General features: G+C 46.2%; 2 protein-coding genes across 2 annotated transcripts; both read right to left on the bottom strand.

The window, feature by feature from the left end:
• Nucleotides 1-19,127: 19,127 nt before the first annotated feature.
• On the bottom strand, nt 19,128-21,672 carry LOC125548452. Its single transcript, XM_048712042.1, has 7 exons — nt 21,586-21,672; nt 21,392-21,493; nt 20,928-21,286; nt 20,638-20,844; nt 20,318-20,551; nt 20,197-20,242; nt 19,128-19,483 (listed from the first exon to the last, which is right to left on the bottom strand). Exons 3-7 carry the CDS (start codon nt 21,009-21,011, stop codon nt 19,464-19,466), a joined length of 591 nt encoding a protein of 196 aa, XP_048567999.1. The 5' UTR covers nt 21,012-21,286; nt 21,392-21,493; nt 21,586-21,672; the 3' UTR covers nt 19,128-19,463.
• A 103-nt stretch (nt 21,673-21,775) lies between these two features.
• LOC125546855 lies at nt 21,776-88,014 on the bottom strand. The gene is made up of 7 exons (XM_048710967.1): nt 87,775-88,014; nt 87,506-87,700; nt 27,350-27,611; nt 22,779-22,969; nt 22,530-22,653; nt 22,060-22,314; nt 21,776-21,970 (listed from the first exon to the last, which is right to left on the bottom strand). Exons 1-6 carry the CDS (start codon nt 88,012-88,014, stop codon nt 22,238-22,240), a joined length of 1,089 nt encoding a protein of 362 aa, XP_048566924.1. The 3' UTR covers nt 21,776-21,970; nt 22,060-22,237.
• Nucleotides 88,015-144,179: the final 56,165 nt, after the last annotated feature.

Below are 144,179 nucleotides of genomic sequence, written 5' to 3' on the forward strand. Positions count from 1 at the left end.
ATCTTTCTCTCGCGATATATATAGTGACGATCATTGTATTTGAAGCGAAAGCACGATACGTACATTGGACTTCAGAATCCACTCATTACGGTCACCATTTACGTTTTGTGATTATTATACAGTCACGGGCTCACCGTACAACTCTGTATTTGCTCAAGACACGACTAGTTGACCAGTTAAACGCTCCACATGGCACCTCTAGTGTTGCATCACATTATCTCACTACCATCGGGCCCACTTATCGCCTTGTATCTACTCTACATCTACACTCTTATAAAATACTAGCAAGATGCTCATGCGTTGCACGGAACATCAAGATGCATTTGTATGAGTAGTTTATCTTGTGGGAGAAAAGGATGAACAAGGGAAGGCCTTATTTGCAAGTGTGGAGAGGGGTGTGGGTATCTTTTTGCAAAATTGTCATAGTTTCCTTCCTATCCGTCAGATATAGATCGGACGGCCTATATTTCAGGATGGTAGGCACACGATCATCACCGACTATGCTTTTTATAAGAGTAGGGATAAAATACACTCTTATAAAAAACAGAGTTGGTGATGATGGTGTGCTTGCCATCCTGCAATATAGCTCGTACGATTTATATCTGACGGATAGGAAAGGAAATATGACAATTTTGCAAAAAGGTACCCACACACCTCTCCAGATTTGCAAATAAGGCCTTCCCTCGTTCGTCCTTTTCTCTCACAAGATAAACTAGTCATACAAATGCATCTTGATGTTACGTGCAATGCACGGGCATCTTGCTAGTAAGAATGAAAACAAACGACAAAAAAATATTGGACGGTGGTTCGAAGTCATGACCGCGGGCACAGTGGACAAGGTGGCCTTGTATTGGTATGCTGAGCCGTCTGTTTTAACACACATGAGTTGGTCTGGTGATTATACACACACGCACGCATGCACATGAACTGCATGCACGCAACACTCACACGAACACATGCACCCACGCACGCACGCAACACTCACACGTACACACACAGACACGCAGGCACGCACGCAACACTCACACGCACACATGCACGCATGCATGCACACACCAGTACACCACACGACCAACACAAACTCTCACGCTCAAGTGCTCAACCTACACGTGCATGCACACACATCAGGCCCTGACAGACACATATACAACCAGGTGATTCCCGCGCACGGGGTGGAGTCTTGTCGCGCCTGCGTAAATTTGTGTTTATGTAACCTTTTCCTTATGCGAACTGACATGTGGGACCCACAAGGAACATGGTCAATTTAACTAGTCAACATGGTGCAACGCAGACTATTTGGCCGGTCAACAAAGTGCAATCCGATGTTGAACCGTGAGCAAGTGACCGTATAATCACCGCAAAACGTATATAGTGACCGTAATTAGCTTATTTTGAAGTTCGGTGAACGTATTACGCTTTTCTCTCTGTAGGCCCTCCAAAACTACATCTCTACACGTTCTCGCATGTTACATCTAACAACTATGCAATACATCACTACTACTACACTCTAACACAATAAATCATATGTGTTTTTTAGTTTTACTAGATATCATATTGTTACTTAATTATTCAGTTTGCATAAATTAAAATTGCCTTTGAAATGTATGGCCAATATCATATACCGCGCGAGAAAAATCTTGCCCTTTCCTGTTTAATCGGGTTTGTATCAATGGATCGTGCGAAACAGCAAAACTATAGTACTATATATAGTATAAGTGACAGTTCACTAGGCTGTTGTGTCATGTACTCCTCCGTCGTAAGAGTGGAGCGCTCTCTTTCATAAATCTTCTAGTCCCTTTTGCCGAAATGTGGGGCATCAAGCTACCGGGTCCACGTGCCATACCGGAATACAGTGCAGAGCAGCCGGGTGAAGCACCCAGTCATGGCGCCGGCGTAGTAATGAGCAATGAGGCGTCAAATCACAAAGCTGCACCTTTCCCGCAGTTAAGTTGGAGGGATGAAGTAATAATGCTAAAAAGAAGTTGGAGGGACGAAGCAACCATCATTTCACTCGTTGCTGAATCCGCTTCTCCCTCATCTTCTTCAAGTTAACCACGTGGTGCTTCTGCCGTTGTTCTGCCTCATGTGGGAAGCGGGTCGGCTTGGTAAAGCACTGACACGTGGGACCGCATGTTAGGAAACCGCCAGGACAACGTCCTCTAAAAATAAGAAACCTCCCCCGCCATCCGCGCGGCAAAATCACCTCCTTTTACTAATCTTGATTCTATAACTTTTTAGATCAATATAATTGAGATTTGTATAGATAGCACACAGGAGCAAAACCAAGTGGTACGGTTAAGGGCATACACAATGTGTAGCCAAATGTGAAAATAGCTTTTGGCATCATGGGAACCATTGTGGACGGTGTTGCCAAAGCCAAAAGGATGGAACCTAAGCTCCCTGATTGATTGATTGAAGGAATAGAAAAATGCAACGTCTCTCCTCTTTCTCCCGTGCTTGGACGCATGTACATTATAGAGGACAGAGTCTACTCCCCTATCCTTTCTATCACAAATCACAAAACAGTGAGGCGTCAAATCACAAAGCACGGACGAAGCAACCATCATTTCACTCTTTGCTGACTCCGCTTCTCCACCGCCTTCTTCGAGAAACCATTTCACCGCACTAAGCTGGACGGACGATGCTATTGTGTACGAGTAGTACTAGTACATTTACGCGTCCTTTGGTTCAATGGACTTCCTAGTTGCAAATAAGGCGGTTGTCTCGGCTTGCAGGCAGCACTTGCGAATGACTTACCGTGGTCTCCCTCAATGGTGTTCTCCGTCGAACGCACTTCACCAAACCACAACGTTCGAGATATCATCGACGTCACCGCAATGGGGAAGGAAGTCAAATATAGTTACTACCTCCATTTTTTTGTACACAAGGCCAGTATATCAAAATTACAATTTGCAAAAGACCACTGACACTAATCGAGGCAAAATTGATGGGGTTTGCCTCGGACTAGCAACCAAGGACATTAATATCCCCTACATGCATGCGGATGTGAGAAGGTTGGTTTGCATGGGGCTGCATTAATCAAGCGATGAGGACTGAGATGGTTAGCTCTTTGGGCTTTGGAGAAAAAATACACATTAATTGACACTTGAAACGAGGATTTGTATCGATTAATCCCACGAAGGAAAACCCCGCCTTTCTTTTTTAACACTAGTACTCCTAGTACGTAGTACTACGTACTTATCCTGTTTGGGTCTAGGCCTTGCATTGCCATACTTCGCCACACATTTTTGCCAAGCTTGCCTACAGTTTTCAAAATGAAAAGGAGGTACACTTGCGCATGGCTGTCGCGGTGGCACCGCACCCTCACACGGTCGCTCCTGCACGCCGCGGTCACACCGCACCCTCACATGCACAGTCGCTCCTGCACGCCGCAAACCCAACCAAGGGAATGCACCCTCACTGACACATGCTATCGCATGTGAACAAACCAAACTCAGCCATCCTACTGCTAACACATAATTTTCGTTCATAGCGTATGTTTATCCAACCGCATGTTGGGGAGTATCCGTCCGACCCGTGCGGTGGTCTGTTGGGGAAGAAGAAGAGGTGAGGAAGAAGGGTTAGGAGACATAGGATATTCATCCAACCGCCTGAAATGGTAGACTAAGCCAAGTCAGGCGACTTGCATAACAATATATGTTTTTACACAACAAAAGATCCATAAAACAACAACATAAAGAAAAACTATCACTGCTCGCGGAACGAGACGGCCTCGTCGTCTTTGGCTGCCGACGCGAACTAGCCGTAGCTGCCGATGTGTGTCTCTGCACCGTGGTTGTCCTCGGCCTCCAGCTACTCGTTCACGCGGAGCGTGCGGGTGCTCTGCACGGACGAGAGCACCGCCCGGTTCAAGTCGAGGGCGTCCGGTTCCGCCTATAGGAGGGCCTCGATGGCAGCGGCATCCATGCGCTCAACGTCGAGTCGAGCCTCCGCCGTCCGGTTCAAGTCCAGGATGTCCGGTTCCGCCTGCAGGAGGGCCTCGATGAGAGCGGCATCCACGCGCTCCACGTTGAGTTGAGCCTCTGCCGCCCGGTTCAAGTCCAGGACGTCCGGTTCCGCCTGTAGGAGGGCCCCGATGGCAGTGGCATCCGCGTGCTCCGCCTCAAATTGAGCCTCCGCCGCCCGGTTCACATCCACGACATCCGGTTCCGCCTGCAGGAGAGCCTCGATGGCAGCAGCATGCGCGCGCTCTGCGTTGATACGTCCATTTTGCATCATTCTTTCATATCGATATTTATTGCATTATGGGCAGTTATTACACATTATGTCACAATACTTATGCCTATTCTCTCTTATTTTACAAGGTTTACATAAAGAGGGAGAATGCCGGCAGCTGGGATTCTAGGCTGGAAAAGGAGAAAATATTAGAGACCTATTCTGCACAGCTCCAAAAGTCCTAAAACTTCACGAAGTCATTTTCAGAATATATAAAAATACTGAGCGCAAGAAGTTCCGGAGGGGGCCACACCCTGCCCATGAGGGTGGGGGCGCGCCCTACCCCCCTAGGCGCGCCCCCTGCCTCGTGGGCCCCCTGGTGGCCCACCGATGCCCATATTCTGCTATATGGAGTCTTTCGATGAGAAAAAAAATCATAAGCAAGCTTCCGGGACAAGACTCTGCCGCCACGAGGCGGAACCTTGGCAGAACCAATCTAGGGCTTTGGTGGAGCTGTTCTGCCGGGGAAACTTCCCTTCGGGAGGGCAAAATCATCGCCATCGTCATCACCAACGATCCTCTCATCGGGAGGGGGTTAATCTCCATCAACATCTTCACCAGCACCATCTCCTCTCAAACCCTAGTTCATCTCTTGTATCCAATTCTTGACTCTAAGTCCGGGATTGGTACTTGTAGGTTGCTAGTAGTGTTGATTACTCCTTGTAGTTGATGCTAGTTGGTTTATTTGGTGGAAGATCATATGTTCAGATCCTATATGCATATTAATACTCTGATTATGAACATGAACATGCTTTGTGAGTAGTTACGTTTGTTCCTGAGGACATGGGAGAAGTCTTGCTATTAGTAGTCATGTGAATTTGGTATTCGTTCGATATTTTGATGGGATGTTTGTTGTCTCTCCTCTAGTGGTGTTATGTCAACGTCGACTACATGACACTTCACCATTATTTGGGCCTAGAGGAAGGCATTGGGAAGTAATAAGTAGATGATGGGTTGCTAGAGTGACAAAATCTTAAACCCTAGTTTATGCGTTGCTTCGTAAGGGGCTGATTTTGATCCACATGTTTCATGCTATGGTTAGGTTTACCTTAATACTTTTGTTGTAGTTGCGGATGCTTGCAATAGAGGTTAATCATAAGTGGGATGCTTGTCCAAGTAAGGACATCACCCAAGCACCGGTCCAACCACATACCAAATTATCAAAGTACCGAACGCAAATCATATGATCGTGATGAAACCTAGCTTGATGATAATTCCCATGTGTCCTCGAGGGCGCTTTTCTCTATATAAGAGTTTGTCCAGGCTTGTCCTTTGCTACAAAAAGGATTGGTCCACCTTGCTTGACTTTATTTACTTTTGTTACTTGTTGCTTGTTACAAATTATCTTATCACAAACCTATCTATTACCTATAATTTCAGTGCTTGCAGAGAATACCTTGATGAAAACCGCTTGTCATTTCCTTCTGCTCCTCATTGGGTTCGACACTCTTACTTATCGAAAGGACTACGATAAATCCCCTATACTTGTGGGTCATCACGCGTCGAGTTGAGCCTCTGCCTCCCGGTCCTCCTTTAGTATCGCCAGGTTGAACTGCTGGTCCGCCTGCACCATGGGGGACTCGGACGCCGGCACAATGTCGACATCCATCGTATCATACTCATCGGGGGCCTTTTGCAGCACGACCTCTGCCATCAACATTGGATCGGCTTCCTCCTCCTTGTAGCTTGGCTCCAGAGAACTCGGGGATTGGCCCGCCGCAAAGCGAGCTTGGGGACGGAGGTCTCTGGCGCGGACAGCCACTGTGATTTCTGCGCGGCGCTCCAGCGTCAGCATCTTGTAGTACGTGATCTTGCGGCGCACCATGGCTTTCCGGCGAACTAGGGGACGCTTGATGCAGGCTAGGGGATCGAAAGGTGGGGGAAGGGGCTGAAGATTAGGTGTGGTTTTAGGGTAGTGGCTGGCATAGGGCGAGTAGTGAAGGTTCTGGTGTGAATAGTGGTTCCGGTGATGACCGGTCAATCGGTTTTGACTGTACACCGCTCTTGTCGCGTTCGCGTTGCAGCCCGACACGCTGGACCCTCCATGTCGCTCACCGAATGGAACGCGCTTCGTCTTGCGTTTTCGCTCGCTTGTGGGACCGCAATTGAGAGCAAACCAACGTCCCTCCCCCTCCCCCGCCTGCGTCATTTTACGCGGAGTAAATAAAAACAGAGGGAGTATACTATGGATGAGGATCCCTTGACGTGGCCGAACCCATTGAGTAACTGACATGCGGGGCCTAGCAAGCATGGGGTCCGCTAGTAAGTGACCGAAAGGGAGGGTAAGGCAGGGATACGTATGTGAAAGGAGCTTCCAATGATATAATTTTCACATTATACATCTCATGTACTATTAATATTGTCAATAGTCAAATGCGGTTTTGAAAAATGCATTAGAGCATGGTTAATAATATAGCCAGTCGATGGCTATAAGGAACTGCCATGTCATATATAGCCATCATCTATTATATGCACTCATACAGTAGTGTGGGCTATAAGGTTGGCTATTTCCCGCAAAAAAAATTATAAGGTTGGCTATTGTATTAGTACTTTTTTCCATCTCCTCTCCATCTCTTTCTTCATATTTATTATATGTATTTAACTAGGAATGCGTATATAGCTAGGCTCTTGCACGAGAGCTCACTCCCCTTACTTTTTCACATCTCTCTCCTCCACATAGGCCTTATATAAATGGAAGGAGGGAGTATAACTATGAGCACTTCATACTCTAGTACATATGTTGTCAGTACTCCGCTAGTACTATTGGACAGGGAGCTTGAAAAAAGTTACTATTGGACTGGCTATACATGGCGAAATCCTAGTAGGAAGAGCATGCGCGAGAACAAGCACATTCACGTGGTTGAAAACAAATTGGAAACCATCTCGAGTACAAATCTAGGAGTATGTACGAATCTAACAATATTGATTGGGCGTTGTTGAATTTTGATACTTTTTTATCAAAGTAGAGATACTTTGACTACACATAAAACTTATATGTAAACTAGAAAGGATAGGAGGTAGTATATTGTACGTTCAAAAATGAAATGAACACTGAATGCTCTTTATATATGATTTGCGGATGCTATGATCACCGGTTCAAAATTTTGAATCCGCCTTAGGTATCACACATGCCCCCACTCGTTCTCTCTCGGTTTCATCTCGGGGTCCGGGGATCGATTGAAAGAGGACTAGGATGCGTACAATACGTTCGTTTCGCTTATGAACGTACAATATACTCCCTCTGATCCCCACAGACCCCCCCCCCCCCGCGGGTCATTTCTATCATAGAAATAGACCAAATCTTTATCTCCTTGCACGACACGCAATTGATCTCTGAACATCAATCGATCTCGTCAACATGTGTCGGGGCATGAACCGAATGGGATGTCAAAACTAAGACGCGAAGCGACACGTAGTGGAGGCAAACTCAAACTTCAAACGAACCGTTTGTTTGTATGCATGTCGGACAAATTACAAATAAACATTGGAAATACAAGCATGGTCTAGGCCCACATGCGAATGATACTCGGCGGAATGTTCAAATGAGGCATGCGGGAGGATGGACTTGACCGGAGGGCGACATGATCGATGGAGAAGAGGGTTGGAGAGGAATGAGAAATAAGCAAACGCCACATGATTATACTTGAATGTCTCAAATAAACAATAAGTTGTCTCGCTTGGCCTACATAGTGGAAGGCCTAATGCGCAATGCGGAGCACTGACGCTCGAATATGGCCGGGAAAACAGGGAAACCGACATGTGGGGCACACCTGTCAGGATGATGTAGCACAAACTAGTCCAATGGAGGAGCTGGCCTATGACCTCCTCGCCACCGGCAACTGTTCATGTGGGTCGTGGGGGCCAACAACGTGGCGCAGCTCCAGCACCGCCTCTGGACACAACAACCGCGGTGAGCGACACACTCATCGTCGCTAGACACAGTCGGTTTCAGTGTGTCGAGGGTGGCATTAGTGTTGTGGCACTACCAACAATATGTTTGGTTTGTGCCCAAGGTTGCCCCATCAAAGCATTGGGTAGCCAAAATTTTGGTTGAGGTTTTGGTTGCCCATGATTTGGCCGACATCGGCAAGAAAAATGAACTAGAGTTGGCCGGAGTTCATTGGCATACCAAAAAAATGGCAACCATCCAAACAAAGACCAATCTTTGGGTCATGACCAAAATTTTGGTAAGGTGCACTTTGGCCACAATCCAAACACACCCCAACACCCGGTTCGTCGAGGATGCACGGGGCGCCGGGACACGTCCGCGGAGTGGTGAAGCACGACCAACTGCATCCTCAGGACTTGAGACCATGCCGGGTCGTCTTGCTTTTTCAATGACATGCGTCGATCGCATGTGAGCAAAGGGCATCTCCAACGTTGCCACGACCACAGCTGACTACCCTGGCACACATAAAACCCTCGTCCCTCGCACCGTCGCGCGGTGCGTTCCCAGCCGGCGCCAGCTGCCCGCATTCATGTTGTCCATATGTTCGGTGCCCGAGGAACCAACTCCGGTGACTTAATGACGCACCAGGACGCTTGGCCTCACCGAAATGCGCTACTTAAAGCGGCAACGCCCAGCTAACCTCCACACCATAGCACATCGTCCTCCTACCTGGCACCATGCTACCTCTTTTAGCACTGCGTTGGTTTTCCCCGAAGAGGAAGGGATGATGCAGCAAAGTAGCGTAAGTATTTCCCTCAGTTTTTGAGAACCAAGGTATCAATCTAGTAGGAGGCTACACGCGAGTCCCTCATACCTGCACAAAAGAAATAAATCCTCGCAACCAACGCAAATAGGGGTTGTCGATCCCTATAGGGCACTTACGAGATTGAGATATGATAAGATAATATTTTTGGTATTTTTATGATAAAGATGCAAAGTAAAATAAAGGCAAAGTAAATAGCAAAGTAGTAGGAGATTAATATGATAAAGATAGACCCGGGGGCCATAGGTTTCACTAGTGGCTTCTCTCGAGAGCATAAGTATTCTACGGTGGGTGAACAAATTACTGTTGAGCAATTGACAGAATTGAGCATAATTATGAGAATATCTAGGTATGATCATGTATATAGGCATCACGTCCGAGACAAGTAGACCGACTCCTGCCTGCATCTACTACTATTACTCCACTCATCGACCGCTATCCAGCATGCATCTAGAGTATTAAGTTAAAAACAGAGTAACCCTTAAGCAAGATGACATGATGTAGAGGGATAGACTCATGCAATATGAAGAAAACCCCATCTTGTTATCCTCGATGGAAACAATACAATACGTGCCTTGCTGCCCTTACTGTCACCGGGAAAGGACACCGCAAGATTGAACCCAAAGCTAAGCACTTCTCCCATTGCAAGAAAGATCAATCTAGTAGGCCAAACAAACTGATAATTCGAAGAGACTTGCAAAGATAACCAATCATACATAAAAGAATTCAGAGAAGATTCAAATATTATTCATAGATAGACTTGATCATAAACCCAAAAATCATCGGTCTCAACAAACACACCGCAAAAAGAAGATTACATCGAATAGATCTCCACAAGAGAGGGGGAGAACATTGTATTGAGATCCAAAAAGAGAGAAGAAGCCATCTAGCTACTAACTATGGACCCGTAGGTCCGAAGTAAACTACTCACACTTCATCGGAGAGGCTATGGTGTTGATGTAGAAGCCCTCCCTGATCGATGCCCCCTCCGGCGGAGCTCCGGAACAGGCCCCAAGATGGGATCTCGTGGATACAGAAAGTTACGGTGGTGAATTAGGGTTTTGGCTCCTGTTCTGATCGTTTGGGGGTACGTGGGTATATATAGGAGGAAGAAGTACGTCGGTGGAGCAACAGGGGGCCCACGAGGGTGGAGGGCGCGCCTGGGGGGGGGGGGGCAGGCGCGCCTCCCTACCTCGTGGCCTCCTGTTAATAGGTTAGTCCCAAAAATAATATAAAAGTGCATAATAAAGCCCAATAATGTCCAAAACAGTAGATAATATAGCATGGAGCAATCAAAAATTATAGATACGTTGGAGACGTATCAAGCATCCCCAAGCTTAATTCCTGCTCGTCCTCGAGTAGGTAAATGATAAAAACAGAATTTTGGATGTGGAGTGCTACTTGGCATAATTTTAATGTAATTCTTCTTAATTGTGGTATGAATATTCAGATCCGAAAGATTCAAGACAAAAGTTCATATTGACATAAAAATGATAATACTTCAAGCATACTAACTAAGCAATTATGTCTTCTCAAATAACATGGCCAAAGAAAGTTCATCCCTACAAAATCATATGGTTTAGTCTTGTTTCATTTTTGTCACACAAGAATGCTATCATCATGCACAACCCCGATGACAAGCCAAGAAATTGTTTCATACTTTAGTAATCTCAAACCTATAAACTTTCAGGCAATATATGAGCGCGAGCCATGGACATAGCACTATAGGTGGAATAGAATATAATGAGGGGGGGGGTTATGTGGAGAAGACAAAAAAGGAGGAAGTCTCACATCAACGAGGCTAATCAATGGGCTATGAAGATGCCCACCGATTGATGTTAATGCAAGGAGTAGGGATTTCCATGCAACAGATGCACTAGAGCTATAAATGTATGAAAGCTCAACAAAAGAAACTAGTGGGTGTGCATCCAACTTGCTTGTTCACGAAGACCTAGGGCACTTGAGGAGGCCCATTGTTGGAATATACAAGCCAAGTTCTATAAGGAAAAAAATTCCCACTAGTATATGAAAGTGATAACATGAGAGACTCTCTACTATGAAGATCATGGTGCTACTTTGAAGAACAAGTGTGGCAAAGGATAGTAACATTGTCCCTTCTCTCTTTTTCTCTCATTTTTCTCTTTCTTTTTTTGGGCCTTTTCTCTTTTTTATGGCCTTTCTCTTTTTTGGGGGCCTTCTCTTTTTTATGGCCTTTCCTATTTTTTAATATATTCCTCACTTGGGACAATGCTCTATAAAATGATGATCATCACACTTCTATTTATTTACAGCTCAATGATTACAACTCGATACTAGAACAAAGATGACTCTATATGAATGCCTCCGGCGGTGTACCGGGATATGTAATGAACCAAGAGTGACATGTATGAAAGAATTATGAACGGTGTCTTTGCCACAAATACTATGTCAACTACATGATCATGCTAAGCAATATGACAATGATGAATGTGTCATGATGAACGGAATGATGGAAAGTTGCATGGCAATATATCTCGGAATGGCTATGGAAATGCCATAATAGGTAGGTATGGTGGCTGTTTTGAGGAAGATATAAGGAGGTTTATGTGTGAAAGAGCGTATCATATCACGGGGTTTGGATGCACCGGCGAAGTTTGCGCCAACTCTCAATGTGAGAAAGGGCAATGCACGGTACCGAAGAGGCTAGCAAGGATGGAAGGGTGAGAGTGCGTAAAATCCATGGACTCAACATTAGTCATAAAGAACTCACATACTTATTGCAAAAATCTACAAGTCATCAAAAACCTCGGTACTACGCGCATGCTCCTAGGGGGATAGATTGGTAGGAAAAGACCATCGCTCGTCCCCGACCGCCACTCATAAGGAAGACAATCAAATAACACCTCATGTTTCAAATTTGTTGCATAACGTTTACCATACGTGCATGTTACGGGACTTGCAAACCTCAACACAAGTATTTCTCAATTTCACAACTACTCAACTATCACGACTTTGATATTATTACCTCCATGTCTCAAAACAATCATCAAGCAATAAACTTCTCTTGGTATTCAACACACTCATAAGGAAGTTTTATTATTAATCTTGCATACCAAGCATATTAGGATTTTAAGCAAATTACCATGCTATTAAGACTCTCAAAATAATCTAAGTGAATCATGAGAGATCAATTGTTTCTATAAAACAAATCCACCACCGTGCTCTAAAAGATATAAGTGAAGCACTAGAGCAAAATTATATAGCTCAAAAGATATAAGCGAAGCACATAGAGTATTCTAACAAATTCCAAATCATGTATGGCTCTCTCAAAAGATGTGTACAGCAAGGATGATTGTGGTAAACTAATAAGGAAAGACTCAAATCATACAAGACGCTCCAAGTAAAACACATATCATGTGGCGAATAAAAATATAGCTCCAAGTAAAGTTACCGATAGAAGTAGACGAAAGAGGGGATGCCTTCCAGGGCATCCCCAAGCTTTGGCTTTTAGGTGTCCTTAGATTATCTTGGGGGTGCCATGGGCATCCCCAAGCTTAGGCTCTTGCCACTCCTTGTTCCATAATCCATCAAATCTTTACCCAAAACTTGAAAACTTCACAACACAAAACTTAAAGTAGAAAATCTCGTGAGCTCCGTTAGCAAAAGAAAACAAAAGACCACTTCAAGGTACTGTAATGAACTCATTCTTTATTTATATGGGTGTTATACCTACTGTATTCCAACTTCTATATGGTTTATAAATTAATTTACTAGCCATAGATTCATCAAAACAAGCAAACAACACACGCAAAACAGGATCTGTCAAAAACAGAACAGTCTGTAGTAATCTGTAGCTAGCGCAAGATCTGGAACCCCAAAAATTCTAAAATAAACTGCTGGAAGTGAGGAATTTATCTATTAATCATCTTCAAAAAAATTAACTAAATATCACTTTCCAAATAAAAATGACAGCAGTTCTCGTGAGCGCTAAAGTTTCTGTTTTTATAGCAAGTTCAACAAGACTTTCCCCAAGTCTTCCCAACGGTTCTACCTGGCACAAAAACTAATTAAACACAAAAAACACAACCAAAACAGAGTTTAGATAATTTATTTATTAAATAACATCAAGGATAAATATTGGGTTGACTCCCAACAAACGCTTTTCTTTAAAGGCTTATAGCTAGGCATAATATTTCAATGATGCTCACATGAAAGACAAGAATTGAAGCACAAAGAGAGCATCATAAAACACGTGACAACCACATTTAAGTCTAACATACTTCCTATGCATAGGCATCTTATAGGCAAACAAATTATCAAGGCAAGCAAAAACTAGCATATGCAACAAAGCGGAAAGAAACAATAGCAATCTCAACATAACGAGAGGTAATTTAGTAATATGAAAATTTCTACCACCAAATTTTCCTCTCTCATAATAATTGCATGAGGGATCATAAGCAAATTCAACAAAATAGCTATCACACAAAATATTTTCAACACGATCCATATGCATGCAAAGTTGACACTCTTCCAAAATAGTGGGATTAACATTAACTAAAGTCATGACCTTTCCAAACCCACTTTTATCAAAAATTTCATAAAATTGAACATTCTAAAAATATGTGGGATCTAAAGTCGACACTCTTCAAAACCCACTTTCAATATTATTGCAAACATTATAATCAATCTCGTATTCATCATGGGGTTTAAATAAATTTTCAAGATCAAAAGAAGAATCACCCCAATCATGATCATTGCAACAAGTAGAGGACATAGCAAAACTAGCATCCCCAAGCTTAGGGTTTTGCATATTATTAGCACAATTGACATTAATAGAATTTATAATAGAATTATTGCAATCATTCTTTCTATTCAAAGATCTATCGTGAATCGCTTCATGAGGTAATTCATCACACTTTTGAGATTCACGAATTTCAAGCAAAACATCATAAAGATAATCTATTGCACAAAACTCACTAGCAATTGGTTTACCATAATTGGAACTCTTAAAAATATTAGCAAGTGGATGAGGATCCATAGATCTTAGGTTCTCTATTTAGTAATAAATAAACAACTATTCTAACCATACGAGCAAACAAGAAGCAAGCGGGAAAAAAGAGGCAAATAGAGAGAGGGGGGATAGAGAGAGAGGGAGAATAAAACGGCAAGGGTGAATTGGGGGGAGAGGAAAACGAGAGGAAAATGGAAAATTATGTAATGCGGAGATAAGGGTATGTGATGGGTACTTGGTATGTTGACTTTTGCATAGACCTTCCCGGCAACGGCGCCAGAAATCATTCTTGCTACCTCTTTTAGCACTGCGTTGGTTTTCCCCGAAGAGGAAGGGATGATGCAGCAAAGTAGCATAAGTATTTCCCTCAGTTTTTGAGAACCAAGGTATCAATCCAGTAGGAGGCTACGCGCGAGTCCCTTGTACCTGCACAAAACAAATAAATCCTCGCAACCAACGCAAATAGGGGTTGTCAATCCCTATAGGGCCACTTACAAGAGTGAGATCTGATAGATATTATAAGATAATATTTTTGGTATTTTTATGATAAAGATGCAAAGTAAAATAAAGGCAAAGTAAATAGCAAAGTAAATAACTAAGTAGTAGGAGATTAATATGATAAAGATAGACCTGGGGGGCATAGGTTTCACTAGTGGCTTCTCTCGAGAGCATAAGTATTCTATGGTGGGTGAACAAATTACTGTTGAGCAATTGAAAGAATTGAGCATAGTTATGAGAATATCTAGGTATGATCATGTATATAGGCATCACGTCCGAGACAAGTAGACCGACTCATGCCTGCATCTACTACTATTACTCCACTCATCGACCGCTATCCAGCATGCATCTAGAGTATTAAGTTAAAAACAGAGTAACGCCTTGAGCAAGATGACATGATGTAGAGGGATAGACTCATGCAATATGAAGAAAACCCCATCTTGTTATCCTCGATGGCAACAATACAATACGTGCCTTGCTACCCTTACTGTCACCGGGAAAGGACACCACAAGATTGAACCCAAAGCTAAGCACTTCTCCCATTGCAAGAAAGATCAATCTAGTAGGCCAAACCAAACTGATAATTCGAAGAGACTTGCAAAGATAACCAATCATACATAAAAGAATTCAGAGAAGTTCAAATATTATTCATAGATAGACTTGATCATAAACCCACAATTCATCGGTCTCAACAAACACACCGCAAAAAGAAGATTACATCGAATAGATCTCCACAAGAGAGGGGGAGAACATTGTATTGAGATCCAAAAAGAGAGAAGAAGCCATCTAGCTACTAACTATGGACCCGTAGGTCTGAAGTAAACTACTCACACTTCATAGGAGAGGCTATGGTGTTGATGTAGAAGCCCTCCGTGATCGATGCCCCCTCCGGCGGAGCTTCGGAACAGGACCCAAGATGGGATATCGTGGATACAGAAAGTTACGATGGTGGAATTAGGGTTTTGGCTCCTGTTCTAATCGTTTGGGGGTACGTGGGTATATATAGGAGGACGAAGTACATCGGTGGAGCAACAGGGGGCCCACGAGGGTGGAGGGCGCGCCTGGGGGGGGGGGGGCAGGCGCGCCTCCCTACCTCGTGGCCTCCTGTTAATAGGTTAGTCCCAAAAATAATATAAAAGTGGATAATAAAGCCCAATAATGTCGAAAACAGTAGATAATATAGCATGGAGCAATCAAAAATTATAGATACGTTGGAGACGTATCACACCACATCCGGCATGACCGCAAGCGCAAACGCTCTGCGGGAGAGCTTGTCTTCGGGGAAGGAGCTCGAGGTCGTCGCCCTCGCTCAAGTCGTCGCACAAGCGATGGCCACGCTGGCGGCCGAAGACGGGAGCACCGTCAGCCACGCGTCCTACTTGTCATCGTCCAACATCTGGCACCGCCGAGGTCGAGGACTCCTCCGAGGATGAGTAGGGCATGGGAGGCGGCAGGGCATGATGTGCCAACTGGCCAGTCCGTCTCTCGTGTTCTACTTTTCCTTGCCGGAGACCACACCTTCACTTCATGGGTCTTGAACTCCGCCCCCGTACATGGAGATCGCAGATGGAGGACGTCGGTCGCCGCTGTAGAATAGGTTTAGGGTCGGGGTTGTTTTATTTTTCTGTCCTATAAAAGTTCGAAATGTAATGAAAATCTGCCGCATTTGCATTAATCTCGGCCGGTGTATATGAACTTTCACAATAATAGTATATTGTAGGAGTACTAGCAAGATGCCCGTGCATTGCACGGAAGATCAAGATCTTGTGGGAGAAAAGGATGAACGAGGGAAGGCCTTATCTGCAAATGCACATTCACGCATTTCACATCTTTCTACATCTACGGGAACCTACAAAAGGGTTTATGTAAATTGCCTCTCTCTCTCCTTCCTTGATTTTCATGGTGGTGGGCCCCTCCGTCCCCCCAATCTACAATCAACATCTCACATGTTTCACATTATGTTAATTACGTAACTGGGACTACGTAGGTGTAGCATTACTCGTCCTAAAAAACCCAACTAAGCCAACCTCCCAGCATATCGCACGGGAAAAGACCCGACCGCGCCATTTTAGTTAGGATTACCGGATTACTAGTAGAAGTATCGATGGATCGCGCGAAGCAACAAGTTCTTCTTGATGGGGCGAAGCACCTAGTTTAAAAGTAAAAAGGCGGTACACTCACAGCGCCCCTGTCGCGGTCGCATCGCACCCCACACATGTTCGGTCCTGCACACGGCTCACGCAAACGGAACGCGCTTCGGCTTGCCTCTTCACTGACACGTGGGACTGCACTTGGATAAACCGACCATGCGCTAAACTCCCCCCGTCCACCACCCAAAAATCCCCCCTAAATCCTAGATTCAACTGCCCTTCAGCCAACTAGCCAACAATATTCCCCAAATCCCCCTCCCCCCGCCCCCTCCACTCCATTCGCTCTACCAAAGCCGCCCTCCCCGCCACGCCGATACATCGGCGCTGCGGTTCGTCGAGGGGACGCACGGCGATCCTCTCGCTCCCATAGTACGCTCTCGTAGACTGCCATCCTCTAGCCGCGCTGCCACCGCTGGCGACGTTCTTGTGGAGGCGCACAGTGGTCAGCTTCTCCCACGGTACGCGCATTCTAGACTGAGGCCCCGTGCATGTCGGTGTAGCGCTGAATGTTAGCTGATAGACGCTGTTAATCTCACTGTTTGCCGAAGTAGTTTACAGTTAATATGCTTTGCTTAAGAAGCTTCCTTACCCTGTTCTGCACTCAATCTGCTTAGCTGAGATGGCATGCCAAGGCTAATTAGTTGCTAAAATATCCTGCCATATATTTATTGTGACATAGATGCCATGGTCTAGTAGCCAATCTGTTAGGTGAAATAACTCTACACCGTTTTATACTCGATCTTTGTTGCTGCGATGGCCTTCGATAGTTTGATGGCTGTGTGCTCGGCCTCATTGACTGCTGAAACAACCTACCATAATTTAGGACTCAAATCTGTTTGCTGAATTAGCTTTACATATATTTCGTTACTTAGATCTGCTCGTCCAAATATCTTGCCATAGCTTTAGACATCAACCTAGGTATTTTCTTCTGGACTTCACAAAAAAACATATATGTTTTTCCTGTAATATCTAGTAGAAGAACTAATTTGTATGTCTAACAGATGGACATGACTTGGATAACTTCTGCTCGAAGATTCTCCGCTGCATATGTCGAGGGGGTTGAAAACTTCATGAACTTTATCAGAGCTGAATATGGTGGTCTGAAATCAGATGTGCTCTGCCCATGTAGCAGTTGTATAAATTCAGTTACAAGACCCCAGTCAACTGTGCAAAATCATCTACACTTGTATGGGATGTCGGTCACATATACTAGGTGGGTTCATCATGGTGAAGCTGTGAACGTCAATGTTATTGACTACGTGGAAGCACCAGATCACCATCTTGATCTGCCTGATGCTCAGGTGGAAGAGGAGGAGGAGGAGGAGGAGGTGGTGGCGGAGCCAGTGAGTTTGACCAACATTGAAACAATGCTACGAAGTGCTCGTGCATTCTGTGAACTTTCACCTGCAGAAGAAAAACAGTGGTCCCGCATGTTGGAACAATGCAACGTGGCTGTCACCCCAATAAATAAGCTGTAGTATTCTCAGCTTTGGTCACCTTTCTTCAAGTGAAGACATTTGAGCGGATGACCAACAAATCATTCGATGTGATGTTGGCTGCTTTCCGCAAAGCTTTCCCAGATGCGTCTGAGCTGCCACACACCTACAGTAAAATGAAGAATTTCCTTCATGTTTGTAAGAATAATTGTGTTTTGCTCCGGAAGGATTATGCCAAGTTAAGTGAATGCCCGGAATGCAAATCATCAAGATGGAAAGATGGTGATGCTGTGAAGAGGATTCCTCATAATGTTCTGTGACATTTTCCAATTACACCAAGATTGCAGAGGTTGTTTCATGATGCTGAAACAAGAGAGGATGTACTGTGGCATTCTAGGAACCAGGAGTACAGAGATCAGAATGTAATGAGCCATCCATCACATGGTAGTGAGTGGAAACGCTTCAATCAAAAGCACGAAAAGTTTGCTGCTGACCCGAGAAACATTAGACTTGGCTTAGCTTCAGATGGATTTAACCCATCACTACACCACGACACTCAAATCAGCGTCAGAAAATCTATCGCCACATGTCACCTAAGGCGACACATTTAGTGTCGGCAAAGAACTTTAGCGACGGAAGGGAGCTGTCGCCTATAGTCCTACCGGGAAAGGTCATTGCCGACAGATAAATTTATGCCGACAGAAAGTATGCCAGCATTGGTGATATTTACGCCGACAGGCATTTCTACAGCGACAGACAACTTTATGCCGACAGTTTGTCTGTCACCACACTATGCCGACGGATTGTGTGATACCATAGATACGCCGACGGTCTTTCTGATACTACATGTGCCGACAAATAGTGCATCACCCATTTCTATTCCGATGGTTTATCTGCCAATATGTTATACCAACAGATAATCTGACATGCACCAATTCTACCGACACACTAGGTGTGAGGGTTATACATTTCAGCATAAATGCAAATGCAGCTATTAAGATAAAATTAAAATCATAATATTCAATTCATTTTCAGTATGCAATACAATTGCACTCTTCTATTCATCAGAAGATAACAGCCAATCCATTCATTCAACATATATAAATGATTCCAAATGCACTCTTCCATTCATCACAAGATAGCAGCCAGTGCATTCATCCAACATATATAGAAGATTCACTAGTTTTCTTCACTCAAGTTAGCTACAGCCATTAAGGAAATACCCAAGTCGACATTCATGTCATGGCCTATTACAAAATATGATGAGCAAGTTCTCAAGAGATCAATCGTTCGATCATTTGACTACTACAAAATATTATGGAAGATACCCAGTCTTCGATCAAGTGGACATCAACTTCCATATGTACAAAATGCGTCGACCATGTTCCATGTTATGGACAAAAGCGATCAGCGGAACATCCTAGATCAACTTCAGTACTTGCTACTTTCTCCCATTTGTCCCTGCAAAAGAACTTGTATCTTTGAGCAATCTTAGAAACTGAGAATAACAAAATGAAGTCAGGATGGAAGAGACGTGATTTTCTGGACCATAATACTGTACAAAATGCTATATATTTCACTCCAAAAGAAATGATAAAAAATAGTATGCTGACTGCTGCTACAAGTTATGTACAACAACAGAGATTTTATATATTTTCAGTCTACAAGATATGATATTTTCAGTCCAAAATGTAGTTTCTCTAATTGGTTCTCTGTAGCTTTCTTTTTGAGAATTGGTCTATTGTACTAGCTGCTAGCCTGCTAGATGCTGCTCTCTCGAACCAATAAAAACTCCATAGAAGATCTTAACTCTCTCATGTTTTCCCCATTCTCCCTAGGACAGAATGAGGAACCAGAAATAAATAAAAAACAAAACAAGCATAGGAGATTGTACGAGGACACAAACAGGTCACAGGTACATGTACTATAAAGAAGACAACATCACAAGTAGATCAAATACTTTCGACAACAGAATTGCAAAAACGTGTGCACACTAGCAAGCATAGCCAGCACCACTCCTCGATGAATGAAAATCAAATACTTTCAATAATAGAATTGCAAAAACATGCTGATCCACACTACTAGAGGTACTGTTAGTGGTATATAACTATATATACTATTTGCTCTCAGTTCTAAGTGTCAGATAGAGATGGTGACATTGACAGAAATAATACCTGAATTGTGCAATGACGACAACCGTGACTTGCTGCAAGGTTTGATCTACAAAAATAACAATTAGTTAGCATCATGTGATAGTTTACACTAGGCAGGAAAATGTATATAATAAATTTTTACCCTATTTGATGGCCATGCAATGGACATGTGGTGAGCATCACCCATTGTTTGCATCCCATCATATCCACGAGCAAGCTCGGCCTCTCTTTTCAATACAACATTCACAAGAACTTCGTAATATTGCAGCCCAAGAACTTCACCTCCCACTATGGTGTCTTGGTTGGTTGAGATAACCATTGCCTTTGCCACAGGATCAGATCTCACCAAATGATATAATATGACATCCCTACTAACCTAATTCATGCATCGTCTATTAGAAACATGAAGAATGGCAAACAAAACACAACAAGATGTATGTAGTTAAGAGATGAGATGATTACAAGGTCTTCTTGATCGTGAGAGGCTTGAGAGGCCTGACGGGTGCTTGGAGTGGCCACATGGCTTCTAGAAGGTAAATGTGTGGCTGCAACATTATGGCTAGATGGTATACACTTCTGGATGAACAAGCCTCCATCTTTCTGGACTGTGTCATGATGACCCTCATGTTCCTCTTCCTCATTGTCATCATTTGGTAAAATACGTGAGAACTATGGAGGGACACAAAAAGAAACCAAATTAGTGTACCTATGATTCACGTATCTTAACAAAATTTGATAATTAAGCACTCTACCACGGGTCGAGAGACATAATTAGGAGGTGAAGGTGTGGGCGTTTCAACACTGTGACTTCCTTGTGAAAACATGGCGTGCTGCATCTCATCGAAGCATAGTTCATTGCTTGCATTCTCTCCTTTAGAGTTGAAACTTCTTGTTCAACATGTCGACGAAGATGTATTTGCATTGCAAGCTTTGTTGGCAATTTAGCTTTTGTTCCAGGCGCGCCCACACTCTGTGGAGTTGGCCCCGTACCCAACATAGGGACACGTCCTCTTGGTTCCTTCTCTCCAAAAGTATGTGCATAAAGATCGCCTTCTTCAATAGAATTTCCCTCCAATTCTGGGTGGAGTTTAGCTTCAGTTTGAAGTTTCTTCTACAAGAATAAAGCAAAATGAGACACCTCAAGTTATTTCCATGATGAAGCCACATGCACGATATTATTACAGAAAAGAGATGATGAATGGTACATGTGACTTACAATTAGTGGCATTGCTAGTGGGGCGGGAAGTCCATTTTTCTTACCTGTATGTACTTCGACAAATATTTGGTCTCTTCCTGGATAGTACCCTAGTTTCTGAGCCTGCAACCAATTTGTTTCACTAGTAACTAAAACAACCAAAACCGATGTGATACATCACTTTCAGAAAGAAGTGCTTGAGCAGTTGAGTTTACCATATCATGACCAACACGAGCAAAACTCTTGCTGCCAGCTACATGTAGCAATTTCAAATTGGAACGATTTTTTTTGTTTCTAGCACTGCTAGCCTAAAAAGGATGCAAACAGTGAGTTAAGCTAGGATATAACACGAAGACATTAGTTCAATTCTAACCCAAAGTAAAACAGTTTGTGCCTTACCTCAGATTCTGGTTTTCTCCACTGATCGATAAGTTGTACCCAATCATCCTTTTGAATTCTTTCATCACATCTTTCCATAAGTTCCTCATCTGTCAATGTGGCATCAAACTTCTCCTTTAGGTATGACTTAAATTCTCTCCATTTCTTTGCAGCTGCGGTCATAAAGTAATCGAAAGCAACTTCATCCACCTCAAAAAATGACTGGACACACATGAAAAAGAAGCCATTTAGCGAAAGCTAGCTAGCAAAAACAGAGACCATAGGAAAAATATTTTGACAATATGAACTACCTTTATGTCATCCCATAACTTTAACTTTAACTCGGGATCAACATATCTCCAATCCTTAATTAGCACTGACAATTGCTTCCTTACGAATGTTCCAATGAAATTAGCAAATGTTTTACCATTGCTACCAACAGGCTGACCAAACTCATTTAGTTCAACCTTTTGTTTTGGTTGGTCTCTATCATATATCTTCCTTAATTCGCTGGGACCCCTTCCTCTCTTCTTTTTTTTGTTGTATAGTCACAACTGAAGCATTTGCTTTACAATGCAAAAGGAATGAGTGAGAATCTGAAGTCATAAATCTAAATACATTGTCACACTCAAAAAAGTTATAATGCAAATATAAAGACATAAATTTGAAGTGTAAATCTGCACTCATAACTCTGATGTGTGCAGGAAATGAACAAGTTTAGTGCAGAAAATGAACAAGTAAGACTGCAGCGAAAAATGAGAATGGAGCAGCACTAGAATACCTTGAATGTCATCTAAGCCATGTCCTATGGGCTCATTATTGGGATCTTCACCATCGTGATTTAACCTTGACTGGGAACGCAGATTACACCCTCCATTTGCAACTTCACTTGTGCAGTTATTTGTCTAGGAAAAAAGAATAAATATGTGTGAAAGATGGTATACAATGCTCCATCCAATGCTTGTGAACAATGAGAAGTACATTGAATGTAAACAATGAGAAGTACAGTAACCAATGAGAAGTACACAACCTTTTTCCTTTTCCTAGATGGTTGTGATGAACCTTTCTCAGTGGAATTCTTGTTTCCTCCCAATGCTTCATTCCTTTTAAGTTCTATAATTGCTCTCACCTTTCTCTCATTTTCTGCAATATTTGCAGGCCTCGTAGTTTCATCAAGCAGAGGGACCTCGTTTCCTCCTCTTGTTCCTACCATCCTTTTTCCTACAAGTGACAAATGTTAGAACAAGATGCTTAACAGACAACATTGGATAAATATGCATAGCAAGCAAATTAAAACACAAGGCAACAAAAAAAATGCTAATGCCCCTTACTTTCTAGATTTTTTAGCACACACAATTCTCCCATCTATGTCTGCTCTAGCACAATCAATACTTTGCAGATCATCATGGAAACATGAATAGATATGTGGATCAACCATTGGCATAGCGGTCTCTACATCCTCATCTTCAGCTTCATGCATGGCATATGAGCCCCTTGGATTGTAGTAGCTAACAGTAACCCATTCATCATCAATTGGGTCTTCAACATAGAAAACTTGAGTTGCTTGTGATGCTAAAACGAAAGGCTCATCCGATATATTTTCACCAGCATTGACCAAATGCTTGAAATTCAGAGAAGTTACCCCGAGGCGATCAACTTTTACCCACTTGTCTTTCCTACGGTTGTCAACCCAATCACATTTGAAGAGAACTATTTTTCCTTTATTTTCATAGTTCAACTCAATAATTTCCTTTATGATGCCGTAAAATGTTTGGTTTCCTATTATCATATTATCAATGTTTCCTTTTTCATAGCGTGTAATCTACGCAATTAGAGATACACCACTATTTTGCATTGGCCTACCATCATCATAGGACTGCGTATGAAAATGTAACCCATTTCTAGTATAGCTACTAAACTGTTGTGCAACTTTGAATGGCTCCTGAGCTAAAATACTTATCTCCTCTGGCACTTTGTCACCCATTTCTTCCACCTGTGAATGTGGAATATAGTGTTTTGAAAATTGGATGAAACTCACTGCATAGATATACATAACAAGAAAATAGAGACATGTGACCACTTACATGCTTCTTAAACCACTCATGGAAGGACTCATGCTGGACACGACTAATTTGTCGATTATTTTTAAGACCAATTGAGGAAAGATATTCCTTATGCTTGCTGCAAAGTATTCATCACTTCGACAACAAGCATAAATAAAATGCAAATTGCAAAACAAAAAAAATGGACAACTTACTTCAAATAAGGTTTTATGTGGTCGTAGTTGAACAAGACATATCTATGAGCTTGAATCCAAGTCTTATTGTACAATAACACAGAATGTTTGCCAACTAATCCTCGACTAATGTTGCTGAAGAAAGGTGTGGTACTACTAGTTTCCATACCCAAACCTTGATCATTTCTAGTTTGCCGAGTAAACTGAGTTTCACCTTTTATATACCAAGAACAATACGTAAGAGTCTCATCAAATAAATAGCTCTCGGCAATAGATCCCTCTAGATGACTTCTAGTATGAACAAAGCCCTTACACCGACACAAATACCTACAACGAGATGAACAAATCAAGTGACAATGTTTATTTGCAGAAGCCTACTATTGCTGCTACAAAAGTGGTCGTTGACTATTACCTTTCTATAGGAAACATGTTGCGAAAATGCACTGGACCAACTATTTTTGCTTGGGCTGGAAGATGCACCATCAAGTGTACCATAATATCAAAAAAGGATGGGGGCAATATAGTCTCAAGAATGCTCAAGGTCTCGGCTATTTCAGCCTCTAATTTTTCCATATCACTAACAGAAATAACATGTGAGTAAATCTGCTTGAAAAAATTGCCAACACGAATCAGTGCTGCACTAACTTTTTTGGGCAATAGCCTTCTCACAGCAAGTGGTAGCAAATGTTGCATCAAGATGTGGTTGTCATGGCTCTTTAGCCCGATTATTTTCCTTTCCTTGACATGCACATTACCACGTATATCAGCTACTAACCCGTAAGGGAACCTAGCTCCTTTAAATACTCCACAAAATAACCTCTATTGGGCAACATTCATTTCATAAGGTGCTAGAGGTAAATAAAATTTATCTTGTACTTCAAGTTCAACTGGATGAAGGTCACTTCTAATGTTTAGAGCTTGAAGGTCCAAGCGAGAGTTCAGATTATCCTTAGATTTCCCATCAATGCATAACAGTGTTATGTTCTCACATACATTTTTTTCTATGTGCATGACGTGTAAGTTGTGACGCAGCAACAAACTCTCCCAATATGGCAGCCTGAAAAAAATAGACTTCCTTTTCGAAACTATTAACGTCTCATCAACCTTGCGCTTCCGCTTGGTTTTGTTCTTCCCGGAAGGATCCTTCCCAAAAATGGTATGCATATCTTTCGTCTGAGCAACAATTTCTAATCCAGAGAGAGGAACTGGCGCTGGCCTATGCTCAACAATGCCATCAAAATAATGGGTATTGGACCTAAAGGGGTGGTCTTCATGTAAGGACCTGTGATGCCCCATGTAGCATGTCTTGCTACCATTATTCAGCCTAAGAGAACATGTGTCAGAATGACATTCAGGACAAGCTCCTTCACCGGAGGTGGTACAACCAGCTGTATACCCTAGGCCCGGGAAATCATGAATGGTCCATAATATGGCAACCTTCAAATTAAATAACTCTTCTTTTGAAGCATCATATGTTCTAACACCGTGAATAAACATATCTACCATATCATCAACTAACGGCTCTAGATAAACATCCATATCACTACCAGGAGCATGTTTACCAGGAATCAACAATGTGAGAAAAAAAATTGATTGCTTCATGCACATCCAAGGAGGGAAGTTATAAGGAATCAAGATAACAGGCCAAACACTACAATTAACATTATTGGATCAAAAAGGATTAAAACCATCTGCTCCATATCCAAGCCTAAAATGGCGGATGTCCTTAGAAAAGTCCTCATGCAACTCATCAAAATACTTCCGTTGAGCAGAATCAACTGGATGCCTGACCAAACCATCTTTTGTACGCCCTTCATCATGCCATCTGGTGAGAGCTGCTGTTCTAGAACACATAAACAACCTCTACAGCCTTTTCTTTATTGGAAAATAAGGGAGAACCTTCCTAGGTACCTTGTGGACATGTTTTCCATCTAGACTCTTCTTTTCAGATTTCCATCATGATGTATTGCATATTGGACAAACATCAACCTTAGCATGATTTTTCCAGAAGAGGATGCAATCATGTTCACATGCATGAATACTAACATATCCAAGTCCTAGGCATTTCACCAATTTCTTAGCCTCATTATAGTTCTTGGCTAGTGAGGACCCTTCGGGAAAAGCATCATTAAGTAGATCTAACAGTAGGTTAAAACTTTTATCTGACCATCCACCAAGCAATTTGACATGAAGTAGTCTAATTATGAAACGCAATTTTGAGAACTTACACCCAGGATATAGCTCTTGACTAGAGTCATTTTTTCAACTTTTGAAGAGCTTCTAAATATGCATCGGTCTGCTCAGAAACTGCGTCATCTTCGAAATCCCCCTCCTTATCTAAACCGCCCCCCTAAGTCTCGAAGCAAATCAGAAATGTCATCCTCTTCAGGTGACTCCTCCTCAACCTCATTCTCATGAGCGTCAGGAACATCCAAGAAAGAAGAACTAGATTCTCCATGAAAAATCCAAGTTTTATACCCACGGAGAAACCCATCACATACCAGATGCTCACGCACCTCTCTTTCTTCATTCCAAAATGAGTTTGAACAGTTCTTACAAGGACATAATATTTTGTTTCCGGATGAATTACTAAATGCAAAGCTTAAGAATTTTTCCACCCCTTCCAAATACACCTTTGTGTGCCTACATGTTATATAAATATGCATATGCATCAGATCAGATGTAGTTAAATAATTGCTTAGTACCCTATAACCGCTAAAAAAATTGTGTTGTACCTAGGCTCATCCATCCACCTTTTGTTCATGGTGGCTGCACCTTCACAAGTAATTCACAGACTACTAAGTGAAATATACACTCAGAGTATCGATGTTGCTGCAAAAATCTGCATTCACTATGAAAATACATATCAAATAGACATAAACTTAAAATAGGGGATTGAGCTTCTAAATCAGGCTGGATATGCACATAATCATAAGAATGGGCTAATAATTAACTAATTAACGCATGGATCGTGTCATGATATCCTAACCCAAACGACACGAGCCAATCGATTAGTCTAATCTGGGAATTCCTCTATTCAGGTGTTCTGCTTTCGAAGTGCTCCTACCACAACACTCCTAATAATGTTGTAGAAAGTGCTTCCAAAGTGTTTCTACCAGCATACAGACAATACAGAGAGGGTAAAATGTGGCCTGCACTTGCGCCGGTAAAAGGGGTGCTAACTAATGACAACCAAAGCTAATTGCAGGAACTAGGAACAGTTATTTTGATAACTGAAGTAAGAACAGTGAAGCTAGCGGGTCTGACTTGGAGTAAGAATTTCAAGTTAAACTATGATGGTATGACTGTAGGATTATGTTAATGCAAGAGAGAGAGATCTGCAACGGTGGATCCTTGTGTCTGACCTTGCTGCTTCTCCTTGACGATGGTAGGTTCTGCTGCTCCTGGGCGCAGGGGAACGCGCTGCTGCTCCTTGGCACGGCAGACGGCGCTGCTGCTCCTTGGCAGATGTGGGGGACGGTGCTGCTGCTCCTCGGCGCGGCGGACGGAGCTGCAGCTCCTGGGCGGATGTGGGGGACGCCGCCGCAGCTCCTGGGCGGATGTGTGGGATGGCGCTGCTGCTCGTCGGCGCGGCGGACGGTGCTGCCGCGGCGGACGGAGCTGCTCCTAGGCGGATCTGGGGCGGGGGATCAGAGAACAGCCGGGGTCCAGGGGACGGGCGGATGGTGCACGAGGGGGGCGGGGGGGGGGGGGGCAGGGGACGGGCGGAGTGTGGCACGAGGGGGGGGGGGTCAGCGGACGGGCGGGGTGGTCAGGGAATGGGCGGCGGCGTGCAGGTTGGGGAGGCGGCGGCGGCACTAGGTTTAGGTCGGGGCAGGCGGCGAACTGTGTGTCGAAGGGATAGGTTTAGGTCGAGGTAGCGAGAGAAGATTGGGGATCGAGGAGATATTTGGTTATGTTTTTTTCTTTCTCTTTTTTTTCTCCTGTAGTCTGGCTCGGATGTTTCACATGGCGCGTGCATGGCTCACTTTTCATGCCATATTTTTTGTGCGGGCCGAAGCAAACAACGCTGACACTTTGTGTGTCCCCATGAATCGGCGACACACAAAGTATCACTAAAGTACATATATTCCGACAGAAAATGCATCGGTGATCTGGTGGTGATTTGGCGACAGATAGTGTGTCATGAGGCTATATAACAACAACATACTGTGTGTCGGCATAGTTTGTGACAGAAAAAGTGTCGCCGATGCTCACTTCTACCAACAGACGCATGTCGTCTTTGTAGTGTCGTGGTGTAGTGCATTTGGCCACCACAGCGCCACATATAGCATGTGGCTAGTGCTTGTTATCCCTTACAACATGCCTCCAAATGTCTGCACCAAAGAATCAAACTACATGATGGCCTTGCTCATCCCAGGTCCAAAAAGTCCTGGAAAGGATTTTGATTTGTTCATGGAGCCTCTTGTGGAGGAACTTCAACAGCTATGGAGGGGTATTATCACTCGAGACCTATATAGCAACCCACCAGCTGATTTCTTTCTGCGTGCTGTTATAATTTGGTGCATCCATGATTATCCAGCTTTGGGCACTATGTCAGGGCAAACAACACATGGTTACAATGCATGTGTTCGCTGTGACAGGAATCCGCTGTCATACACAATACTTAGCAAGATCTGTTACATTGGACACTGTCGTTTCCTTGCCAAGGACAAGCCGCATCCTAGAAAATACCGAAGACATGTGTTCAATGCAAAGCATGAAAACTGTGATGCGCCAAAGAGGCTCACCGCCGATGAGTTGCAACTGGAATTAGAGAAGGTCAGGCATATTACACCAGGAAACCATCCTGATAATGGTAGCAGGAAAAGGAAGCGTGGCAGGGGAGAAGAGAGATTATCGTTTACCCGCAGGTCCACTTTGTGGGACTTGGAGTATTGGAAAGATTTGGATCTGCGTCATAATCTTGATGTGATGCACATCGAGAAAAATATATGTGACAACATTATCGACACACTTCTTAATATTGAAGGCAAGACGAAAGATACCTTAAAATCTAGGATTGATTTGACACACCTGGGTATCAGACATGATTTGCAGGTGCAAGATGAAGGTAAACCACGGGATATGGCACCAGCTGTGTACGTCTTGGACAAGGTAAAAAGAAAAGAATTCTACGAGGTCCTGTCACGTGTGAGAACCCCACATGGATTTGCTTCCAACCCTGAAAGGAGAGTTAGTGTAGATGGAAACAAGGTACAAGGGTTGAAAACTCATAACTGCCACGTCCTACTTCAAAGGGTTTTACTTGTTATCCTTAGAGGATTGGGCCGCCCTAACTTATACAGAGCAGTTCCAGAGTTGGGACAATTCTTCAGGGAACTCTGCAGTGGAAATATCAGGATAGATGCTTTAGAGCGTCTTAGAGACAAGATACCAACTACCCTATGCGACCTTGAGAAGATATATCCTCCAGCCTTCTTTGATGTGATGGTGCATTTGGCTGTTCATCTACCTGATGAGGTACTACTTAGGGGTCTAGTACAGTATGGCTGGATGTACCCTATTGAAAGGCGGCTAGGCACTTACAAGGGCTATGTTAGGAATAGAGCTAGACCCGAGGGTTCCATTGCAGAGGTCTACATTGCTACAGAAGCATTGACATTCTGCTCAAAATACATTGAAACAGCTGATCAGCACTACAAAAAAATACACTTCCATGATGATACGTGTTTGTCACAGTAGGTCGCTTTTTTGTCATGCATGTACATCCATGACAAATTTATGACAGAATCAAGATAGTCATACCTATGCCGTAGTAGAACTGTTCCATGACATTACCAAAATTATCATCACGGAAGTGTCCACTTCCATGACAATAAATCGCACGTCACAGAAGTGCTTTCGTCAAGGGTGACCGACACGTGGCATCCACCGTAACGGAACGCCATTAAGCTATCGGGTCGGGTTTTGGATCCGATAACCCGTTAACAGCCCCGACCAATGGGGATTTTCCACATGTAAAATCATCATTGGCTAGAGGAAACACGTGTCGGCTCATTGTTGGGACAGATGTCATCCACTCACTGGACAGAAGGCACCTATGATACGTCGACACGTGGCACGGCCCAACAGTGGCCCATTCCTGTGAAAAGGCCGGCCCATTTAACTTGGTCAAAAGCTGGCGGGCCGGCCCATGGAAAGCCTGTTAATGGCATGTTTGCATATAGCCCATTTACAACCCACTAACCCAAGGCCTGTTATGCCCTATCCGAATTAGGCCCAGTAGCGTCATCTAGGCCATCCAATATGATTCCAGCCCGTTTTCACTTCTGGCCCATGTATAGCCCATGATGTCTTTCGGCCCATATGAGGCCCTTTGTAACTCTTGGCCCATTAGCGGCCCGTGCTGAAACTGGCCCATAATGAACAGTGTATTACTTTACACCCATTAACGGCCCGTGGTGAAACTGGCCCGTAATGAACAGTGTATCACTTTATACCCATTAACGGCCCGTTATTACGCTGGGCCGTTTCCAGCCCAAGTTAACTTTCAGCCTTCTGAGGGCCCATTTATTCTTGGGCTCATTTGCAGCATTCAGTCACTTATGGCCCGTTACTGTCATTTTCTGTTTGTGGGCCAAATTCAGCCTGTCGTTACAGTCGGCCCGTTTGTGGACCGTTAGTCTGTTGGGCCATTTTCATAGCATCACCAAATACGGCCTATTAACGGCCCGTTATGGTCAGCCCATAAAACGTACGATTTCCATTAAAGGCCCGTCTACGACCCATTAAAGGCCCGTACAAGACCCATAAATGAGCCGGTGGCCCATGGATCCTACGAGACGTACAAGGCCCATGGATCCTACGAGACGTAGAAGGCCCATGGATCCTATGAGACGTAGAAGGCCCATGGATCCTACAAGACGTAGAAGGCCCATGGATCCAATGGCCCGTGAAGGGCCATGGTCGGGCGAATAGGCCCCCGTTTGAACGATATAGCATATTCAAAGAATTATCCTACTCAATACTATAACCTCTAAAAAGGCTACACTATTACAACAAAGAGATCAAGGCATAGAAAGGTAGAATAATCCTACACTATACAATAAAGAAATTACAGCCGATTATACCCACTGGGCATTATGGTTCGGCACAGGTGATAATAAAGCATACACAAACATCAAATTACATACACTGGGCAAATACAGCTCATACATCATGGACGCGCATCAACTTAACTCCATTTGAACTATAATCTCTTCAGAAAATAGGATTGGCCGGATTCAGATAGCACAAATTTCAGTCTGCAAAATCTCCAATTCCTTCATGGTTACCTCAGTGTCTTGTTTCGTTTTTTGACTCCTGCATCTAATACCTGCATGTCCAGTCTCAACTTGTTGATTATACATTGACAATCATGTACACGTTGTCTTGCCACCTCTAGTTGATGCTCGAGAACATCAGCACATTCCAATTCCAATCCATAATCATTCGGTAACGGTCATGCTGCACTGCTCGCAGATCTTTGTGTTGATGTCATTTCATCCTAAAATGTTTCTGTAAGTACACATGACTAGGGCAAAAATATAATTACAACAGTGAAGCGAACAAGACACTATTTTGTACTACATGGCAAAACAGGACTAACAATAATGTTACACGTCACTTTAAAAAAATGTTACACGTCATGAAGCATAAGCAGGTGATATTTTAAAAATTATAAAAAAGATAGTCTGTGCAGCCTGCATACAGAAATCCCTCTTAGCTCACCAGAGGAGCATGATGTTGGGGCCCAATCGAAAACACAGACAAGTTACAAATTTAGACAACACCTTGCGTATAAGTAAGCAAGCAGTTGGCCATTCTGTGCCTCAATTAAAGTCTTAGGGAGCATAATGAACAGCAGAGGGTTTCATACAAACATACTACAGCAGGCAAAACTATGCAATCATTAGCGTAGTATAAACTAGATTGTGAGCCTCATGCAATAATAGTTGGTTAATAGACATCAAAGCTTCAGGCACACTTCGGCAGAGTAATTAAATGGTAAGGCCTTTAATTATGTCAACTAATAGTGATACAAGTACCGAACATCAGGCATGATTATTTGGGCATCTCATTAACTGAGGACAAATAAAGCAATTGAAAAGAGAAAATTAACTATGCCTGAAACAAACAAGGAATTGAACTGTTGAGTTGCATACAGTGACTTACCTTAGCAGGTTGAAGAGGCTCAGCGCAGCTCCTACTTCTCTTGCAAGGCTCCTTCCTAACATCTTGTACTTGGAAATCCTCAATCTTATCTTCATTGCACCCCCTCTGCAAGGTGACACAAACTAGTTACTCGTCTCTTGGAAGATAAATATGCATACTTTCTAGTCTGTGAACACAAAAGGATGAGATTATAACAAAACAACACCACATAATTATGTCAACTAGTTACTCGTCTCCTTGGAAGATAAATATGCATACTTTCCTAACATACTTGCCTACTGTAGTGTACAACCAAACCTTTATGTCACCTATGAGTTAGACAAGGCCCCACTACAGCAGCCCTTACTGTTTAAATCGTTGACAAGCTCTGTTAGAGTGTTAGGTCAAGAACAGCAAGTAATCAAAGCAAACAGTCCTAGTATGGTTGGCTGATGCAAACAAGCAATTGAACAGATGTGTGAGAAAATCTTACATATCAAGAAAAGAAGCAAAGAAGGAGGCTTAAAGACCATCACCTGACTGACCAGATTTAAGGGGCATTTAAACATCATGTGCAACGTATGAACTAACATAAACATTGCATATTCCAGATTCTACAATGGAATGCACATGTATTAGGTTATGCCATGTATGATGATGCCTAAATGTACAGATAGCAGGCAGGAGTGATTCATCATTGCACGCACAATTGGATTGCAGGTTAAGGGCGAGTTCGATTCTGCTTTTTCAGGGCATATTGTCAAAATAAGCCATAAAAGATGTAAAGAAGTCATTTTTGAGTTATGGGCTTGGGCTTAACTAATTTCGCTTTGGAGGGGGGTGTTTCGGGTAGAACCTTAGTAAAAATTGAGGGGAAGGGGAATAGTGAAATGACTCTGTTGTCTGCCTATATTACACTCAAAATGCAACTACTGACGCCCGTGTCACACCTGACCCTCAAGTAAAAACAAACACGCAAGCATTCATTGCCCTGCCCGCTTGCATCTCCTCTCCCCTTTCCCTCTACCTCGATCCCCTACCTGCAGCACTAGGGTTCCTCCAGCGAGCCGTCACCATTGGTGCACTACATCTTGTACTTTTTCATTGTGTAACCCTACTGCAAGTTGACACGGCTAATTTCAGACATCTCTACATGATACTACATTGCATATCCCTTGCGCATATTTAAACCACCAATTAACGATTGTGTGCATACCATAAACTAGCCATGACTCTGTATGTTGGACTAGCAGGCACTCTAAGGGAGCCTAATGTAGTGCACTGGAATTCCTACATGCCACCTACGATTTTGTGTAATGTACTGCCCCTGTTCCTAAATATATGTCTTTGTAGAGATTCCAGTATGGGCCACATACAGATGTATATAGATGCATTTTCGAGTGTAGATTCACTCATTTTGCTCCGTATGTAGCCTATAGTGGAATCTCTAGAAAGACTTATATTTAGGAACGGAGGTACGAGGTAGTATCATGTATGACATCTACATATCTAATTTAGCAGCCAGTAGTAGAAATCATTGTCTGCACAAAGGGATTACTGGTCGAAAATCCTAGCAAAGCACGCTGGCAGGCACAGAACAATACAAGAGAGAGAGACGCGCTTACAATATCATAGCAATGCCTCAGTCCAGGATCTTGGTTGGCCAAGCTGTTAGATCCAGAAGAAACATCGTCCTTATAGTTTTTGCCAGCTGCATAACAGGTAACAGCGACCGGTTAGTATATTTGAAGTACATCGGGTAGGTGATGCTGGACGGGTTTAAAGGTGACAAGTACCTAGGCCATGGCGGGTGCTTGGCATCTCTCCAGACTGTGGGAATCAGGTTAGAAACATCGAGGGTGATGACGCTGCGCTGGCTGTCGGGGTCCGGTAAGGAGATCTAGAACCGTCGAGTAGGGTGTTTGTGGAGCGGCTCCGGTAGGGTGGACTACGGTGTGGGCGAAGCGGATCTATGGCCGTGGACGAGGGCGTAGGTGAAGCTGCTCCGGTGGTTTGTTTAAGGATGGTGTCGACGATGCGGATCTGCGGTCGTGGACGGGGCGCCAGAAGCTGCTCCGGTGGTTGGGTTAAGGGTGGTGTCGACGATGCGGATGTGCGGCCGTGGATGGGGCGTCAGAAGCTGCTCCGGTAGGTTGGATGAGGGTGCGAGGAAGCGGATCTGAGGCCGTGGACTTATGAGTTGGCAAAGCGGCCCCGGTAGGGTTGAGAATGGTATAGGCGAAGCTACTCCGGTAGGGTTGAGGAAGGTGTCGGTGAAGCGGCTCCGGTAGGGTTGAGGAAGGTGTCGGCGAAGAGGATCAGAGGCCGTCAACGGGGGCATCGGTGGGGCGGCTCCGAGGGGTGTGGACGAAGCATCTCCGGTCGGGAGTACGAATGAGCCACTGCAGATGCGCGGCGGTTGACGAGAGTACCGGCGAAGCAGATCCGGCGCCATGGACAAGGCCGACACTGAATGGGCTGTGGTACAGTGGTGGATGAGCAGTCTACTTGTTTCTAGGGGAGGTGGGAGGGGTAGATGCGGCCGCAGAAGCAGATCCGGCGAGGTGGACGCCACTGGTAGTGAATGGGCTATGGTACACCGGTGGATGAGCAGTCTAGGGTTTCAAGAGGGGAGGGGAGAAAGGGCGATGAAGTACGGACGACGTGATGTAAGATGCTCTGGTGTTGTGGAGTTAGTCGTTTTTGCGGGAGGGGGAGAGGAAATGGGGGTGCCGTGTAGTGGGGGAACCGGAAGTTACCAAAGCAGTCCCGACCTACCCGACCTATCATGTAGATGAGGGCGGTATTGTAACTATTGGTCTCCGTGCACCAAGGACAAAAGGGGGATTTCGCATGCTAAAGACTAAGGTGGCGGAAATTTTAGAAGGAGGTGGGAGATTTTGCCGCCCGCGGGATCGTTCGTATCCAGTTTCAACTAATTTTGGACCGTGCTAGTGGGAAGGTCATGCAAGACTGTGAACACGGGGCACGCGTCAGCAGTTAATAACTGGTCTGAAGTCCACCCCAGAAAAAAGACAATAACTCGGGATGATGCGCCGATAACTTGGACGTTCACACGGGTGCGACCAATCGTACGGGTGTAGTGGCGCGTTCACAAAAAAGGGATCAAACGCTCAGCCTATGTATATCTCGTATAAATAGATAATTTAGTGCCATTGGTTATTTACTTTAAACATAATGCATTGACGTGTTAGTGTAGAGGCGCACAAAAAGAAATGGATATTGTAGTCAGCTACTTAAAAGTGTTACCTCATATGATTACATAGCCTCCATTAAATAAATTGCATACCCGTTGAATTCATATTTGAATATTACATATATTACTTCAAAATAGAAACTTAAATCATCCAAGACTAATGAATTTGAATGCAAGAGTAACAATGGTGCATGTTCATGATAGCTACATTGGTTGTTTAAACAAACATCACTATAACTTTGGCATGCACAACTAAAAAGGCTTATTTAAATAGAAAAAAATGTGATATGTGAGTGTCCAATCTTTATAGCGTTGAATCGATATTGTACCTTTGGCCACGATACGAAGTAGATATTGACTTATGTTCAAGCGATGCATGTCCACGATCGCTAGATAGTGATACGTGAATGAATTGTGCAATCTCTCTCACACACATACATATCTCATTTCCCTGTGGGCATCGGAATCACACACGCGCACTTCATGTATTTCTCTCCCTCCGTCAGGGTTAAATTGTCTTTCTACCCCGTCCTACAAGTCTCTCACACAGATACACACACGCTCTCTATGTCTAACACGCCCACCCCTTTAATTCCGCCCACCCACAGCCACTAATGTCTCTCACACATATGTTATCTACCTATCCCTTAATATAGCTAGATATGTGTCACACAAACTCCTTCTCCCTACTAGCAAGATGCCCATGCATTGCATGGAACATCAAGATGCATTTGTATGAGAAGTTTATCTTCTGGGAGAAAAGGATGAACGAGGGAATGCCTTATTTGCAAATGCGGAGAGGGGTGTGGGTATCTTTTTGCAAAATTTCCATAGTTTCCTTCCTATCCGTCGGATATAAATTGGATGGCCTATATTGCTGGATGGCAGGAACACCATCATCACCAACTCTGTTTTTTATAAGAGTAGAGATATGTGAGTGTCACTGCCCCCCCCCCCACACACACTTCCCAACACCGAAGGAGTAGGGTGACACCTCGATCTTGATACTAATCTATCGACTGGCATCTCTCTCAAACACACACACACACACACACTACCCGGCACCGAAGGAGTAGGGTGGCACATCGATCTTGATAATAATCTATCTACTCCTCTTTCAAACACACACACACACACTCGTTAGTTGTGCCTCTGTGCCTACCGCGCACACTCTCGATACGTCTTTCTCTCCCTCCCCCCAAGAATGACAGCAGAAGGGTGACAACTCGATCTAATCATAATCTGTCAATTGGTTTCTCTCTCAAACATTGTGTCTCGGTGCCTCGCTCGGTAGCCCCCTCGATATGTAGACTTCTCGCGTGCGCATAGCTGTAGTGACGATGACGCTGAACCCAGTGTGCCTTGTTTTTACCGGCCTCATGTGATAGTTTTCACCCTGTTTTCTGTTAATTAACAAGGAAACATTTTCTTTGTTACTACTAGTGAATCTGAAATCATTCGGGGCAGACAAAAAATATCACTTCAACCCAATTATTGCAGCAACTATTTTAAAAGAAATAAGCTAACTGCCTGTGCGTTGCACGGAACATCAAGATGCATTTGTACGAGTAGTTTATCTTGTGAGAGAAAAGGTTGAACGAGGGAAGGCCTTATTTGCGAACGTGGAGATACGTGTGGGTATATTTTTGCAAAATTGCCATAGTTTCTTTCCTATCCGTTAGATATAAATCCGACGGCCTATATTGCAGGATGGCACGCACACCATCATCACCAACTCTGTTTTCTTCTCCCTCCGTCCGAAAATACTTGTCATCAAAATGGATAAAAAGATATGTATCTAAAACTAAAATAAGTCTAGATACATTTCGTTTTATCCATTTTGATGACAAGTATTTCCGGACGGAGGGAGTATTTGTCTTTTTAGAGATTTCAACAAGTGACTATGACCGGACCTTACCAACATACTCAAAAAAGTAGTCCATAATTTTGATGTTACCCTCTATTCTTGGCGGTGCAGTGCCATCTGGATACCTCATAAATAAATAAAGTACTACATGATACTAATATATGATACATGGCGCAGGAGTACTGAGTATTATTAATACAGTTTTGCTAGAACTCATCTAGATGAGATATAATTTGGTCTCATTCGTCTTTTATAGCCATTGGATGTGATGCTATATAAGATGCGTGTGTGCTGACGTGGGTTGTATTTGTTCTTGTGCAACAAACTGACCACTGCATGTCATGTTTGATAGTCTCAAGTCATTAAAAGCATACAAGCCCCACATCTCTTCTTGGTTGATTCCTCTATTTATGTCAAAAAATAAGAAACAATGTGAGAGTTAATGCACCACGCCTATGTGTTTACTATTTGGTTTTTGTAAGATGACTTAATACTCACCTAGACGGAGGGAGTATTCGATTTGACAGCGGGCGGCGCAGTTCCTGATATGGCTTTAATGCAGACGAGGGAGGGAGTAGCGGTTCCCGATATGTTGAACGACCAATGCATCCTCCTTCAATTAATGCATGAGGGAAGTAATGGGAGGAGGTCCGGGAAAAGAGGCTGCATGATGTGAATGCAACACAGTTTGCCCTCATTGCCCTCATATAAAGGCGCCCCTCCATTCCAATGCATCTACCACATCGTACGCACCTAAGAATTTGCCTAAGAACCTACACTAAGCGCAAAAGAGCTCACTCCAGACCCATGGAGGCGATGCTCGTGAGCGGCCAGCGGCTGCGCCAGATGGTCCACGACGCCGGCCTGCGGCATGGAGCCGAGGATTGTCTCCAGACGGTGTTGGAGACTGGCTGGTGGATGACCGCCTTCAACGCCAACTACGACTCTCAGTTGGACCAGATGATTGTTGCCACCAGCAACAAGTTCACCATCCTCAAGAAGCTCGTGGACGACATCGCCGTACTCCTCCAGCCCGCGCGCCCGGGCTCCTCATTGCCTGCCACCCTAATCGACCTCCATGGCCGGAACCTCTTTCAAGCACTGGTGGCCCTGCGACTGCCCGCCGACGCCATGAAGAATGTCCACCTGGAGGTCGCGCTCGCCGCGAGGCGCCTCGCCCTGCAAGAATTCGACGACCTACACATCCACATGTACGAGGAAATCGTGTACATAGGTATCTACAAGGCTAGTGAGGACGCTACGACATTGGCCTTCCTCAACCAGCTGGAAGCCTTGGATGCCTTTGCTGAGAAGCACCTCGACCTCGCCACAAAAGCCGCCGCTTCTTAGCCGCTGGTCGGTGGCCCGGCGCACTAAGTTGAGGAGGAGGAGGTCGTATGTTCGTGGATCCATCTTTCTTCTTGCCTTCTGTAACCACCACTGCGATCACATCATCGTGGCCTTAATTCTTATTGTGTTGTCGCATTCTCGTTCCAGTCAATACCGACATGTGCGATCCCTTTGCTTAATTATATGCATCACTGTAACTAGTACTCCATCCGTCAATTTATAAGTTGTGCTTACCTTTTCCATCAACTTCGTGCAACGCGCGGGCATCTTGCTAGAAACACTAGAATATGTCGATACAATCTGTATATGATAGTCCATTTAAAATCTCAAAAAAGACAAAAATTTAGGTACGGAGGGAGTAATATATTAGGAGTATATCAAAACAATAGTGATTTCTTTCAAGTTTGTGAACAAATACTACTATTCTACTACTTTGGATCCATCGCAACGCACGGGCACATTGCTGGTAAAAGGAAAAGGCCTGCCGCGTTCGCGTCGCACCCCCACACGCCCGGGAATCGGGAGTACAACACGGCCCGTCCGACACGACACATAGCTTAGGGAAGGAATGTTGCCTAGCATTTTCACTTTCATGTGGGACCGCCGTTGAGCAAACCGACACCCCGCCCACCGCCGGGTTGGAAAACAGAAACGAGGGGAAGATCTAGCTGTAGCACGGAAGCCAAGAAATTTGGTGTCAGACGGGGCTCGTTGATAGAGTAGGAGCATTCCGTACTAGTACTACTCCTACTAGTACCAAGTTTGTACTCCTAATACTATATTACTAGTACTACCACTATACAACTAGTAGGTACGTGCACGGCACAACATCATAGGAACAAAAAACGGGAAGATCTTGTTTTGGGTGATTTATCTTTTTTTCAATCAACATAGTATGAATAATATGATGTGGGGGGCACCCATGAAGCTTATGTGGCTTGGTTGCATGGCTACGGAAGGTTAGAGAAAAATAAATAGATAATGTGTTTAGAGTGCACTCCACTAAATAGATATATATACTTTGGATCCATTGCAACGGACCGGCACATCTATATATATACCCCCTATATAGTGTGTGAAAAACTTTGAAAGTTGGTCGTTGGATGAAGCCAATCCGACGGTACAAAGATGGCAAATCCGAGCACTACTGGCCGTTGGATATCATCCACCATATTCTGCCACATGTATAATCTAGAAGACTCCATGGTTGAACTTAATTCATGACTAAGGGCCTCTTTGATTCATAGGATTGCAGAAACACATGAATAGGAAAAAAGTAGGATTGGAATGGCATGTTCATTGGATCCCTATAGGATTTGAGTTTGTTTGATTGTGTCACATGAAAAACAAATGATTTCTTTCAAGAGGTTGGAGTTCATGTTAGAATTCCTGTGAAACGTAGTACAAATGAATCCTTAGGAAAATATTCTACATGATTCAATCCTATGAATCAAACGACCAACGTAGGAAAAATTCCTAAGGATTCTAATCCTTCAAAGATCCTATGAAAATCCTTTGAATCAAACAGACCCTAACTTTTCCACAACTAAGCTTAGGCAAAGTTATTAGTTCTTCAAAATGAGAGAAACAAGTTGGCAAGCCTAAGGGAATCTTGCCACATTTTTTGTGTGTATGTCATGTGGGGCCTTAGTGTGGCTTGCCTAAGGTGTGGCTTGAATCAAACACTCGCCTAAGTTAATCAAACTTGCCCAACCTTACATTCCACCAGATTTTGCCACATGTTAGAATCCAGAAAGCTCCATATGTAGAAGCATAATGCACAAACCACCAGAATCTCATGCGTGCAATGCACATGTACCTTACTAGTACTAGTTGGTAGTAGTAAGAAACAAATTCCAGTTTTGGCACGAGCTCGTACTACGGGAGCACCACAAGGCCTGCCGTAGGAGTTACATTTCCCTCTCAGGGCCCACGGGACCGAACTTCAGTGGCTTAGTGGTAGAAACAAGGAACGTGATGGTCGACGTGGTTCAACTTCCATGGACAAGCTGTCATGTCTGCTGACACATGTATATCAAAACTAGAGTGTTTATATTTCAAGCACGTGAACAAGTATTATTCTACTACTTTGGATCCATTGCAATGCATGGGCCAGGACATTGGTAGTAGTAGTGTCCATCTCTATCTCTAGAGGCCTTCCCTCGTTCATCCTTTTCTCTCACAAGATAAACTACTCATACAAATGCATCTTGATGTTCCATGGAACGCACGAGGATGTTTCCTTGGGGGTCTCTCCAGCGCGGTGTGGCCGTAGTTGCAAGTTGACGCCCCTTGAGATGCCGACGTTGAGGGGCACTCGGATTTCCTCCGATGAGCAGGTAAGATGAGTTTGATCACGTAGTAAATGCATTCTAAAGACTACTTCCGTGTCCATTTCCAAATTCTCCCCCTGCCCACTGTTTCACAGGTTAGGCTCGGTGCGAGTGGAGATTGGCTTGCATATGTATGGGAGGGTACCAACATCAATTTGCACAACATTTACAACGGTGAAACCGTTCCTGTAGAACCTTTGTACAACATTGGGATCAGCCATGCAACGGGCAACCGTATGAATTGCTACGATGGAACCATGGTGAGATTGAATAAGATAGCACGAACCTTGCACATGGCAGTCAAAGGCGGACCATGCTGTCTGCGGCCGATTTGTTGTCGTACGAGTAGGAAGATGCCATGCTCCTTTCTAACCGCATCTTCGCGGTGACAAACCAGGGGACTTATTTTGTATGGGACACATCCTATGATATACTCCCTCTCTCCTAGTTTATTTGTTTTGAATCTTTTCGTTTTATAATTTTCAAATTCAAATTTAGAGCTCCCCATCATATGTTGAGATTACAATGTCCATTAAATCGTTGCGTGCATGTATAGTAAAGAAACAAATCTCGAGTTTGGCACGAGTTCGTGTTGCGGGAGCACCACAAGCCCTGGCGCAGGAGTTACATTTCCCTCTCAGGGCCGTCGGGACTGAGCTTCAGCGCCTTACTACACCTACCTTTGAGTCAATAACATGTGGACCCGATAGGTGACTGGTCCACATGTAATTCTCCCATAGGCAGAGGGGCAGTGGGGCCAAGAGGGGTGAGCCACAGGTCGGGGGACGTGTGGTTTCATGGGTTCGAGCGGCGTCGTGGGAATCGCGGGTGGCTGTGGTAGAAACTTGATGCTCACCGCATTTTAGGTGGCCCACATGCCATGCACACAAAGGCAGAGGGGCGGTGCGGCCGAGAGGGGTGAGGCGCACGTCGGGGGGCGTGGTACACGGCTTCGCAACAAGGTCTTTGGACCTTGCAGCTATCTCGTAACTCACACGGGCATCGAGGGCAGCATATTTTATCCGCCTGTACGTCAAGGGATAATTCTCCCATCCAGACGACCTTAATGCCACCGTCTCGTCACCCTTCTGAAGATTTGTACCGAGCACAAAATTTGCTACGTCGAATAAGGATGGTGTATGTTTATCACAAACTTCTACAAGAATTTTGATTCTGGTTTGTAGGTCAGCGATGCTATTCAAATCAAGGTTGTATGGCTCCAGCTTCTGTTTGTCCCCTTCGATGGCTGCCCCACAGAAGTATACGTCTTCCCGAGACAAGAAATCATGAAGCTCACCTGGTATGGAGGGCGAGTGTATGATGTGGTACACCAAAACATCATCTTCGAGGCACAGCTGAAGGACGACAGCACGCTGGATCTTCCCAGGGGCACACTCCGCGTACTCTGCGTTGAGACCGATGACCCTCGTCTCTACCTTTTTGAGGGAGTTGGATACATTGTTGATCCACTACCGAACAACCCTTGGGTGGACGGTGACGGTGGCAACTATGCGCATCGAGCCTTCAACGAGGACATGTTGGACGCTAAAAACCTGCATCTCAATCTCTATCGCCATTTGGAACCGCTGGAATGGAGGGCTATGGTTTGGAGAATTAGGATTAGATGGCTAGTCTAACTGAAGTAGTAGATGATTATTTAAAGAGGTTAAAACAATGTGAACACAGTGGGGTTTGGATGCAAATGAAGACGAAGGGGAGGTGAAGAAGCCTAGGAGAATCAGTTCTCGATGGAGAAGTAAATGGGAGAAGTGGCATGCAGGCAGTTGATTAGACGGCTAGGTAGACTAAACGAAAAGGCTATGTGGGTAGACTGATGAGTCGTACCTGTTCGTGTACGTGCACATCCTTCCTGATAGGTGGGACCTATGCAAATAGATAAAAAATGTGTCGTAGTTTTTTTTGAGCGCGTGAGTGGGAGACACAACATTCTCTGGTTAAGGAATACTCCATCCGTTTAGGTGACTGTAAGGCACCTTATGAAAATCAGGTTTTCCCAAAACCTTTAGGCATGGAGCATTAACTTCATTCTCGATCCCCTCCCAGCCTCGTTAGCTAGTGTTCTCTTCCTCTGCTGCCGCGTTCTACCTTTCCATTTTTCCTCTTCTCAAGTGTGGAACGATCTGCATGCCATCCTTGATGCACCAGAACGACCACTGCATGCATCGCGGCAGAGCGTTGATTGGGCATGCACGAGAATTTGGTTCTTCTCGCAATATGGATGATACCTGAACGATGAAGTGAACAGGCATGCTAGCACGGGAGACCTATTTATGCCATACAATACTGGAGTACTCATGTACCTACTACTACTACTAGTAGTAGTAGTAGTAGTAGTAGTAGTAGTAGAAGTAGTAGTAGTAGTAGTAGTAGTAGTAGTAGTACAACTGTGGTACACTTGATGGTCAAAATACTATTCATCCGGTCCTCACAGTGAAGTGACAACACCCTGCGCCTGACACTAGTCCAGGCGGCGTGTTCGGGTTACCAAAGTTAGCCTCACCCTGTGCACAGTGCAATCTGTCACCGCCGTTGTACAACACATTGGCGCCTCGCCTCATCTCACTCGCCTCCCCCAGTACCACTATTCCCTCGCTAGCCGCTCCAGCACCGACATCCTTCTCCCCCGTAAATCAAGCCCCCTTCCAAACTCCACCATGGCCGAACGCGAACCACGCAGCATCCATATGAGCCGCGATTGGAGCAATCTCCCCAGTGACATCCTCGACCTCTGTTGTTCGTGTATGGATATGTTGAGCGCCCTGCGGCTGGCCGCATGCTCAGGGGACATGCACACGGCCATCGTCGAAGTGAGGCCTAAGCCTTTTCAAGACACCCTGCTTGCTGCTATCTGGTCTTGCGAGATTGGCTCACCATGATACGGAGGCGTGCATGATGCCCCTCGACTTCAATCCGATCTCCATTAGCCGAAACTTCTTTGCAGGTATGTAGTGGGTCGCCGTACATCATTTCCCTCGACATCGATCCGATCACCATCGCCCGAAACTTATTGGCAGGTATGTACTAGGTCGGCATGAACTCCCACTGGATGGCTGCCTTCAGAGAAGATGGTAAAAAGTTGGTGCTCGTGAACTTCTAGACCTCCCATGAGATTATCCTTCCTCCGTTGGATTATATAGAGTATTACCATCGCGGTCCAAGTCATCTAGATTACTACGTCAGTTGGACGGACCTTGTTTTGCAGAAGATTCTAATCTGCCAAGTGCCCACATGACATGCGAGTTACGAAGACTTCAAGCTAATTGCCTTGTTCGACCGCGGACTCGCCTATATTTACGCCGGTGCCTTCCTTAGCTGGAGACAACTCGGCTCACAGTGGATCATCGTCAAAGCTGATACACACTTCTGTGATGCTATTGAACACAATGGCATCATCTACGCGATCGACAAAGCAGATGGCACCATGTATTGCTGGGACGGCGCGTGTAAGTTGTTTCCTCTAATGTTAATGATGACGCCATGACACTGTTTGAACTTTTTGTGATGATTGGCATATCTCTGTTTGAGCAGAATTTGAGTAGAACTATGGCAATATATTAGAGACGCCATAAATTAGCTATATTTGGAATGAGTTAATTCATGCGATTGTGACCATGTCATTACAGCCAATTTGTACCCTGAATAATCAAACGGTTAGGAATATATGGATATTATCCTTATTTTACAGTAATCTATATACTACTACTAAATATGAGTGTGTATCAATGGCCATGTTAGTTTCCTCATTTTCATGATGTAGAAACATGCACCACACTGTTGGTTTCATCTAACCATACATTAGGGAAGTAAATGTGCATTTGGAGAACTCTATATTTGGAAGTAGTGAAATCCTGCAATGCTTACCATGTGTACATACCTATATTCGCCCTTCATCAATCAATGGCTAGAATAATATCCTCACAAAAAATTTTCCCACAGAACACGAGTATATAACAATGCATGGTCTGTTAGTTACCTTGAAGAATTTGTTTGTGAGGACAGAACATGATTACATAACATGCATGACATGGTAGTTTCCTGTGAAGAATCGATTGCGAGATAACATGAGTATAACCATGAATGGCACTTCTATATTTTCGAACCCAGTATACATTTCCCTGTATTTTCCTCCCAGTTCCAATAGGGACATATCAATGCTGTTTCTTGCATTATCCTACTCATACTCTGAACAATGCTGATCTTACATTAACAATGCATGTCCTTTTTGATATGATGCAGTGTCCCTACAGTTACTGCACTTTGTAATCACACCACCTTTGCCAAAAACAGGGAAGCACAACTGGTTCCTCGCTCGATCAGATGACGACAAAAGACTGATGATCATTCAGACACATGAGCCAGAAAAGTTATATTGCAAAAACCCCACTGTATAAAAGCACCGTGTAATACGTGAGTATTCGTACAGTGGTTGTTACGTCTATGAGCAGGATGCCAGCTTGTTGGGGCCTTTAGGACTTTTTTAGTTGGAGGCGGGTAAATAGCCTTGGTTCACACTCTCGGTTTCTCGGACTCAATTATCTGATTAACCAGGAGATCACCATTGGCAAGGACCTTGATGGCAGAGAGGCTCTATTTGCTATGGAAAACTGTGTCTACACGGCGAGCCCTAGGAGTTTGGGAGAAAACTCCCCTGATTGTCAACGATACAGCCTGCAGCCAAAAGAAGGTGAGAATGACAAAGGCATCCGGATTAACTTTGATCCTTGGATGTCTCAATTACGACAGGCGGTGATGTGGTTCGAGCCTTCAGGTTGATAGGTAATTGGGCTGTTGCATCGAAAGGGTGGAGTACTGGTGTCTCCGGATCACTGGTCGCTGAAGCGGGGCTGCAAATTATGATGGTGTTGGATCATCTCTTCGAATGACTTTGTTGTCTTTGCTGCTGGTTCTGGATGGGTAGTTCTTTCTTTTGTTATGCATATTCCTTGTCATTTGGTCATCCTCGTCTATGTCACTCTTACTATGTAATAGTTGCTTCTGTTTAGAATGTCATTCTCGTCTGGATCACGAGAGTCTGAGCACTGCAGATGGGTGTGTTTTGGTGGTGTAGCAAGACTTCTTATGAACTATCATGTACTGCTGTTTATGTCAGTAGTAGTCACTAGTCAGTGTTTGAATGATGTATATATCGTTGTTTCGAACTGTTTATTGTCTCGAACTACTGGTGGGCTAAATGATGGCATCACCATTCTCCAGTGTTCAGAGTATATCTCCTTTTTTCAAGTTATATAATTTGAGCTCAGTGTCTTTTTGATGATGTACACTTGTTTGGGCCAGTGAGGTGTCGTTGAATATGGGCCGAGTAGTAACGCAATGCCAAACAGGTCAATTATGACTCTCAGGCCGGGCTCTCAAAAGATACTGAAAAAAAGGCCGGGCTCTCCAAAAAAGAATTAATAAGGACTCTTAGGCCGACATGTGTGCGCCACCAGTGTTTTCGTGTGCTTGTGAGCCAAGAGCATATTGGCGCATGCTCGAAATTCATGCTACCTTTTCATTCACAGTCTCCCGCCCCTTCCCCACCTCTGGAATCTCGATTCCTACTCCAGTTCCCCCAAATCCCCTCCTGTACTCCCTGTACTCAAGCGCACTATCATGTCACCTGTCAACGAGGATCTCCGAGCCGGAGATCCCGAGGTCCGTCCTACCTTCGGTCGCTGCGTGCTATCGCTCAACAGTGGCATGGCAGCGCTTGACGACCAGTTTGCCGGCAAAGTGCTGATGGTAACCATCAACAGCGACCGGCCTCTCGTCTCACCGGATGACCTTGTCAAAGCTCTTGGCATTGCACACGGCATCCAAATAAGTGACTTGCTCGTCGAAGTCTGTCCGCCACTGGCTGATTTCTTCGTCAGATTCCGAACAACTTTCGACTGCAGTCGTGTGTTCGAATCTTCCCGGCGTTTGTTCTGCGATGGCGTGCTGCTGAGATACCGAAGGTGATTGGTGTTGAGATACCGGTGCAGGAACCGGGGTTGTACTATTCATCGCCACCAAGGCCGCCGCAGACCATGTTAGGGATGTACCTGTATCGAGTGTTCGTGCATGTCGAAGAAGTGGTCAATCCATCAATCGAACTCCTGCCGCCGCCGCTGGTGCCATGGTCCGTCGATGCCGTCCATTACAGGAGTCAACGTCAGACTTTCCCCGTGTTGCTTGGAACGATGGATGGCACAGGGCCTACTCCATCGCGCGGCGGAGGCCACTTCTTCTTTGGGAGAAGAGGCAGGGCTGGCTGCCTGGATGTGCTCTAATTTGAGATAACAACTGAATCTTGTCAGATACTAGTTAAATCCGAGCTATGAGTGTGAAGCACTGATATGCCAGTACATTTGATTGTGACCTGTTCTAATTTTGTACCTAAACTTTTTTTAGAAAGGGCTGTACGTCAACTTAATGTGCTAGGAGAACTTATTGTGTTGTCTGTCTGTTTTCTTTGCACAACATTCAAGATATTTCCCCGTCATTGATAAAGACGATGAACCGTTTGTACGACTTCATTGGTTTCAACATAGCCCTTCCCGTAGCGATCCACTGCTTCCATCCTGATTGTGCCGCCTGCGTGAAATTTTTGTATGCAAGTTTAGTGTGCTATGATGTTCTATATGATTGTGTCAACTATATAAGTTTTTACTGAGCATCAGCAATGCATATGGCTGAAAGATGTATTTACGAGCATCGGCCGATGGGTCTCTCTCTCTATCTCTCTCTCTCTCTCACACACACACACACACACATGCACGCACAAGTGGGACCCGTTGAATTATTTATTTGCTCGTGACATCTTTTAATTAGGTTCCACTGTAATCTAACTTTTTTCTTAAGTTATTAATTGAGCTAAGTCACTTCAAAAAGTTGTACAGAAGCCTTGTTTGGGCCTTTCCGGCGTCGCTGAATGTGGGCTGAGTAACCATGTTAGGTTGTACTGTACTACACAGACCTTTTTTCGCTATTTTTTAAATAATACATTTTTTTATTAATTTTCATAAATATTATGCTGGGTAATTTTTTTTCAAAAATAATACACCGCCCGCCCGCTGCAGGCCGACTGGGCCTAGTCGGCCCATAGCAGGCCGATTGGTCCAATCGGCCTACAGCTAGCCGACTGGCCCTTGTCGGCCCACTGTGGGCCGACTGGAGCTAATTGGTTCGCTATGGGCTAATTGTTTTTGCAAAAGTGTTAATCATGTATTTAAAAAATATGTGTATTGTGACCTCCTGCGCTCGCTGTGGGCCCACTGCTGACTAAAAAATATGTTTTAAAAAGTATTAATCATGTATTTAAAAATTGTTAAATGTGTGTATAAAAAATGTTTCTTATCTATACAAATTTTTTTAAATGTGTGTATAAAAAATAGCTTTTTTTCAACATCAGCAATGCAACTGGGCCGACAGTTGTACACAATATCCGGGTCAACTTGTTATTCTCCGCCCCGCTGGGCTGCAAACTTTTCTAGGAGGTATGCATTAGGCTTAACAAGAAAATGGACTTTAGGAAATAATAAATCGGATGTAATTATAATAACTGGACAGTTACTATGCACCAAACACGTAATTAGTTTGAAAAATATATTATTTTTGGAATTTGAAAATTTTAATTTCATTACTTGTTGCGCGTGCAATATTTTGTTGGATTTTAACGTAATACAACTTTATTTTGAAATTATATTTAACCTGACTAGACATTTCGGATATAAATATTTTGGATCCCATCAAAATGTTGGAATTTTTTTTGAATTCTGTTTTGAGCGGTTGTTTGAAATTATTAATCTTGTCCTAGCTAGAAGTTGAGCTGTACTTTTAACAAACTGTAAATGGGCTGTAGTAAATTCCATTAGAATTAAAAAATGGGCTGTACATTCTTACAAATCGCAAATGGGCTATATGTTCTCTGCCAAATCCGAGCTGTGGGCCTACTAAGTTGACACGTACCAAGGGTTTTGTCGTACGATGTCCATCCAACGGCCGTAGTGCTTCTTCAACCTCTGGTCTTCTTGCTGCAGCCGCCCAAAGCAGCGCCGGTCGTGTTGCGTCCTCCTGCCTCCCATGGCCGGCTGTGATGCCGCGGAGGCCTCACCTCCCCGTACTACTCCCACCGCTGGCCAGGCCATCCCTCTACTCACCCACACCCCCTGTTATTCTGCGGCGATGACAGCCTCACACCGCAGCCGAACCAGTGAACCCTCGTACTCCTCTCCGCGCGGGCTTCCACTACTGCGTCTTCCCCGGCTCCGCGTCGTCTCCTTCCTAGGCCTCGCCGTCGTCCAGACCACCGCCCTGGTGCTCTCGGCACGGTGTGGTCAACGTGGTCAATGACCGACTTCCATCGAAAGAGTACTATACATGGATAGGCTGACAGCTGGGTCCATGGCAGCCGCAAGGAAGTGCCTCCTTATTACGCGCAAAATAATTATTCCTCCACCTGACAGCGGGGACCCACCGGACGGGCCACCGTATTTCGCGAAAAAATGATTCCCCCCCTGACTGCTGGGACCCATGAGCTACATCTTCGCACGCAAGGAAGTGCGTCCAAAAAAAACGATTCGCCCCCCTGACTGCTAGGACCCACCAGGCCCCCGACTGCTGGGACCCACCAGCTACACCTTCGCACGCAAGGAAGTGCGTCCGGGCAAAAAAAAAAGATTCACCCCTGACTGCTGGGACCCACCAGCTACATCTTCGCAGGCAAGGAAGTGCCTGACATTCGAGACCCACCTGGTCAAAGCGTATGTAGCGTTGTCATTCTGGTCGCAAACGTGTATGTACATACTAGTCGATGTAGAGGCGCGCACGTGTCGTAGTAGAGGCACGCACGTAGCATGTACACATACGTACAACGGCCAGGGTGCAAGAAAGAAAATACGACCACGTATGTGTACATACGGGCGGGGTCTCGAACGCCTACTCGCGCATACGTATGGCCAGGGCTTGTGTACATGGCTGGGTCGGAACGGAGAAACAGCATCGTCGTCGTGTTCATGGGGAGGCAACGGAATGCGTCATGTTCATGGGGAGGCAACAGAATGCGTCGTGTTCATCGGGAGGGCTTGGACGGAACATGCGATGGAAACGAGGCCTGGCGTACCACAGAACGGAGGAAAGGGCCTTGTGTTCGACCGGCCACGTTCGAAACGGGATCCTGTTCATCAGAAGGGGTGTGGCGTACCGCAAAACGGAGGAAACGGACCTCCTACGGTCGAAACAGGGGTCCTATTGATCGGGAGGGGTGTGGCGTACCGCCAAACGGAGGAAACGGACCTCCTACGGTCGAAACGGGGGTCCTGTTGATCGGGAGGGGTGTGGTGTACCGCAAAACGGAGGAAACGGACTTGTGTTGGAGCGCTACGGTTGAAACGGGGGTCCTGTTCATCGGGAGGGGTGTGGCGTACCGCAAAATGGGACTCCACGGGATACTGTTCATCTCCACCGTCGACCTCCTCCAGCCTCCAGGGGCTCCTGTTCATCCAGCCTCCACGGGCTCCTATTCATCCAGCCTCCACCGCGCGCTACTCCATCGGCTACTGTTCAACCACCCCTCCACCATCTACTGTTCATCCAGCCCACCACACCACTGGGTCCTATTCAACCACCCCTCCACGGGCACCCCTCCACCGTCTACTGTTCATCCAGCCCTCCACACCACGGGGTCCTGTTCAACCACCCCTCCACCGTCTACTGTTCATTCAGCCCTCCACAGCACGGGGTCCTGTTCATCCACCCCTCCACGGGCACCCCTCCACTGTCCACTGTTCATCCAGCCCTCCACCACACCACGGGGTCCTGTTCATCCAGAGGCAACGCCACTGCTCACTGTTCATCCAAACAACCCCCCGCAACGCTCACTGTTCATCCCATCGATCAGCTTCAGTTAGCAGCAGTAGCGAAGGAATCGCTCGATCGGGTTCAGTTAACAGCCATCGACCGATCGCTCGGGTTCAGTAACGCGTAGCCTGTAGTGCAATCGCTCGGGTTCAGTTAGAGCCCAATGCCTCCCTCGGGTTCAGTTAGAGCCAACGCCTCGCACACACGCATGTACGTGTATGAGAGAAACGCGCATCGCTCGGCCCCCGACCTCCCACCGTAACCGGGAACTCCCCGAAATTTTCCTTCCCCTCGCTTCTACCACGGGTTTTTCCGTCATGGACGGCCCAAAGAATGTCATGCAGCTGCGTCTCCGGCCCGCCCAGGACGAAAAGCCCATTTTCTGTCATGATTTTTTGTCATAGAAGTAGGAGCCCACCACATCTATGATGATACCGGGTTTTGTCACAATTATCGTCATAGAAGTGTCATATGTATGACATAATTTTTTTTCGTTCAGCCCAAAATGTCACGGATGTGTCTTTTTTTGTAGTGCAGGTTAGCAAAGAGGTGGATGAAGACAATCTTGGGCTCAATGTTTTCGATTATTCTGTTCGAGTTATAGGGAAGAGTCGACAAGAGGACAAACCTAAAGATTTGGACAAAATGGTTTGGTATGTGTTGAATAACTGTCCTGAGATACTACCTTGTATCAAGTAAGTGCTAAGTACTGCAGCTTATACATCATAATCTACTAAACTTGCAGCACATTCTTATATATTTAGATGTTTGACGTGATCACTATGTTGTGCAGCATCTATAAAAAGGAGTTACTACCGCAAAATCCAAGAAACATTGACAAACTGGTTATGGTAGGATTTTGAATTGCACTGTCAGTTTTTTTAATATATTGAGTATGTAAGATGATCAGCTTGTCTATTTTCTAACCATAGGTTAAGAAGATGCGGGAGGATGAGCAGGCAGTTGATGACACCCTTTACTCACTAGCAATGGGTCCTGATACTCGGGTAAGACATTATGAATCTTGCATTGTTGGAGATGTGCGCTACAACACCCTTGCACGAGACGAAGACAGGAAGACACAAAACAGTGCCATCATGAGCACGGATACGTATGACAAAGAGATAACTGAAATGTATGCTAACATAACAGACATTTTTCAGTTGCAGTATATCTCCAGTTTCGAGGATCATCGGTGTGTTGTTCTGTTGTGCTGTCGTTGGTATAACTTGTTTTCCAGGATCGCAAAACCAAGAGTTGATGATTATTTCAAATCCATCAATGTCAAGGCGGCGTACCAGACCAACGAGCCTTTTATTTTGGCAAATCAAGCAACACAAATATTTTTCTTGGAAGACACATTTGCACGTAGCGATGACTGGAGAGTATTGCAAAGGTTTGAGCAGAGGAATTCGTTTAATGAAGTTGCACAACAAGATGATGCTTACACTGCTCCTGATGTACAAGATAACATAGATGTTCCTAATATCTTTGAGAACCATCACATCAATGACGCCGGCGAAATGATTGCCTGTCATGCTGTGGACATACAAGAGTTGATCAAGAAGAAGCCAACATTCGAGGACGTTGAGGACGAAGAAGAAGATGACACCCTGGGGAATTACAATTTAGACTGATACACATGGAGAAGATGTTGACGCTGCTGCTGCGAATGATGATTACATTGCTTTTGTCGTATTTGCATGTCAGAAGACGTTTTTTATCTACTATGTGAAATTGTGTTTGCTATGACAACTGAAACCTGATGAACATGTTGTTTAGTATTTTCCTGTGAGAACATCACTTGTTATGTATGCTGATTTGTGTTTGGTGATTGTATGAAGACTAAAACATGATGACATTGTTGTTTAGTTGTACTCATATTTGGCTGTGAAACTTGAATTTGATGACATAGTTTGTTGTTGGACTGCAATTTGCTCGACGTCTTTGAATGAGAACAAAGCTGACCCGACAGGGCCTCTGCTAATTTATTTATTTATTACCAAAAGGGCCTCTACTATTTATTTATGAGCAAAAGGGGATACCCCCTGATTTCTGTTAATAGAAATCATTAGATGTTCACAACACTATGCCCAGCCTGCTACACAGGTTTCATTCATTACTAGTTTCAGCAAAGTGCTCATGTCATAGCCACTGAATACATCACGAGTGCTACATACACTGCAAATAAAGAGACAATCATCCTACAGAGCACATCGATTTTTCCCATTACCTTCACAAGCTCTTTCATCTCCTCATTGCTGTCAAGGCCGTTCAGCAGCTATTGCTTGGCCATGATCAGAGGAACTTCATCTTTAACCTTCTGCTATGCATCTGCCTCTTCTGCCGTTCCTTCAGTTACTTGTCCAACACCCCAACCTGCTGGTATTGGGATTCCCCGGCTAACCAAATAATCAGCATAGTTGCACTCCCCCACATCAGCAACTTCCCAGAAATACAAATCACATGAATCTTCCATTTTCTGCATGAATCAAATTGAAAGATCATCAACCAAACTATTAAAAAAATCAGCGACTAAAAGCAGCAGAACAACACTTAAACATATTATTACCCCATGATTCGGGCATTTGTAGAAGACTCGGCCAGGGTTGAGGATTGTGGTTGAGATGCGACGGATGACTCTGCATGATTTGCAGCAGTGACACCACACCAACGGCAGCGGGTTGCGATGAGCAACCGGCTGCGGTGCGCGTGCCGGCCGGGGTGTGATAAGACCCACAGGCGATGGTACAGGTGGCGACTTGGTGCATATTTGGTTGTTGCCTGCTGAAGAGCAGGTGGACGAGCAGCCAGCGGACATGGTTGATGCGGCCAGAGCTTCTGATGCTAGGCAGAGTAAGTAGAGAAGAGGAGAAGTGAATGTTGGATATATCAGTTTCATTACTTGCAGAGTAGCATAGCACCATATATAGTCAAAGTCTAGGTTTGGATTCGAACCAGCTACAGGAGCACGTCTCTCTTTTTTCTAAAACTCACCAACGTCTCTTTACTAGTACACTAGCTTATTCTGTACGCCTTCTCAAGTCTTTGATTCGTCCAACTGACATCTGGGACCCACCGGAAGGGCCTCTGTTTTTCACGAAAAAACGTGCCCCCCGCTGACAAGTCGGACCCACCAGCTATCTTCGCATGCAAGGAAGTGCCTCCTTATTACGCACAAAAAAATGAATACTCCCCCTGCCAGCTGGAACCCATCATCGTGGGAGGCTGACTTTTGGGCCTACCAAGTTGACAGGGACAGAGGGCTTTGTCAACTTAGTCAATATGAATGATTCTAGCTCCAGTTACCGTACGATGTTCATCCAACGGCAGTAGTGCTTCTTCAACCTCTGGTCTTCTTGCTCCAGCCGCCCAAACCAGCGCCGGTCGTGCCGCGTGCTCCTACCTCCCGTGGCCGGCTGTGATGCCGCGGAGGCCTCACCGCCCCCTACTACTCCCACCGCTGGCCAAGGCATCCCTATACTCACCCACACCCCCTGTTATTCTGCGGCGATGGCAGCCTCACACCGTAGCCGAACCAGTGAACCCTCGTACTCCTCTCCGCGTGGGCATCCACTACCGCGTCTTCCCCGGCTCCGCGTCGTCCCCTTCCTAGGCCTCACCATCGTACACGGCCTTGGTGCTCTCGGCGCGGCGTGGTCAATGTGGTCAACGACCGACTTCCATCGGAAGAGTACTGTACGTGGAGAGGCTGACATTTGGGTCCACGGCCGCAGCTGGGTCCATGGCCACAACCCAGTTTTTTTGTGATTTGCCAAGTAAGTCGCTTTGTCAGGCCAGTTGGGCTGCAAATCTTTCAAGACGAGGAGAGCTTCATTCGGCTGGCCGAGAAAATGGCCTATCAGTAATGAGAAGTGGGCTGTACATTTTTAAAACACATCAAACTGGCAATTAGTTTCAAATTTCTTTTTTTCATTTCAAGATTTTAAATTGCATTGATTTTTATCCATGGACAATTTGTTGGATTTTATATTGATATATATTTATTTTTAAAATCAGTTTGAATGTGACTCGAAATTTTGGGATTAAAAACAGTTTGGACCGCACCAAAATATGCAAAAATTTGTATAATTTTTTAACCGTGGCCACAATATGGGATGTAATGCTAACAAAAAGAATATGGGCTCCAAAAACCCTTAAGAATTAGCAAATGGGCTGTAAATTAATAGAAATAATGGCAGATGGGATGTATGATGTTTTCCACGGATTTGAGGCTTTCCTAAAAAAAGGATGACACACAAGCAGTGACTGTTGGATGTCCATCCAACGGCCGTCGTGCTTCTTCAATCTTTGCTCTTCCTGCTCCAGCCGCTCAAACAAGCGTCGGCGGGATTGCCTTCTCTCTCCTCCCCGCAGCCGGCTGTGCTGCCACGCAGGCCTCACCGCCCCACCATACTCCCATAGCTGGCCTAGCCATCCCACTACTCACCCACACCTGCTGTTATTCTCCAGCGATGGCAGACGAACCAGTAAACCCTCGTACAGTCGTACTCCCCTCCACGTGGGAAACAACTGCCGAGTCTTCCCTGCCTCCGTGTCGTTCCCTTCCTAGGCCTTGCCGTCGTCCACCGCCCTGGTGCTCTCGGCGCAGCCTGGTCAACGTGGTCAACGACCGACATGCATCTGAAGTGGACTGTACGTCGAGAGGCTGACAGCTGGTTCCATGGCCACACGCAAGGAAATGCCTCCTTATTACGCACAAAACAATGATACCTCCACCTGACATCTGGGACCCACCGAAAGGGCCTCTGTATTTCATGAAAAAACGTTACCGCCACTGACAGCTTGGACCCACCAGCTATATCTTCGCATGCAAGGAAGTGCCTCCTTATTACACACAAAAAATGAATACCCCCTGCTAGCTCGGACCCAGTATAGTGGCAGGCTGACTTGTGGGCCTACTAAGTTGACGGGGACAGAGGGCTTTGTCAACTTAGTCAATGTGCATGATTCTAGCTCTAGTGACCGTATGATGTCCATCCAACGACCGTAGTGCTTCTTCAACCTCTGGTCTTCTTGCTCCAGCCGCCCAAACCAGCGCCGGTTGTGCCTCGTGCTCCTGCCTCCCGTGGCCGACTGCGATGCGGCGGAGGCCTCACCACCCCTACTACTCCCACTGCTGGCCAGGCCATCCCTCTACTCACCCACACCCCCTGTTATTCTACAGCGACGACAACCTCACACCGCAGCGAACCAGTGAACCCTCATACTCCTCTACGTGTGGGCATCCACTGTCACGTCTTCCCCGGCTCCGTGTCGTCCCCTTCCTAGGCCTCACTGTCGTCCACCGCCCTGGTTCTCTCGGCGCGGCGTGGTCAACATGGTCAAGGAACGACTTCCATCGGAAGAGTACTGTACGTGGAGAGGCTGACAGCTAGGTCCACGGTGGCCGCAAGGAAGTGCCTCCTTATTACGCGGAAAATAATTATTCCTCCACTCGACAGTAGGGACGCACCGGACGGGCCACCTTATTTGGTGAAAAAACATTTCCCCCCTGACTGCTCGGACCCACCAGACGGGCCAACGTATTTCGCGAAAAAAAAGTTCCCCCCGCTGTCAGCTCAGACCCACTGGAGGTGCCACCTTATTACGCACACAAAAATGAATACTCCCCCTGCTAGTTGGGACCCACCTTGGTGGGAGGCTCACTTGTGGGCCTACTAAGTTGACGGGGACGGAGTGCTTTGTCAACTTAGTCAATATGAACGATTCTAGCTCCAGTGACCGTACGATGTCCATCCAACGGCCGTATTGCTTCTTCAGCCTCTGGTCTTCTTGCTTCAGCCGCCCAAAGCACCGCCGGTCGTGCCGCATGCTCCCACCTCCGTGGCCGGCTGTGCTGCCGCAGAGGCCTCACCGCCCCCAACTATTCCCACCGCTGGTCAGGCCCTGTGGCGATGGCAGCCTCACACCACAGCCGAACCAGTGAACCCTCGTACTCCTCTCTGCAAGGGCTTCCACCACTATGTCTTCCCTGGCTCCGCGTCGTCCCCTTCCTAGGTCTCGCCGCTCACCGTTGTCCACCGCCCTAGTGCTCTCGACGCAGCATGGTCAACGTGATCAAGGAATGACTTCCATCATAAGAATACTGTACGTGGAGAGGCTGACAGCTGGGTCCACGACGGCCGCAAGGAAGTGCCTCCTTATTACGCACAAAATAATTATTCCTCCACCTGATAGCGGGGACCCACCGGACGGGCAACTGTATTTCACAAAAAAAGTTTCTCCCTGACTGCTGGGACCTACTAGCTACATCTTCGCATGCTAGGAAGTGCATCGAGCAAAAAAAACGATTCGCCCTCCTGACTTCTCGGACCCACCAGCTACATCTTCGCAGGCAACAAAGTGCCCGATAGTCGGGACCCACCTGGTCAAAGCGTATGTAGCGTTGTCATTCTGGTCGCGAACGTGTATGTGCATACTGGTCGATGTAGAGGCGCGCACATGTCGTAGTAGAGGCGCGCACGTAACATGTACACGTACATACAACGGCCATTGTGCAAGAAAGAAAATACGGCCACGTACGTACATACGTGCAGGGTCTCGAACGCCTACTCGCGCATACGTACGGCCAGGGCTTGTGTACATGGCTGGGTCAGAACGGAGAAACTGCGTCGTCATCGTGTTCATGGGGAGCCAACCAGCTGGGTCAGAATGGAATGTGTCGTCGTGTTCATCGGGAGGTCTTGGACGAAATAGCCGATGGAAACGAGGCCTGGCGTACCGCAGAACGGATGAAACGGCCTTGTGTTCGACCAGCCACGGTCGACACGGGATCCTGTTCATCGGGAGGTGTCTGGCATACCGCAAATCGGAGGAAACGGACCTCCCACGGTCGAAACGGGGGTTCTGTTGATCGGGAGGGGTGTGGCGTACTGCAAAATGGAGGAAACAAACTTGTGTTGGAGCGCTATGGTCGAAACGGCGGTCCTGTTCATCGGGAGGGGTGTGGCGTACCACAAAACAGGACTCCACGGGATACTGTTCATCTCCACCATCGACCCCCTCCAGCCTCCACGGGCTATTGTTCATCCACCGTCGACCTCCTCCAGCCTCCACCTGCGACTATTCATCCACGGGCTCCTGTTCATCCAGCCTCCACCGCGCGCTACTCCACCGGCTACTATTCAACCAGCCCTCTCCATGGGCTCCTGTTCAACCACCCCTCCACGGGTACTGTTCATCTAGCCCTCCACCGTCTACTGTTCATCCTGCCCTCCACGGGGTGGTCCTATTCATCCAGCCCTCCACGGGCTCCTGTTCATCCAGCCCCAACCGGCTCTATCGATCGTGGTCCTGTTCATCCAGAGGCAACATCACGGGGTCCTGTTCATCCACCCCCACCGGGAACTGTTCATCCAAACCTCCCAGCAATTCTCACTATTCATCTAGAGGCAGCATCGATTGGCTTCAGTTAGCAGCAGTAGCGAAGGAATCGCTCGATCGTGTTCTGTTAACAGCCATCGATCGATCGCTCGGGTTCAATAACGCGTAGCCTGCAGTGCAATCGCTCGGGTTCAGTTAGAGCCCAACGCCTCGCTCGGGTACAGTTAGAGCCCAACGCCTCGCACCCACGCGCGTGTGTGTATGAGGGAAACGCGCATCGCTCAGCCCCGACCACCCACCATAACCGGGAACACCCTGATATTTTCCTCGCCCTCGCTTTTACCACGGATTTTTCCATCATGGATGGCCCAAAGAATGTCATGCAGCTGCGTCTCCGGCCCGCCCAGGATGAAAAGCCCATTTTCTGTCATGATTTTTTGTCATAGAAGTAGGACCCCACCACATCTATGATGATACCGGGTTTTGTCACAATTATCGTCATAGAAGTGTCATAAGTATGACAGAATTTTTTTTCGTTCGGCCAGAAATGTCACAGATGTGTCTTTTTTGTAGTGATGGGTTCAAAAACCTATGCCCTTTCCACCTATGTCAACTAAAAGGAAAGATGATGAAGAATTTGAACGCGTTGCTAAAATGCTGAGGCTAGTCTTTTTGCGTACTCGCTTGACTGATATCTTAAAAATGTCTCCTTATGCAAAGTACATGAAAGACATCATCACCAATAAGAGAAAAATACCAGAAGCTGAATTCTCCACCATGCTTGCTAATTATACTTTTAAATATGGAGTACCTAAAAAACTTGGAGATCCGGGAATACCAATTATACCCTGCTCCATCAAATGAAATTATGTGAAAACTGCTTTATGTGATTTGGGAGCAGGTGTTAGTGTTATGCCTTTCTCTTTATATAAAAGACTTGATTTGAATAAACTCAAACCTACTAAATATCTTTGCGAATGGATGGTAAATCAACTGCCATACCTATCGGTATTTGTGAGGATGTGCCCATTGTTGTTGCTAATGTTACTATTTTGACTGACTTTGTTATACTTGAGATGCCCAAGGACGACAACATGTCGATTATCCTTGGTAGACCCTTCTTGAATACCGCAGGGGCTGTTATTGATTGCAACATAACAAGGTCACTTTTCATATCAATGGTAATGAGCATATGGCTCACTTTCTGAAGAAACAATTCCCAAGTGAATAGTATCAATGTTATTGAAAAATCTTCGACACTCACTATTGGAAGTTTTCAACTACCTCTACCTACTGTTAAAAAGAAATATGAAATGCTTATCGTTGGGGACATTCATATCCCCGTTGAGGTAACTTAGTGATTTATGAAAGTTCTTCAATTTCATGCTAATCGAAAGTGGTTGTTAATAAGACTTGATCAACCTTATTAATTGATCATTTTTGAGAGGTATGAAGTTGATGAATTTAGTGAGCACTACTTTCTGTCCCTACCTTTTGTTTTCTGTTTTTATTAGTTAAATAAAATAAAATGCCATGTTTTGTATGTTTTCTGAATTTCCCGCGCAATAAAAAATGACCCAAAAATAAAAGTTCTCAGAATGCCCTAAAAATTTAATACGATTTTTTCTGAATATTTAAGAATTTTTGGTGCAAATAACATCAGAGGGAGCTGCACGAGGTGGGCAGAACCCACCTAGGTGCGCCAGGTCCTGCAGGCGCGCCGTGGTGGGTTGTGGTCCCCACATGGCCCCCCTCACTTATCTCTTCATCCCACATCACCACCTACCTCTAGAAAAAAAATCACCATTGCTCTCTCTCTCTCTCTCTTGTGTTCTTGCTCCCGAACCCACGGATTTCGATCTCTTTGCTCGAAGCTCCGTTTCTGAAACTGTTTCGGGGGATTGTTGCTTGGTATGTGACTCCTCCGTTTTTCCAATTAGTTTTTGCTTTAGTGGTTTATATCTTGAATAATTAGTTACTCTTGTTGCTGCTGTAGATGAGCTTGCATGTTGAATTCTTGGAGTTCTAAGTAGTTTGAATGCTTGATATGGCCTCTATGCATACCAATGAGTTGTTGCTACCAATCTTGTAAAGTTTTGTTAACAAATTTTTGTGACCCAAAAATTTTCTGAAAATTGTACGTGAATATGATGAACCTCTTTGGAAGGAGTTATTCGAGGAGGAGTTCCTCGGAGGCATCTTCTAGTAGCAGCTCCGCTCATCGGTCTTATGTTGAACCAAGTGAAAGTTCCATACGAGATGCCGCCACCAAAACATGCTTATGGCCATGCAACGATTATATGGTGCGTGTAGGCATTAAGGAAGAATTTGAGCAGTATGTTCACAATGCCGAACTCGGTCCCTACATTTCAGATAAGTGCAACCAACACCTCAACCTCACTGAATCATTTACCAAAGGATTTAAATTCCATCCCCGTGAGTCTAGGGTGTCATTTAAACTGTATGAAAATCCATTTACCGTATCTCTAGAGATATTTTCCCATTGCTGCAAAATCCCATTCTAGGGTTCGCTTGACGAACCACCAAGATCTGAGTTTGAGATATTCATGACCAGTATTTGTTATGGTGAGACTAGGGGAGTGAGGCAAGGTAGAATAAAGAGCATTCATTTTACCTCATTCCAGTACTTCGCATTATTTAATGGAAAATGCATTGTAGGCAAATAAGATTGTAGTACACTTTGTGCTCCAGACAAGAGCCTCATACGCACCGCCCTCACCAGTGACAAAAGTTATAACCTTGGAGAGCTTGTTGCACGCAGGTTGCAACACAACATTGGTAGTGGATACTTTTATGGTGGAATTTATGCCACACGCTTAACAAGAGAGCTCGGTGTTTCACCTTGGCCTTATGACCATATTTTACCCACGCAGTACTTAGACTTTGATGCTTTGAAACGCCATAAGATCCTTAGTGGTGAACCCCATAATTTCACTTATAACCTATTGTTTAATAAAATTTCCATTGTGGACACATATTTGCCTGCACCTGCTCTCTTGGATGTTCATAGTAGGGGAAGATATTATATTCTTGAGAGTGAGGCCCGAGCTCATAACGCGGCAGTCGTGGCTACACGGCGGGCTGAGGCATCCGCACCGAGAGCCTCCGTGAGCTATCACTCTGACCATTATGCAGGCTACTGACTGATTACCAAGTTAGGCCAAAAGCCTAAGCTTGGGGGAGTACGTATTTCCATCGACATTACATTCATGTTCACACATTTCATTTCAGTTGTTAGTGTCCACACTATTTCATTGTATTATCCATGCTAAATTTATTTTCTCGCTTTCTTCTTGTGTGTTTGAAAAACTTTGAGAAAATAAAAAATATTTCCTACTTCTTTTTGATTTTTCTTTCTAGTGTAGTTAGTTGTAGTATCTAAAAAGAAAACTCAAAAAGATTTCCTTATTCTTCTATTACTTGTTGGGAGCTTTCCCATGTAAATAGTCTTTCTTGTTTTTGTTTTCCCTTTTATTTGCTCGTTCGAGAAAAACCAAAAACTCCAAAAACATTTTAGTGTGTTTCTCTGAATTTCTTTTTCTTTCTATTGAGTCATACCGAGGAGAAGACCACGATGAAAATGTTGAGTGGCTTTCATATGCATTATTGTTGATCTAACAAAGAGCCCATATTACCTTGTCTTCTCCTTTTGAATAAAATGTTTGCAGATTCTAGCTTAGTTCACGACACCTTTGCACTATTATTATTTTCATGTCATTTGGTCGTGCAAGTGAAAGGCAATAATGATGGTATTTGATGAACTGGTAGTGGCAGAGAGAAACATGTATGAACTCAACTTGTTCTGTTTTTGTAAATATGTTTAACCTAGTATCCATGATTCAACCTATTATGATCAAACATGTTTGTAATGACAATTAGAAATTATAGTTTCTCATGCCATGCATAAGGAGCTAGGAGTGTATAACGATTTATCTTGGATGTCAACATTGCGTTAAAATGATTGTGATGTAGTGTGATGCTATGGTATCCTGCTATGAAAGTTTGAGTGGCTTGACTTGGCACATGTTCATGCATCTAGTTGAATCAAAACCAACATAGCCTCTATGATATTTATGTTCATGGTGTCCATATCCTACTCATGATGATATCCAATGTCTATTATGCATAATGTATGTTCATGACCATTGTTGCTCTCTGGCTGGCTGCTTCCCAACCTAATTGCTAGCCTTCGCCTGTGCTAAGCGGAAATACTGCTTGTGCATCAAAATCCTGAAACCCAAGTTATTACTGATGAGTCCACCATACCTACCTATATGCGGTATTACCTGCCGTCCTAAGTAATTTTGCATGTGCCGCCCCTAAAAACTTCAAATAAATATCCTTTTTATGTGCCTGGATTGTTCACAGAGTGACAGGAGGTAGTCAGTATCTTCCATGCTAAACGGGTTATTCTCATGACGAGTGTTTATTCACTTGTCCTTGCACGAGAGTGGCGGTAACAGGGATTCCCAGTCCCAAACTGCAAAAAGAAAAGAGTTTACAAATAATCAAACAAAAACTCCTATGGAGTAATAACCTTTAATTTATCGCTTGGGAACCGCTACTAATGTCTTTAGCATGGAAGATATTGATAACTGATGGTCGCGAAGTAAATATGAAGGGTGCATCTCTCAAAATTACATTCATCTCTGTTTTAAACACCTGAGCTCTGGCACCTCTGCAAATCCCTGCTTCCCTCTGCGAATGGACTATCTATTTACTTTTATGTTGAGTCATCACCTTCTCTAATAAGCGCCAGATCTGAGAGCACTGTTGTCATGCTCATGCATTGTGTGTAGTGAATGTTGGGTGTTAGCATGACTAGATCTTTTCGACCATGAATTACAATGTTTAGTCGCTGCTTGAACTTTGGAGGTGCTCTGCATTTATGTTTTGCGGTCTCAGAAAGGGCTACCGAGATACCACTGTTGTCATATTATATCATGGTTGTTTTGACAAAGTGTTGATATTTGAGATATCTTATTATTGCTCTATAGTTGTTTATGTTATTGATATGAGTTAATATAATTTCTAAGAGTTATTGTTGACATGGTTAGTCATGATCTTTGCTGAAAACCTGGGTGCTACTTAAGCTTATTTATGTAAACAAGAGCGAAAGAGTCCGTAAAAGTTTTTCTTTTTCACTTTTAGTTTATCAATTGAATTGCTTGAGGACAAGCAAAGGTTAAAGCTTGGGGGAGTTGATACGTCTCCGTCGTATCTACTTTTACTAACGCTTTTCCTCTTGTTTTGGACTCTAATTTGCATGATTTGAATGAAACTAACTGATACGTCTCCAACGTATCTATAATTTTTGATTGCTCCATGCTATATTATCTACTATTTTGGAAATTATTGGGCTTTATTATCCACTTTTATATTATTTTTGGGACTAACCTATTAACCGGAGGCCCAGCCCAGAATTGCTGTTTTTGCCTATTTTAGGGTTTCGAAGAAAAGGAATATCAAACGGAGTCCAAACGGAATGAAACCTTCGGGAACATGATTTTTGGAACGAACAAGACCCAGGAGACTTGGACCCTACGTCAAGCAACCAACAGGGAGGCCACGAGGTAGGGGGTGCGCCTACCCCCTAGGAGCGCCCTCCACCCTCGTGGGCCCCCTGTTGCTCCACTGACGTACTCCTTCCTCCTATATATACCTACGTACCCCCAAACGATCAGATACGGAGCCAAAAACCTAATTCCACCGCCGCAACCTTCTGTATCCACGAGATCCCATCTTGGGGCCTGTTCTGGAGCTCCGCCGGAGGGGGCATCCATCACGGAGGGCTTCTACATCAACACCATAGCCTCTCCGATGAAGTGTGAGTAGTTTACCTCAGACCTTCGGGTCCATAGTTATTAGCTAGATGGCTTCTTCTCTCTTTTTGGATCTCAATACAATGTTCTCCCCCTCTCTTGTAGAGATCTATTCGATGTAATCTTGTTTTTGCGGTGTGTTTGTTGAGACCGATGAATTGTGGGTTTATGATCGAGATTATCTATGAACAATATTTTAATCTTCTCTGAATTCTTTTATGTATGATTGGTTATCTTTGCAAGTCTCTTCGAATTATCAGTTTGGTTTGGCCTACTAGATTGATCTTTCTTGCAATGGGAGAAGTGCTTAGCTTTGGGTTCAATCTTGCGGTGTCCTTTCCCAGTGACAGTAGGGGCAGCAAGGCACGTATTGTATTGTTGCTATCGAGGATAACAAGATTGTTTTTTATCATATTGCATGGATTTATCCCTCTACACCATGTCATCTTGCTTAAGGTGTTACTCTGTTTTGATGAACTTAATACTCTAGATGCATGCTGGATAGTGGTTGATGAGTGGAGTAGTAGTAGTAGATGCAGGCAAGAGTCGGTCTACTTGTCTCGGACGTGATGCCTATATACATGATCATACCTAGATATTCTCATAACTATGCTCAATTCTGTCAATTGCTCAACAGTAATTCATTCACCCACCGTAAAATACTATGCTCTTGAGAGAAGCCACTAGTGAAACCTATGGCGCCCGGGTCTATCTTCATCATATTAATCTTCCAATACTTAGTTATTTCCTTTGCTTTTTACTTTGCTTTTATTTTACTTTGCATCTTTATCACAAAAATACCAAAAATATTATTCTATCATATCTATTAGATCTCACTCTCGTAAGTGACCGTGAAGGGATTGACAACCCCTTATCGCGTTGGTTGCGAGGAGTTATTTGTTTTGTGCAGGTACGAGGGACTAGCGCATAGCCTCCTACCGGATTGATACCTTAGTTCTCAAAACTAAGGGAAATACTTATGCTACTTTGCTGCATCATCCTTTCCTCTTCAAGGAAATCCAACGAAGTGCTCAAGAGGTAGCACTAACCCAAACTGACATCGTTTTCAGCTGAACTACCATGGAGTTGTTTTTGTGCAGAAATAAAAGTTCTCGGATTGGAACAAAACTTTGCTAGGATTTTTTATATAAATAAAGAAAAATACTGGAGCCAAGAGCCACCGGAGGGGCCCCCCCTGGGTGAGCACAACCCACCAGGGCGCCCCCCTCCATGCGCGCCCAGGTGGGTTATGCCCACCCGGTGGCCCCACAGACCCTAGCTCCGACGCTATAAAATCCTACTTTCGAAGAAAAAAATCAAGGAGGAAGAATTATCTTGTTTCGCAATACGGAGTCGTCGTCACCTCCCGTTCTTCATCGGGAGGCTAGATCTGGAGTCCGTTTGGGGTTCCGGAGAGGGGAATATTCGGTCTTTGTCATCACCAACCCTCCTCCATCACCAATTCCATGATGATCTCCACCGGGAGTGAGTAATTCCTTTGTAGGCTCGCTGGTCGGTGAGGAGTTGGATGAGATTCATCATGTAATCGAGTTAGTTTTGTTAGGGCTTGATCTATGTTCTGACATTGATGTTGCTATGACTTTGCCATGCTTAATGCTTGTCACTTTGGGCCTGGGTGCCATGATTTCATATCTGAACTGTTTATGTTATCACCATTATATCTATGTTCTAGATCCGATCTTGAAAGTCATAGTCACCTATTACATGTTATGATCCATAAACCATGTAGTGACAATATGTGGGATACTTTCCGGTGATGACCATAATTTGAGGAGTTCATGTATTCACTATGTGCTAATGCTTTATTCCGGTACTCTCTTAAAAGGAGGCCTTAATATGCCTTAGATTCCTTATGGACCCCGCTGCCACGAGAGGGTAGGACAAAATATGTCATACAAGTTCTTTTCATAAGCACCCATGACTATTTACGGAATGCATGCCTAAATTATATTTATGAACTGGAGCTAGTGCCGTATCGCCCTAGGTTGTAACTATCACATGATTAATATCATCCAACAAATCATCGATCCAATGCCTACGATTTTCCTACATATTGATCTTACTAAGTTACTACTTCTGATGTTACTATTGTCACTGCTACAAAACTATTACTATCACTGTTACCGTTACTGTTGCTGCTACCACCACTATCAAAGCTATCATATTACTGTGCTACTGATCACTTTGGTGTGATTGAATTGACAACTCAGTTGCTAATACTTCCAAATATTCTTTGGCTCCCCTTGTGTCGAATCTATAAATTTAGGATGAATACTCTACCCTCGAAAACTGTTGCGATCCCCTATACTTGTGGGTTATCAGTTGACGTCCTAGAATATCATCTATGATGGCCCAATATGGTTCAGCGGGGTTGACTGGTCAAAGATTCAGACATGTGGGGCAGCAATTGCTGAGGTGGCTTCTTCCATGTGGGTCTAACGTAGGTTTGTTGCTGATGGTCCCCTCGGTAATAAATCGGCGTCAGTTTTGACCGGTCAAGGCTGCTGACATATGGGCCCAGAAGAATTTTACGTGGCTACCTACATGTGGGACGAGGTGTTGGTTTTTGGTGACGATGTGTCGTCAGATCAGTCAACGGTTCTGACATGTGGGCCCATTGTTGTGCTGATGTGGATGCTGGCAGGCGGGTCCATATGTGTATTACATGGCTTCTTACATGTGGGATCACACGCTTTTGATGCTGTTCATGACCGTCATGGTATTTAGGCGCACTCAATTTGTATTATATTGCAATTGGCAATCATATTTGATGCAATATTGATTTTAAAAATAAATTTAATATAAATTCCTGCAAAATTTGAATTTCAATCCAAATCGAGCAGTCACTGTTTTTAGTAAACCGCAACCCTTTACAATTGTCAAACACACTGTATAAGACATTACAATAGCCAACCATGGGCCACAGCTGCAGAATGAAAATTAGACACATATGACTTAGTTGCATTGCTCACATATCATAGGATCGGTTAGGTACTTCTTGTTTCTCTAAAGGGGCAGTGTTCATGAATTCAAGACGGTTATGCAGATAGAACAGGCCCAATTTTAGACTTTCGATTTTAGCCTGTTGCTCTGGCAGGGCCTTCTTGACACCTTCTAGAACTTTTTCGTGCTCTGCAAGGATAATATTCACAGATTTACGGCCATGTTGCGTATCTGGCATGATATGCTTCATAGCTACATGCTCTTCTTATGCCTTGGCAACATCTTCAGATTGCAGCTGCTGCCATGTCAGTGCCTTCTGCATATCATCTACTTCATCGTGCTTGTTAACCATCGTGTGTTGCGCGTCTTTTGGTTGTTCCTGCTACATTGTCAGGGCATTGATGACATCATTAGGTTGTTGTTTCCGAGGCCAAACACTTACAGTATTGTCATCATTTGAGAATCCCAAGTTTCCCTACATACAAAATTTATATATGTTAAAACATATACAATAATTCCAAATTGTACATGCACCTAGCAGAGTATACAGTGGTTGGGTAAAGAAACACAATCTTACTAATTAAGGAAGTGTTTACAGGAAAAAGTTGAGCTACTCACCAGCTAAACCCGCTTTCCCTTCGATGTGCTTCAGCTTGGGGTTGCATATGAAGTTAGAGACATGAGTTTTTTGAACTCTTCGTGTACCATCTGCACTCTGACAATGACGGAGAACCGGTTAGTCATCTATACCCATTTATGTGTCAAATACATCCTAGGGTTTCTCTAGTTACTCCTGCATCATGCCTCCCCCTTTTTGGAATAGAAATCATATGGTTATGTTCTCCAATCCATGAAATCTGAGTAAGTTTCGTTAGATCCATGCAGTGTATTGATTGTTTGAATGGTACAAGTGATAAGTGATTAGTTGTTTCATCTGTGCAAATGATTTCTGCTAATAATCCGACTAGGGTTACTGTTCATGCTAATAATTCCTAGCCAGGTCTTGACAATTGATTTTGAATGACCTACATATATGGTTGTGCCATTATTTTATTCAAGATTGGTCTGTACATAGACGATTGTGCTTAAAATCGAACCATAATATCTGGATATGTCTAAACAAATAGCCTTAAATTCCTAATCCTACTTTACGGCATGTAAACATTGATTTGATGCCAAATTTTGGCAACTGCCAAATGTTCGCTAGAGATTAGTTTGTAAACATTAATTTGACGCCACATTTTGTTTTACTATATGTATAGGTGCTGTCTGAAAATGTCAACAGCGAGGATGAAGATGGCCAGAGGAGGTACAAGAGGCAAATCCTCAAGGAGCTTTATGCGGAAATGCATAACAGGCGTATTAGGACCTAGAACTGGGGCTTTCGATGCCCATTTTGCGACCAAAAGCTTCATCACACATATCAAAGTGTTCTGGTGCATGCAAGAGGACGATCCGTTGGCTCCTTCAAGCAGAAGTATTCTCACAGGGTGGCGCATGCCGAGTACCTGGAGAAGCTTCAGGATCGTGCCGACAGATGAGATGAGATGTGGGATCAAACTATGTATGGCTATGTAGTTTCTTAATTATGAATGCGTTTGAGCATGCTTAATGATGGTTGAATATATACTTATGGTTGAACTATGCTTGTGTACGCTTATTATCTATGTCTGAGTATGTTTAATCTATGTTTACTTATGTCTAAATGTGGGGTATGATGCAATCAGTTCGGTTGATGGAATCTACCTTCGTCCTGGTTTATTGGACCCCTTTGTAATTTGTGTTAAATTTTGACCAAAGATTTAACTAACAAATGTTTATGCATGTCACCAAAAATTATATCATTGAACACTATGTTCAAATACGCATCCAACGATATAATTTTTGCTGGCCTACACTAACATTTTGTCAGTTAAATCTTTGGTCAAAATTTGGCACAAATTACAAAGGGAGCCAATAAACCAGGACGGAGGTAGTACGTCAATCATACACGGTTCCCAAAATTGGAACCATGTGCAATGACTTTCATTCCTATTACATCAATCACACACGGTTGGCTATAGCAGACTGTTGCCTTTGAAACTCTTTGTGGGACAGAAAAACCTCACCACCCAATTCAAAAAAGAAAGAAGAAAACCCTCACCATCCCCACGTCACAAAAACCCTCACCCCACCCGCCACCCCCTCCGATCCCCATTCACACCTGCATAAGCTCCTCTGCGACTCTTCATGGCACCGCCTATCATCGTGGCAACCACTTAGCTCGACATCTGTCGCCGCTGCCAGGCTGCTGGCAAACCCCGCCGAATTTCGCCACTTCCGCTTGCCGCCGCCAGGCTGCTGGCAAACCCCACCGCATTTTGCCTCTTCCGCTTGCTACCGCCTATCGCCATCGACTTTCTCGACGCTGCTTGCGGTCGACCCAGCTCCGCCCGATTGGGGAATTCGCCGTATTGAGGGTTTTTTCTCATGGACAATGAGGTAACTAATTTAATGAGATATTATCTCATCACTTATCATAGTTCATCTGCCTCCTTTAATCACCCGACCAAAATCGCCATGAATTCATTTTTATTCAAGCCGATTTGAGGATTTTCTTTCATTCATAGAGTGTACAATGCGCGGACACATCAGGACTTTGCGGCCTCGGCCAGACATCCATGGAGTTCCATCTCACCATACCAGATGACTTGAGGATGCGCGCGGTATGTTCAATCTCACCCTAAATCGGTTGGCATGGCCTACTTTCCTGAACATATACTATATATTGCTGTATTTGGATAAAAGGTGTCACATGCAGCATATATGTCAAAGGGGATCCTCCCTCTTCTTTCTATATTAGGAAAATAAATGATGTATTGTTCTTTAGATTACTCTTATATTTCCATGACATCATGGTTACCCTATCTGTTTAATTATATATTTTTGTCCTTTGATTATAACTGTTGTACAGTTCTTTCAATTTCGCCCATATTTGCATGTTACCATATTCTTTAGCAATCTTACCATTTTCTATAGCGCGCCTCTTGCTATGCAACAGAATATGTAGTACACAATCTTTCCCTTTACATAAATCAAAACTGCAGGGATGTATACTGAACACAAACCATGGATTTACAATCGTTGCTTCTGTAAGGCTTGATGAATGTGGTCACTCCTATTTTGCCACAGGACTTTGGACTTAAATTTCTAAGTTTTATGTACTGAAAGCTAGCACCAAAATTGCACTGCACATAAAAGAGCCTGGTCATGAGATATATGCCAACTTCCCCGACGATATCATCCATCCAGACTTTGTTCGAAGTAAGTGTTTTTTTCAAGTATCTGCATGTTGACTTACCCAACAATATAAAGGAATTGTATAGTATTTAAGCAACTAATTTTTATTCCATTTTCTTACTCTATTCCTACCTACTAACTTGTAGTTGCTAATACACTTTTCTATTGCCCTGTTTAACTAAATATTCCATGTACTCCCACTTCTATCAAAAAGCACCGCTAATGAGGAGACTCCGGAGATGGAGAACCGGGCTGCCAACAAGCAGAGGCGGGGCGAGCAAGAACCGCAAGCGACTCCAGCAGGCCTAGACTTCATCAGCAGCCTCCCTGATGATATGTTGATAGTCATCATCTCCCTTCTCCCAATCAAATATGGGGCGCGGAAAACCATCCTTTCCTGGTGGTGGTGCCCCCTATGCCACTCCACCCCTCTCGACCTCATCGACACCCACGAGCTCTGCCATGGCTATCGCAAAAGCTTGGATACGTTCTCCCAGATCCTCGGCAATCACCGTGGCCCAACCAGAGGCCTTAGCACGGGCAAGTTCTGTTCCAACGGCAAGGACCGAGCGAAGCTTGATGACTGGTTCCGATTGAGGGAGTCCTGGACTAAGGGGTCCTCGGACATCCGGCCTGTTATCTATGGGCCGGACTGATGGGCTGTGAAGATATGAAGACCGAAGACTGCACCGTGTCCGGATTGGACTCTACTTGGCGTGGAAGACAAGCTTGACGACCGGATATTCCTTCTTATGTAAATGACTCCATGTAAACCCTAGATCCCCTCGGTGTCTATATAAACCGAAGGGGATAGTCCGGAAAGGACAACACATATACTCATTACCATATTCATAGGCTAGACTTCTAGGGTTTAGCCATTACGATCTCGTGTTAGATCAACTCTTGTAATACTCATATTCAACAAGATCAATCAAGTAGGAAGTAGGGTATTACCTCCATAGAGAGGGCCCGAACCTGGGTAAACATTGTGTCCCCTGTCTCCTGTTACCAACGATCCTAGGCGCACAGTTCGGGACCCCCTACCCGAGATCCGCCGGTTTTGACACCGAGATTGGTGCTTTCATTGAGAGTTCCACTGTGTCGTCGAGAAAAGGCTCGATGGCCCCTTCAATCGTCAATAATGACGTTGTCCAAAGAGGAACCTTCCTCCCCGGACAGATCTTCATATTCAGCGGCTTCGTACCGCGGGCCAACTCGCTTGGCCATCTGGAACAGATCGATAGCTACGCCCCCGGCCATCAGGTCAGATTCGGAAGCTTGAACTACGTCGCGGATATCCATGGAGACTTGATCTTCAAAGGACTGGAGCCCACGGCGATCGCTCCCCCTCACCCCGATGAACGTGACTTAAATCTGTCATCGGATCACACCCAGGAGATGGTTCCTGCAGTTGCAACGACCTTAGAGCCAAAGTAGACCGAGCCATCCAAAGCCTTAGAGTATGCGGCGTTGGAGCCGCACGTGGACTCGATGCCCTGTGATATTTGCTTTAACGGAACTTCGGAATCGTCTCCAGCTACAAGTTCTAGACTGTGTACACCTGCGGACACCGAGCTAGATCGGTTATCGATCCTCGAGTTCAGCGCCGCTGACGTGTTCCAACACTCGCCTTTGGGTGACGTGCTAAAATCTTTAAAGAATTTGTCCTTGGAAAAGGACTCACAGCCGAACTATGTCCGGTTCGAGCTAGACACAGATGATGAGGAATTTCGCTTCCCACCCGCCACCTACTTCATAGCCACCGTCGATGACTTAACCGACGTGGTTGACTATGGCTCCGAAGACATCGATGGTATGGACGACGATGCCGACAAGGAGCAAGGCCAAGACCTGCCATTCACTAAACGCTGGACGACCACATCTTCATACGATGTGTACATGGTTGATACACCTAGGGGATCCGGCGATGACAAAGAATAGCCGGATACAAACAAAACCTCTGAGACACCATCCAAGCGCCGGCGGCCCAAACCTCGCCCTAAGTCCCGTTGCTCAAAGGACGACAACACTGGCACCAGAGAAAATAGTACTCCAGGCAACGCCGAAAACAGCGAAGACCCCGCTAGGGCTACATCCGGACAGGAACACGACAACAGGCAAGACAACAATAACGAATAGGCCATAGAAGATGACCCGGAGGATGATAGTTACCATCCACCCTCCGAGGAGGATACAAGCCTCGACAACGAAGACTTCATCGTGCCTGAGGATCCTCTTGAGAAGGAGCACTTTAAGCTTCAGCTCATAGCCACTTCAAGGAGCCTGAAAAAGAAACAACAGCAGCTTCAAGCTGAACAAGACCTGCTCGTCGACAGATGGACTGACGTCCTGAAAGCCGAGGAATATGGCCTCAACCGCCCAGCCAAGAGCTACCTGAAATGTAGACTGCTACCTCAATTCAATGAGGAAGCGCCAGAGCATATATATCCCTCACGCAATGTGGATCGACCACCACATAGTCGGGATAGGGCGGCGGAACGGCCACCCCGCGGTAGAGATAAAGCGGCAACTCAGGCCGAACAGCAGACCACCCCACCACCCCGTCAAAATAGGGATGGAAGAGTCCGGAGTCATACGTACGACCTCCGACAGACCCTGGATAGTAAAGCAGAACACACAAGATCGGTCTATAGATCACGAGGACGTGCCTCGAGGTGCGACGACGGCTACGTATTCGGACGTGGCAAACCTAACCACGCTCGAGCCGAATGCTGCAGACGGACTCCTTTAGAGCTCCGCCATGATGCGACCCGATACAGAGGCGCCGCACACCGGCTCTGCTTCACAGATGAAGTACTGGATCATGAATTCCCCAAGGGATTCAAGCCCGTCAATATTGAATCATACGATGGCACAACCGATCCTGCAGTATGGATTGAGGATTTCATCCTCCACATCCACATGGCCCGAGGAAACGACCTCCATGCCATCAAAATACCTCCCATTAAAGCTCAATGGACCAGCTCGGCACTGGTTAAATAGCCTGCCTGAGAACTCCATCGGCAGCTGGGAAGACTTCGAAGAGGCTTTCCTCGACAACTTCCAAGGAACTTATGTCCGGCCACTAGACGCCGATGACCTAAGCCACATAGTCCAACAACCTGGAGAATCAGCCAGAAAATTCTGGATTAGGTTCCTAACCAAGAAGAATTAGATCGTTGATTGTCCGGATGCCGAGGCCCTAGCAGCCTTCAAACACAACATCCGTGAAGAATGTCTAGCACGCCACCTCGGACAAGAAAACCGAAGTCAATGGCAGCCCTTACAGCACTCATGACCCGCTTTTGCGCTGGCGAGGACAGCTGGCTGGCTCGTAGCAAAAACACAGTCAGCGAGGCAGGCCCCACCGGGGCCAAGAACAATAGCGGCAAGCTCCGACGCAATAGACACAAACGCCGAAGCATTGGCGACAACACTGAGGACACCACAATCAACGCCGGATTTAGTGGCTCCAAGTCCAGCCAACGGAAGTAGCCCTACAAAAGAAACAACGAAGGACCTTCCAGCCTGGATCGCATACTCGACTGTCCGTGCCAAATTCACGGCACCCCGAATAAGCAAGCCAATCATACCAACAGGGATTGTTGGGTCTTCAAGCAGGCTGGTAAGTTAAATGCCGAAAACAAAGAAAAGGGATCACAAAGTGAGGACGATGATGAAGAGCCCCGGGCCGACACACCCGGGGGAAAAAAAAAACTCCCCCCCCCCCCCCCGCCCGCCCAAGTCAAAACAGTGAACATGATATACGCCACGCACATCCCCAGAAAGGAGCACAAACGAGCACTCAGGAATGTCTATGCGGTAGAGCCAGTCGCCCCCAAGTTCAATCCATGGTCGTCATTCCCGATCACCTTCGATCGACGAGATTATCCAGCTAGTATCCGCCACGGTGGTTCGGCCGCACTGGTCCTCGATCCAATCATCGACGGATTCCACCTCACTTGAGTCCTGATGGATGGTGGAAGCAGCCTCAATCTACTGTACCAGGATACAGTATGGAAGATGGGCATTAATCCCTCATGAATCAAACCAACAAAGACTACCTTTAAAGGAGTCATACCAGGTGTCGAGGCTCGCTGTACGGGCTCAATCATGCTAGAGGTGGTCTTCGGTTCTCCGGACAACTTCCGAAGCGAAGAGTTAATCTTCGATATCGTCCCCTTCCGCAGCGGCTACCACGCACTGCTCGAACAAACCGCGTTTGCTAGATTTAACGCAGTGCCACACTATGCTTATCTCAAGCTCAAGATGCCCGGTCCACGCAGCGTCATAATAGTCAATGGAAATACGAAACGCTCCCTCTGAACAGAGGAGCAAACCGCCACCCTGGCAGCAGAAGTACAGAGTGGCCTTCTCAAGCAGCACTGTAATCCAGCTGCCGAGCCCCTGGACACCATCAAGAGGGTCCAGACTACACTGCAACAGGACAACGCGGCTCGTCAAGAGCTCGACTAGCAATTCGCCCTCCGTCCCAACCCCAATGAGGTAGTGGCATTCGTACCACGCGTACACAATTACGCACTCAAAATTCCATGGACATCGACGGAGGCACGAGATAACCCGGGGGCTACAATTCGGCAAAACCGACCACAGACACACATACCTTTACTTATTTTTCTCATTATAGGCACCTTTTTTCGTAGGCCTGATATCAAGTCCTCTAGAAGGACTGGAACGCAATGGAGGCAAGCAACACAGGTGTGTAGGGTAACCTTTATACGTTCTTCTTGACGGTATTCACACTTCTTTCTTAGGTCCCGCACGCTGCACCGTACCAGTTCCGGCACGTTAAATGGCCGGATACTTCTAGCACCATCTGTACAAGATACGCCTTGACGTATCCATCCAGTTATAATAAAAATGGTTAGTGGCCCAGTCTCTGTGTTTTTCACTTCTTACTTAGTTTTATTTTGATCTGCCTATCTGCTGCACTGACACTCTTTTACGTTTCATATTCACCAGGGGCTACCTATCACCCCACAATACGGCAGCATAGTCCGAACACTTCTTATATATAAGTTCGGCACCCCGAATTTAGTATTATATGCATTGGCTCCGAATCATGTCTTTGGTCAATAGTTGGATTGCCCGGCTCCTATGCTTGCTACCCTACGTTCCACTCCATCGGCTAGGGTAGTACAGGGAGAACTACCGTGATTGTGCCCCGGCTTGGACCGAACGAGCACCATAGTAGAGAAAGCCGAAAACTGACTGTCATGATACGACGAGAGCCAGTCAGCTACTTGAGGGTTACAAATCGTTGGAGATTTTATCCGCATTATGCGAGAGATCGGTACTTCCCGATCAGATGATGACAGCACCCTGGCTCGAACCAGGGGCTGCACCCATGCTTTATTATAAAACTCCTATGGCTAAGTGAGGGCGTTTAAGCCATATAGTCCGATTGCCTTGTTCGTTGCGCTAAACAACTCCTTCAAGGACCATGTAATTGGATCAAGATTGTTTAGATTCCATCCCGAACATCTCCGTACTATCTATGTGAGGGCAGAAGCCGACGACTGGCCAACCCTCAGATTACATATAACATGGTCGCATAGGAGGAAACAATCAAAGCATAGCAAAATTGCATTAACAAAACAGGCTTTGTTTCTCATAATACAAGGCAAAGGCAACATGAATACATTCATTCAAACACAATGTCCTATGAACATTGTGCTGCCACAAGGCGAGAACCCTCCAGGACATCCGCAAAATACCATTCCGGTGTACGGTGCTCCTTGCCCTTCGGGGCCCCCCTGCTCACCTCGACGGCATCCATCTTCGCCCACCACATCTTGCAACGGGCGAAGGCCATGCACGCACCTTCAATACAGGCCGAGCGCTTCACGACGTCCAGCCGAGGACAAGCGTCCACCACCCGCCTCACGAGTCCGAAGTAGCTGCTGGGCATAGCTTCGGCTGGCCATAGCCGGATTATCAAATCCTTAATGGCTAGTTCGGCCACCCTATGCAGCTCCACTAGCTGTTTCAGCTGATCGGTGAAGGACAAGGGATGCTCCGTCACCGCATACTGCGACCAGAATAGCCTCTCCATGGAACCCCCTCCTTCGGCTCGATAGAACTCCGCGGCATCGGATACACTGCGTGGCAAATCCTCAAAGTCCCCTGGGGAACTCTGAACTCGATTTAGTAAAAGGTATTGCTTCTCTGCATACTTGCTTTGCATCTTAAATGCCTTACCCGCCATGATCTTCTTGGCCTCATGGATCTCCTGGAGGGCGGCCTGGGCCTCATTCCGGGCAGTCTCCGCGCTTTGACGAGCCTTGGCGAGTTCGGTCCCTTGAACCGACGCATCATGCTCAAGGTCTCGCATTTTTTCACCGCGTCCTGGAGCTCCTGCTGGACTTCTTTGACCCGGGCCTTGAGCTTCTTATGGGCGGCTTGCTGCTGGACAGCCTTCTCCTCGGCCTCGCCCAGGGCCTTCTTTAGGGCCTCGACCTCGGTCGCGGCTTCTGCACATATAATGATACCGCTGTCACTACACAACGCTTATGCTTTCCCGAACATATAGCAAGTTGTTCTGCACCTTGCTTCTCTTGGAGCCGAACCTTAGTCTCACCGAGCTTGTTCTCGGTCTGCTCCAGCTTTTGCTTCAGCTCGGAGACCTTGGCAGTATGCGAGGTCGCAGCCAACAACGACGCCTACTTATTCATACATATTCTGTTAGTCTCCTACAATAAGAGGTTGATCCTCTGTCCAGTTCTTCTTGCCGAACTCCGGACAATGTCTCAGGGGCTACTGAATACATGGGGTTTTCCTCTTTCTATGTCACTTACCTTGAAACCCGTCAACAGATTGCTACAGGCTTCGTCTAGTCCACTCTTGGCGGACTGAACCTTTTCGATCACCGCACTCATAAGGATGCGATGCTCGCCCACAATGGAGGCGCCTCGTAGCGCCTCCATCAGGTGATCCGGCGCCCTTGGGTGGACAGGGGCCACCGGTGGAATTAGCACACCCCCTCCTATGAAGGAGGGTGCTCGCCTGATTCCGGAGCCATATGGATCTCCGGAATCGTATCCAGCTGAGGGCCAAACTGAATACGGCCCTCTTCGCCGGTCTCCTTGGGGATCTGCTCCCCCATCTGTCCGGCAATGGAGGTCCTTCCTTGTGGCGCCCCCCAGACAATGTCCTGAGCTCTTCCCTTTGGAGTGGCCCTCCAGGATAACACTTTGGTGTCGCCCTTGGCCCGGGGGGAGCAAGCAGGCGGTGGCGACATGCTTTCCATCTCCGACGGAACCAGCGAACTTCCAGATGAGGAACGCTGGATAAGGTCACGGACCAGACTACAAAAGTGTGGATTAACCATGTCAGCATAATAAAAAGAAAGGGCTGGATATGCGCGTAAATGAGCCATGTCACTTCCGATGCGGCCTGAGGCCTAGTGTGGGGGCATCGTTCCGGACTACTGTCAACGTCCCACGTGGTGTTGACCGCTGGGGCGCCCTTACCCTTTTTGGGCGCTTCGCCTTCGGATGTGCTAGGGCCACTGAGGGAGTCCGGGATTGGGGGGTCTCCGGACAGCCGGACTATCTCCATTGGACGGACTGCTAGACTATCAAGATACAAGATTGAAGACTTCGTCTCGTGTCCGGATGGGACTCTGCTTGGCGTGGAAGGCAAGCTAGGCAATACGTATATGGATATCTCCTCCTTTGTAACCGACCTTGTGTAACCCTAACCCTCTCTGGTGTCTATATAAACCGAAGGGTTTTAGTCCGTAGGACAACAACCATAACATACAATCATACCATAGGCTAGCTTCTAGGGTTTAGCCTCTCTGATCTCGTGGTAGATCTACTCTTGTACTACCCATATCATCAATATTAATCAAGCAGGACGTAGGGTTTTACCTCCATCAAGAGGGCCCGAACCTGGGTAAAACATCGTGTCCCCTGCCTCCTATTACCATCCGGCCTAGACGCACAGTTCGGGACCCCCTACCCGAGATCCGCCGGTTTTGACACCGACATTGGTGCTTTCATTGAGAGTTCCGCTGTGCCGTCGCCACCAGGAAGGATGTCTCATCCCGTCTTTAAAGACGGCACTATCGCTGAGGGAGCTTTGGCTATCGGCCAAACTTTCCGGCTAGGTGGTTTTCTTATGACCGCCTGTTCGGCCGCTGCGCCGACGATGACTTCTCGGGTCATCGAAAGCAATCTTCACGTCAACTCGGAACTCGCCGAGCAGTTAGATCCAATGGAGCTCTCTTCCCTTACCAAGCTCTTGGATCGCATCGCTGCCCTGGGAGTCGCTACAGACTACGATCAGATTGGGCCTAAACCCGATCTTAGAGAGATCAACTCTCCCCAGGTCACCCATCGCGTTGCAGTGGTGGAGGAACAATACGGCAACCCTTCATCTATCTTAAGGACTAGCTATGTCCGGATTCCCGATCCCTCCAAGTCGGATACCAACGGAGGGGAGGACGTCACTCAAGGCCTGAACATAGAATCAGGCAGCGGGCTAGATTTATCGGAAAACATCCAAGAATCCAAACTTTCAAGTTCGGAACTCCTTGGCCCCTGAGTCTCAGATTGGGTAAGGATTCGGATTCAATTCCATCCACCCACCCAAACATACACGATCTATCCCAAATTAGGCAAGAGCTCGAAGAAACAGTACACCATTACTGGGCCAGATTCCTCCTGGTCATGAACAGGATAAAGGACCGCCGCGAGGAAGACGCAATTTTATTCTTCTGCCATAAGTCACCGCGAAATTACATGCTTTACCGACTTGGTGTCCATAGTACGAAAGTACTGTGCAATGGAAAGCGCCTGGAAAACCGAAATAAAATTTTGGGATAATCCGGCCCTGAATACAAACCCAGTCCGAAATAAAAGGGTGCATTATCACAATACACCTGGGTTAACTACCAAAAAGCAAAAGCCCTCTACGGGGCGAGGAACCGTACTGGAGGGATGGCTCAAGGACCCTGCAAAATTCATAGTAGAGCGGATGCAATACCAACGCATAGCCTTAGAGCATGTTGGATACTCCGACAGGTGGCCAAAAGTGGTGAGGACCTACTCCTCCCAAAAACCATAGAGCACCATCCCGTGGACAACAATACGGCGTTAACGGTCTTTGAGACCTTCGCGTCAAATAATAGACGCAAGCGAACACTCCGCAGCATGGCCGAAATCTGCCACATAGCAGAAATAAATCCTTGGAGTGACACGGCTATTACCTTCAATGCCAGTGACGAACCCAAATTCCGAACAGCCCGAGCACCAGCCGCACTAGTCCTCAGTCCAATCGTGGATGGCTTTCGACTCACCAAGGTACTCATGGACAGCGGCAGCGGATTAAACCTCATCTATGAGGAAACTCTTCAAAAGATGGAAATAGACTGGAGCCGCATTGAGCAAAGTAGCACAACCTTTAGAGGAATCATCCCCAATCGGGAAGCACGCTGTGCAGGAAAATTCACACTAGACGTGGTATTTGGCACGCCGGATAATTATAGGTCCGAAGAAATTACATTCCAAGTGGCCCCGTTCAGCAGCAGATACCACGCTCTACTAGGGCGGGAGGTGTTTACAATCTTCCAACCATACCCCATTACGGGTACATGAAGCTCAAAATGCCCGGGCCCAACGGAATCATCACTCTTGCTAGTGATCCGGACATAGCACTCCGCACCGAAAATAAGACAGCCGCACTGGCCCTCGAGGCACTATCCGAAGCCCTAGCGGCCGAGGAACTAACTGCGCTACGCTCCACGGTGAACAGGGATGATGTGATACTCGATAAAAGATCCAAGTCCACCTCCTTTAAATCGGCGGACGAAATAGTCAAATTCCAGGTCCATCCAATGGACCCTACAAAAATAGCTTCCATCGGGGCACAATTAAACCCTGATGTCGACTCCGCACTGCGAGAGTTCCTATGCGAGAACTGGGACATTTTTGCCTGGCACCCTTCAGACATGCCAGGAATCCCACGCAGGCTGGCTGAGCACAGCCTAAATATCCTAAAAGGATTCAAGCCAGTCAAGCAGGCTCTTCGACGTTTCTCCGAGCCTAAGAGACAAGCCATGGGAGAGGAACTAGCCAAGCTATTGGAGGCCGGATTCATCAGAGACATAAAACATCTGGACTGGCTAGCAAACCTGGTGATGGTACCAAAGAAGGACAAATCCTGGCGCTTGTGCATTGATTTTAAGGACCTTAACAAGGCCTGCCCAAAGGATCCCTTCCCCCTCCCTCGCATCGATCAAATCATCGATGCTACCGCAGGACACGATTCATTGTGTTTCCTCGATGCATACTCTGGCTACCATCAAATTAAAATGGCGGAGCTAGACCAAGCCGCAACAACATTCATCACACCATACGGCCCATTCTGCTTCAACACAATGCCCTTCGGGCTCAAAAACGCCGGCGCAACATATCAACGCATGATTCAGACATGTCTGGCAAACCAGATCGGCAAAATAGTGGAGGCATACGTGGATGACGTGGTTGTTAAAACCAAGCATGTCGAAACTCTAGTAGACGACTTGTGGCTCACATTCGACAACCTCCGAACATATGACATCAAGCTCAATCCGGAAAAATGCGTTTTTGGCGTACCAGCCGGAAAGCTCCTGGGATTCATTGTCTCCAGTAGAGGTATTGAAGCTAATCCGGCCAAAATCCGAGCGTTGTCAGAGTTGGCTACCCCAACAGACCTCAAACAAATACAAAAATTGACTGGATGTGTGGCGGCTCTAAGCCATTTTATCTCCCGCTTGGGAGAAAAGGCATTACCCCTTTATCGCCTCCTCTGACGCACCGAACACTTCGAGTGGACGGATGCCGCCTCGGCCGGACTCAATGAAATAAAGGCCATATTGGCAACAAACCCAGTCTTGCCCGCGCCAAACATTGGCGAACCACTGCTATTATACATTGCGGCAACTCATCAAGTAGTAAGCGCAGTGCTCGTCGTCGAGCGAAGTGGACAGACACAAATTCCCCCTTCAAAAGCCGGTTTACTATGTGTCCACTGTCCTTACTCCATGCTAATCACGGTACCCGCATTATCAAAAGATAGCGTACGCGGTATTTATGGCATCCCGGAAGCTGCGACACTACTTTCAAGAGTGTTCGATAATGGTAGCCTCGGAAGTACCACTTAACGATATTATAAACAACCGTGACGCGACTGTCCGGATTGCCAAATGGGCCATTGAGCTCCTCCCGTTCGACATAACTTACAAGCCACAGCGAGCTATCAAGTCGCAAGTTTTGGCTGACTTCGTCGCTGAGTGGATGGAAGCCAAACTCCCTAAAGAGTACGGCACATATTCAAACTGGATCATGCACTTCGACGGCTCCAAAATGTTGGCTGGTCTAGGGGCTGGCGTCGTTTTGACATCCCCAACAGGAGATACCGTTCAATACGTACTACAGATAATGTATACGGACTCCAACAACGCAGCCGAATATGAGGCCCTTCTACATGGTCTCCGGATGGCAGTATCCATGGGCATTCAACGCCTAGAGGTGCGCGGGGATTCGAACCTCGCGATATCCCAGATAAATGGAGACTTCGATGCCAAGGATCCGAAAATGGCAGCTTATCGCAATGCCGTCCTAAAAATGTCAGCTCGGTTCGAGGGGCTTGAATTTCACCATGTGGCTCGGGAAAACAATCAGGTGGCGTATATCCTCGCCCGCATCGGCACAAAACGCGACGTGGTCCCTCCCAACATATTTCTGGAATGGCTCTTCAAGCCATCCGTAGCATGGGAAGGGGACACCGGTAATAACAGTCCGGACCCGGCCAAAATACCCGATACCGAACTCTTTGACACAATCGGAGGCTCTGACACCGAAATAACACATTCAGCCCACGAAATAATGGCCATTATTGCCCCGTGGACAGAACTATTCCTGGCCTACCTAACTAGACACGAACTTCCGGAGGACCAAAATGAGGCACGCTGCATAGTGCGGCGATCCAAGGCCTACAGGGTCCATGAGGGAGAATTGCACAAAAAAAGCGCTACCGGAGTCCTTCAAAGGTGCATCTCCGAAGAGGAAGGGCGGAACCTTTTGGCAGAAATTCACGCCGGACTCGGCGGTCATCACGCCGCAGCCCGAGATCTTGTAAGCAAGGCCTTCCGTACAGGATTCTATTGGCCAATGGCCCGGGCAGATGCACAGGACTTGGTCCAACGTTGTGCCGGTTGCCAGCTCTTTGCAAATCAAAGCCACATGCCACCCACCGCCCTCCAAACAATCCCCATTACATGGCCCTCCGCGGTCTGGGGGCTTGACATGGTTGGACCCCTTAAAGGGGGAACCCACAAGAAAAAATACTTATTGGTCATGGTGGATAAATTCACCAAATGGATAGAGGCTAAACCGGTTAATACAGCCGAATTCGGACCAGTGATAGATTTCATATACGGGGTTGTACACCGTTACGGCGTCCCCCACAGCATCATCACTGATAATGGCACGAACTTCATGGCCGACGAGGTAAAACTCTGGTGCAGCAAAATGGGCATCAAGCTCGATTATGCTTTAGTCTATCACCCACAAACCAACGGTCAAGTCAAACGAGCAAATGGTCTTATAATGAGCGGCATTAAACCCAGATTAGTGCGCTCCTTAACGGAGTCTGACAAGCACTGGGTAGAGGAGCTCGACTCCGTACTCTGGGGGCTGCGGACCACGCCGAATCGTAGTACCGGATATACACCTTTTTTATGGTGTACGGCGCAGAGGCAGTCCTGCCCTGTGACATAATTCATGACTCACCTCGAGTGCGCATGTACGAAGAAAGAGAAGCCGAGCTTGATCGGCTGGACAGTCTGGACACCTTGGAGGAAGAGTGCGACATAGCCAAAGCCCGTTCCGCATTTTACCAGCAACAAGCTCGCAGATACCAAAGCAGAGAAGTACGGGCCAAAACTTATAACATTGGCGAACAAGTTCTATGGCTGCCGGATAAGAAAAAGAACAAGCTCGAGCCCAAATGGGAAGGTCCCTTCATTATCGACCAAGTTCTGACCGGTGGAGCGTACCGACTGCGGGATGCATCGACTAGTCGACTCGAGCCGAACCCATGGAACGCAGCCAGGCTTCGAAGATTCTACGCTTAGCACCGGACTCTATGTTAGTCCCCTCCCTTTGTGCATTTTCTGCATATGCATCATCTGTCTTGTTTCCCTTTCTTTCTTTTATTTCTCTAGGCCTTCAAGGGTCACCTTGTGCCTCACTCATACATTACAGATGCGCTAGCCGCACTCTTCATACCTGGGGGCTTGTTTCACAGAAGCTTTAATTATTTTCCTGGGCCTCACGCCCAACACATGTGTTATACTTCCGCATGTACCTTTTTTCACCATTATATGCATCGATATGACTTAAATTTTGGCCAAGGTGGGTTGCCTGGCTCTTGTATTTATGCCCTACGTTCTTGTTAATTCGGTTAGGGCATAAGGGGAGCACCTCTGTGATTGTTACCGCCGGGTCAGCCGGACGTGTACCTCAGACTGGGTGAAGCCGAAAGCTAGCGTTCTTAAGGGAATATTCGGTCAGTGAACAAAAGATGACTTTTATTATTCATATCTGCCCCCAGATGATTTTTCTGCGCTTCTTATCGTAGTCCAAACATGCACTTTAGGGCATGCTTACCCAGGGAAAGGAACCCTTAACGGAACTATTCTCACTGGAAGATGTTTCTTACTACCCATGTAATATAACATAACTAGTTGGGCAGTTGTCTGATAAAGCACTAATGACCCCTACGCCTGGTCTCCACGCATGCCCCGGTTCTTACATAGCCGAGAGGGTATTCGGATACAGTCCGGACTGTCGGGTCTCGAGGTTGAAGCGAAAAGGTCCGCCACGACAAATGATCTACAATCCGGCTAGAAGGCATTATACATGTCACTTTAAAATTACATAGTCAATTTGACTGGTTGAATTCCTCTTCAATACCATCCAACAGGCTGTCTAGTCTACAGTCCTGTTGGGAATACTTTGCGGCCAATTCTACTGGGCCGTATACTAAGCTCACAGGGATCTCCTTCCCCTCAGGCCCCACAGGTCCGACTTCGGCCATGTGGTTCGGGCCAGCCTTCGTGTACCGTGTCTTCACCATTGCCCAGGATTCCCTGACGCCCTGATGGCAGGCCGATATCTTCCATAATCGGAAGCGCCGCCGTGCTCCCTTCAGCTTTTCTACAAGCTCTCCAAGGCCTTTGGGTATGGAGACGGATGGCCACAAGGCCTGGGCGACGCCTTGCATCACCTGCCGAACTCGTTCGTGCAGCTGTGAGAGCTCGGGAAGAAGGTCACCCGTTGAACCGGGCATTTCCTCGGCAGGACAACCTGTTAGCATACCTACAGACATAACTCTGTCAGCCAGCTTCCTCGCCGAACTCTTTTTCAAAGTTCGTTCAAGCACTTACTAAATATGCCGCGTCGAAGCCGCCGATTTTCCTTAACAGAGTCCGACAGTTGGGCGCGAACATCTTGTAGTTCCACGCCCAGCTTGGTGTTGGCATCTTGGAGATCATTTTTCTCCTGCCTCACCCTCGTAAGCACGTTCTCACCGGCCTTCAGCTGGCGTTGGAGATGCTGCTTATTCGGATTTACTCCAGTGTCATCTGCAATTTTATTGGCAGATCTGCATACACGCCGCATTCTATATGATACTTATCATTTGAAGGATATGTTACCAGAGGGGGTCTCTTTGGGCTCCCCTGCTGCGGCCAGTGCGGCCTGAAGTTGGGCTTTGCACTCTTCCAGCTCCTGGGACAGTTGACTATTCTTTTCTATAAGAACCTGCATAACAAATGATCCTTAAATCAGTTATCCTAACTGTTTCAAGTCTCAGGGGCTACTGATATATATAATCATCAAATTTTCTCACCCGTATGCCTCTGAATAATGGCTTACAATAAAGATGGCGCGCTGTACCGCTGCGCCAGTGTCTCAATCTGGACTGCGGGTCTTTTCAGCCTGCTTGGCCTCGCGGCCCCTTGTTGGCCAGTCGCCGCAGGCTCGGCCTTCGGCCTCGAGGACCTCCCCTGCAAAACACGGCTGTTATACGGAGATCAAAAACACGCAAGGACGGATCCCTTTTTGAACTGCTGGGACTTTGGTCTCAATCACCTATGAGGCTGGAACTAGCCCAGGGTAATCGGCCGTAATGGCCACCAAAGCATTGTCATTACTCGCTTGGTAAAATACCCCATCGATCATCTCCACAGATATGTCCGGATCCTCCTGACAGGCCGGGTCAAGGGACCGTCCAGGGTCCTCGGGTTGTGGAGGAGGGCTATTTATCTCCATTACAGCCTGGCATAGCCCCTGCGATGAAATCGCTAGAATGAATACTTAACTACAGGAATACGAAATGGATGGGCGATAAAAAGTCTCCGCTTACCCAGCTTGGAGGATTGTACATAGAAAATCCGCCCTGCGGGTTGACACGAAGGAATTCCTCCTCTTCTCCCTTGTACAAAGTGGATAAGATCTTTATTAGATCAGCAGTGATCCCGGCCCTTTGCGGCCATGGCGGGTGGCGTCATCCTCCCCGTTGAAATCCCACATGGGGTGGCCTCTATACTGAAGCGGCTGCACCCCCCCCCCCCCCCCCCCCCCCGCATGATGCATGTGGCCATGACCTCGATCATGGTCAATCCGGATCGAGCTAAAAAACTTATCCGGCTCATCAGGTAAAGAATGTCCATGTCATCTTCCTCCAGGGAGCTCCGTGGACGCCAACTCCGGCGCTTCTTCAAAGGGGCGTTGTCGAACTCAGGAAGGCCGATCCTAATAGGATCCGGGAGGGGGACGTCTTCTATATAAAACCATTCTGAAGGCTAGTCTTCGGACGTCTTCTTTGGGGTCCCGGACAGGTATCCGGTCCCGGCAATACGCCACACTTCGGCTCCGCCCACTTGATATATTGACCCCTTCTGAGAACGGGGCACAAGGCAGAACAGTTTCTTCCACAGAGCGAAATGAGCCTCACAGCCCAAAAACAACTCGCAAAGGGCTACGAATCCCGCATATGCAGCAGGGAGGCAGGCGTAAGGTTGTGCAACTGGAGGCCGTAGAACTCCAGGAGCCCTCGGAGAAACGGATGAATTGGAAATCTGAGTCTTCTTACCAAATAAGGGACAAGGCATACCCGCTCCCCCTTGGAGGGATTGGGAAGGCTCTCCGCTTGCTCTCCGCCATTATAGTGGCAAGCCCGGCTCGAACCGGGACCAGGTACGCTGGGGGAAGAAATCCCTTGGATTGAAGCATCACTAATTTGCTGTGCGGGACGGAACATCTCTCCCAATCTCCAGGCTTGGAGCTAGGGGTGCGAGAGGAGGAGCTGCGTCGACCGGCCATGATGGAATGGATCTCTGTCAGGTGCACTCCGATGAAGGCTCGCCAAGGGAGGATGGTGTGATTTGGATCTGAATCCTCGTCTTTTTAAATAGGTGGCTCATTCACACAGCTAGGGGGGTAAATGTGAAAACACCCTGGCTCTTCACATTCGCTCGACGCGTGGAAAGTGGCTATTATTGGGTGTGGAAGCCAAGGAGTGCAACATTCACAAGAAACCAGACATTATTTCGACAGGTACACAGAATTTGGAGAGGAACCTACCTTGCAATGCCGAAGACAATACTGCGCGCCGGACTCATCGTCATTGAAGCCTAGTTCGGGGGCTACTGAGGGAGGCCTGGATTGGGGGGTCTCCGGACAGCCGGACTATCTCCATTGGCCTGACTGTTAGGCTATGAAGATACAAGATTGAAGACTTCGTCTCGTGTCCGGATGGGACTCTGCTTGGCATGGAAGGCAAGCTAGGCAATACGTATATGGATATCTCCTCCTTTGTAACCAACCTTGTGTAACCCTAACCCTCTCCGGTGTCTATATAAACCGAAGGGTTTTAGTCCGTAGGACAACAACCATAACATACAATCATACCATAGGCTAGCTTCTAGGGTTTAGCCTCTTTGATCTCATGGAAGATCTACTCTTTTACTACCCATATCATCAATATTAATCAAGCAGGACGTAGGGTTTTACCTCCATCAAGAGGACCCGAACCTGGGTAAAACATCGTGTCCCCTGCCTCCTGTTACCATCCGACCTAGATGCACAGTTCGGGACCCCCTACCCGAGATCCGCCGGTTTTGACACCGACAGCCACCCTCTTCTTCTTCTTCTCCTCGGGAGGAGGGTTTTTTCCTCCTCCTCCTCCTCCTCTTCCTCGTCATTGTCCTTGGGGATGGAGGAATGGGCCTCGTCGTCTTCGGATGTCGCGTCCGAAGCGCCCTTGCGATGAGGGCCACTCTTGGTCCCCTTGGCCTTCTTCTTGGCCTTCTTCTCTGGCGTCGTATATGGCGCCGGCACCAGCATCCTCGCCAGGCGCGGGATGACCGGTTCCTCGGGCAGCGGCGCCGGACACAGGATCCGCTGAGCCTTCTCCACCCAGTCCTGAAGGAGCAATATCAAATCTCAGACATCATGCTTGAAACATTCAAGTTGGGAACACGTAAAAAGAAACATACCTCGTTGGTGGGGCGTTTACAATTGTGACCATGGTCTGAGTCCATGGCCGGCGGCTTCTCGTTGCCCTTAAAGAGCAACTTCCAGGCCCCTTCATGAGAGGTGTCGAAGAGCCTTCTCAGGGTCTGGTGCTTCTTCGAATTGAACTCCCATAAAGGGCGGCTTCGGCGCTGGCACGGAAGACTCCGGCGGACCAGCATCACCTGGATAACGTCGATGAGCTTGATGTCCTTGGACACCATGCTTTTCACACGCGTCTGCAGCGCTATTAGCTCGTCGGGAGAACACCAGTCCGGACTCTTCTCGACCTAGGAGGTGAGCCGCGTGGGAGCACTAGAGCGAAACTCGGCAGCTGCGGCACAGGTGGTGCCGCGAGGTTCTGTAATGTAGAACCACTGCTTTTGCCATTCCTTTACTGTCTCTATAAAGGTGCCTTTGGGCCAGGAGACATTGGATAGCTTGCTCACCATGGCCCCTCCGCACTCCGCATGCTGACCATCCACCACCTTCGGCTTCACGTTGAAGACTTTGAGCCACAACCCGAAGTGGGGATGGATGCGGAGGAAGGCATCGCACACGACGATAAACGCCGAGATGTTGAGGAAGGAATTCGGGACAGATCATGGGAATCTATCCCGAAATAGTACATCAGCCCGCGGATGAAAGGGTGGAGTGGAAACCTAGCCCGCGGAGGAAATGGGGGATGAAGACTACTCTCTTTGTGGGCTCCAGCGTGGGGACGACTTGTCCCGCGGCTGGCAGACGTGGGGCGATCTCCTTTGCCAAATATCCGGCCGCCTGGAGCTCAGTAATGTCCTCCTCCTTGACGGAGGAGACCATCCACTTGCCCTGACCACCAGATCCGGACATGGTTGCTTGAGTGGAAAGGAGATGGGAACTTGGGCGCTGGAGCTTGAGATCGGAAGGGCGAATATAGGGAGAAGGCGTGAGGAGAGGAAGGGGGAATCCTTATCCCCTTATAAAGGCAGCAGATGTTAAACGCCTCCTCACTTGCCTTAGGATTCGCCTGTTCCCTAGGGCTGTATGAACGGCACGGTTGAGTTACCCGCATTGATGAGAATCCCGCGATAAGGGGACACGATCTCTGTTTCGACAAGACGTGCCAATAGCAACCGCGTCTCAAAACGTGGGATGGCAGAGGAAAAACGGTTCGAAATTATAACAGGACAGACACGATGCCGTGTTGGAGAGACGCTGTCAATAGATCGAATTTGTGCGAATATTATATTCTCTCTACGGTTGTGTATGGTGTCCATAACAGGTCCGGATGCACTTATTTCGTCCAAAGACTATTCTGGACTTCAGAAGGAGGAAACCCGCATTGCAATGCCGAAGACAAAAATCTGCGCGCCGGACTCCTTGTCATTGAAGCCAGGTTCAGGGGCTACTGAGGGAGTCCTGGACTAAGGGGTCCTCGAACGTCCGGCCTGTTACCTATGGGCCGGTTTGATGGGCTGTGAAGATATGAAGACCGAAGACTGCATCATGTCCGAATTGGACTCTACTTGGCGTGGAAGGCAAGCTTGACGACCGAAGATTCCTTCTTATGTAACCGACTCCATGTAAACCCTAGATCCCCTCGGTGTCTATATAAACTGAAGGGGATAGTCCGGAAAGGACAACGCATATACTCATTACCATATTCATAGGCTAGACTTCTAGGGTTTAGCCATTACGATCTCGTGGTAGATCAACTCTTGTAATACTCATATTCATCAAGATCAATAAAGCAGGAAGTAGGGTATTACCTCCATAGAGAGGGCCCGAACCTAAGTAAACATCGTGCCCCCTGTCTCCTGTTACCATCGATCCTTGACGCACAGTTCGGGACCCCCAACTCGAGATCTGCCAGTTTTGACACCGACACCGATCCCCCGCCCTAGAACAGCTCGAGCAACTCACTTTTGATGATGGGCATATGTGCTCAGTGCCAACGGCCGCACTCCACCTCGCGCCCACGCTACGCGTCGCCAAATTCAGGAACTGCCATCCCCCTTAATGATGCACCCGCTCTTATTCTACCATGACTGAAGCACCTCGAGCTCGTCATCTGCATCCCAAATGGTGACATGTAGCGTCTTCTCCGTGGCTGTACTGCACTTGAGTACCTTCGTCTTCAGGCGATCAATGGGTTGAGTATCTTCCACGTCACCTCCATGACTCTCCGGACTATTTATATGTGTTGCTAGTGCTGCAAGAAGACATCACAAGATGTGTACCACAGTATGGTCATTGAGGACTGATGCGGCTTGAACTACGTCGGTATTTCCCCAAAGAAGAAGGGATGATGCAGCACATCTACGGTAGTTATTTCCCTCAGTGATGAGATCAAGCTTATCGAACCATGCAACACTACATGAACGGCACCTGCACACAAAGAACAAATACTTGCAACCAGGCGTAAAAGAGGGGGTGTCAATCCCTCATGGGTAAAAGATAGGTAAAATTGTAGTAGATTGGATAAATAGATCTCGCGGGAACGTGAGATAAAATAAAAAATAAAAAATTGAAGCAAGGTATTTTTGGGTTTTTGGATTAATGATCTGAAATAAAAGCAAATAAAAGTAGATATCGAAGTCAAATATGATAAAGAAGAGACCCGGGGGCCGTAGATTTCACTAGTGGCTTCTCTCGAGAAAAAATAGCATACGGCGGGTAAACAAATTACTATTGGGCAATTGATAGAACTTCAAATAATTATGACGATATCCAGGCAATGATCATTATATAGGCATCATGTCCAACATTAGTGGACCGACTCCTGCCTGCATCTACTAATATTACTCCACACATCGACCGCTATCCAGCATGCATATAGTGTATTAAGTTCATGGAGAAACAGAGTAATGCAACAAGAACGATGACATGATGTACACAAGATCTACTCATATAGGAATAGACCCCATCTTGTTATCCTTAATAGCAACTATGCATACATGTCATTTCCCCGTCTGTCACTGGGATTGAGCACCGTAAGATCGAACCCATCACAAAGCACCTCTTCCCATGGCAAGAAAAATCAATCTAGTCGGCCTAACTAAACCAAAGATTTGAAGAAGAAATACGAGGCTATAAGTAATCATGCATATAAGAGATCAAAAGACTCAAATAACTTTCATGGATTAAACACACAGATCAGATCATAAACTCAAAGTTCATCGGATAGATCTCTAAGAAACCATTGTATTGAGAATCAAAAGAGGGAGAGGAAGCCATCTAGCTACTAACTACGGACCCATAGGTATACAATGAACTACTCTCACATCATCGGAGAGGCACCAATGGGGATGATGAACCCCTTCGTGATGGTGTCTAGATTGGATCTTGTCGTTCTGGAACTTGCGACGGCTGGAATTGTGTTTCGTCGACTCCCCTAGGGTTTTTGCAATATTGGGGTATTTATAGAGTAAAGAGGTGGTGCGGGAGGCTACCGAGGTGGGCACAACCCACCAGGGCACACCTGGGCCCCCAGGCGTGCCCAGGTCGGTTCTGTCCCCCTCGGGGCACCCCTCTGGTACTTCTTTGGCCAATCCTGTGTCTTCTGGCCTAGAAAAATTCTCCAAAAAGTTTCGCTGTCTTTGGACTCTGTTTGGTATTGATTTTCTACGGAGTAAAAAAGAAGCAAAAATAGCAACTGGCACTGGGCACTATGTCAATAGGTTAGTCCCAAAAAAATGATATAATGTTGCTATCAAATGATTGTAAAACATCCAAGAATGATAATATAACATCATGGAACAATCAAAAATTATATATACGTTGGAGACGTATCAAGGACACACCTTCACTTGAGAGATCACTTGTAGTTGATCAAGAAGATCCAAAAAGAATCAATGTCATTTCTATGCCAAAATTGAAAGTGGTGGGCTACACGTCTGACAAATACTCCAAACTTGTTATTGGATCCACACCCGTTCAGGTACAACAGCTGCCTTCTACCTTTCCTTCTAGAAATTAAAATTATTTATATTTTTGAAGATGTATGTTCCTCTGTCATCCAGAAAATGATTCTGACAAGCTTGATCCCGGAACTGCGCACAGTGAAGGTCTTCTCACTAGAATATATTGGCCCCAACCTGGACCAAGTTGTTAGTTTCCTGAGATGCTTTCCGTGCCTCGAGAACCTATATATTGAGATGATGTTCCTTTCCTATTAAATGTTAACCATAAGGGAGTTCAATTTGTGACACCTTTTTCCAAGTTTACAATGATAATGTACCACGATTTCTGAAGGATTTTTGGAGGATTTCAGTACATACATGCCCGCCCCCCTATATTGGTTGCTTGATCTAGATGGTTACAATCCATAATGTTTTCTCCTTTGGATTCATCTGTACTAGTTTTCTTAGGGAAATTTTCATCCACTCCAACCTCTTGTGAAGAAGGCTACTAATAACCCACAAGTATATGGGATCACAACAGTTTTCGAGGGTAGAGTATTCAACCCAAATTTATTGATTCGACAAAAGGGGGGCCAAAGAATATTCTCAAGTATAAGCAGCTGAGTTGTCAATTCAACCACACCTGAAAGACTTAATATCTGCAGCAAAGTAGTTAGTAGCAAAGTAATATGGAACTAACAGTAACGGTGACAAAAGTAACAGTAGCAGTTTTATAGTGATTGTGACAGAAGTAGCAACGAAAGTAACTTAGCAAAGATCAATATGTGAAAATCTCGTAGGCAATTGATTGCCAATGATAATTGTGTTGGATGGTATTCATCATACAACAGTTATAACCTAGGGTGACACAGAACTAGATCCAATTCATTAATATAATGTAGGCATGTATTCCGTATATAGTCATACGTGCTTATGGAAAAGAACTTGCATGACATATTTTGTCCTACCCTCCCGTGGCAGAGGGGTCCTAATGGAAACTAAGGGATATTAAGGCCTCCTTTTAATAGAGAACTGGACCAAAGCATTAGCACTTAGTGAATACATGAACTCCTCAGACTACGGTAATCACCAGAAAGAATCCTAATTATTGTCACCTTGGGGTATGCGGATCATAACACATAACAGGTGTCTACAACTTGCAAGATAGGATCAAGAACACAAATATATTCATGAAAACATAATAGGTTCAGATCTGAAATCATGGCACTCAGGCCCTAGTGACAAGCATTAAGCATAGCAAAGTCATAGCAACATCAATCTCAGAACATAGTGGATACTAGGGATCAAACCCTAACAAAACTAACTTGATTACATGATAAATCTCATCCAACCCATTACCATCCAGCAAGCCTACGATGTAATTACTCACACATGGCGGTGAGCATCATGAAATTGGTGATGGAGGAAGGTTGGTGATGATGAAGGTGACGAATCCCCCTCTCCGGAGCATCGAATAGACTCCAGATCAGCCCTCCCGATGAAGAATGGGAGGCGGCGACTCCATATCATAAAACACGATGAATCCTTCTCTCTGATTTTTCTTCTCTCTGGATGTGAATATATAGAGTTGGAGTTAGGGTCGGAGGAGGTCCAGGGGCCCCACAAGCTACCAAGGCGCGCCCCAGGGGGGCGACCCCAGGCTTGTGGCCAATGGGTGGACCCCGTCTGGTTGATTCTTTCGCCAGTATTTTTTATATATTCCAAAAATATTATCCATAAATTTTCAGGTCATTCTAAGAACTTTTATTTCTGCACAAGAATAACACATAGGCAATTCCGTTGAAAATAGCGTCAGTCCGGGTTAGTTCCATTCAAATCATGCAAATTAGGGTCCAAAACAAGTGCAAAAGAGTTTGGAAAAGTAGATACGATGGAGACATATCACCCCCCCCCCAAGCTTAACCCATTGCTTGTCCTCAAGCAATTTAGTTGAAAAATTGAAAGTGACAAAGAAAAACTTTTACAAACTCTGTTTGATCTTGTTGTTGCAAATATGTCTAGCCAGCATTCATGTTTTCAACAAAGATTATGAACTAACCATATTCACAATAACATTTAGGTCTCACATTTACTCATATCAATAGCAAAATCAACTAGCGAGCAATAATAATAAATCTCGGATGACAACACTTTTTCAAAACAATCATGATATGATATGACAAAATGGTATCTCGCTAGCCCTTTCTAAGACCGCAAAACCTAAATGCAGAGCACCCCTGAAGATCAAGAACTGACTAGACATTACAATTCATGACAAAAGAGATCCAGTCACACTCATACTCAATATAAATTAATAACAAAGCATACAAATGATAGTGATGCTCTCTAACTGGTGCTTTTTATAAGAGGATGATGACTCAGCAATAAAAGTAAATAAATAGGCCCTTCACAGAGGGAAGCAAGGACTTGCAGAGGCACCAGAGCTTGAGCTTTGAAATAGAGATGGATATAATTTTGAATGGTATGCTTTCATGGACAACACAACAACCAAGAGATCTCACTATCTTCCATGCTAGATATATTATAGGAGGTTCCCAAATAGAATGGTAAAGTTTTTACTCCCCCTCCACCAACAAGCACACTCCACGGCTGATCCAAAACAACGGGTATCGTCCATACCAAAAACAATCCTAGGGGAGTTTTGTTTGAAGTTATATTTTGATTTGATTGCGAGCATGGAACTGGGCATCCCGATTACCATCTATTTTCTCATGAATGATAAGTGAATCAACACTCATCGTGAGAATAACCCACCTAGCATGGAAGATACTAACAGCCCCCAGTCGCTACATGAGTGATTCAGGCATACAAAACAGATTATTATTTGAAGGTTTTAGAGTTTGGCACATGCAAATTTACTTGGAACAGCAGGTAAATACTGCATATAGGTAGGTATGGTGGACTCATATGGAACAACTTTGGTGAAAGGATCAATATGGTTGACTAGAGGGGGGTAAATAGGCAACTACCAATTTTTAGCTTTTCATAAAAAATAGGTTTAGCACCAAATAGGTTGTCTAGATGTGCAACTAGGTGAGCAACCTATATGATGCAAACAACAACTACAACAAGTGCAAGCAAAGGGTACAACACAATAATAGCTTGCACAAAGTAAAGTAAAGAGATAACCACAAGTGGAGCCGGTGGAGACGAGGATGTGTTACTCAAGTTCCTTCCTTTTGGGGGAAGTACGTCTCCATTGGAGCGGTGTGGAGGCACAATGCTCCCCAAGACGCCACTAGGGCCACCATATTCTCCTCACTCCCTCACACAATGCGAAATGTCGTGATTCCACTAGTGGTGCCCTTGAAGGCGGCAACCGAACTTTTACAAACAAGGTTGGGGCTATCTCCACAACTTGACTGGAGGCTCCCAACAATACCATAGAGCTTCACCACAATGGAATGTGGCTCCGAGGTGACCTCAACTATCTAGGGTGCTCAAACACCCAAGAGTAACAAGATCCGCAAGGGATTAGTGGGGGGGGATCAAATTTCTCTTTGTGGAAGTGTAGATCTGGGCCTTCGCAACCAATCCCTAGAAAATCAACAAGTTTGATTGGCTAGGGAGAGAGATCGGGCAAAAGAGCTTTGGAGCAACAATGGAGCTTGGGGGAAAAGAGGTAGGTCTTCTTGGGGAAGAAGACCTCCTTTTATAGTGGGGAATCAAATCCAACTGTTACCCCACAACTCAGCCCGCAAAGAGCAGAACTACCGCTCATGGGAGTGGTACTACCACACTAGGCAGCGGTACTGCCGCTTGGCCCAGCGGTAGTACCGCTGGGGCCACTACAAAAAAAGACACATCCGTGACATTTTGGGCCAAATGAAAAAAATTGTCATACTTATGACACTTCTATGATGATAATTGTGACAAAACCCGGTATCATCATAGATGTGGTGGGGTCCTACTTCTATGACAAAAAATCATGAAAGAAAATGGGCTTTTCGTCCTGGGCGGGCCGGAGACGGAGCTGCATGACATTCTTTGGTCCGTCCATGACGGAAAAAAACATGGTAGAAGCGAGGGCGAGGAAAATATCAGGGTGTTCCCGGTTACGGTGGGTGGTCGGGGCCGAGCAATGCACGTATCTCTCATACACACACGCGCGTGGGTGTGGGGCGTTGGGCTCTAACTGAACCCGAGCGATTGCACTGCAGGCTATGTGTTACTGAACCCGATCGAGCGATTCCTTCGCTACTGCTGCTAACTGAAGCCGATCGATGCTGCCTCTGGATGAACAGTGAGCGTTGCTGGGGGGTTTGGATGAACAGTTCCCGGTGGGGGTGGATGAACAGGACCCCGTGGTATTGCCTCTAGATGAACAGGACCCTGATCGATCGAGACGGTTGGGGCTGGATGAACAGGCCCCGTGGAGGGCTGGATGAATAGGACCACCCCATGGAGGCAGGATGAATAGTAGACGGTGGAGGCTGGATGAACAGTAGCCCATGGAGGGGTGGTTGAACAGGAGCCCGTGGAGAGGGCTGGTTGAACAGTAGCCGGTGGAGTAGCGCGCGGTGGAGGCTGGATGAACAGGAGCCCGTGGATGAACAGTCACAGGTGGAGGCTGGAGGAGGTCGACGGTGGATGAACAGTAGCCCGTGGAGGCTGGAGGGGGTCGATGATGGAGATGAACAATATCCGTTGGAGTCCCGTTTTGCGGTACGCCACACCCCTCCCGATGAACAGGACCCCCGTTTCGACTATAGCGCTCCAACACAAGTCCGTTTCCTCCGTTTTGCGGTATGCCACACCCCTCCCGATCAATAGGACCCCTGTTTTGATCGTAGGAGGTCCGTTTCCTCTGTTTTGCGGTACGCCAGACCCCTCCCGATGAACAGGATCCCGTTTCGACCGTGGCTAGTCGAACACAAGGCCGTTTCCTCCGTTCTGTAGTATGCCAGGCCTCGTTTCCATCGGCTGTTCCGTCCAAGCCCTCCCGATGAACACGATGACGCATTCCGTTCTGACCCAGCCAGTTGGCTCCCCATGATCACGATGACGACGCGGTTTCTCTGTTCCAACCCAGCCATGTACATGAGCCCTGGCCATACGTATGCGCGAGTAGGCGATCGAGACCCTGCCCATATGTACGTACGTGGCCGTATTTTCTTTCTTGCACACTGGCCGTTGTATGTACGTGTACATGCTACGTGCGCGCCTCTACTATGACACGTGCGTGCCTCTACATCGGCCAGTATGTACGTACACGTTCGCGACCAGAATGACAACGCTACATACGCTTCGACCAGGTGGGTCCCGACTGTCAGGCACTTCCTTGCCTGCGAAGATGTTGCTGGTGGGTCTGAGCAGTCAGTGGGGCGAATCGTTGTTTTTGCCCAGACGCACTTCCTTGCATGCGAAGATGTAGCTGGTAGGTCCCAGCAGTCAGGGGGAAATGTTTTTTTTCATGAAATACAGTTGCCCGTCCGGTGGGTCCCCGCTGTCAGGTGGAGGAATAATTATTTTGCGCGTAATAAGGAGGCACTTCCTTGAGGCCGACGTGGACGCAGCTGTCAGCCTCTCCACGTATAGTACTCTTCCGATCGAAGTCGTTCCTTGACCACGTTGACCACGCCGCACCGAGAGCACCAAGGCGATGGACGACAGCGAGGCCTAGGAAGGGGACGATGCGGAGCCGGGGAAGACGCGGCAGTGGAAGCCCACGCAGAGAGGAGTACGAGGGTTCACTGGTTTGGCTGCGGTGTGAGGTTGCCGTCACCGTAGGGCCTGGCCAGCGGTGGGAATAGTAGGGGGCGGTAAAGCCTCTACGGCACCACAACCGACCACGGGAGGCAGGAGCATGCAGCACGACCGGCGGTGCTTTGGGCGGCTGGAGCAAGAAGACCAGAGGTTGAAGAAGCACTACGGCCGTTGGATGGACATCGTACGGTCACTGGAGCTAGAATCGTTCATATTGACTAAGTTGACAAAGCACTCCATCCCCGTCAACTCAGTAGGCCCAAAAGTCAGCCTCCCACCAAGGTGGCTCCCAACTAGCAGGGGGAGTATTCATTTTTTTTGTGCGTAATAAGGAGGCACCTCCGGTGGGTCCGAGGTGACAGCGGGGGAAACGCTTTTTTCGCGAAATACATTAGCCCATCCGGTGGGTCCTAGTAGTCAGGAGGGAAATGTTTTTTCGCCAAATACGGTGGCCCGTCCGGTGGGTCCCCGCTGTCAGGTGGAGGAATAATTATTTTCTGCGTAATAAGGAGGCTCTTCCTTGCGGCTGCCGTGGACCCACCTATCAGCCTCTCCACGTACAGTATTATTCCGATGGAAGTCGTTCCTTGACCATGTTGACCACGCCGCGCCAAGAGCACCAGGGCGGTGGACGACGGTGAGGCCTAGGAAGGGGACGACGCGGAGCCAGGGAAGACGCGGCAGTGGATGCCCACGCAGAGAAGAGTACGAGGGTTCACTGGTTCGGCTACGGTGTGAGGCTGCCGTCGCCACAGAATAACTGGGGGTGTGGGTGAGTGGAGGGATGCCCTGGCCAGCAGTGGGAGTAGTAGGGGCGGTGAGGCCTGCGCGGCAGCACAGCCGGCCACGAGAGGCAAGAGCAGGCGGCACGACCAACGCTGCTTTGGGCGGCTGGAGCAAGAAGACCAGAGGTTGAAGAAGCACGACGGCCGTTGGATGGACATCGTACGGTCACGACAGCTAGAATCATTTATATTGACTAAGTTGACAAAGCCCTTGGTATGCATCAACATAGTAGGCCCACAGGCCAGCTTCCGAAACGGTGCGCCCCACACACTTCCGAGATTGAAGAAGCACGGCATCCGTTGGATGGACATCCAACGACCACTGCTGCTAGAATCGTGTGTTAACTATAAGTTGACAAAGCCTTGCATACGCGTCAACTCTTTTTTTTCAGGGGACGCGTCAACTTAGTAAGGCCACAAGTGTGTGGCAGAGAACTTATAGCCCATTTGAGATTTGTAAGAATGTGCAGCCAATTTTTTAATTCTAATGGAATTTTCTATAACCCATTTACAGTTTGAAAAAAGTACATCCCATTTCAACCAACCGTTCAAAACCGAATTCAATAAAATTTCCCACATTTTGATGGGATCCGAAATAATTTTATCCCGAAATTTCTAGTCAGATTAAATACAATTTCAATTTATATTTATATTACGTAAAAATCCAACAAAACATTGCGCTTGCAACAATTAATGAAATTAAAATTTCTAATATCCAAAAATAATATTTTATAATGTAATTACGTGTTTGGTGCATTTTTTATAGTTACTGCCTAGTTTTTATAATTACATCCCATTTATTATTTCTTAAAGCCCATTTTCTTGTTAAGCCTAATGCATCCCTCCTAGGAAAGATTTGCAGCCCAGCGGGGCGGAGAATAACAACTTGACCTTGCCTGGGTATTCCTAAAAAAAGTATAGCTGGGCTAGATATTTTCAGCTTGAAAAATAATAATATTTGGGTTGGATATCTGGCCTGGGCTAGACGGGCCACAGCCTGCCCAGTTAATAGCCGCAGCGATGTTTTCGCTGTTGTTCAGAGGAGAAAAATTAATATCTGGGCTAAACATCGCTCAAGAAAAACTCTGCAGTGCTCATACCTCAAAAACACAAATACTGCTCGAGCTGCTTGGTCCCAGCTGTCGGCCGCTTCTTGTGCAATTCTCTCATTTATCGACTACATAAGTTGACAATGGTGTGGGACCGTGATGTCAGGAAACCAGGAGGAAGCAAAAAAATTATAGTTTTATATACTAATAAGGAGGCACTTGCGTACGTGCGGCTATGGCCCTGGTGGGTCCCCACTGTCATCCTCTCCAAGTAAAGTCATCTCCTCATCCTCATGTTCGTTGACCATGTTGACAACGCAAGACGGCGGCGCCACGGCGAGCGCAACAACTCGAAGGACAACGGAGAGGGCCTCGCGGGCCCTATGGATGGTCTGATACAGCGCCCGCTGCTCATTCGGGAAGCCAGGATCATAGGGCCACATGTCCGCGACGGCATTGTCGTTCGCTTGTTCACCGGTGCTCGTTGAGGAGACGGAGGTTGCAGCACAGGTCCTCCTATGCTGGTAGCTCTTCCACCATTAGGGCATCGAAGTGCGGCTGCACCTGCTCTATGGTGAACACGACATGAACCGGCTTGGACAGTGGCGCCGGCTCCTGGTCGGAAGCTACATCCATCGTCTGATTGTTGTCGCTCAGCTCGGCGAGGTAGCTGGCGAGCCAGCATGTCCGGCTGCTGGACCGACCTGCTGCCAAGCACGATACTGACTACCCCGGCCCACCCAGACCGCCTCCATCGCTCGCGCGCGCTTTCCGCCTGAAACGGTCAGCGCCGCCCGCCCCGCTTCCCAGTGCATGTGATTGCTCCGCCTTCAAACGACACAAGTGCCATCTGTCCTTCCTTATTCCGCCCACATTAATTATACGCGGTTGCCGAGGCGGCTACTCCGGCGCCACACGTCCGTCCCTCCGCCGCCCACCATTGCTATATAAACTGCTGCGCCGGCCATACCCACATCCGTTCCTATTCTCCTATCCACACCACTACTGCCCACCATGGCTTCCTCGTGCTCCAGTGCTCTTCGGGACGGGCAGACAATGAACCACAAGGAGATGGCAGCCATTGCTGCCGACTGGCTGGCCGCCAGGTAGCCGGAGGACGACGACGTCCCAATGGAGAACATGGTAGTCGATGATCCGGCGTCAACCCCCTCCTCACGCCATCCTCGCCGATGCATTGCATCATGACCATTAGCGAGGCCTGTGCCCAATATATGGACACAGTGAGGCAGAAGCGTGAGGAGCAGTTCTGGGAGGCGCATGCCGACTTCGCCTATAACCACCATCTCCTCCAGGAGCACCTGCATGTAACGCCCCGGACACACCCGCCGGTGGTCGTTACTCCTGGCGGGATCTAGACTGGCCCCACAGATCAATACTAGTCTTTTCTGCACACTTTGTCCTCACTCATGCGCACCCATCCTGAAATTTCTCCAAGATGAGCATGCTTAACTTTGGAGTTCTGTCTGAATGGGCTCCTGGAAAAGAAGGAATTCCTTATTGATATGAGTTGTCTATCATCCCTATTAAGCCAGGCTATCACATACACCCCCACTCAGAGGAACCGACATCCTCGTCGGGCCACAGGAACGTTCCCTCTTGGCACAAACGTCTATGCATCCAGTCCAGTACATGTGCCATGCCGTGTGCCACGACGGGTCACAAACGTCATGAACAACATGACTGTGCACCTATCCGCAAACATCCGTGTAACCGCGAGGGTCGGCTCTGATACCAACTTGTAACGCCCCAGACACACCCACCGGTGGTCGTTACTCCTGGCGGGATCTAGACTGGCCCCACAGATCAATACTAGTCTTTTCTGCGCACTTTGTCCTCACTCGTGCGCACCCGGGAGCAACTTCCCGGTCGGTCACCCATCCTGAAATTTCTCCAAGCTGAGCACGCTTAACTTTGGAGTTATGTCCGAATGTGCTCCCGGAAAAGAAGGAATTCCTTATTGATATGAGTAGTCTATCATCCCTATTAAGCCAGGCTATCACACTACAGGCGGAGGAGGAGATCACCACCGAGCAGGCAAAGCAGGAGGCGCTGCTCGACTCGTACCGCTCCGCCCGCGAGGGCCGCTTCGAGCACTGGCGGTACCGCATGCGGGTGGCGGAGGCCGCGGCCACCTACAAAGAGGGCGATGAAGCGGGCGAGGCGCTGTTTGGCGAGACCGAGGACGAGGTAGAGGACAATGCCGGCTCCGACGAGTCCCCGCTCCGCTGGCATCGAAGAGGCCCTGCTCCACCGAGGCCCCGTGGCGCCAACAACGAGGCAGAGGACACGCCGGCTCCACTGAGGTCCCACCCTGCCGGCAATGAGGGGGAGGATTACCCCCGCTCTGCCGAGGCGCCGCCCGCCGGCAATGAGATAGAGGACATCGCCGGCTCCGCCGAGGCCCCGCCCCGCTGCCAACGAGGCCACGCTAAATAGAAAACGCGGAAGAGTAGAACACGGTAGGTCGCCGCTGCTTGGGTCCAAGTAAGGCCACCGCTACTACCCTCCGGTTGCTGGCACTAATCTGTACATCATGGAGAAATTCTATGATTACAGGATGATTGAAGAGCGCTCTGTGGTTGAGCAAGCTCATGAGATACAATAATTTGCTAGAGAACTTGAGCACTTCAGTTGTATGCTACCAGACAAGTTTATTGCCGGAGGTATCATCACTAAGCTTCCTCCTTCGTGGGTCTCATTGGCACTCTTGACGTGGAAGAAAAGGCGAGAGCAAAGGACACACGTGCTCGAGGAATTGAGGGAGGATCTAGTGCCAATCTGGTACAGAAGAACTTCCAGCCCCACAAGTGCAAGAACAAGGGCAAGTTTGATGGTAAAGCAAAGTTTGATGGGAAGAACAAGGCTGTACAACACATGAACTTTTTTTTGACTGTGAACTGTGGGGCAAAACTCCCACAGCAGATCAAAACTTTATTGAAAAAAGAACAGATATAACAAGTTGATTACAAGGAGTAACCAGGTTACAATGAAGAAGAAAAAAGAAAGCCCTAGAAAACTAGCTTAGGGGGGAGGTAATAATGACAAGAACATGAACTTCAAGAAGAAGAATGACAAGAAGAAAGGTGTTTGTCATGTGGGGATCCTGATCATTGGGCTCCTAGTTTCCCTAATCGCTATGACAAGCTAGGCGGGTTGACCACTAACGGCCGGTTAGCTTCTTGGCGGCGACGTGGAGTCAGAGAGCTATGTTGGAGAAGGACGCTGCTTCTACTTAACTGCTGGTGCAGTTGGCTGACTGACACGTGGGCCCAACAAGCATCTGGGCCACATATCAGTTACGCAACTACACCTGCAGTTAAGTCACTGAAGCTTCTGTTTGGCTCATCCGGACACAGGTGGGTAGCTTCGGTTAATTAATTATACCTCCAGCGCACCCCTTTTTAGTTGAAGAATGTATGAAATGTAATGAAATCCGGCATGTTTATATGAAATCCGACCGTGTATGAATGGATTTATTTCAATTAGTTCGAATTCTTGTATCATTGGCATTGGATGAACATGCAAAACAATACGTACTAGCATTATTCCCAGGGTGATCACCTCGTTTGCAGCAGTTTCACATGTACTCCCTCCGGACCTTTCTAGTCTGCATACAAGTTTTGTCTGCAGTCAAAGTATCTGTACTTTGACCAATCTTATAGAAAAAAGTATGCACTTTCACAATGTGCGAAGTAAAAAGGAACAGAAGGAGTACAAAGAGTTTGAGCAGCTTTTTAGCGTTCCTGTACATTGCAATCAAACACACATGCCTAGCAATTCATAGGGAACATTCAAAACAATCAATGATTATGCATCTCAGCGATTCACATGTCAGAGACAATATTTACTTCACAACTAAAGAATAAAGAAAAAATGGATCAACGCTGCTAACAGCAAAGGGCGTCCCATTCAAAAATATCAAATGCATGTCTTCTTGCTAAAATTAATGAGCAAAATTTGACAAGGTTTTCCCATTCCAAAATATCAAATGCCTACGATTGTGGAATGGGCAGGGTTTGCCATCAGTTCAGACATTGACATGGCACCTCGTGCTAAATAAACTAGTTGTTATTTTTTTGCAGTTCCACCAAAATTAACCAAATTCACGCGTAGCTTGTATGGTTTCGCCCTTATATGTTGCAACGCCTTGAACTTATCGGCACCTCCTTTCTTGTGGTGGAAATGAATGATTCGATGTATTCATGAACATTTTGTGCAGTTCCCATTGAAATCAAGCTGAGCACCCCTGTTTGCACAAATACAAAAAAAGTGATTAGTATAAAGCAAACTGTACTATGAATTGACAGTTTAAACAGGCACCTACATGGTCCATGTAGAGCACACTTTTAGAAAAATGGAACTCACCGGAAAGAATCCTAGAACAACACTGTACTCACGCATCATAGCAAGAAAATGGAGATTTGTCAGTCCTTCTGAGCTGAAGTTAGTTTGGTCTTGTGGGGGGTAATGTAACCATCCTTCAACTGCTCCTTCTAATCATAAGATAGACAGGGCTTCTTCATCCTAGCATAATCGGAACTAGTCACTTCACGTACTCCATATTCTTCTTGAGAGGAGGATGATCCTGTTGTGCAAAGACAAGAGGATAACTAAATGCTAGCATCCCTGTTTGCTCGAAAAAAGGAAAGGAAATATTTAAAACAACACAGATGAAGCACTTCTCAAGGACAATACCACTTTTTGATGACAGTATCTAAACAGTAGAACAACACCAATACAGATGACAAATCTCAATCATATGGATGAAATCAGTGGGCTGGTACCAACCTTTGTCAGGAGGCTTATTGTGTAGAGCATACAGATGAAGCACTTCTCCGGAACCATCTATTGCTATCTACTGTGGTGGCCATGCTTACTATATACTCCTCGATTAGATTAATGTTTCCAACATCTTCTTGTGCAGTTCCACTAAAATATATGGTATCTTCAAAGAAGATCCCTGTTTGCACAAGTAGAGATAATTATGTATTACATTAAGAGTGGCATCAAATCAGCGGCAAAACAATTGCTCGTTCCAGCCATAGCAATAAATTAAGATGCAAAACTATATCATTACTTGTGTCATCACAGTTCCAGTGCTTCATTACAGCACTAGGAGTTGATTTTTTTCTTCCGCTTTTTCTTCCCCTTCATCACTTGGTTCAATAACAAACAAGCTTCACCTTCAATGTAAGATTTGGCATGTCAACTAGGTTGCACAAGTATAGCACTAAACAATGACATTAATTTTCTGGTGAAAGTGGCAAAATACAGGCCAACAGTTGTGAAATATCATTATCTTACCTCAATGGGATATTGTGGTGCACATACAGATTGGAAGTCTTGTCTCCATTTGTGCAGTTCACTAAAATCAAGCAACATTACCGTACAAGTAGCACAACATATGAAAGCACACTGTAGAATCATGTGAAAGAAGGCTAGTACTGACCTCTCATGATGCGGAATTCAAACAACTCACAAGAAGAAGATCTGAACCAAATTTGCCAACACGGGTAGGAAGTAAGATCTCCTCTTGTGCAGTTCCACTAAGATCAAGCAATCAAGCAATGTTGTCGATGTGACACTTTGGTTGAACTGCACAAAACACTCTTAAAACAAAAGTGTTTTGTGCAGTGCAACAAAAGGTCACAATGGCAACGAGGTGAAGTAGATAACCCTATTTACACAAAGGTGCAAAGGAAACAACTAGTGGTCAATAACGGTGGATGACACAAAAGCCAACAAAAATAAGCATCTACCTTATCTAAATGGGAAAGAAAGCAAGACAGTAGCATTTCTCAAACGGTGGCATTCATTAATATTAACAGAGAGATTATATTAACAATACAATTCGTTAAACATGTAATTTGCTTTTAACTGTGGCATTGCATCAATTTTCCAGCGGCATTATTAGAGGGTGCTTGTTTATAGGGACATTTTGGTGGAGGGACTAAAAAACTTCGTGTCAGTCCCATTTAAACCAAACAGGAGGGACTTTTAGGGACTAAAAGTGGGCATTTGGGACTAAAGAAAGAAGACCCCGAGGGAGAGTCTTTTTGGGACTTTTTCTAACAGTTGCCCCTGCCACGCATCGCACCTTCTCTCTATTAGTTCATTACTAGGGGTAACATGGTATTTTAGCATGTCATTTAATGACCTCTAGTCCATGTTTAGTCCCTGGAACCAAGAAGGTAGGGACTAGGGAGTTTTTAACCAAATAGGGCCTTAGATTAACAACAACTAAAGAGTTGCACGGGACCGTGGATGCACCAGCACCATGTGCATCTACCGATGTACTGGGGTGATGCACAGTCTGTTGCAACAAAGAACAAACAACAAAGGAGCATATTTGTGTTGGTCCCAGTTTTGTTATCTTTAGACACCTTTCCCTATGTGAGCACAGAAAATCTAGTCCTGCTCAAACTCTACAGCCTTGTCCCCCAAAACAAAAGATCAGTTTGTTACAGATGTGCGTACTGCGTTTGTCATTGTTTTCCCTTTTCGACCAACATAGGTGCTGGATAGCCAGTCTGTACTAGTACTTTCCCCACTTACTTTCCTCTATGAACCACGTCCTAGATTTATGCTATGCAACGTTCCCCACTACTTTCCCCCATTCCTGTCCTCTTTGAACCACGTCTTAGATTCATGCGATACAACTTTCCCCACTACTTTCCCCCTTGCTTTCCTTTTTGAACCACGTCCTAGATTCATGCTATACAACTTTTCCCACTACTTCCCCCCATTCTTTTCCTCTTTTAACCACGTCCTAGATTCATGGTATGCAACTTTCCCCACTACTTTCCTGTTTGATCCAACACCTAGATTCAAGTGCAGAAGTGGAAAAAGCCCACATGCAGCTAGAGCAATGCATGCGGAATAAGTAAATTATACCTTAAGGTTGTTGGGGTGGTTCGGTGGGCGACCGGAGGCCGTTCGACCCACACTATGTATGGCGGCGAAGAATAAGGGGTCGGAGGCCCTCCCGCGCCGCCGCTGGGTGAAAGTGAACAACTGCACCGGTAGTGGATTCCCTCCCTCGCCGACGGCGACAGCGTTAAGCCTCCTTCCCTTCCCGGTGGACAGATCCTTACAGCTCTTTGACCAGCAGTGAGGGGAGAGAGAGAGGCCAACGATGTCTTGTTTAGATCTAGAGAGGCTGAGAGAGTGTGAAGAGAGCAAATACAAGCAGACCAGCAGTGAGGGGAGAGAGAGAGGCCAACGAAGTCTTGCTTAGATCTCGAGAGGGTGAGAGAGTGTGAAGAGAGCAACTACAACCGCTGAAGCTCCAGCGTGTATATATATACTGGAGAGAGTGTGAAGAGTGCAAACCCTAGAAAACAAGCGCCGAGGCTGCAGCTTATACGTGATGAGGTGATTATACGGTCACTACGAGATCGTATAGCTCCGTATCCATCCATTTTGACCAGTCAAAGAATCCTCCTGGCACGAATTATGCTCAAGTGTAGTTACCAAACCCGAGACCTCAAGTTTGATGAGCGAACAGGCTAACCAGCTACACAACCCTCCCGTTATGTTCAACGAGAGGAAAATAACCTTTTATACATTCTTGCATTCATGTGACAACCATGTCGTGTTTTTTGTGTGTGTGGGAGTCATTGGGATTTAAATCATAATCGTGTCATGTGGCTTTGGCGGTAAGACTATCCACAGTGGTGCAGAAATAATGCAACCTTAGTCACTTTACCTCTCTCCACGTAGTACGTTGGGTCCCACCAGTCATAGGGTGAAACAAACAAATTAATAAGAAAAATTAAAAGCGCCAGCGGTGTATCTTACCTCACACATCTCGCTACTACTCAGGAACACTGTCCAATTGATCCCTCTGCTCACTCACGTACTATTTTAAGTGAATCCTTATTATAACATGGACACAATTTGGGCACTTGTATTTGACTTAAGTCAGTGTGCCACCGTATCTCGTACGAATCCCTCCATCTAGGTGTAATAAGTCACGTTAGAAGGTGCAGCAGGACCAAGGTGGAAGCAGATTGGAGAAGAAGGAGAAACTTGACCGGTCATTCCTCCAATCAAAGCCCTGATTTCTGTCTGTAAATGCAAAAATTAATCCAAACAACTAAGATATGTCGTTTTAGCTACCTTGCAGGGCCACGTATTAACTCGCATGCAAGCCGATTTTGATTTCTTGACTGATCAACGCGTAGTTGCGCTCCATGCTTTGGGTTTCCGGGGGAGATAACAAGGTAGAGTAAGGAGTGTTTGGTTACATTGCTTAGGCTGGTCATAGTGGTGAGTAACTTAGACTAGTACAACATGCATATGTTACTAGTCTATGTTACTACTACGCGAAGTTTGCCATTGGAAGCGAGCCAATCTGGCTCTCCTGAGCTAGCAAGGTTTTTCTAGCCCACCCAAGATAGCTAGCCCACAAAAGCTAACATATTTTAACAGTTCCAAACGCCTAACCTTGCCCGGCTACGCTATAAGCTGTTCTTGCTAAGGATCCAAACGCTCCCTAAGTAACAATGCTCGCTAGCAATGAGGCCAGGAGGGGATTGAGAAGCGAAGTTAATGGACGACACCTAAACATTTTGGGAAGATCTGATTTCCCTAGGATGACTTAACACCTAGACAGAGGGAGTACTACTCCTCAATCCAGGTTTGATGGAATATTCGTCACCTCTTCTCTTCTTGTACGTACTCCATTTGTATCTCACTTCTTGTGGCTTCGCACTCACACGATTTTCCTATTCTATGAACCTATGTGTGTGTGTGCATGTGTGTGTGTGTGTGTTTAACAGCATGTGTGTGTTAGAGAGAGCGACAGATCAACCTACTCCTATAGAGAGATGGTGTGTAGTGTACGATTTTAGCCGCGAGAGTTGGTGCATCCTCTCATTTCCGGGCATCCGGTAGGGACAGGCGGACAGCTGCCACACCCGCTCCTGACCAGCCTGGCCCACCCAAAGCCCCTCCATCGCCCGCGCGCGCTTCCCGCCCGAAACGGTTAGTGCCGCTCCAAAGAATCGGTGCCACATTCATGCCCGGGTAGAGCGGATGTGACCTCTCACTGGCACCTGCGTCGAAGGGAGAAGCGGATTCAAGAGTGATGGTTGCTTCGTCCGTCCAACTTACTACTGGGTCTATGTGATTTGACGGCTCATTGGTCATTATTACTGAGGTGGTAGGACTGCTGGATGTCCCATGCTTTCGATGAAAGGAGTACTACTAGATTACAATTGTCTCCATTCTTACGATGGAGGAGTGCAAGAGCAGTGAAAACACGCAGGCTCAGTGATTACATGGCCCACCTCACACTATCACCATATTTTCTAGACACCGTGAGACACCTAACTCTTTACATAGTACTCCCTCTGTTCCTAAATATAAGTCTTTGTAGAGATTCCACTAGGTGGACTACATACGGAACAAAATGAATGAATCTACACTTAAAATGCATCTATATACATCCGTATGTGGTTCATGGTGAAATCTCTACAAAGACTTATATTTAGGAACAGAGGAAGTACTTGTATAGTACGTACTGTAATTTATCAGCGAGATAGTACAATGCTATGAAGCTTCCAGCTTCTGTTACATGTATCTTCCATCCAAGGTTGCCCGTTGCAACATTTCATAAATTAAAAGGAGACTAACATGCATGCTATTGCATCTCAATGATTGACAGACCATAGCAAATATGTACTCCCTCCGTTCCGAAATAAGTGTCTCAACTTTATGCTACATACGGAGAAAAATGAGTGAATCTACACTCTAAAATACGTCTATATACATCAGTGTTTGGAGTATGTACTAGTAGTTCATATTGAAATCTACTAAAGGACATATATTCCAAACAATATGATAATCTCTCTAACCAAGGTAGGGACGAGGAGTAAACGGAGGGAGTACTAGTAAAATTTTCTCCTCGTCCTGCGAGCCACCACGCACGTGGGTGAGGGAGCGGGCATAAGGCGTAGTAAGCAAGATTCACCTCATCCTGCGAGCCACCGTGCCCGTGGGTGGGGGAGACGGCGTAATGCGAGTTGACGGGACACATCAAAAGTACTCCAGTGTATAGAGCCTTGCCTCTAAGGTAGGCCCCACATGGTTTGCCTCTTTTTTAACATAACGCGTCAAGTCGCAATTTGTTTGTTCACCCATGGTAGAAGATCCTCCCTCCATCTAGTGGACAACCAGTACACGTGTCAAATTACCACGTGGGCTGCCTTTTCGTACAGAAATGAGCTCCACCATGTACCCGCATGGGTGTGGTTGGCAAAGAGACGGAAGTACGTGCGCCGTGCGTGCACCTCTTCTCTTTGTGCACGTCCCCCACCTATGTGGGTGTGTGTGAGAGATACAAACCTAGACAAATGGCTTGTGCGTTCATGAGTGTTTTTTGTTTTGGGGGGGAGGTTGATTTCGTGAATGTATTTGTGGGAATATGTGTCGATGACATATCAAAAAAAAATTGAATGCAATGTGTGTGAAATGGAGGCCTATCCATATCATATATAGAGGGTCGAGCGATCCACGGGGAGAGAGGGAGGGTCATAGGTATCGATAGAGTCAAAGAGAGGATCAAGCGGGTGGGTGCGAGATCGATGAAGAGAGCCATCGAAATTGTGTGTGTGTGCAAGTCAAAGATATAGGGCGACTGACCTAGCTACTAGAACGTTAGAGGGCACAGGTCAAGTTTGTGTGTGGCAGGGAGACATGACTAGAGCGCTCGATGTATCGGTGTGTGTGTGGGGGGGAGGGGGTGGGGGAGGGTTAGGCAGAGGCCTAACTATAGAGGTAGAATGACTCATATATGTGTTGACAAGGAGAGACCCAGCTATGTCTTGAGGGAGATCGGTCGACATCCATACATAACTGAAGGACGGGAAATAGGATGGGACAGAGAGAGAGAGAGAGGAGAGAGAGAGAGAGAGAGAGAGGGAGGGAGAGGGGTAGAGTGCTGGATGGGCGATGGAGTTGCTTCTCGAAGATGGTGGGAGAGGCCTACTAGACAAACTGAGGGTGGAACTGCAATATTATCAATAAGAGTGGGGATGTGTTTTCTGTGTGTGCCTGTGCGTGATATATCTGTCAGGACACATCCATGGATGATGAAGGGGAACCATGTGTTTGGTAAGGAAACCTAACTAGATCGGTAGATCAATTGTTATTTGTCGGAGGAAGGGAGAGACATAAATAATGAGGTAGATCGATCGACGAGTGGGAAAAAATGAGTTATAAGGACCTAGCTAGCTATATGTATAGTGGGAGATCAGTCGGTGTACGTCCATTTGTTAGAGGCAAATAAGGCCCGGCGAGATGGATAGATAGAGAGAATGAAACTAGGAGGTGGTGCGAGAGGCCCAACTACTAGCTAGATAGGGGAGGAGTGTGCGGTTGTGAGATCGATGAAAAGAGGGGCAAGAGTTTACACGTGTGTGGGACTGTATGAGAGACTCGAGGCAAGGACACATAAAGGAGGAGATTGAAGGTGCGTGTGTATGTTGTAGGCAGACATCACTGGAGAGGTTTATCGATCGGTGTGTGTCGGAAAGGAGTTGTGGAGACTGTGGGAGAACGACCTAACGAAAAAAAATTGAATGTGCGCGATGGATAGAATGCCAAGGGAGGGCGAGGGCGAGGAGGGCGTGTGCATGCACGAGAGAAAGTTAGTGGTAGCTACAAAGGTTAGAGGATTGTGTGTGTGTGTAAGAGACTAACAAGACCATAATTTGATATGAATATGGATTCATATATTTGAATAGGAGATCATAGTGTTTTAAACATATGCATGCATGAATATAGCGGTGATACGTGTGTTGTGGTTTTGCACATGTTATACCATAATGTGATAATGCATGGCGTTTGCAACTCACAGCTAAATGTCGAACAATCTAAACCATACTATACATCGAACAATCTCACATTTTATTTGAATTTGTGATAATGTGTGGCGTTTGCAGCTTACAACTAAATATCGAACAATCTAAACAATACTATATATCGAACATTCTCACATTTTATTTGAATTTGTGGTAATGTGTGGTGTTTGCAACTCACATCTAAATACTTGTAGGCGTAGGGCGCGGGGCACCATACATAATGTGATAAACACATTAGACATGGTTTAGTTTGTGAAGATCTAGCTAGAGCTTGAAATGTACTATGATTTGAAATCAACATAAAGTGGATTCAAAAAATCGAGTTCGAGTTCATATAGTACACATAGTTCATATGTAACTCGAGACTAATCATGTGGTGTGCTGTGAAGATAATACACAAACGATGGTTTAACTTGACAATAATGACGACTGTAGATCTTATTAAAACAGAGAAACAAATTCAAATGCTTTGACTTCACAACAATCATTATTGCAGATCTTATTCAAATAGAGAAGCGAATTCAAATTTAGTTCATATTGAAGCGGTAGTATATACGTTTGGAATGCACTAAAACGTTCATTTGAGTACTAGGTTGCATGCATTATACACATAGAAAAATATTTTAATTGAACATAACATGAATTCAAAGTTTTGAATGACATTTGTAGTGTGAATTGATTTGGTACAATACAGGTTAGGCTTGTCCGGAAATTTCAACCCACGCCTTGGTAGCCTGAAATATTTAAGATATATCTTTATCTCGTTGTGCTCCGACAACTCCCTCCATCTCAACCCGCGCCTTGCTATTCCAAAATTACAACGCGCGTGGAAACTCCCACCTCCTGTGAAATCCCGACACGTGAAATGCCCGTGATACCCCTGAACCGAAAGAACCACCTCAAACCGATGGGGGTACTTTCATAACTTACCCCACATTTCGGACAAGCGTGTCCCTAAGCCATGGTTCCCACTCCCATCCCATCCGCCCACCCATTCGTACACCGAGGCCGGCAAAACCTACGAAGCCCCAGACCCTCCTCCGTCCGCCACCCAGCTGGAGCCTCTTCCCCGACGATGTCGTCCACAGCAACACCTCGACGTCCCTCATCCATCGTACCGGATGAGGAACCGTCATCGATCTGGTCGTCCCGCCGGTTCAGCCACCCCGTCCTCCACCTCCAAGGAGCTGCCCCGATGTTCCCCTCATCTTTCACGCCACCTCCATTCCCACACCGCCGTCTTCACCTACATCATCGGAAGATCATCATCATCACCGTTTCCTCGGATGAAGTTGCGTCCTAATCGGCGCCACCAAAGAGGTTGTACACTAATCGCCGCATTTTCTTCTTGATTCGATCTCATAGTGCTGCCGGCGCTCGGTCCCGAGCCAACACGGCGCGACTCCATCCATGGCGGCGTCGCCGGCCACTTCCTCCACGACGTCGCTCCCTCGGCGGCGACGTCCACATCATCGGAAGATCATCATCATCGGAAGATCATCATCATCACCGTTTCCTCGGATGAAGTTGCGTCCTAATCGGCGCCACCAAAGAGGTTGTACACTAATCGCCGCATTTTCTTCTTGATTTGATCTCATAGTGCTGCCGGCGCTCGGTCCCGAGCCAACACGGCGCGACTCCATCCATGGCGGCGTCGCCGGCCACTTCCTCCCATGACCTCGCTCCCTCGGCGGCGACGTCCACATCAGTAGGAGCTGCTGCTGCTTTAGCTCTCGCTTGCTCGCGCTACTGCTCTGCTCTTACTCTCGGTCCCCTGCCTGGTCTTCTCTTGCTCGTGCTGTTGCTCTCGCTCTTGCTCTTGCTTGCGATGCTGCTCCGATTTAGCTACACTTCAGTCGACTGAATCGACTTTTGGGTCAGTTGATTTTCAGGGGGGGGGGGGCTCGCAGGAGTTAAGGAAGAACCAGCCGCAGCAGGGAGGGGGGCTCACTGGAGAGGTACCCCACTATCTATCTTAGTCAGGGTGGGGGCGGTGGTCGCCGCCGGTGGTGGGGCGGTGGCGTGGTGATCGCCGAAGAAAAAGCTCGGCACGGGGGGGGGCTACGGGGATGGCCGGGGCGGCGGCGGACCGGCGATGGGGAGTGTTTTCGGGGTGGGTGGGGCGGCGCACTACCGGCCGCGGGCGGCGGGGGCTGGCTGTTTGGCCGTGGTGGCTGGCAGCTCAGGGGGGTGGAGGGTGAAGATGAACTGGCAGGCCCTTGATTTCGTATCCAACGGCTGCAAAATCGTTTGACCAGAGATGAAAAAGTCAGTCGACTGACTTGTAGCCTCACCTCTAGTGCGTTCAGTTTTGACAGTAAAATTCAGTTTCGACAGCAAAATTCAGTTTCGACGGTTAAGTTCAGTTTCGACAGTTAAATTCAGTTTCGACAGTTAAGTTCAGGGATGAGCGGCTGATGTATACATCTAGCACTTTGTGGTTATGTATTTTACGTCATCTATTGGAGATGCTATTAGAATTCCACTCAGGTTAACATTGTCTCTCTTGTCCTGCTTCATCCTCGACGTCGTACAACTCACCGGAGCTGCTCCAACGACGAACCCCTCCATCACAGCAGAGCAGTACCTCAGGCTCCATCTCCAGAAGCTTAAGATCTTCTTCCCCTCCTCCGGCAGCCAAGTCAGCCGGAGCATCCTCACCGGCCAACCCAATCATGTTGAGATCGACATGGCTTTGCCAAAGAGGTTGTACACTTCTTGTGGTTTGACTTAATCTCACCGTGCTTCTTTGCATCCTGTGATCTTCCAATTCTTATGAACCAAACACCCAAATTGCCAGAAATCCTGTGTTTTTAAATTCTCTGTTTTGCACGTACATTCCTATCCTATTCCTGTCTATTTCCTATCCCTGCATTGTTAGAATCCTCAAATTCAAACAAGCCCTTACACAATTACTTCTGTTACAGATATGTGTCAAAGAAAACCTTGTGTGGTTGTCCTGCTCCCGTGGTGCTATGTTCCACCCCAACTCGGCTGCTCCAACGACGGAAGGGTTCACCACAGCAGGGATCGCTCTCCAGACTTTCTTTCGCCACCTCAGATCTTCTTCCCCACCGCCAGCAGCCACGACAACTGCATTACCATCATCAATTGAGCAGATGACCTTGAGGACTACACTGGGTCCGCAAGAGAGGTCACACTCTTCCGTGTCTACTTACATTATGCATCGCTTAATATGATGACATGCTACTTCATCGTCGTTGAGGGAGTCCTGGACTAAGGGGTCCTCGGACGTCCGGCCTGTTATCTTTGGGCCGGACTGATGGGCTGTGAAGATATGAAGACTGAAGACCGCACTGTGTCCGGATTGGACTCTACTTGGTGTGGAAGGCAAGCTTGACGACCGAAGATTCATTCTTATGTAACTGACTCCATGTAAACCCTAGATCCCCTCGGTGTCTATATAAACCGAAGGGGATGGTCCGGAAAGGACAATGCATATACTCATTACCATATTCATAGGCTAGACTTCTAGGGTTTATTCATTACGATCTCGTGGTAGATCAACTCTTGTAATACTCATATTCATCAAGATCAATCAAGCAGGAAGTAGGGTATTACCTCCATAGAGAGGGCCCGAACCTGGGTAAACATCATGTCCCCTGTCTCCTGTTACCATTGATCCTAGACGCACAGTTCGGGACCCCCTACCCGAGATCCGCCGGTTTTGACACCGACATTGGTGCTTTCATTGAGAGTTCCACTGTGTCGTTGAGAAAAGGCTCAATGGAGCCTTCAATCATCAATAATGACGCTGTCCAAAGAGGAACCTTCCTCCCTGGACAGATCTTCATATTCGGCGCCTCCGTACCGCGGGCCAACTCGCTTGGCCATCTGGAGCAGATCGATAGCTACGTCCCCGGCCATCAGGTCGGAGTCGAAAGCTTGAACTACGTCGCAGATATCCATGGAGACTTGATCTTCAAAGGACTGGAGCCCACGGCGATCGCTCCCCCTCATCCCGATGAACGTGACTTAAATCTGTCATCGGATCACCCCCAGGAGATGGTTCCTGCGGCTGCAACGACCTTAGAGCCAAAGCAGACCAAGCCATCCGAAGCCTCAGAGTCTGATAACCCACAAGTATACGGGATCGCAACATCTTTCGAGGGTAGAGTATTCAACCCAAATTTATTGATTCGACACAAGGGGAGCCAAAGAATATTCTCAAGTATTAGCAGTCGAGTTTTCAATTCAACCACACATGGAAACTTAGTAGCTGCAGCAAAGTGTTTAGTAGCAAAGTAATATTATAGTGGTGGTAGCGGCAACAAAAGTAAAGACAGCAAAAGTAATGTTTTTGGTATTTTGTAGTGATTGTAACAGTAGCAGCGGGAAAAGTAAATAAGCGAGAACCAGTATATGGAAAGCTCGTAGGCACCAGATCAGTGATGGATAATTATGCCGGATGCGGTTCATCATGTAACAGTCATAACATAGGGTGACACAGAACTAGCTCCAATTCATCAATGTAATATAGGCATGTATTCCGTATATAGTCATACGTGCTTATGGAGAAGAACTTGCATGACATCTTTTGTCCTACCCTCCCGTGGCAGCGGGGTCCTATTGGAAACTAAGGTATATTAAGGCCTCCTTTTAATAGAGAACCGGAACAAAGCATTAGCACATAGTGAATACATGAACTCCTCAAACTATGGTCATCACCGGGAGTGGTCCCGATTATTGTCACTTCGGGGTTGCCGGATCATAACACATAGTAGGTGACTATAGACTTGCAAGATAGGATCAAGAACTCACATATATTCATGAAAACATAATAGGTTCAGAATCTGAAATCATGGCACTCAGGCCCTAGTGACAAGCATTAAGCATAGCAAAGTCATAGCAACATCAATCTCAGAACATAGTGGATACTAGGGATCAAACCCTAACAAAACTAACTCGTTTACATGATAAATCTCATCCAACCCATCACCGTCCAGCAAGCCTATGATGGAATTACTCACGCACGGCGGTGAGCATCATGAAATTGGTGATGGAGGATGGTTGATGATGACGACGACGACGAATCCCCCTCTCCGGAGCCCCGAACAGACTCCAGATCAGCCTCCCGAGAGGTTTTAGGGCTTGGCGGCGGCTCCGTATCGTAAAACGCGATGATTTCTTCTCTCTGATTTTTTTCTCTCCGAAAGAAAATATATAGAGTTGGAGTTGGCGTCGGAGGGCATCCAGGGGGCCCACGAGGTAGGGGGCGCGCCCCCCACCCTCGTGGACAGGGTGTGGGCCCCTGGTCTTCATCTTTGGCGAGGATTTTTTATTATTTTTTCTAAGATGTTCCGTGGAGTTTCAGGTCATTCCGAGAATATTTGTTTTCTGCACATAAAACAACACCATGGCAATTCTGCTGAAAACAGCGTCAGTCCGGGTTAGTTCCATTCAAATCATACAAGTTAGAGTCCAAAACAAGGGCAAAAGTGTTTGGAAAAGTAGATACGATGGAGACATATCAACTACCCCAAGCTTAAACCCTTGCTTGTCCTCAAGCAATTCAGTTGACAAACTGAAAGAAAGAAAGAAAAACTTTTACAAACTCTGTTTGCTCTTGTTGTTGTAACTATGTCAAGCCAGCATTCAAGTTTTCAGCATAGATCATAACTAACCACATTTGCAATAATTCTCAGGTCTCATAATTACTCATATCAATAACATGATCAACTAGCAAGCCATAATAATAAATCTCGGATGACAACACATTCTCAAAACAATCATAATATGATATAACAAGATGGTATCTCGCTAGCCCTTTCTAAGACCGCAAAACATAAATGCAGAGCACCTTTAAAGATCAAGGACTGACTAGACATTGTAATTCATGGTAAAAGAGATCCAATCATAGTCACACCCAACATAGATTAATAGTGATGAATGCAAATGACAGCTGTGCTCTCCAGCTAGTGCTTTTTAATAAGAGGGTGATGACTCAACATAAAAGTAAATGGATAGGCGCTTCGCAGAGGGAAGCAGGGATTTGTAGAGGTGCCAGAGCTCGGTTTTGAAATAGAGATAAATTGTATTTTGAGCGATATACTTTCATTGTCAACGTAACAACTAAGAGATGGCGATATCTTCCATGCTAAACACATTATAGGCGGTTCCCAAACAGAATGGCAAAGTTTATACTCCCCCTCCACCAACAAGCATCAATCCATGGCTTGCTCGAAACAACGAGTGCCTCCAACATACATCAGGTCCCAGGGGGAGTTTTGTTTACAATTAATTTTGATTTAGTTTGCATAAAGCATGGGACTGGGCATCCCGGTGACCAGCCATTTTCTTCTGAGTGAGGAGCGGAGTCCACTCCTCTTGAGAATAACCCGCCTAACACGGAAGATAAGGACAGCCTTGGTTGATACATGAGCTATTCGAGCATACAAAACAGAATGTTTATTTGAAGGTTTAGAGTTTGGCACATACAAATTTACTTGGAATGGCAGGTAGATACCGCATATTGGAAGGTATGGTGGACTCATCCGGAATAACTTTCGGGTTTAAGGGATTGGATGCACAAGCAGTATTCCCGCTTAGTACAAGTGAAGGCTAAAAGACTAGGAAGCGACCAACTAGAGAGCGACAACAGCCATGTACATGCATTAAAATTAATAAACATTGGATGCAAGCATGAGTAGGATATAATCCACCATGAACATAAATATCATGAAGGCTATGTTGATTTTGTTTCAACTACATGCGTGAACATGCACCAAGTCAAGTCACTTAAATCATTCAAAGGAGGATACCACCCCATCATACCACATCATAATCATCGCAATAGCATGTTGGCACACAAGGTAAATCATTATAACTCATAGCTAATCAAGCATGACACAAGCAACTAGGATCTCTAATTGTCATTGCAAACATGTTTATTCATAATAAGCTGAATCAAGAACGAGGGACTCATCATATTTACAAAAACAAAAGAGGTCGAGTTCATACCAGCTTTTCTCATCTCAGTCAGTACATCATATATCATCATAATTGCCTTTCACTTGCACGACCAAACGGTGTGAATAATAATAAGAGTCTACATGTATTGGACTAAGTTGGAACCTGCGAGCATTCAATAAACAGGAGAAGACAAGGCAATATGGGCTCTTGGTTAAATCAACAATAATTCATATAAGAGCCAGTTCAACAATTTAATTATGGTCATTTCCTACTGGCCCCCAAAGAAAAGAAAAGATATAAAACTATTTACACGGGAAAGCTCCCAACAAGCAAAAGAAGAACGGGAAATATTTTTGGGCTTTCTTTTTAATTATTACTACTACAGCAGAAAAATAAACTACTACTAATTTTTCTTTGGTTTTTCTTAAGGTTTAACAAACACACAAGAAGAAAGCAGGAAAAAGAAACTAAACTAGCATGGATATTAAAGTGAAAAAGTATGAGCACCGACATCTAGCAACGAGTGTGTGTGAACATAAATGTAATGTCGGTGAGAAATACATACTCCCCCAAGCTTAGGCTTTTGGCCTAAGTTGGTCTATTGCCAGGGATAGCCTAGCGGATACCCGTAGGTGTAGCTGGGGTCGTACTGCGACGAAGAATAGTTGGGATCATACTGATGTGCAACGGTTATCGCCTGCTGAGCTGCAGCGTGGAGTCGAGCTGCCTCCGCTCTCCTCTCGTACTCTTCTGCCTCCTCTCTGGTAATAACATATCTTGTTTTTGTCTAGAATCAAAGAAGGCAGGAGCAGGGAGGGTAATATGGAAAACACGTCGTTTATCAAAAATTAAACGACATAAGAGAGGTGATTCAGGCATCTCGACAAACTGGTGCGAAGCCATAGAGTCATAATCTAAATATGCAGGAGGCAACTCCGTATCACCCTCACGAATGTCTATTTCAAGAAAATGAGCTAAGCGGGTTGCATAAATTCCTCCAAAGAAATCTCCATTATGTCTATTATGATGCAACCTACGAGCTACAATGGCTCACATATGATAAGATTGGTCTCCTAACACAGCACTCCTAAGAATGCTAAGATCAGGGACACACATGTGACATGCTTCATCCTTAGCATTTATGCATCTACCGATGAAGAGAGCAAAATAATGTATAGCAGGAAAGTGAATGCTCCCTATGGTAGCCTGCGTTATATCTCTAGATTCCCCCACAGTTATGCTAGCAAGAAAGTTTCTAAATTCAGATTTAGGGGGATGCCTAACACTACCCCATGATGGAAGTTTGCAGGCAGAAGTGAAATCCTCTAAGTCCATGGTATAAGATTTGTCATAGAGATCAAACATGACTGAAGGAGAATTACGTGAAGATGAATACTCGAACCTCCTCACAAATGAACTTGTGAGATCATGATACTGGGGGCATTTGTTAGCCTCAAAATCCTCAAGACCGGCATTGCGCAAATATGCTTTGAATTCTTCTTTAATTCCCGTGCGGTCCATCAAATTTTCCGATGGCCATTCGCAAGGCCATACTGGAGCGTCTCTTGGTGGATCCTTGTCAGCATCGCGCATAGCAATCCTGGGTCCTTGCTTCTTAGAAGAACCACCTTGGAACATCTTCCTAAGAATATTGTTTTTCTCTGAAAAATTCTGAAATTTTTAGTAACTTCAAACAAAAGTGAACCAACTTCAATAAAACTGATAGCAACTACTCCTATAAGTGCCTAGGGCCTATATCATGCATCAAACTACCTTTGACCATATAAATTTGACATGCAAGGTCAAGAACAGGGTCACCTAAGCAGCAAAAATTTGCAAAGAATAAAGCACTAGAACAAAAACTAATTGGACCAATGGAGGAGTAACATACCAAGGAACAATCTCCCCAAGCAGTTTTGCGAGAGGTGCTTTGAGCAAGGAGATCGAAAATCACAGCAAAAGTGGCTGGAACTCGTGCTTGAGTTGGTTTTTCGGGTTTGTGTGAGACAGAGGAAGAAGATGGGTGCTGGGATAACTGGAGGAGGGCCACCGTGGGCCCACGAGGCAGGGGGCGCGCCCTAGAGGGGGGGCGCCCACCACCCTCGTGGCCAGGTGGCAGCTCCTCCCGCGGTAATTTTTGCACAGTAAATCCTCAAATATTCCCGAAAAAATCATATTAAATTAGCATGGCATTCCGAGGACTTTTATTTTTGAGATATTTTTATATTGCATGGATAAGTCAAGAAACAGATAGAAAAATACTATTTTTACTTTATTTCTACTAATTAACAGAAAATATAGACAGGGTACAGAAGGTTGTGCTTCTAGTTTCATCCATCTCATGCCCATCAAAAAGAATCCACTAACAAGGTTGATCAAGTCTTGTTAACAAACTCATTCCGATAATCATGAAACCGGAGAAATTTCGAATAACACTAAGTTACCTCAACGGGGATATGCACATCCCCAATAATAAGTATATCATATTTCTTTTTGACAGTAGGAAGAGGAAATTCAAAACCTCCAATTATAATTGATGGAATTTTTCCAATGGAGTTGATACTATGAACTTGAGGTTGTTTCCTCGGAAAGTGTACCGTATGCTCATTACCATTAACATGAAAAGTGACATTGCCTTTGTTGCAATCAATAACAGCCCCTGCAGTATTAAGAAAAGGTCTTCCAAGAATAATAGACATACTATCATCCTCGGGAATATCAAGAATAACAAAGTCCGTTAAAATAGTAACGTTTGCAACCACAACAGGCACATCCTCACAGACATCGACAGGTATAGCAGTTGATTTATCAGCCATTTGCAAAGATATTTTAGTAGGTGTCAGCTTATTCAAGTCAAGTCTATGATATAAAGAGAGAGGCATAACAGTAACACCGGCTCCAAGATCACATAAAGCAGTTTTAATATAATTACTTCTAATGGAGCAAGGTATAGTAGGTACTCCGGGATCTCCAAGTTTCTTTGGTATTCCACCCTTAAAAGTATAATTAGCAAGCATGGTGGAAATCTTAGCTTCCAGTATCTTTCTTTTATTAGTAATGATATCCTTCATATATTTAGCATAAGGATTTGTTTTGAGCACATCAGTTAATCGCATACGCAAAAAGATAGGCCTAATCATTTCAGCAAAGCGCTCAAAATCCTCATCATCCTTTTTCTTGGATGGTTTTGGAGGAAAAGGCATGGGTTTCTGAACCCAAGGTTCCCTTTCTTTACCATGTTTCCTAGCAACAAAGTCTCTTTTATCATAACGTTGATTATTTGATTGTGGGTTATCAAGATCAACAGCAGGTTCAATTTCTACATCATTATCATTACTAGGTTGAGCATCATCATGAACATCATCATTAATATTTTCATTAGGTTCATGTTCATTACCAGATTGTGTTTCAGCATCAGACGTAGAGATATCGTTTGGATTATCAGGTGGTTCAGCAATAGGTTCACTAGAAGTTTGCACAGTTCTATCATTTTTCTTCTTCTTATTTTTAGAAGAACTAGGAACATCAATATTATTTCTTTGAGAATCTTGCTCGATTCTCTTAGGGTGTCCTTCAGGATACAAAGGTTCCTGAGTCATTCTACCAGTTCTAGTAGCCACTCTAACAGCATAATCATTTTTCTTACTATTCATTTCATCAAGCACTTCTTTTTGAGCCTTAAGTACTTGTTCTACTTGAGTGGTAACCATAGAAGCATGTTTGCCAACAAATTTAAGTTCACCTTTAATATTAGCCATATAATCACCCAAGCGTCTAATCATATAAGCATTTTCTTTTAATTGTCTACCAAAATAAGCATTGAAGTCGTCTTGCTTAAACATAAAATTATCAAACTCATCCAAGCATTGGCTAGCGATTTTAGTAGGAGGGACTTCAACTTTATCATAACTATAGAGAGAATTTACCTTTACTACCTGTGTCGGCGTTCTGGAAACGGGGGTCCCCAGACTTGCCTGTCTGCAGCCTGCGGCGTGGCTCAAAGGGGGGCCCAGCGCGGCCCATCTTCACCAACACAAACCCAAGAACCTCGCGAGGGGCCAAGCCTCGCGGGGCGGACGACGCGGAGCTTCCTCAGGTGCGGCCTCGTCAGGCTGGCTCACGAGGAGGCGGAGAGATCAAGGCAGGGTACCTCACGAGGTGCCCATGACGCAAGCCATGCCGACCAAGGGCGCCAGGCGGGTGCCAGCCCGCGCAGTGTCCTCCTTTCCTCTTTGGTGCAAAGGGGGCAAGCGCAGCCACGGAGTACCGAGGCATCAGGCAAAGGTTGCCATTTCGGTGCAACAAGACCAAGACCATGAGGACTACAAGATTGAGGTCATCGTGGATCCCGAGACGGCGTCATCACCAGAGCTTTGTGCAGGCGAAGACTACTTTTGTCAGGGTAGCTAGTACTAGCTGTCCCCCTTCAAATTAGCCCGCCATTGTTGGCTCCCTTCCCGCTTGATATTTGGGAAGAGGACCAGGGCCTCTATAAATAGGACCAGCCACCCACAGAGCAAAGGGGGTAGGGAGGACAGAGAGCTAGGCGGTTCAGAAGACAGAGAGCTAAGGGGTTCGGAGAAGGAGGCTCTTGAGAGAGGGGTTTAGATCAGGTAGAGAGAGAGAAGGGTGACTGAGCTCCTCCCAGCAGTTCATCACCCCGGCCAAGAATAGACCCTCGTGAGGCTGTTCTTCCTTGTATGTTCATCATCATCAGCCCAAGAGGCAATCCACCACACCACACACTAGAGTAGGGTATTACACCACAACGGTGGCCCGAACCAGTATAAACCCTGTGTCTCTTGTGTTGTTCTTTCCTTAGTTTAGATCCTAGCAAGGCGGAGGGGTGCAGGTAGGTAGAAGGCGAAATCTCCGCACGCACCCCAGTGTTTGAACCTCAAGGGTCTGCCGGAACCCGAAATCCGACAACCTGTGTCGGGATATCGAGATCAGGAGATTCTTCAATAAATAAAGAATTGAGATCATATGTTTCTTCAACAGGCGGTATATTAAGACCATGTATTTCTTCAATAGGAGGTAAATTCTTAACATCTTCAGCTTTAATACCTTTTTCTTTCATAGATTTATTTGCCTCTTGTATATCTTCGGGACTGAGGAATAGAACACCTCTCTTCTTCGGAGTTGGTTTAAGAATAGACTCAGTAATTGGAGCAGGAGTTGGCTCAGGAGCTGGCTCAGGAGGTGCCCAATTATTTTCATTTGTCAACATATTATTCAGTAGAATTTCAGCTTCATACGGTGTTCTTTCCCTGAAAAGAGAACCAGCACAACTATCCAGGTAATCTCTGGAAGCATTGGTTAGTCCATTATAAAAGATATCAAGTATTTCAGGTTTCTTAAGACGGTGATCAGGTAAAGCATTAAGTAACTTGAGAAGCCTCCCCAAGCTTGTGGGAGACTCTCTTCTTTAATTTGCATGAAGTTGTATATTTCCCTCAAAGCAGCTTGTTTCTTATGAGCAGGGAAATATTTAGTAGAGAAGTAATAAATCATATCCTGGGGACTACGCACACAACCAGGATCAAGAGAATTAAACCATATCTTAGCATCACCCTTTAATGAGAACGGAAATATTTTGAGTATATAAAAGTAACGCGAATCATTAGTGAACAGGGCAGCTATATCATTTAACTTAGTAAGATGTGCCACAACAGTTTCAGATTCATAGCCATAAAACGGATCAGATTTCACCAAAGTAATTATATCAGGATCAACAGAGAATTGATAATCCTTATCAGGAACACAAATAGGTGAAGTAGCAAAAGCAGGGTCGGGTTTCATTTTATCTCTAAGTGATTCTTTGTTCCATTTAACTAATAACCTCTTAAGCTCATATCTATCTCTGCAAGCTAAAATAGCGGCAGAAGATTCCATATCAAAAAGATAACCCTCAGGGATAACAGGCATATTTTCATCATCACTATCATCATCGTATTCAGATTCAATAATTTCTTTTTCTCTAGCCCTAGCAATTTGTTCATCAAGAAATTCACCAAGGGGCACAGTAGTATCAGGCATAGAAGCAGTTTCATCATAAGTATCATGCATAGCAGAAGTGGCATCATCAATAACATGCGACATATCAGAACGAATAGCAGAAGCAGGTGTAGGTGTAGGTGTCACAAACTTACTCATAACAGAAGGTGAATCAAGTGCAGAGCTAGATGGCAGTTCCTTACCTCCCCTCATAGTTGAGGGATAGATCTTGGTTTTTGTATCTCTCAAGTTCTTCATAGTGATAAGCAGATATAAATCCCAAGTGACTTAAAGAATAGAGCTATGCTCCCCGGCAATGGCGCCAGAAATTTGTCTTGATATCCCACAAGTATAGGGGATCGCAACAGCTTTCGAGGGTAGATTATTCAACCCAAATTTATTGATTCGGAACAAGGGGAGCCTAAGAATATTCTCAAGTATTAGCGGCCGAGTTGTCAATTCAACCACACCTGGAAACTTAGTATCTGCAGCAAAGTGTTTAGTAGCAAAGTAATATGATAGTGCTGGTAGCAGCAACAAAAGTAAAGACAGCAAAAGTAATGTTTTTGGTATTTTGTAGTGATTGTAACAGTAGCAACGGGAAAAGTAAATAAGCGAGAACCAGTATATGGAAAGCTCATAGGCACCGGATCAGTGATGGATAATTATGCTAGATGCGGTTCATCATGTAATAGTCATAACATAGGGTGACACAGAACTAGCTCCAATTCATCAATGTAATGTAGGCATGTATTCCATATATAGTCATACGTGCTTATGGAAAAGAACTTGCATGACATCTTTTGTCCTACCCTCCCGTGGCAGCGGGGTCCTATTGGAAACTAAGGGATATTAAGACCTCCTTTTAATAGAGAACCGGAACAAAGCATTAGCACATAGTGAATACATGAACTCCTCAAACTATGGTCATCACCGGGAGTGGTCCCGATTATTGTCACTTCGGGGTTGCCGGATCATAACACATAGTAGGTGACTATAGACTTGCAAGATAGGATCAAGAACTCACATATATTCATGAAAACATAATAGGTTCAGATCTGAAATCATGGCACTCGGGCCCTAGTGACAAGCATTAAGCATAGCAAAGTCATAGCAACATCAATCTCAGAACATAGTGGATACTAGGGATCAAACCCTAACAAAACTAACTCAATTACATGATAAATCTCATCCAACCCATCACCGTCCAGCAAGCCTATGATGGAATTACTCACGTACGGCGGTGAGCATCATGAAATTGGTGATGGAGGATGGTTGATGATGACGACGGCGACGACGAATCCCCCTCTCCGGAGCACCGAATGGACGCCCTCCCGAGAGATTTTAGGGCTTGGCGGCTGCTTTGTATCGTAAAACGCGATGATTTCTTCTCTCTGATTTTTTTCTCTCCGAAAGCAAATATATAGAGTTAGAGTTGACGTCGGAGGGCATCCAGGGGCCCACGAGGTAGGGGGCGCGCCCTAGGGGGGCGCGCCCCCCACCCTCGTGGACAGGGTGTGGGCCCCCTGGTCTTCATCTTTGGCGAGGATTTTTTATTATTTTTTCTAAGATGTTCCGTGGAGTTCCAGGTCATTCCGAGAATATTTGTTTTTTGCACATAAAACAACACCATGGCAATTCTGCTGAAAACAACGTAAGTCCGGGTTAGTTCCATTCAAATCATACAAGTTAGAGTCCAAAACAAGGGCAAAAGTGTTTGGAAAAGTAGATACGACGGAGACGTATCAGAGTCCACGGCATTGGAGCCACACATGGACTCGATGCCCTGTGATATTCGCTTTAACGGAACTTCGGACTCGTCTCCAGCTACAAGTTCCGGACTGTGTACACCTGCGGACACCGAGCTAGATCAGTTATCGATCCTCAAGCTCAGCACTGCTGACGTGTTCCAACACTCGCGTTTGGGTGACGTGCTAAAATCTTTAAAGAATTTGTCCTTGGAAAATGACCCACAGCTGAACTATGTCCGGTTCGAGCTAGAGATGGATGATGAGGAATTTCACTTCCCACCCGCCACCCACTTCATAGCCACCGTCGATGACTTAACCGACGTGCTTGACTATGGCTCCGAAGGCATCGACGGCATGGATGACGATGCCGACAAGGAGCAAGGCCAAGACTCGCCATTCACTAGACGCTAGACGGCCACCTATTCATATGACGTGTACATAGTTGATACACCCAAGGGATCCGGCGATGACAAAGAAGAGCCGGATACGAACAAAACCTCCGAGACACATCCCAAGCGCCGGCGGCCCAAACGCCACCCTAAGCCCCGTCGCTCAAAGGACGGCAACACTGGCACCAGAGAAAATAGTACTCCTGGCAACGCCGAAAACAGCGAAGACCCCCTTGGGGCTACATCCGAACAGGAACACGACAGCAGGCAAGACAACACTGACGAAGAGGCCATAGAAGATGACCCGGAGGATGATAGTTACCATCCGCCCTCCGAGGAGGATACAAGCCTCGGCAATGAACACTTCATCGTGCCTGAGGATCCTCTTGAGCAGGAGCGCTTTAAGCTTCAGCTCATAGTCACTGCAGGGAGCCTGAAAAAGAAACAACAGCAGCTTCAAGCTGAACAAGACCTGCTCGTCGACAGATGGACTGACGTCCTGACAGCCGAGGAGTATGGCCTCAACCGCCCAGCCAAGAGCTACCCGAAATGCAGACTGCTACATCAATTCAATGAGGAAGCGCCGGAGCATATATCTCCCTCGTGCAATGCGGATCGACCACCACGTGGTCCGGACAGAGCGGCGGAACGACCACCCCGCGGTCGAGATAAAGCGGCAACTCAGGCCGAACAGCAGACCGCCCCACCACCCTATCAAAATAGGGACGAAATAGTCCGGAATCATATGTACAACCTCCGACAGACCCTAGATAGTAAAGCAGGACACACAAGATCGATCTACGGATCATGAGGACGTGCCCCGAGGCACGATGATGGCTACGTATTCGGACGTGACAAACCTAACCACGCTCGAGCCGAATGCCGCGGACGGACTCCTTCAGAGCATCACCATAATGCGGCCCGATACAGAGGCGCCGCACACCCGCTCTGCTTCACAGATGAAGTACTGGATCATCAATTCCCCGAGGGGTTCAAGCCTGTCAATATCGAATCATACGATGGAACAACCGATCCTGCAGTATGGATTGAGGATTTCATCCTCCACATCCACATGGCCCGAGGAAATGACCTCCATGCTATTAAATACCCCCCATTAAAGCTCAAAGGACTAGCACGGCACTGGTTAAATAGCCTGCCTGAGAACTCCATCGGCAGCTGGGAAGACTTGGAAGAGGCTTTCCTCAACAACTTCCAAGGAACTTATGTCCGGCCACCAGACACCGATGACCTAAGCCACATCGTCCAACAACTTGGAGAATCAACCAGAAAATTCTGGACTAGGTTCCTAACCATGAAGAACCAGATCGTTGACTGTCCGGATGCTGAGGCCCTAGAAGCCTTTAAATACAGCATCCATGACGAATGGCTGGCATGCCACCTCAGACAAGAAAAACCGAAGTCAATGGCAGCCCTTACAACACTCATGACCCGCTTTTGCGTAGGCGAGGACAGCTGGCTGGCTCGTAGCAAAAACACAGCCAGCGAGGCAGGCCCCACCGAGGCCAAGAACAACACCGACAAGCTTCGGCGCAATAGACACAAACACCGAAGCAATGTCGACAACACCGAGGACACCACAATCAACGCCGGATTTAGTGGCTCCAAGTCCAGCCAACGGAAGAAGCCCTACAAAAGAAACAATGAAGGGCCTTCCAGCCTGGATCGCATACTCGACCGTCCGTGCCAAATTCACGGCACCCCGGATAAGCAAGCCAATCATACCAACAGGGATTGTTGGGTCTTCAAGCAGGCTGGCAAGTTAAATGCCGAAAACAAAGAAAAGGGATCACAAAGTGAGGACTATGATGAAGAGCCCCGGTAGCGGAACCCCAGGGGACAGAAGAAATCCCCCCCCCAAGTCAAAACGGTGAACATGATATACGCCACGCACATCCCCAGAAAGGAGCACAAACGAGCACTCAGGGACGTCTACGCGGTAGAGCCAGTCGCCCCCAAGTTCGATCCATGGTCGTCATTCCCGATCACCTTCAATCGACGAGATCGTCCGACTAGTATCCGCCATGGTGGTTCGGCCGCACTGATTCTCGATCCAATCATCGACAGATTCCACCTCACTCGAGTCCTGATGGATGGTGGAAGCAGCCTCAATCTGCTGTACCAGGATACAATATGGAAGATGGGCATTAATCCCTCATGAATCAAACAAACAAATACTACCTTTAAAGGAGTCATACCAAGTGTCGAGGCCCGCTATACGGGCTCAATCACGCTGGAGGTGGTCTTCGGTTCTCCGGACAACTTCTGAAGCAAAGAGTTAATCTTCGATATCGTCCCCTTCCGCAGCGGCTACCACGCACTGCTCGGACGAACCGCGTTTGCTAGATTTAACGCAGTGCCACACTATGCTTATCTCAAGCTCAAGATGCCCGGTCCCCACGGCGTCATAACAGTCAATGGCAATACGGAACGCTCCCTCCGAACAGAGGAGCAAACCGCCGCCCTGGCAGCAGAAGTACAGAGCGGCCTTCTCAAGCAGCACTATAATCCAGTTGTCGAGCCCCTGGACACCATCAGGAGGGTCGGGACTACACTGCAACAGGACAACGTGGCTCGTCAAGAGCTCGACTAGCAATTCGGCCTCCGTCCCAACACCAATGAGGTAGTGGCATTCGTACCACGCGTACACAATTATGCACTCAAAATTCCATGGACATCGACGGAGGCACGAGATAACCCGGGGGCTACAATTCGGCAAAACTGACCCCGGACACACATACTTTTACTTATTTTTCTCATTACAGGCACCTTTTTTCGTAGGCCTGATATCAAGACCTCTAGAAGGACTAGAATGCAACGGAGGCAAGCAACACAGGTGTGTAGGATAACCTTTATATGTTCTTCTTGACAGTATTCACACTTCTTTCTCAGGTCCCGCACGCTGCGCCATACCGGTTCCGGCACGTTAAATGGTCGGATACTTCTAGCACCATCTGTACAAGATACGCCTTGACGTATCCATCCAGTAATAATAAAAATGGTTTGTGGCCCAGTCTCTGTGTTTTTCACTTCTTACTTAGTTTTTTTTGATCTGCCTATCTGCTGCATCGACACTCTTTTATGTTTCATATTCACCAGGGGCTACCTATCGCCCCACAATACGGCAGCACAGTCCGAAAACTTCTTATATATAAGTTCGGCACCCCGAATTTAGCATTATATGCATTGGCTCCGAATCATGTCTTTGGTCAATAGTTGGGTTGCCCGACTCCTGTGCTTGCTACCCTACGTTCCGCTCCATCGGCTAGGGTAGTAAAGGGAGAGCTACTGCGATTGTGCCCTGGATTGGACCGGACAAGCACCTCAGTAGAGAAAGCCAAAAACTGACTGACGTGATATGGCGAGAGCCGGTCAGCTACTCGAGGGTTACAAATCGTTGGAGATTTTATCCACATTATGCGAGATATTGGTACTTGCTGATCAGATGATGACAGCACCCTGGCTCGAACCAGGGGCTGCACCCATGCTTTATTAGAAAACTCCTATGGCTAAGTGAGGGAGTTTAAGCCGTATAGTCCGATTGCCTTGTTCGTTGCACTAAACAACTCCTTCAAGGACCATGTAATTGGATCAAGATTGTTTAGATTCCATCCCGAACACCTCCGTACTATCTACATGAGGGCAGAAGCCGACGACTAGCCAACCCTTAGATTACATATAACACGGCCGCACAGGAGGAAACAATCAAAGCATAACAAAACTGCATTAACAAAACATGCTTTGATTCTCATAATACAAGGAAAAGGCAACATGAATACATTCATTCAAACACAATGTCATGCGAACATTGTGCTACCGCAAGGCGAGAACCCTCCAGGACATCCGCAAAATACCGTTCTGGTGTACGGTGCTCCTTGCCCTCTGGTGCCCCCCTAGTCACCTCGAAGGCATCCATCTTCGCCCACCATACCTTGCAACGGGCGAAGGCCATGCGGGCACCTTCAATGCAGGCCGAGCGCTTCACGACGTCCAGCCGAGGACAGGCGTCCACCACCCGCCTCAGGAGTCCAAGGTAGCTGCTGGGCATAGCTTCGGCTGGCCATAGCCGGATTATCAAATCCTTAATGGCTAGTTCGGCCACCTTATGCAACTCCACCAGCTGTTTCAGCTGATTGGTGAAGGACACAGGATGCTCCGGCGCCGCATACTGCGACCAGAATAGCCTCTCCGTGGAACCCCCTCCTTCGGCTCGATAGAACTCCGTGGCATCGGATTCACTGTGTGGCAAATCCGCAAAGGCCCCTAGGGGACTCCGAACTCGAGTTAGTAAAAGGTATTGCTTCTTCGCATACTTTCTTTGCATCTTGAATGCCTTACCCGCCGTGATCTTCTTGGCCTCATGGATCTCTTGGAGGGCGTCCTGGGCCTCATTCTGGGCAGTCTCCGCGCTTTGACGAGCCTTGGCGAGTTCGGTCCCTTGAACCGACGCATCATGCTCCAAGGTCTCGCATTTTTTCACCGCGTCCTGGAGCTCCTGCTGGACTTCTTTGACCCGGCCTTGAGCTTCTTACGGGTGGCTTGCTGCTGGACAGCCTTCTCCTCGGCCTCGCCCAGGGCCTTCTTCAGGGCCTCATCCCCGGTCGCGGCTTCTGCACATATAACGAACCGCTGTCACTACACAGCACTTATCCTTTCCCGAACATATAGCAAGTCGTTACTCACCTTGCTTCTCTTGGAGTCGAACCTTAGTCTCGCCGAGCTCGTTCTGGGACCGCTCCAGCTTCCGCTTCAGCTCGGAGACCTCGGCAGTATGCGAGGTCGCTGCCAACAGCGACGCCTGCTTATTCATACATATTCTGTTAGTCTCCTACAATAAGAGGTTTATCCTCTATCCGATTCTTCTTGCTAAACTCCGAACAGTGTCTCAGGGGCTACTGAATACATGGGGTTTTCCTCTTTCTATGTCACTTACCTCAAAACCCGTCAACAGATTGCTGCAGGCTTCGTCTAGTCCGCTCTTGGCGGACTGAACCTTTTCGATCACAACACTCATAAGGACACAGTGCTCGTCCACAACGGAGGCACCTTGTAGCGCCTCCATCAGGTCATCCGGCGCCCCTGGGTGGACAGGGGCCACCAGTGGAATTAGCACACCCCCTCCTTCGAAGGAGGGTGCTCGCCATATTTCAGAGCCATATGGATCTCCGGAATCATATTCGGCTGAGGGCCAAACTGAATATAGCCCTCTTTGTCGGTCTCCTTGGGGATCTGCTCCCCATATGTCCGGCAACGGAGGTCCCGCCTTGTGGCACCCCCGGACAATGTCCTGAGCTCCTCCCTTCGGAGCGGCCCTCCGGGATAACACTTCTGTGTCGTCCCTGGCCCCGGGGGAGCAACCAGGCGGTGGCGACATGCTCGCCATCTCCGATGGAACCAACGAACCTCCAGATGAGGAACGCTGGATAAGGTCACGGGTCGGACTACAAAAGTGTGGATTAACCATGTTAGCCTAATAAAAAGAAAGGGCTGCATATGCGCGTAAATTAGCCATGTCGCTTACAATGCGGGCTGAGGCCTAGTGCAGGGGCGTCGTTCCGGACTACTGTCAATGTCCCCCGCGGTGTTGACCGCTGGGGCGCCCTTCCCCTTTTTGGGCGCTTTCGCCTCCGGATGTGCTGGGGCCACCCTCTTCTTCTTCTTCTTCTCCTCGGGAGGAGGGTTGTTTTCCTCCTCCTCCTCTTCCTCATCATTGTCCTCGGGGACGGAGGAATGGGCCTCGTCGTCTTCGGACGTCGCGTCTGACGCGCCCTTGTGACGGGGGCCACTCTTGGCCCCCTTGGCCTTCTTCTCCGGCGCCGTATATGGCGCCGGCACCAGCATCCTCTCCGAGCATGGGATGACCGGTTCCTCGGGTAGCGGCACCGGACACTGGATCCGCTGCACCTTCTCCACCCAGTCCTGAAGGAGCAATATCAAATCTCAAACATCATCCTCGAAACATTCAAGTTGGTAATACGTCAAAAGAAACATACCTCATTGGTGGGGCGTTTACAGTTGTGACCACGGTCTGAGTCTGTGGCCGGCGGCTTCTCGTTGCCCTTAAAGATGAACTTCCAGGCCGCTTCATCAGAGGTGTCGAAGAGCCTTCTCAGGGTCTGGTGCTTCTTCGAATTGAACTCCCTTAAAGGGCGGCTTCGGCACTGGCACGGAAGAATCCGGCGGACCAACATCACCTGGATAACGTCGACGAGCTTGACGTCCTTGGTCACCATGCTTTGAATGCGCGTCTGCGGCGCTATCAGCTCATCAGGAGAACACCAGTCTGGACTCTTCTCGACCCAGGAGGTGAGCCGCGTGGGAGCACTAGAGCGGAATTCGGCAACTGCGGCCCAGGTGGTGCCACGAGGTTCTGTAATGTAGAACCACTGCTTTTGCCATTCCTTTACTGTCTCTATAAAGGTGCCTTTGGGCCAGGAGACGTTGGATAGCTTGCTCACCATGGCCCCTCCGCACTCCGCGTGCTGACCATCCACCACCTTCGGCTTCATGTTGAAGACTTTGAGCCACAGCCCGAAGTGGGGATGGATGCGAAGGAAGGCCTCGCACACGATGATAAACGCCGAGATGTTGAGGAAGGAATTCGGGGACAGATCATGTAAATCTATCCCATAATAGTACATCAGCCCGCGGACGAAAGGGTGGAGTGGAAACCCTAGCCCACGGAGGAAATGGGGGATGAAGACTACTCTCTCTGTGGGCTCCGGCGTGCGGACGACTTATCCCTCGGCTGGCAGACGGTGGGCGATCTCCTTTGCCAAATATCCGGCTGCCCGGAGCTCAGTAATGTCCTCCTTGACGGAGGAGACCATCCACTTGCCCTGACCACCATATCCGGACATGGCTGCTTGAGTGGAAAGGAGATGGGAACTTGGGCGCTGGAGCTTGAGATCGGAAGGGCGAAGATAGGGAGAAGGCATGAGGAGAGGAAGGGGGAATCCTTATCCCCTTATAAAGGCAGCATATATTAAATGTCTCCTCACTCGCCTTAGGATTCGCCTATTCCCTAGGGCTATATGAACAACACGGTTGAGTTACCCGCATTGATGAGAATCCCGCGATAAGGGGACACGATCTCTGTTTCGACAAGACGTGCCAATAGCAACCGCGTCTCGAAATGTGGGATGGCAGAGGAAAAACGGCTCGAAATTATAACCGGACATACATGATGCCGTGTTGGAGAGACGCTGTCAACAGATCGGATTCGTGCGAATATTATATTCTCTCTACGGTTGTGTATGGTGTGCGTAACAGGTCCGGATGCACTTATTTCATCCAAAGACTATTCTCGAGTTCGGAAGGAGGAAACCCGCCTTGCAATGCCGAAGACAAATTTGCGCACCGGATTCCTCGTCATTGAAGCCAGGTTCAGGGGCTACTGAGGGAGTCCTGGACTAAGGGGTCCTCGGACGTCCGGCCTGTTATCTATGGGCCCGACTGATGGGCTGTGAAGATATGAAGACCGAAGGCTGCACCGTGTCCGGATTGGACTCTACTTGGCGTGGAAGGCAAGCTTGATGACCGAATATTCCTTCTTATGTAACCGACTCCATGTAAACCCTAGATCCCCTCGGTGTCTATATAAACCGAAGGGGATAGTCCGGAAAGGACAACGAATATACTCAATACCATATTCATAGGCTAGACTTCTAGGGTTTAGCCATTACGATCTCGTGGTAGATCAACTCTTGTAATATTCATATTCATCAAGATCAATCAAGCAGGAAGTAGGTTATTACCTCCATAGAGAGGGCCCGAACCTGGGTAAACATCGTGTCCCCTGTCTCCTGTTACCATCGATCCTAGATGCACAGTTCGGGACCCCCTACCCGAGATCCATCGGTTTTGACACCGACAGTCGTGTTCACCTATTAGACTCCAACTCAGGTCCAAACTTATGCTGAAACTTGAGTTTTTAAATGGTTGTGGGGTACATATTGGGGCAGCAATCAGTACTATCTGTCTACTATCTGGTTAATCTCGGGTGTCTACTATGAGTTTCATGTTGGGTGCAAACAAACATTAAAGGAGCCATTATCTGTATTTTTTAACTAAAGCTATTATCTGCCTACTATCATTGGTTTTGGGTCTATCCATAGTTTGCTACCTTCACTCTGGATTTGTGCATGCACTCCATACATAATCTCACTATGTTTCATTCCTATGCATGTGAGTTATTGTACACAATGGAACTAAACATGTAGAGCAAAATAGACGAGCCATGCCTGGCAATAAAATTTCATGTAGAGGTCGCTCCATGGTGGGCGCAAAGGCAGCCCCCCTCCACCCATTTCGGATCGTAATCAAGCGGAAGATAACTGTTTTGAGGGGGATTCAAAAGCAGAAGACCACTCTTGTTTACCCCATGAGGTCTTCGCTCTAACTTGGCATGCTGATGTTGGTAATATCATGCATATGGTGCCTTGCATTGCTTACTGTATACATCAAAGATGTCATCTGCTTAGTTTAGACATGCTTTGTGTCAATGCCATCTATTTAGTTTCTTGATCGTATATGTGAATCATGCAATGCCATCTTGTTTAGCCAGGCATCATATATGTGAATTTTGCAATGCCACCCTAGTTAGCCAGTCATCTTATATGTGAATTATATCATGGCATCATTTTTTATTATGTGTTAAATTTGTCAACAGTGTTAGTACATTCAATTACTCTTCCCGTGCATCAGCCATTCGGCATGGTCATGGAAAAATCTGGTGTGGAAACAAGGTCTTCAGAGCAGACAATGCTATCTGATGAAGCGCATGTCTTGCTGGTTACAAATAGCTCCTCAGAGGAGAATTCAGAGACAGATGACCAGTCCTATCCCCCCCCCAGGTGCATGCTCTAACTTGGCAGGGTTATGTTGCTCATATCGTGCGTATGGTATCTTGCATTGCTATGTCATTTGCTTAGTTTAGACATGATTTGTGTGAATGCCACCTGTTTAGTGTCTAATTACCATATATGTGAATTATGCAATGCCATCTTTTTGCAAGACATTATATATGTGAATTATGCAATGCTATCTTGTTGCAAGGCATTATATATGTGAATTATGCAATGCCATGTTGTTTAGCCAAGCGTCATATATGTGAATTATATCATGCCGTCCTTTTTTTGTATTTCTCATTGCTTTTGTCGACAATGTTTGTATATTCAACCACTCTTCCTGTGCATTAATCATTTGAATTGGTGATGGAGAAATCTAGAGTGAAAACAAGGTCTTCAGAGCAGACAATGCTACCTGGTGAAGCATATATGTTGCTGGTTACATATAGCTCTTTAGAGGAGGATTCAGAGGCAGATGACCGGTCCTATTATCCCCCTGAGGTGTATGCTCAAACTTGGCAGGGTTATATTAGTCATATCATGCATACGTTGTATTGCAATGCTTAGTTTTTACATCATATACACGATATTGAATGCCATCTCCTTAGTTGACACATCATATATGCGATCGCCCTCTGCTCACTTCCTTAGTATATAATCATATATTTGAATTATATCATGCCATGATGTTTACATAGACAGCATGTATCTGAATTATGGCATGCCAACCCATTTTCTAAAGACATAATATAGTCATATCATCTCATCCTGTTCACAAACTCATCATATTTTGAATTATGTCATTCTATCTATGAATTATATCATACCATCATGTTTCCATCGACGGCATGTTTGTGATTTATGGCATGCCAACCACTTTCATAGACACATCGTATAGTTATATCATGTCATCATGTTTACATAGTCATCATATTTTGAAGTATGTCATTCTATCCTGTTTAGTTAGCCATCATACATGTGAAATTGTGTCATGCTATCCTATTTAATTAGCCATCATATATTTGAAATTATGGCCTGCTATTCTGTTTGGTTAGACAACATAGATGTGAATTATTTCATGCCCTATTTTCTTCCCTACTATCCATTGCACCTGTCTATCATAGAATGTCTGTACATTCAATTACTTTTCTTGTTTATCAGCCATTTCAATTGGAGGGGTGATGGCAGTATCTGTGGGAGTAAAAACACGGTCTTCAGAAAAGATCGTGCTACCTGTCGATGGAGATAGAACCACGGTTGTACCTGCCCAAGAACCAGCCCCACCACACATAACCCAGACTCAGGCAGATTGTACCCCTACCCAGTTGGACAGAGAACCAAGTACACCCCTTCTAACCCCAACCCCAGTAGATAGTAACCCAGTTCCCGTTGACACAGCACCGTCTCCACCACAGAGCACCCAAACACGAGCAGTTAGTAAGGCAACTGCAGTGCCCAAAGCACGAGGACCACCACTCCGAACCCCAAGTCAACGCTTAAAGCAGAAGAAGAATTGTTCTCGGGTAAGGTTCCGTAGCTATGGTTCATACTACTTTGCTCTTGCATCACTGTATTTACTCATACCAACTAATTTCAAATTTGAAGGATGCAATTGAAACTCCAATGGTGCAACAGGTATGTTTTAAACATGTTTCTTTAACGTGTTTGCTATTGTAACTTGCTCTATGTTGATTTCAGTTTCAATTGAATAAACAGTTATGTTCTCATGCCATGCACATTACAAGTGTTGTTATTGTTGTGTAGTTTCCCACACTTATATTTTGTCTATGCTGCTTTGTCTTAAATATATATGATTCGAACTGTATCTATCTTGATTTGGCAACATAAACTAGAATGATATAGACCATACAATGACCATACTACATAGATATATGTTTGTTTCATGCTGTTATCCAATCCACCTTACTACTGAACTGGTTTACCAAAATGAGTTTCATATACTACATTGTAAACATGTGATGTGTTTGTTTGTTTCTCCTTTAGAACGCGGATAGAATATTGGAGAAGAGTACCCCATTATGCAATGGTAAAGGAAGTAATGCAGATCAGGTTCAAGATAGTGAGACATCCCTGTTGTTCTCCAAGAAAGCTGATAAAAACTATATTGAAGACACTGAGACAACCCCAAAGTCCTGTCTTGATGTAGTGTTCGAGTTACTGGCTACTACTACTGGCACCTGCTCTTCGAACTCGCTGCCTGAATCAGTTCGGCTTCTTGAGTCTCAACTTCAAGTTGAAAGACATCAATCAGATGTTATGCGACAGGAAGCCGAAGGACTGAGTAAGTCCCTGTAGAATTCAGAAGCATACTTTCTAGTGCAACAGCAAGTGCTGGAGGATTTAAGCGCCAAACAAGAGAAAGTTAATAAGCTTGCTAAGCATCTTGCCAGCATTATGGGTACCCAGGATATTGTTTCTTGAGCTCTTCTGAAGTGGTTTTAGTTCTGGACTTGTTTTGCTGTGGCGTTTATATGCTGCTTTGTTCCCTATATTTGCACTTGTGGCGAACTTTGATGCCCAGTGGATGTAATATGTGTAATAGCCATGATAGCCTGGCGTAAGTTGCTTGCTTATTTATTTCAGTTGTCTTTTTTATTTTTTTCTTGTAGTCAGTGCAGTTCTTTTTCCGCGGTTCGCTAGTGGCCGCAATAACCTATTTTTAAAAACTAGGCCACATTAACAATGCGCTACATATTTACTGTAGTTAACATGGGCCTCCTACGGGCCGTAGAAACAATGGGCCTTCTAAGGGCCGTAGAAACAATGGGCCTTCTACGGGGCGTAGACACAACAATGGGCCTTCTACGGGTCGTATCATCAATGGGCCTTTTACGGGCCGTATGATCGATTGGCCAAACATGGGCAAATAACAGACCACATTATGGCCATAAATGGGCTAGAGTTGAAATTGTCCGTTCATGGGCCGACCATAACGGGCTGTCGTTAATAGGTCGTATTTGATGACGCTATGAAAACGGCCCAACGTATTAACGGGCCGACTGTAACCACTGGCTGTATTTGGCCCACAAGCAAAAAATGACAGTAATGGGCCAGAAGTAAACAAATGCTGGAAATGAGCCCAAGAATAAATGGGCCCTGAGAAGGCCGAAAGATAACATGGGCTGGAAACGGCCCTACGGAATAATGAGCCGTTAATGGGTATAAAGTGATACACTATTCATTACGGGCCAGTTTTACCATGGGCTGTTAATGGGCCGAGGGTTACTAAGGGCCTCATATGGGCCAAAAGACGTCATGGGACATACATGGGCCGGAAGTTAAAACGGGCTAGAATTATATTGGACGGCCCAGATGACGCTACTCGGCTAATTCGGATAGGCCATAAACGGGCCCTGGGTTAGCAGGCTGTAAACAGGCTATATGCGAACAGGTCGTTAATAGGCTTGCCGTGGGCCGGCCCGCCACCTTTTGACCAAGTCAAACGGGCCGGCCTTTTCACAAGAATGGGCCTCTGTTGGGCCGTGCCACGTGTCGATGTATCATAGGCGCTTTGGCTCCAATGAGTGGATGACATCTGTCCCAACGGTGAGCCAACACGTGTTTCCTCCAGCCAATGATGATTTTACACGTGGAAAATCCCCATTGGTCGGGGCTGTTAACGGGTTATCGGATCGAAAACTGGACCCAATAGCTTAACGGTGTTTCGTTACGGTGGATGCCACGCATCAGTCACCCTTGACGAAAGCACTTCTGTGACGCGCGATTTATCATCATGGAAGTGGACACCTCCAGCACAGGTATGACTATCTTGATTCTATCATAAATTTGTCATGGATGTACATGCATGACAGAAAACGTGACATACTGTGACAAACACGTATCATCACGGAAGTGTATTTTTTGTAGTAGGCTACGCACGGAGAGTAGAGAGAAGGGGCGGGAGAGAGAGAGCCCCCGAGCGGCACTAGTAGCGGTGGTAGGATGGTACTACCATGCTTACTGCCGCTGCTACTGCCGCTGATGGCCATGAGCGGTACTACCGCTGTGAAGTGATGACCCACAAGTATAGGGACCAATTTTAGCTATTTTCGATAAGTAAGAGTGTCAAACCCAACGAGGAGCAGAAGGAAATGATAAGTAGTTTTCAGCAAGCTAATGTCTACAAGTGCTAAAATTGTAAGTAGCGGAGTAGTTTGATAGCAAGATAATTTGTAACGAGCAAGTAACGATAGTAGTACAAAAAGTGCAGCAAGGTAGCCCAATCCTTTTGAGGTAAAGGACAAGCCAAAACGGTCTCTTATGATAAGCAAAGCGTTCTTCAGGGTACACGAGAATTTCATCTAGTCACTTTCATCATGTTGGTTCAATTTGTGTTCGCTACTTTGATAATTTGATATGTGGGTGGACCAGTGTGTAGGTGTTGTTCTTACTTGAACAAACCTCTTACTTATGATTAACCCTCCCGCAAGCATCCACAACTACGAGAAAAGTATTAAGAATAAATTCTAATAATAGTATTAAACTTTTGGATCCAGTCGGTCCCTTACAGAATAGCGCATAAACTGGGGTTTAAGCTTCTGTCACTCTCGCAACCCATCATCTAATTTCTACTCCACAATGCATTCCCTTAGGCCCAAATATGGTGAAGTGTCAAGTTGTCAACGTTCACATGACACCACTAAGTGAATGACAACATACATACTATCAAAATATCGAACACATATCAAGTTCACATGATTACTTGCAACAAGATTTCTCCCGTGACCTCAAGAACAAAAGTAACTACTCACAAATGATAATCATGCTCAAGATCAGAGGGGTATGAAATAGCATATTGGATCTGAACATTTAATCTTCCACCAAATAAACCATATAGTAATCAACTACAAGATGTAATCAACACTACTAGTCACCCACAAGCACCAATCTATAGTTCTGGTAAAAAGATTGAACACAAGATATGAACTAGGGTTTGAGATGAGATGTGCTGTTGAAGATGTTGATGGAGATTGCCCTCCCCAAGATGGGAGAGTTGTTGGTGATGATGATGATGATGATGATGATTTCCCCCTCCGGGAGGGAAGTTCCCCCGGTAGAATCACTCTGTTGGAGGGCAAAAGTGCTCCTGCCCAAGTTCCGCCTCGAGGCGGCGGTGCTCCATCCCGAAACTCCTCGTCTTATTTTTTCTAGGTCAAAATGACTTATATACTAGAAGATGGGCGCCGAAGGTGAGCCGAGGAGAGCACAACCCACCAGGGCACGATTGGGCTCCCTGGCGTGCCCAAGTGGGTTGTCCCGCCTGGTGGGCCCCCTCTGATACTTATTGGCTCCAATATTCCTCATATATTCCATAAAAAATCCTTGTGAAGTTTCAGATCATTTGGGGTTGTGCAGAATAGGTAGCCCCGATGTAGCTTTTTCAGGTGCAGATTTCCAGCTGCCTGAATTCTCCCTCTTGGTGTATACCTTGCATATTATGAGAGAAAAGGCATTAGAATTACTCCAAAAAGCTTTATTATGGATAAAAACATCATATATAGTAGTAAGAAAACATGATGCAAAATGGACGTTGATTATCATAACAGCAATAAAATCAAAATAAAACCTTGCTTGTCCTCAAGCGAAAACCGAAATCGAAAAACATGTCCACGTGCTTTGAGAGAGAGGTGTCGATAAAAACAAAATACGGAAATAGAAGTATCATGTTGATTATCATAACAGCAATAAAATTAAACATATGACTCTTATCATAGAACTTTTATCATATACTTCTCATGAATAAGTAACAGTTCATCACACAATCGAAGTATAAAGCAAAAACTCTATTAGAAACCAACAAACTATGTTCTCAGTCAACTTTGCAAGTACAAATCATCATCTTTTTAGGAAGGGTCATGTATCGGAGCCTTTAGGCAAGTTCTCGGTGTATAAAAGTAGGGGCTCTCCTTTTTACCCCTCTACTTGTGCACGGGCAGTCAGAGCCGCACCTGCGGCCACGCTTAGCGGGGCGAAGGGAGGAAGCAGAAGCACAAGAATACCAGAGCAGCGCTCCAGCCAGGAGCACAAGACAACCAGAACAACGCCAAGACCAGAGACCCAAAGAGCAAGAGAGCGAGGTGGACTCCCCCGGCAAGACCCTTGCCGGGGCGGCCTCCGCAGCCCCGACGAGAGCCTTGCTGGAGCAACTTGCCCAACGCCAGCAGAGCGCGCCACCCTTGAGACAAGGGTTCCAACACCATCAACCACATTAGAACCAAGGCTCGGGAGGCACCTCCATGGTGACATACAAATATTTGTGGAGACAAAGAGCCCACAAGACTAGACAACGACTAGAAGACAAGACAATCGCAAGCCCCCTTGCCGTGGATGCCCCTGAGGTCATGGCCCCGGCAAGACTCTTGCCGAGGGCGACCACAAGACCCCGGCAAGACCCTTGTCGGGAATATATGCGGGGCCGTGACAAGACCTTGCCGCCCCGTCACCGCCCCAGCTCAGCGGCCAACCCACCAACTGAGGCTAGTACCCACGTGGCAGTATATGGCCTCTAATCCAGCTAGTCAAGCACCTGTGTGGTGGCATGTAGATCTTCGTGAAGACCATACCACCACGCCATCTCAGCAGCCCGCCAGCTTACGTGGCCCTGCATGCCTCGTTGGCATGGACGCGTGTTGGGGCAAGGCGGAACGGCGATGGACGGGACGAGCTTCGTTACCGTCCCCAATAAAGCAACTGGACACCTAAGGGGTGCATTTAATGCGCCTTGTCCCGTAATGACAAGCGATAAGCTTGTACACTATTTACCTTTCCACCTCCTGTGTGCCACTGGGGTGACCCCTTTTTGACTATAAAAGGAGGCCTAAGGCGTATTGGAGAAGGACTCGGATCTTTTGAACTACGCACGCTCCGCAGCTAGTTCGAAAGCTCAAGAACACTCAAATATACACCAAAGCAGGATTAGGGTATTACGCATCCTTGCGGCCCGAACCTAGGTAAACTATCTTTGTGCTGGCTACTAGACCCGCTCTTTGCACAACCCCGCGCCCGCCAACCGTAGAAGGGATCCTAGTGATCCCATCGGTGTCGTTTCCACCGACATCTCTGCCGCGCCAGGTAGTGGGACGCAGTTGTGAAAATCCAGTCTATCAGCTAGTTTAGCAATTCTTCATCGCCATGGATCCCAAGAAGAAGACGATCACAACGATCGGTTCATCGGGAGCCGAACAACCCATACCAGTGCGGGCAAGTGGTGGGGCGGTCGCAGACGAAAGCCGAGGCGCGGCCCGCGAACACCCACATTGCTCTGGCAGCCAAAGCTTGGTGAGCGGCATCATTCGTGCGCGAGATGACAGGCCGCACGCCGCCAAATCCAAAGACGGAGCTGGGCCCCTCGCAGGCGGAGCGGGGCCCTCCAATGGCGGCGTCGTGCCACCCATAGGCGGTGCGGCGACTTCCAAGACTCCTACGCCGGCGCCCACGACGCGCTCTTCTCAGATTGTGCGTGACGAGCAGCGTCACCACGCTAGTGACCCCGGGCGCCGCCGTGGAAAGAGTCATGCGCCTCATTCGCGGGACGTAGAAGGCCAGCATGCATGCCGAGGCGCTGACGAAAATGGCGCATAGCCGCAAGGCCGTCATAGAGCTCCTTCTAACGTGGTTAGAAGTCGAAGCGCGTCACGGTCTACGTAGCTTTCGCCGCCACCCACGCCGGCGGAAGCTTTGGCGCACGCACAGTTCCTCCTCGACTTTCCTCCTGCTGCGGAAAAGCTCAACGAGTGGAGAGCCACCATCCGAAGCCTCGTCGCTGTTTCCAACAAAGATGAGCCGTGACCAGCGGCGCCCTCAGGCCGGCGCTCCGTTGATCCACCACATGCCAGTTGTGGAAAGACAGGAGGTGTTGCGGCCACAGTGCACTCTACTCCCCTACGCCATCCACCGCGGGTGTCGGTCCGTCATGATGACACTTGTGATAACATTTCCATAGCATCGTCCAATCCACGGACCCACCGCGATCAGCGCCATGTTCTTCGGGAGCGAGCCAATGAAGACGCTCGAACCACCATCGAGCGCCGGCGCGAAGCACGCCGCCAGTCAGATAGGTGGGCGGGGCCCACTATGGACCACCAAGCACCGAGAAACTTTGGCGGCCTACCCTACGAGGTGGGTTTCCCAGCCTTTACCCGTGAGCTGCGCCAGTTCTAGTGGCCCTCCCACCGCATGTTCAATCCTGACGTTGGCGAGAAGTGCTACCTCTTGAGCACAACATTGGTTTTCCCTTGAAGAGGAAAGGTGATGCAGCAAAGTAGCGTAAGTATTTCCCTCGGTTTTTGAGAACCAAGGCATCAATCCAGTAGGAGACTACACGCAAGTCCCTCATACCTACACAAACAAATAAGAACCTCGCAACCAACGTGATAAAGGGGTTGTCAATCCCTTCATGGTCACTTACGACAGTGAGATCTGATGGATATAATAACATAAATATTTTTGGTATTTTTATGATATAGATTGAAAGTAAAGATTGCAAAGTAAAATAGATTGGAAACTTATATGATCAAAGATAGACCCGGGGGCCATAGGTTTCACTAGTGGCTTCTCTCAAGATAGCATAAGTATTACGGTGGGTGAACAAATTACTGTCGAGCAAATTGATAGAAAAGTGCATAATTATGAGAATATCTAGGCATGATCATGTATATATGAATCACATCCGTGACAAGTAAACCAAAACGATTCTGCATCTACTACTATTACTCCACACATCGACCACTATCCAGCATGCATCTAGAGTATTAAGTTCATAAGAACAGAGTAATGCATTAGGCAAGACGACATGATGTAGAGGGATAAACTCAAGCAATATGATATAAACCCCATCTTTTTATCCTCGATACAATACGTGCATTGCTGCCCCTGCTGTCACTGGGAAAGGACAACGCAAGGTTGAACTCAAAGCTAAGCACTTCTCCCATTGCAAGAAATATCAATCTAGTAGGCCAAACCAAACTGATAATTCGAAGAGACTTGCAAAGATAACCAATCATACATAAAAGATTTCAGAGAAGAATCAAATATTGTTCATAGATAAACTTGATCAGAAACCCACAATTCATCGGATCTCCACAAACACACCACAAAAA

Source organism: Triticum urartu, chromosome 3, assembly GCF_003073215.2.
Source record: "Triticum urartu cultivar G1812 chromosome 3, Tu2.1, whole genome shotgun sequence".
NCBI classification, from domain to species: Eukaryota; Viridiplantae; Streptophyta; class Magnoliopsida; order Poales; family Poaceae; genus Triticum; species Triticum urartu.

Bases quoted from the DNA above. Each gene is read 5' to 3' on its own strand.
- LOC125546855 (XM_048710967.1), bottom strand. From the start codon at position 88,014: ATGGTGTCCAAGGACATCAAGCTCATCGACGTTATCCAGGTGATGCTG. The intron at 27,612-87,505 runs GCCCATTCCTCC...AGATCCGCCTAG, and splicing joins CGACATCCGAAGACGACGAG to GAGCAGCTCCGTCCGCCGCG. The intron at 22,970-27,349 runs GTCAGACACAAG...TGTCACTTGTAG, and splicing joins CGTCAAGGAGAAGCAGCAAG to GAAAAAGGATGGTAGGAACA.
- LOC125548452 (XM_048712042.1), bottom strand. From the start codon at position 21,011: ATGCAGCACGCCATGTTTTCACAAGGAAGTCACAGTGTTGAAACGCCC. The intron at 20,552-20,637 runs GTAATCATCTCA...TGCATGAATTAG, and splicing joins CTCACGATCAAGAAGACCTT to GTTAGTAGGGATGTCATATT. The intron at 20,243-20,317 runs GTAAAAATTTAT...TTATTTTTGTAG, and splicing joins TTGCATGGCCATCAAATAGG to ATCAAACCTTGCAGCAAGTC.